Source organism: Odontesthes bonariensis, chromosome 1, assembly GCF_027942865.1.
Source record: "Odontesthes bonariensis isolate fOdoBon6 chromosome 1, fOdoBon6.hap1, whole genome shotgun sequence".
NCBI lineage: Eukaryota > Metazoa > Chordata > Actinopteri > Atheriniformes > Atherinopsidae > Odontesthes > Odontesthes bonariensis.
The window spans coordinates 15,629,720-15,736,939 of NC_134506.1; the positions used below are offsets into that span (position 1 = coordinate 15,629,720).

Sequence of the window (107,220 nt, forward strand, 5' to 3'; positions counted from 1 at the left end):
TTTGCCAGAAGAGCCCATGTGTACAAAAAGAAATAACTTTTTTTGTTCCTAATTGAGTACAATAACATCCTAAAGGCAATTTCTTAATTTAGTTATATTCATCAAAAGGTCACGTTGTGGCAACAAAGGAGGCTCCAGTAATAATATCTATTCATTTATGTCCTATATAGTAATTCTGATTTTTTTTTTATTTGGCATTATTTTACATGAACAGAAGTGGAATGACTAAGAAGAAAGTGTGGTCGTTTAAGCTTGGCCATCCTTCCATTATTGAAAGATTATTTTTATACTCCAAAGCATTTTTATTATAAGCAAAAGAAATGTAATATTTATGCAAAGAAGACTAGATTAGACACCACTTTAATACATGTCCTTTAAAACACATTTTCAAATGTTTAGATAACATGAAATTAAAGGGATCCAACATATTAAGTTTATGTATATTAAGATATAAACTTTTAACCTAATCAGAGCGACATTTTTCCCATTACACGTGAATCTGAACTTATCCATCTGTCAAATTAAAGAAAGTAACTAAATTCCGTTTATTTTCTCCACCCGAAATTATTGATTTTCTGTAATGATAATGATCCTTCTATCCATTCATTGTTTATACCTGTTTGATCCAATTCAGGGTCACAGCGGGCCTGGAGCCTGTCCTATAAGGTAAAAAAAACGAGGTACACCCTCGTCAGTCGTTAGTCTTATCACATCATCATCATAAAAAGAAGAAGAGGAACAAAAAAACAATCGATCATATAATTTTTTCTCCCCATTTTTCATATGATATTCATGAGAATTCAGAGTTGTCAGGAATGACTACTATTTCTGGAACAAGACAAACTCGATTTTTTACACAGTTCGGACGTTTGCATAAAGTCTTAATCTTTAGTTTCCAAGGCCTGAAAACTTGACATTATAAGATTTTTTTGATAATTTGTGAGAAAGAAAATCCAAAATAGACCAGTTCCAAAAAGTTACAATTTGCTGTGTATAGAAAAAGTTCCCTTTCTGACATATAAGGGGATTTCATACATTTTTTAAGGTGTATCAAGTAGACATACTAGTAAATGACAAAAAAAATTAATTAATGAAACAGAATGTATAGGACATCAGCAGACTGAATACAATAGAAATTTCACCGTTTGCTTCATCGTTAACCACTGAGGCTCTAAACTGCTAAACTGCAAACTTGTCAGAAAAGTTCACCTACAGCAGAAGCCTATACTGGAGCTAAACGATGTCCACAGAACCGCTTTTTTTCTGCTGAATGTGTGCTTCCAGAATACTAAGCCTAGTCGTTGTCGGTTCCATTCACAGTGATTAGCCTATAGCCTCTAGGCTCAGTCTGTATATAGATGCGTCTGCTGTAAACTTGCAGTTGCAGCAAATTTTAAGCAGTGCAGATTGTCAGTAACCTGTCACGGGCCTCACTCTGTGGTGCCATCAGGACAAATTTTTGTATTACAAATGTTTCATAGTATATATTCAAGCAAACATTCTAAAGCGCTGTGATGATTTACTGCCAGCCATGCTTTTTGTCTCAGAAAAATGTTTTTATTAACATTACAACCTTTGTCATGAATGTGAGAACAGTGACAAATTCAGTCAGGTCAACTTCTCAATCTCCGGAGTTTGATTTGGATTTGTTTCTCAGTGTCCTGGAGAATGCAGGGTTGTTTACATATTTCACAACTTTATACAGCACAAGTCTGGACATGCTTTACATTAAATGGTTAGTTTGCAAATATTATTTTATTTTCCATTGAAGTGTATGAAAGCAGAACTGTGAAGTTGTAGAACACAGAAATGCTCAAAATGGTACTCTGGCATTGTCCCTGAGCTACAGTGGGGTGTGAAAGTTTGGGCAGCCTTGTTAATTTTCCTGATTTAACTTTATAAAGCATTGATTGTTTGGATAAAAAAATTCCGTTAAATATATCATATAGGGGACAAACACAGTGATATTTGAGAAGTGAAATGAAGTTTATATGATTTACAGAAAGTGTGCAATAATTGGTTAAACAAAAGTAGGCAGGTGCATAAATTATGGCACTGTTGTCATTTTATTGATTTCAAAACCTTTAGAACTAATTATTGGAACTCAAATTTGGTTTGGTAAGTTCAGTGACCCTTGACCTCCATACACAGGTGACTCCAATTATGAGAAAGGGTATTTAAGGGGGGCAATTATAAGTTTTTCTCCTCTTTGCATCTTCTCTGAAGAGTCGCAGCATGGGAGTCTCAAAACAACTTTCAAATGACCTGAAAACAAAGACTGTTCACCGTCATGGTTTAGGGGAAGGATACAGAAAGCTATCTCAGAGATTTCAGCTTTCAGTCTCCACTGTGAGAAACATTGTGAGAAAATGGAAGACCACAGGCACAGTTCAAGTCAAGGCTCGAAGTGGCAGACCAAGAAAAATCTCGAATAAACAGAAGCGAAGGATGTTGAGAACAGTCAGAGTCAACCCACAGACCAGCACCAAAGACCTACAACATGATCTTGCTGCTGATGGAGTCACTGTGCATCGTTCAACTATTCGGCGCACTTTACACAAGGAGATGCTGTATGGGAGAGTGATGCGGAGGAAGCCTTTTCTCCGCCCACATCACAAACAGAGCCGCTTCAGGTATGCTAAAGCACATTTGGACAAGCAAGCTTCATTTTGGAATAAGGTGCTGTGGACTGATGAAACTAAAATAGAGTTATTTGGGCATAACAAGGGCTGTTATGCATGGAGGAAAAAGAACACAACACTCCAAGAAAAACACCTGCTACCGACAGTAAAATTTGGTGGTGGTTCCATCATGCTGTGGGGCTGTGTGGCCAGTACAGGGACTGGGAATCTTGTTAAAGTTGAGGGACGCATGGATTCCAATCAATATCAGCAGATTCTGGAGACCAATGTCCAGGAATCAGTGGCAAAGCTGAAGCTGCGCCGGGGCTGGATCTTCCAACAAGACAATGACCCGAAACACTGCTCACAATCTACTAAAGCATTCATGCAGAGGAACAAGTACAACGTTCTGGAATGGCCATCTCAGTCCCCGGACCTGAATATTATTGAAAATCTGTGGTGTCACTTAAAGAGAGCAGTCCATGCTCGGAAACCATCAAACCTGAATGAACTAGAGATGTTTTGTAAAGAAGAATGGTCTAAAATACCTTCAGCCACAATCCAGACTCTCATTAGAAGCTATAGGAAGCGTTTAGAGGCTGTTATTTCTGTGAAAGGAGGATCTACTAAATATTGAGTTAAGGTTTTTTTTTTTTGGTGCCCAAATTTATGCACCTGCCTAATTTTGTTTAGACAATTATTGCACACTTTCTGTAATTCATATATACTTCATTTCACTTCTCAAATATCATTGTGTTTGTCCCCTATAGGATATATTTAACGGAATTTTTTTATTCAAACAATCAATGCTTTATAAAGGTAAATCAGGAAAACTAACAAGGCTGCCCAAACTTTCGCACCCCATTGTATTTTCAACCTGAAATTATATGGTACAATAATGGATGAAGAAAGGATATAGGCCAATGTTAAGTGGAATATATCCAGTTCTATTTGTACACAGACTGATGATGGTCAAAATAAGCTAACTTTGCTCCGTGTAAACACACTCTTTGACTTATATCTGAAGCTGGTTGCAGCTTCAGCATCCTAACTTTGACAAATCAAGTGATCATCTGACGGTGTTCCCTTTTTGTTTCTACAGCTTTCATGATGAGATGCGGCACTATAACACAGAAAGGCATTTTTAATCCTAAAACATCTGCAAGTTAGGAGTCAACACTTGGTCATGACTGACCTTTAGAAAACATGTCTACAGAGTGAAAACAAAACGGAAAAATAAATCTTTTCATCTCTGCATTTTTATTGCTTTATTCTTATAATTTTGCACTGCAATCATTTTTTTAATATTCTTTTGTAGGATATAAATATAATTCTTTATACATATATATATATATATATATATCTTTTATCATTTTTTTTTTTTGGTTTGTTTTTCTTTGCTATTTTTCAGTTTGCTTAGAGGTTGTCTCACTAATGGATTTGATTTTTTGTTTAATTTCCATGGCTTTGTTCTTTTAATTTTTGCTTCTCTGCTGTTCACCATGTAAAGCTTTCTAACTTGTAAGTCTGCTTGAAAAGTGCTATAAAAAGCTGTGTAAAGTTCATGATTATGATATTCCAACCTTTTCCATAGGAGATCGCTGTTTCACCAATTTAAAACCCATAAAACATGCACTGCCTTTAACTGTGGAACTTGCTTTGAAATAAATAAGTGATCATCATCACTGTTATTATCAATTTTATCATTGTTGTTGGTGGTGGTGGTTGTAGGAATAATGGTGCTAATAGTATTTACAATGTATTCTCTATGTTCAGTATCATACTTGTGATCATGTTTTTATTGTGATTAAAGTGATACGTTTTTATTTGTTTCATGTTAGTTTTTGGCGACTTTTTGGGGGAAAATCCTTGAATGCTTTACAGAGCCATATGAAAAAGGTTTATTATTGTCACTATTGTTGAAAATTAAAACTACTTCTAATAATGAAAATATAAGATTTAGCATGAGATTGTTTCCAAACAAGTGCTGTGATGTGTCTTGGATACATTTTATGTTATTAATCCATAAATAATGTTACAAATCACAGATATTCAATTTAGTTGGTGTTTTAGTAGATTACTAGAGTAGTAGTAGTGTTTTAGGAGTTAGTCGATTTGTTTTGGGTTATGAATGTTGATATTAAACTTTGGCCTCATAGCTGATTTCTTATCAGTATATAGGACCTTATAGTGCATGACTTGCATTTTACGTGTCGTGCTGGGAAATCTGCCATCAACAGGGAAGCAGGTTGAAGAATCAGAAGCTTGTTTTCTGCTTTTTTGTCATTACAAGAGAACTAGCTCTGCTTTTGATGAATGATCAACAGACAACAGGTAACTCAAGGTTTTTCCTGTTTATGTTTTATGCATTTGGCAGACACTTTTATCCAAAGCAATTTACACTCATATCCCAGGAAGGCAGCTAGTGTAATGGGGTCTTGCCCAAGGACCCTACTGGAGGTAGTGCCTTTCATCCGGGGGGTGGGGTGACCCCACATGGAAGGTGGCAATCGTACCACTACACTATCCATAATAACTTGAATGAAATCAAATGTAATGAAAAAAAAAAGGCATTAAAAACAATTAACTGAACAAATATGAAATAGAAAATACATTTAAAACGAGAATAGATAAATAAGATAAAGCGAACAAGTTAGAGAAAATAAAAACACATTGAATAAACAACCCCCCCCCCCCCCACACACACACACTTTCTAGCTCAAAGCATCTCGACTTTGGATAAAATATTTGGATCTATCATGTTGACACCCGGAAAGCCAACAGCCAATACCTTATCAGATCAGCTAAATCTAAATACAACAAGCTTTTTATGACTGCTAATGTATTTAACACATAATCTTTAGTATCATCCCACTGAAGTCCGGTACTCCTCTGAGACATCATATCTGTAAATGAAAACTCTGACAAACCCTTGCTTATGACTCTGTAGTCCAAAGGCCAAGGTAGCCCAGAAGATAATTGAAACTGTATAACAGTACAGTGAGCCTCCCTCTCACAGTCACATTGTGTATGTGGTCGGAGCTGAAGCAGCCACGATGTGTGTAGGGATTCTCGTAACATTGCTGGCTCTGTCCTGTGCTGTCTCTGCTCAGTCAGATGTGGAGGCTTTCCTGGAGAGATTTGACAACGAGGCCACAACGCTGATGTACCAGTACTCGCTGGCATCATGGGCCTACAACACCAACATCACAAATGAGAATTCAGACAAAGTGGTTGGTACTTGGAAAACATTGATAGTTAGTGGCTAATTATTAGTTTGGTCGCAAGAAACTGGTTGATAATATCTTTTTTCCTTCCCATAGTCTGAACAGGGGCAAATTTGGGGAGACTTCTACACCAAGATGTCAGAAGAGTCCCTTAAATACCCCATCGACCAGATCAAGGATCCAAAGATTAAGTTACAGCTCACCTCCCTCCAGGACAAAGGCTCTGGTGCTCTGCATCCGGATAAAGCTTCACATGTAAGACTTTTGCAATGTTGAGTTTCACCATCACTGTCTCAAAACATGATGACCTGATGAGACGTAGGTGTGCTTTTACCTTTAAAGTCAGCGGCTATGCATTCGTTACTTCAACATTTTCAAGACTGACAAAATATTATAATTCTTTAAAGATACTGATAAACACGAAGGGAAAGTCAGCAATTTAGCACAAAGACAGAAGGTTTAACCTCTGAAATGGATTGCATTTTATGTTTCTAGTTTCTTCAAAGGATGGGACATGAAAGGATATAGTTGACAACTTAAATTTTTCTTTTTAGAAAATTTTCAAGTTTTATGAGACCGTTTTAAATTAAGCTTTAGGTGTGATGTGTTAACATGTGTTCTTTTCATATCTGTAAAAGCATCAACGTGATACCAAACATCTAATCTGAGCATGCCGTCATTGTGTTTTCTCTGAAATCTTTTTGTAGCTGAGTAAGGTGATGAGTGAGATGAGTACAATCTACAGCACAGCAACAGTGTGTCTGCTTGACGACCCCATGAACTGCCAGACTTTGGAGCCAGGTGTGTTTAATAAGGACCAGTTGTGGTAACGTGGCTGCCTGGCTATGTCAAAGTTAGATAAAGCAGTTATTAATTAACACAGTCACCGAGCAAAAGAAGACACTGTTGTGGTAATCATGATGATTGTTTTTTGTAAAATTCATTCCGACATAATATAAATAACACCTCCACAAGTGGTGGAAAGTAACTAAGAACAATTACTTACGTTTTGAAGTACTTTTACTTGAGTACGTCTGTACTTTTTTTTTCATCACCCGTTACATTTCAGAGCAAAAAGTCATGCTCTTTACTGGAAAGTTGAAAACAAGAGTAGTGGATCTTTTTTAGGTCTCTTGCAACATTTCAAGTGGACAATAATTTTTTCCAACAAGGACATTTTCTCGTTTAAAACATCTCAGATGTTTCCATTTAGATGAATGTTTGAGGCCAACAATGTAACAGGATGAAATATTTGGACAAACTGCAGTTACAATAGTATATACTTCAGCCGCGGCTATTCAGAGACAACACGGGAAGCCGGACAGCCTCTCCCATTCTCTGGCGAAATTGCTACATCTTCAATGTTAAATTGACGATAAAACAGTTATTCACAAAACACAAGATATGCCCAATACTGCATTTACTTTCATAACTACAACATGTTGTCCTGTAGCTTAATGAAGTGATTTGTTCTGAAATCGCCGCCGTTCACTGAGGAAATCATGTTATGAAGCCGCCACTAACAGCCGGGCTTCCGAGCCGAGGGCTGCCCGGCTTCAGGAGGGGGCGGGAGAGTCAGGTTTTTTTCTACAATTCTAGGTCATCATTGGCTAAATCGACAAAAACTCATCACTTCCGAGGCTGCCCAGCGTCTCTGGGGGTAGATTAGACGTGGGCGTGTCAATATGAGGGGCTGTGTCGTGATGATTGGAGTTCGTGTTTGTCCATCATGAGAGATTCTGTGGCAGCCGAATTTTTAAGCGGGGAGAAGCACGCTGGAACTTCAGTCCCAAAGCGGATACGAAAGAGACTGGTTGTCTGTGATAGTGCTGTAATACTTTTAGTTGTTTCTTTCCAGAATTCATGCTGCCCATTCACAAATGTTACCTTTTTTAAGAATACTTACCACCACCATCAAACTCTAAGTATTCTTTATGACAGGGAAAAATGCTCCACAGATTCTGATCCAGCCACAGATCCAGCCATTTACAGGACTTAGATTCGATCATACTTGATTTTGGCCTTGCTGTGTGAATTTTCAAAGTCTATACCTTCTTTCTGTGTATTTGCTGGGCATACTTGTCATACTAGACACAGCTATGTTATAACTAATTCTTTTTAACTTTGCTATCTTCTGCTTTGGGATGGCACGAGCCACTACAACCCTGAACGCGTAATATGGGTTTCCCCTGTTTTAAAAGTCAGCAGCCGCCACTGATATACTTCTAAGACATTCTTGCATCTGCGTTACCACCCACGGATGTATCATTTAGCAACATTTCACACCTTTTATTTTAGAACACTTTGATACGTAATGCAGTTCTCTGTTTTTGCTTTGGAACATTCTCCTCGGACGGACTTCAGACAACTTTCGTATGAAAACAATTCAGCCGCCTTCTTGATAGAAAACCCTTTAAGTTTAACATTTAATATAGTATGTAAATGTATAGAAATGCTGGTGCGCTTCACCTATCAAAAGTTCTCATGCTAAAAGACATCTAAGAAGTTAATATAGAAATGACTGAGGAAAAATGATATATTTCATAAAGAAAGAAATCATATAGTTACATGAAAAGTACAAACTACGCTGTTGAATCTGACTTGAAAAAGGACTTGATTTTACTCTGGAATTTAGCTGAATGAAAATAAACCATCCTCTGACATGTGTCTTTCTCTGTTCACAGGCCTCGAGCATGTAATGTCCAGCAGCCAAAATTACTTTGAGCGTCTCCATGTGTGGGAGGGCTGGAGGAAAGAGGTGGGGAAGAGGATGAGGCCTCTGTACGAAGATTACGTGGACCTGAAGAATGAAGCTTCCAAATTGAACGGTGATGAATGAACGAAAAGATAACACTCATAATGTCTGAATAATGGAGCTGCTTCAGGCCTCCTCTGAAGACAGATCAGTAAATATTTATCAAGGAACAAAACTCATACTGAAAGTGACTGAAGACAGTGTCTGAAGGACACACAGAGCTTCTACTGTTCTCTTAAAAAACATGATGGCTCCTTCCAAAAATCTGCTGATAAGTTAGTCTCCATGGAGGGTTAACATAAGGTCCACTGCTGTCATAACGTCTCTCTTGTGTTATCAGTTATGACTTACATCCATGTGTAATGGTCTGAATCAGTTCTACTGAAGAATTATAGACAATAACAGCTTTGGTTTTGTGTTTTTTTATCTGTTTTCCTGCGACACACACATTTACACGAGCAGGTTTTGAAGATTATGGCGCTTACTGGAGATATAACTATGAGACCATTGAGGAAGACCCTCAGTTCAAGTACACTAGACATCAGCTGATGGAAGATGTCCGCTCAATCTACAAACAGGTTCGTCCACATTCGTGGATTTGGCTCTGTTACGTATGTTTTATGCTGCACTGCCTCTGCGTCAGTGACAGAGAGAATGCAACAAACAGTATTTATTTGGGTGTTTCAACAGATCATGCCTTTGTACAAGGAGCTGCATGCATATGTGAGGTCCAGTCTTATAGAGGTCTACCCAGGACACATTGATAAGCAGGGGCCTCTGCCAGCCCACCTGCTGGGTATGTGGAGGAATTAATTCAAAACTCAGAAACGGTCCAATTGGAAGCAAGCATTTTGAAACGATTGCATCTGATGTAACGTTTTTTATTTATTCATGATTAATTTTTGATAATAATTTCCTCGGAATGAGTCTGCATGGCACCTTGGGCGTGATTATTGTCAGATTTAAAAGAGTACGTTAGAAAAAGACACAAAACAAAGAGACTTAGGAGACAAAAGAAGGAATTTTCATGTGTTGTTTATTGGGGAATAAGTATAAAAGATTCACTTTCCCATTTCTTATGTTTTTATATTAAGCTGTCATATCTTACCTGTCATATCTTTATTGTTATATATTTTTAGCTTCGTGATAAAGTATGTAGCCTATGTGTCCCTCTGTTGTCCGGGTCTCAGTACTACAACTTTTCTCTACAGAGAGAAGAAAACGTAACTGATTACTGATGTAATATAAATTTGTTAAGCTTTTCAATTAATCCATCATGCCCCCAGTTTAAATTAGATTAATCTGATTTCAGTTAACTTGAAGAACATGACTATATGTATCTAAACCGCTAAGACTGAAAACTAATATCTGACTGTCTTGACTGTTCAGGTGACATGTGGGGAAGGTTCTGGACCAACCTGTACCCTCTGTCTACCCCCTACCCTGAAAAACCAGATATCGATGTCAGCAAAACTATGGCGGAGCAGGTGCAGTGCCTTTTTCTGTAAAATAAAACCAAAAGCGCCATATTTTTAATAGTGTAATCATTTTTCAGTCTATTGCGTGATAAAGGAATGCTTTGTCATTGCTGGACTTTCAGGGTTGGAGTGAGCTTCGTCTTTTCCAAGAAGCAGAGAAGTTTTTCATGTCTGTTGGACTGTACGAGATGTTTGATAACTTCTGGACAAACTCCATGCTGGTGAAGCCCGACGACGGGCGAAATGTGGTCTGTCACCCGACAGCCTGGGACATGGGAAACAGAGAGGATTTCAGGTGTGATAATTCACAGAGACACGTACAGTTCTAGGCCATTCTTTTTATCGATTCCATAGAAGATTCTTCAAGTAATTACATATTTCAACACACATCCACAGCTGAAACAACTTGTGAGCTTTTTTCAAAGGCCTAAAATATTTTTTCAGCCCTTTTTAATTTCCAGTAAGGTCTAATGTACAAGGCAAATTGTTCCTTGCTGCCTCACTGGTCACACAGCAGCCCACAAAGCAGTCAAACCAGGAGGTGCACCTCAGCTGCATTCACTCAGACTCTTTTAATGCTACACATTTGTCCTGGTTGTGGGTGTTTTTTTTTGCCTAGGAATGTAACCCCTGTGAAACACTCCAAAATAAGCATTTTATTATCAAGATTCACTCATTTCTTGCCTCCTTTCCTCACCGTACTCTGTGTTTTCTTAGCTGACAAAAACTGCATACATAGCATTTGAATGTGGCCTTTAAAAATAGCAGCAACTATTTAGAGGTCCAAGTTTACAGATTTTAAAAGCTAGCTCTCAGGTATCCCAAAGGAGATACTTCCTTATCAGGGCCATTTCTGGGGCCATTTTACAGGAAACACCATGCCTGCTCAGTGTTCTGGAAAAGGTCATTGCAGTTCAAATGCAGCTTAAGTTCACTGCAGATCAGCTCGTATTCAGGAAAGTCATAAATATAAAGATGCTGAAACAGAGATGTAGATTAATCTGAGTCATTCTTTCCTGCTGATAAAAACAATCAAGGTCTTGGTTGTAAAATATTGATTCACTTAATTATTGCAGCACTGACTACAGCAAAACAGGTTGTCCGAATGCAAAATATTATTTTTATGGCTGCTCCTCTATCAGTTTGAGTTGTTACTAACGATATAAAGCTCACCATGGAACATTATCACCTTACTTCTCTCTTTAGACACAGTGTTCCTTATCTTGGACTCACTGAGAACATGTTATTGCTCTGATTGTTTTATTGGTGCACTTTATCAGATATGAATGCATCACACAACATAACTGCTGACATCGACACTTCTGCTGTGATGTCTGCAGGATTAAGATGTGCACCAAGGTCAACATGGATGACTTCCTCACAGTACACCATGAGATGGGTCACAACCAGTACCAGATGGCTTACCGCAACCTGTCCTACCTCTTGAGGGACGGAGCCAATGAAGGATTCCACGAGGCTGTCGGAGAAATCATGTCCCTCTCTGCAGCAACACCAAAACACCTGAAGAGCTTGGGTCTCCTGCCTCCTGAATTTGTTTATGACAATGGTAATACAGTTCGGCCTGTTCTCTAAAATATAAAAAAAACAGCAGTTTCATGATAACAATAGAAAAACAATAAGTGATTGGGCAGCATGGTGACACAACAGAGTTTACCAACTTTACACTTCAGTTCTTGTCAGCATCTTTTTTTTTTCCTTTTACATTTTAATGAAATCCTCTGACATCAAACTGAACCCTGACTGCCCAGTACCAAACCTCGGTCTGATGGAGTTAATGTTAATGGAAATCAAATAGAACAAAAAGTCAAATCTGTGTTAGATTTGCATTCATCAAGTTGCCAGAGATACAACTGTAGGATTAAATATGCAGTACAGGCAGCTGTTTGATTATTTGATCATGTTGAGCTTGTTTCCAGCGCCCTCCAGTGGCCTCAAAAATCCTGTACTGTAATTGCAGTTTTTGTCTTGTAATTGCATGCAGGTTGAAAACAGCCTTCACTCTGCGGGAGCTGTCATTATAATGTGACCTTGGTCCATGTTATCTATCTGCTATCTGTTTTAAAAACTGTAATTGATTTACTGTGTCCAATACTGTATAGGTATCGTAAAGGGAATGGTATGCAACTTTTAAAATGGTGTTTCAGTGTCTTTTCATGCTTTTGTAGCTTAACGACTAAAACTGACCTTTTCTCTGTGTCATTTCTTTATCTTTGCCTGTAGAAACTGAGATCAACTTCCTACTGAAACAGGCGCTGACCATCGTGGCCACGCTGCCGTTCACCTACATGCTGGAGGAGTGGAGGTGGCAAGTGTTTGCAGGGAATATCTCCAAAGATGAATGGATGGAGCGCTGGTGGGAGATGAAGTAAGCACGGTCCGAGATGAGGCATCTGTCAGTGATGCAATTCTTTTACTGCATTTTGTAAAAAAAAATTAAAAATCTCGTGCAAATTGTTGAGAACATTGCTGACTTCTAAAAGCACTGCAAACAAATATGGCATATAACTGGACAGATATTCAGGTCATTTATATTGTGCCGCTAAGCATCTGCTTGACGCCAGCTTTTTCAGTTTGTATCAGCGCCTATGCTATGTTGCCTCAACAGGAGGGAACTGGTAGGAGTTGTGGAGCCAGTCCCAAGGGATGAAACTTACTGTGACCCACCAGCTCTGTTCCACGTATCTGGAGACTATTCCTTCATCAGGTAAGAGTTTCGTTTCAAAGCTGCACATCAAGTGGATAAGATAATTAGTTTGATTCTGGATTTCCTTGAAAACTGCTTTGACAGAAGGGACTTGATCAGTTCAGTGCATTTTGATAATGGAGTTTACTGAAAATCCCCCTGATACTATAGATTCTCTGTAGTTTCAAAGATTGAATACAGTATAACTTAGTATACAGTAAAATCCTGTTGATATCCTTCAAATATGATAATTTACCATTTAAAGCTGTATCACTTTACTATGTCATGGCAGGGCAGATACAGATATTGTAGCATCAATACGGCATTAAAAAAGCCTTTTGACTGATCTTCAATCAATCAAGACGATCAGTGTGGTCAATGAAAAAGACTTGCTTTGAGAGTGTTTGAGATTTGTCTTTGATAAAGCCTGTTGGTCGCATAAACTTTGAAAGAGATATCTCACACCTTTGCAAACAAGAAATCATACGATTTAGTCCGAAACTAAAATACACACAAGATGCAAAATGAAAACCTTTACACCCATTCCACCTTTAGGCATCATCGTTGTATGTTTGTGTTTGTTGTTTGTTTTCAATACAGATACTTCACAAGAACCATCTACCAGTTTCAGTTCCAAAAAGCCCTCTGCGATGCAGCTAATCATACAGGTCCCTTGTCTGCATGTGACATTACTGGTTCCACAGCAGCAGGAACCAAGCTGAGGTACAAACAGCTTCCTGCACAGCTTGTTTCAACTATTTCAAAAGATAATCTCTTTTTTTTTTTGCAATATACATGCATGAACAGATCAATAATCATTCTAAACATGACTATTTTTTGTGCTAGGGATATGCTGGAACTGGGAAGGTCCCAGTCCTGGACAAAGGCTTTGCATACAATATCTGGAACTACTAAAATGGATGCCACCCCTCTTCTAGACTATTTCCAAACACTTTATGACTGGCTGAAGAAGCAGAATGCCATACACAGTAGGACTGTTGGCTGGAGTACAACAATCGATCCATGTGAGTACAAAATATTAAGCTGTAGATATCAGTGCCATAGTTATCCTCAGCAGTTGCCTTAGAGGTGTGAGCAGCACGTGCATCTCAAAAGCTCTTAATTTCATCTGTGTACAGACAATGGGAAAACATTGCATTGTGGGGCCAAACATTCATTCAGGCCATATTATCATCATGATCTCTATTTTAACCAGATGTCCTTAAAACTTCATCCTTGTGTCCAGTCAATGGACTTTCTGTACATGACAGCCATCTTTCCCATGTCTGTTGCTGTATCTTTGTGATATTCATGTCCTGTATGTTGTCACGTTTTTTTCACCTCATAATTTTTTTTGTTCAGGTCCACTTGTACGAGACAGGCCGTAAGATTGAATCATATCTCTTTTCCTTCTCCCTACCGCTGTTCGGTTCCCCCTTGTTTCCAGGCATTGTGCTACATTAAGCGAAAAAGCATTCATATTCATAGCACAGATGGGTATCAGCCTTCTCATGCAGAAGTATTATTTTCTGTCTTGTTTTGCTTATTTTTTATTATAGAAATGTAATTAGGTTTTGGTACATTTAAACAGCAGTGTTGTGTTTATAAAGGGTTTAAGTTTACATAAAGCACAGCTAACCTTAATGTTTTGTATTGTGAAATGACAGTGATGGGGGAAAAAAGTGATGTTACTTCTGTTGAGACATTTGATGTGCAACTTTTTAAAGACGCAATGATGAAAAATCAAAAAATCCCCCCAATATTTTAAGGAAGTAGAGAAACAGACTTACAGTGGTACCTTTTTCATGACAGATTTTTGTATGACCACATTATTTACAATCAGACATTTTCCCTGAAAAAGACACATGCCACAGCTTCTTACGTTTGTCATACAGAGCAAGAAGAATTTTACTCATGCTCAATGTTTTGTTTGACCATAGTACAAGAATGTTAATTAATGACTCAGAACTATGTTTGATGTATGCTTAATGGAATATAGAGAATCAGGAGTAAAAAAAAAAAAATCACAATTCATTAGAGCTAATTATCTGACCTTTATTTACTTTACAGATTCCGAGTTTGCCATTAAAGTGAGAATTAGTTTGAAGGCTGCTATGGGCGATGATGCTGTGAGTATCATTAATTACTGTTACTATTACTCAAATGGCATATAATGTCAAACATTAATGCATTAACTTGTGTTTCAGTATCCCTGGAATGACAACGAACTGTTCCTGTTCAAGGCCAGCGTCGCTTACGCCATGAGGCAGTACTACAGCCAGCAAAACAAGACCCTTCTCTTCACGTCAGTGTCTCCATCATCCCGCGGATATCATAAAGATAATTTATGCTTTGTTTTAAAATGGAGCTTCTATTTGTTTTCACCTTCAGATCAGAAAACATCCTCACCTATAAGGAAACTCCAAGGATCTCCTTCTTCATTGTTGTCACCAACCCAGCAACTCCCACTGTTTATATTCCGAAGGCTGATGTGGAGGAAGCCATAAGGTGAGGCACACGTTTCCTTCATTGCACAAGTGTATTTGTTTACATACAGGTCATTCTATGCAGAACTCAGCCAACCCTCCTCGTTCACAACATGAATTTTCTTTAAAAATAAATAATTTTCCTGAGAAAATGAATGTGCAAACTTCTATTAAGATTATTGGCCTGGCAAAATCCTAAAATTATACTCCCAATAGTTAAATACTCAATATTTGATACTTAATATTTAACAGTTAAATACTGTTGAAGTTTAGCCTTTAGAGCTAGATTTAATCAGCTGCATTATAACCTCTAAACCAATTGCTAATTTTTCATTAAATAAGGCAGAATCTTACAGTAAAACCTAAAAAATGACACCTGTTACTGAATGTTTTATTGACATCAAATTAAATAGGACAAGATGAATATATTTCTATCCCTAAAAACCTTGAATTAAAAAGAAAATGGCATCTTCACTTGTTTTCACTTTGATGCAACCAAACTTTGATTCTTCGTAGTATTACTATGTATTTCTAGAAGTTATTTCATCCTTCATGAAATATTTATTGCCATGGACTAGCTAAATGTGAAAAACCCACTCTTTAAGGTGTCTAACTATGTGTTTCTAAAAGTAATATTTCAATATCTTTTAAGCTTTTTTTTTCCCCACTGGAAAGATAAACAAAACAATGAAAATACATTTTTTCAGCTGTAGTAATCAAGCTAGTTAAAGGGGATATTTATCATTGTTTTAAGTAAGGTTGGATGAAGTCCTTACAAGTAGATAGTGTCTTACCTGCAACAGATTTGGAGAATTGAGGAGGAGTTCTGATCCTGAAGCTATGCTAAGAGATATTTTTGCAATGTAAAACAACTTGAACCTCAAAACTTTCATGGCGGGTCAAATATAGAATATAGTAAATACTGCTATATATACAGTATCTATAATGAAATTTTCACAACATCACTTTTGTATCAGACAGTTGTGTGCTTTGTCACTATTTTTATCCATCTAATGTTTTCTGCTGCTGAAAAGCTGTGACTCACAAATCTCCCAGCCCAAAGTGCAACTTCGTAGTTGACATTGAAAATAGGATAAAAGCCCTGAAAGGCACAAACCTTTACCATCACTAAACTCTTTGCAAAAGTGTCACCCAGCAGTAAGCTATCCAACAAATCCTGCACATCTCCTGGTGGACTCAGATTATCAGACACAGGATACATTGCGCAGTCACCATGAATGCGATGACGCAGAGCAAAAGGGACGTTCATCGGTTGAGAAAATAGGGACAAATATCTGATGCAAAAAGTGATGAGGTGTGAAAATGATCACACAAGGTTAGTTCAGACTACTATGACAGTTGATCTCTTTCTGATGGCGAGAGTTCACTTAGCTCAGCTCCCCTGTCATAACTCCTCATCTTAAACTGAGAGTATGCTTAACTGCCACCTTTAATTTATTTTTTAATAAGTCTACTCTGTATTAACCCTTCTGTTTGACAATAAGACCACTTTAATCTTCCTTCTAGATTATCCCGAGGTCGACTCAATGATGCATTCCAATTAGATGACTCGACACTGGAGTTTGTAGGTGTCCCTCCAACACTGGCCCCGCCAGTGGAGCAACCGGTGGAGGTGTGGCTGGTGGTATTTGGCGTGATTATGGGCATCGTGGTGCTACTGGGCGTCTACCTCATATTCTCTGGTGTCAGAGAGCGCAGGAAGTGAGTTTAGTCTTGAGAAAATATCTGTTACGGCAGATCAATCAGTTTGATGACAGTGAAACATGTTCTGTTTCTTGTGTTTAAAGGAGACCTCCAAAGGCTGCTGTGGATAATCCTTACGATACAGATTTTGATGGACAAAGTAACAAAGCCTATGATGACAGTGACAATGAACAAACTGGATTATGAGCTCATGAAGGATGAAGGGATGATTCGTGAATCGTAGTGGAATGGTTTCCTTTTCATCATGGCTTCTGATCAACATCATCATAACTGCAAAATGTAAATATGTGTGAAAGTCTTAGTTTGTGTTAGAATTTTGAGCCTCATCATGTAAAGTTAATACACTTGTTAACAAAAAGTACACTTAATCACTGTATACCCACTGTTCTTCCATGTTATTGTACTTCAATTGTACATTTTAACATATAGATTGTATATTTTAGTAGTCTTGTTCCTATGAATGCCTTAGGCAAAAATACTCAATATTGTTATAGATAATTATATTGATCAAACTGTACATATTGATTTAGTTTACTTACTGTAAACATTATAAGTTTCGGGTTTTATCAGTATGAAAGGATGACAGCAAGGGGAACTTGTGTTGTCAATACTATTTAAAGCAGCACAAATGTTTGAATAATAGCAAATTTAAAAACAGCACAATATTCTGATAACACTCTTATCTTACAATATGATTTACTTGCAATTGTTTAAAGCTGTATTTCCAGCATGGCTTATTTCAGAAGGTATACTTTTTCCACATTTCACCTAAACAGAAGAGGGAATCCCCCTTTGACAATCAACTGAGAGCTTTCAAGTTTTCTTTTTAAAAATAGATTTTGTATTTGTATTAGTTTTTAGAATATTAAGTCAAATATTGCCTGTTGTACAACTGAGAGGAGCATAAGAAAATAAAATTTTTACATGGAAACATTTGGTCACACATTGCTGCTGCCACATTAGATTAGAATGCAGATCTCAGATCAACACCACTGGAACAGGATGGAACTGGACAGGTTGCCAGTCCATCACATGGCCACAAAGAGACAAACAAGACAAATAATCATCCACACTCACTGCTCGGGTCAATTTAGAATCACCAATTAACCTAATATGCTTATTTTTTGGCTAGTGGGAGGAAGCCAGAGTACGCGGAGAGAACCCACACATACATGGGTAGAACATGCAGCAGGGATTTGAAGCAGGAACCCTCTTGCTGTGAGGCAGTAGTGCTAACCACCATGCCACTGCATTCTGGATCAACATTGCTGAAGTATTACATTTAAAAAAACTTCAAAAAACTTTTCATTAGACATATAATTTGTTGTATTTTTTCATGTGCAAGACATGAGCACTTTTAAATTGTTTACCAGGAAATAGCAAGCTACAAAATATCATTAAAAACACCTACGAACTGACATTATTGTGATTGATGGGCCAAATACTGGCGCGCTGGGGACAAAAAACACACGACAGTCATATAAAAACATCAATTTCCATTAGATCAGAGTAAACCAATTGAATTCTATTACAATATTATGTCCGGTTGAGTTAAAAGGGACCTGCCAAATATCAACTGCACCCAGCCTGCTTTTCTCATGTTTCAATAAAAGTAACACCCTCGGTCATTTGAGCTGACACAAAAACTGTACCACATTTGAATGAAAGACGGTTGTATTATACATATCTACGCACCTCTGCTATAGCAGAATTCGACAAAGTGATGCTGATATCTGTCACTGAACCAGATGGTTCAAACGAGAGTGAATATCGTGGTTTTATTCTTTTTAACATAGCTTTTGAGTTACAGATAAAAATGCATTTTAAAAGAGAAGAACTTTTAAATGTTGACCTGACTTGACTGAGAAGAGGGTCTGAAAAAGACAACTCTCAATCACTTCTGAATGACGAAGAGGAACGATGGGTCTTCTCGACCTCCATCCAGCTTTTCCATTTCCACTAAGTCTGGGTTGACTATACAAATGAACCATCCGGAATGGAGCGCCGATTCAAACCTCCGCTGTTTTGTCCGGTCAGCCTTCATGTAGAAGACATAAGCGAGGGTGTTGTCATCATTCTTGGAGATCTGCTTCAGCCTCTGCTTTTCGCATGTCTACAAAAATCAAAATCCATTGAGTCATCTTGTTTAACTCTCATTAGAAATAATTAAAAAAGAAAGGTGTTTTAATGTAAACTCAACTAAATAACATGTGATGTACTTTTATATTTGAAGCGAGGAGGTGTCATGTTGCATTACACTTCGAGGTGTTTCAGGTATCTCACATGCCTTTCATGACAGCTCCTGGTAACTTTTAAACTGTCAGCGGGGTGGCTTTTAACATCAGAGGTTAGAGTTAATGAAGAATAAGTACTGCAAGAATTTCACCAAGTTCAGTTTAACCCTACATAGACGGGACAGTGACATTTAGAAATACCGATGCCTTGATGTTAGCAAAGCAGATGCAGAGCAGGAAGAAGTATCTCATCCGTGACCTTGTTTAAATTTCAGTAATTGTTGGCTGTAAGAACTCTTATTGGCAGATGCTTTGTGTCAGTTTTTATTTTCATTACTCTCTTCAAAATGTCTTGGGATGTGAAATTTAGCTGTTTTGCATTGAAACAACTTTTTCACTTTTGCCTCAGAAAATTAGTTGTTTCTGTACTGCTACTTGTATCAGACTTTTTTTTTTTTTTTTACAAAAGTATTGTAGCTTCTACTTGAATAAAGATTGTGTGTACTTTTGTTGACAAGTGTCAATCATATGAGTTGACACTCAAGTTAACAGTCATTAGAATGCTGTGTTTCCTCTCCCTGAGTAACCACAGCTGAGTTATATCTATATATTCAGGAAAGGAACTAAAAGGAAAAATACATTACTCCATTGTCATACCTCCACCTGTAAGAACACCTTATCTCCTTCCTTGCAGCACCTGAGAAAGCAGTTGGAGTCAGTAAGGTTTAGCACCACTGGCATTCCTTTGAAAGACATGTCCATCCTATTTGACTTGTAGTAGTAGATGGTGATTCTCTCTGAACACAAAGGAAATAGAATGTCATGTTAACACTTTTTCTCCTGTAGGCAAATCCCATTTTCTCATGTGATACTGAGCTGTGAATTAGTCATGTTGATGTGTACTGCGCTAAATGACTAACCTGGATTTGGTGAAGAATACGGAGTCTTCTGTGAGCAGATACCTCTTAGGTAGTGGTGAGACGGTACATGTTCAATTAAGACTTTCGAGAGCTTTTCCTGTCTGAAAATGATACTTCCTCTTGGAACTGAAAGCCACACAGAGAACAAACAGAGGCCATGCAGTTTGTAACCCAGCAATCTTTACCCTATTTTAAGAATGTGAGAAGTCTAAAGCAACAACAGCACAGCCTGTATGAATATAAAAATATTTCAATAAAACAAGGATAACACCAAAATACAATCCCTCAGATATGTGGACTAAACTACAAGTTGGCAAAGACTCGCTTCACTCCATCAGTAAGAAAACAGTGTTTGTAAAGATAAAGTAATAAAAGATGTTGATACTTCTTATATTTCTTCCTCAGATATTGCATGATCGTCTGCCCTGATAAAGGCAAACTAACAACAGAAATTACAATAATACAGGTGAGTCACACATTGTCCTGTTCTTTCTCTGGAAAAGTTTAAGATTTAGTTTTTTCTAAAGTAGACTAAATAACTATCCATCCATGCGTCCATTTTCTGTACCCGCTTAATCCAATTCTGGGTGACAAGGAGGCTGGAGCCTATCCCAGCTGATGCCGTGTGAGAGGCAGGTACACCCTGGATGGGTTAGTCCGTCACAGGGATACACAGAGACAAATGAGACAAACAACCATGCACACTCACGCTCACACCTGGGGTCAATATAGAATCACCAGTCAACCTAATATGTATTTTTTTTTAAAAATTGGGAGGAAGCCGGAGCACCAGAGAGAACCCATGTATGCTTGGGGAAAACATACTCACCACAGAGGGGCCCCGGCAAAGATTCGAACAAGAAACACTTTGCTATGAGGCGACAGTGCTAACCACCACACCACCAAGCAGCCCCGCCAAATAACATTAGAAACAAATAATGTGGAACAATATAAAGATTAACTGCTGTTATTAGTTGCATATGAGAAAAATGAAAATGAGTGAAGGCAGGAGACTTAAAGCCAACTCACTCACCAACTGTCACTGTGCTGGATTCTGCCACCACAATGACGTCGTTGAGGGTACATCCTGTGCTATGACATCCCTGGCATGGGCTTCCGGTATCGCAGCCCCTGCCACTCACCACAGAGATGCTGGTTTTCATCATCTGAATAACAAGCAGGTCTCCCCCCTCTCCATTCTCCTCATTTTTATCTTGGCAAACATCCTCCTCTAGATCTGATGTGGCCTCTTCCGCTCCCTCTGGCCCAACTATACTTTCTTCCTCCCTCATCATCACCCAGGAAAAACTCAGAACTGTTGACTCCTTGGAGACGGGTTGTAAAGTGTCCTCTTCTGCGGGAGACTGCTCAGCTTCTCCCCTCTTCTTGACCGCCTTGTGCACTGTCTAAAAAAAAGAAATGGGAAGTCCCAGTTTTTGAATTTTTTTGGAAAGAATCAACAGAAAGCTTAACAATGATATATATAAAAAAAAAACAGACAAAGAACCACGACCCGCCCTAATATGCCAAAATACAAAATCACAACAATACAGCCTTAAATTAATACAAAACTATAACTTTAATGCATTCCACATGTTTGGAACCTCTTTCTCACGGTCCTTGGGTCACTTCCCTCTTTCAAAAGACAGAAACACTAAACAATGATGTTACGCAGATCTCACAAGTGGAGCTGCTAGCCATTCAACTGAAACAGAATAAAGAAAATAAAGTCTAAAATAAAATGTCTGCCTTGGAGATGTCCAGTGTTTGAGACTGTGGCATCACACAAGCTCACCAGCATTGGATTCCCCTTAGAAAGCATTTGGGCCAACTCCTCAGGTGTGAGATCCTGCAGGTCAACACCATTTATCTCCATCAGCTTGTCTCCTCTTCTGGGAAAAAAATAAAACAGACATCTTATTTATCAGACCCCTGTGATATGATATGACTACTTATGTTACAAAACATTCACTAAATATATCTAAAAAGCTGGATAAAATTCTAAATTCAGTTGTTCAAAGGCAGTCTAAAATTATAGTAAAATGTGAGTCAACATGAGTCATAAAAGAGAAAAAAAAAATCAATACATGGAAATCTTAATGTTTACTAAAATCCTTTATTGAAATCTAACATGATATATTATATAGGTGTTTGTATTATGTGCATACATCAATTATAGGGTGTCAGTCCCTAACCCAAGCCTCCTACTATTCAAATTTTTAAGAATCATATAGAAATTATCTTTTTACACAGTTGACATGGCAATGCAAGGCCGTTTTTTCTCTTTTTTTCAACCCATAGGCCAAAATTGATATTCCAGATATTACATATAGCCTAATTCCCAGAATAAACATGTATTTCCATGTAAATAAGATTGGTTACTAATATGGATTGTTATCAACAAAACAGGCAATATATGAAAAAATTATAACAAAAGATAATCAATTAATTAGATTAATCAATCGCTTGGCGCTATTTTTCTCTACCTTCGTATCACTTTGGGCTGTATAAACCGTGCAGACCGAAGTGCAGACCGAGCAGTGAGCATGTCTTCTCATCTATATCATGTTCTGTTAAATAATTAAGCCTATTTAAACTAACACAGACTTCTACTCAGCCAACAGAAAGAAGGCAGATGCCCGTAAAACGGGTGGTGGCCCAGCACCGCCACCTCTAATGGAGGCAAAGGAGCTGGCCCTAAGAAAGAATATTAGAAGGCCAGTGGCTGAGGGAATCCCTGGAGGGAGTCCACCCCCAAGACACAAGTGCCTTTATAAAGTGTAATAGGCCTATAGATATATTTTTTAAGCCTATTCATACAAATATTTATTTGTCTTTTATGTTTTCTTCTCTTTTGCCCCAACAGATTCTGATGGTGCCGCTCAAAAAGATAATTTTCTGGAAATGCTAAAACATCAATGCGCAGTCTGATAACCATCTCCCGATGAATATTTAATTCTGTGCGCAGTAATGCTGCACCTTCATCCACGGGATCGTTGTCAAAAAGACATGCCATGTTCGTGAGAAAAGTCTCCTACTGTGCCTACAGTTACCCCTCTTTCTCTGATTTGAGTTACCTCCCTTTGTGAAACGGAAAACTCAGAGTTTCCCTCATGTCAGGGTTACGAAACTCAGAGTTTTCACTAAACCTGCTTTGTGAAATGGACCTCTGCTCTTCCCCACATCATATACCATTATCCAATCCAATTTTATTTATAAAGCACTTTACAACAACCTCAGTTGACCAAAGTGCTGTACAGAAAAATAAAAACAAAAAATTAAAAGAATAAAATACAAGAATAAATTAAAAGACATAAAACAGCTATATAATTTAAAACAATAATATTACTAAAATAAATTTAAAAAAATAATTATACATTCAACATCTCACATCGTGTCGAAAGCCAAGGAGAAGAGAATTGTTTTAAGATATGATTTAAAAACAGACAGAGAGGAAGCCTGTCTGACGTGGAGAGGCAGATCGTTCCACAGATTAGGAGCAGCCACAGCAAAGACACGGTCACCTCTGAGCTTGCGCTTTGTTTTCGGTTTTCATTACAATAACCCTAACCATGTGGAGAGTGTTATAGAGTGCTATACCTGAAAAACTTTTTTTTTTCACTTCCCTTACTGTACTTCACCACATTTTCCACATCGTAGTGATGCTTCCCCTCATGGATCTGGTGTACAATCAGCACGGCTCCATTAACAACACCATCCTGAAATGCAGGAATAAATAAACAAACCTGAACTCTTCCAAACAAAGGACGTCAACAAATATACACACTCAAATTATCTCATAAACAGTGGTGAAAACCGTTGAGGACACCCACCTTCAGGTCCATGTTGCTGGCTGGTGTTAGTAATGGCAAAGTGGCAAAAAAAAATGGCAAACCGAACCCACCAGTGATCGCAGCAGCTTTTTAAAGCTTTCTGTAAGCTTGTGCTTCTGCTGAGTAGAAGGGGAAGTAGGAATGTGGAGCCACTGGCACAGCTGTAGATGGGGAACTGATGTCTAAAGAGGAAGTAAGTGAAGAACTGTAAATCTTTGATGAAAAGGGACACCGTTTTTTTAACAGAACTTGCAACATTCTATGGAAGAACAAGAGGTGAGGATTCAATGACAGAAATAATGTAGCAATTATATGGAAAGTTCCCAATCATGTGATTTTATTTTACTCTCACACACATGTGTACTGGTCTGACCTTTGCAGACAAGTAAAATAAAAAGCCAAATCTTTAGCTTCTATTTCTTGATTTTCACATTTGGACCAACAACACAAGAACAGCATTAGAGTGTCAAAATTCAGAATGAAAATTATGCAAAGAGAAGAGGAAACAAGATTGGACTGTTGTGCATGGGAACTAATGGGAGAAATGTACATAACTTCCTCTCTATAATACTAAAGTTCTATCATCTAGAGTAAACAATCCTTTTTACCATTGTGGTTTTTTTTTTATATATATATAAAACGACACAGAAGTAATAATGGTTTTTCACAAGCCACGACTTTCAATGAGTAAATTTTTTTCCACATCAAAACAGGGCAATAAAGCAAGAGGGATGGACATAACAATTTTTGATCAGAAAAAAAAGGTGCTTTGGAGGGTTGTCTTGTAAACATAGTTCTGCTTTCATTCATCTACAATTATGTATTTCCTAAATATTTGAAAGTGTGCATTGTGAAACTGCCAGCTATGAGAATCAAGTGGTTGTAGTGAGCTACTTCGTCTGCACATTGAGGGTCAGGAAACCATGATGAGATAATCTGTCGGTGCTGTTTGAAAGGAGTTGAAAGTGGGAAAAACTGTTTTTAAATATACATGTGATACGTACTTAGCCCATGAATGTCAAGGTCACCGAGGTCAGACAGCTGATATGTCCGAAGTAAAAAGATTGTAGGAATCTATCCTGACATCTTGCTCGGTGGGACTTTGTGGATGTTCTGCAATACAAGTTGGGGGGGGGGGTTATCACAACTTAAGTGGAAAATGCAGTAAAAGCGAGGCCAAGCAGGAGCTTCAGGCTGCAACAGCCACCAAAGCTTCCTGCTAGCTAGCTTGGATTCAGCTTATCAGTTATCTGGTGAGTGGTGTATTTCTAATATTGTAGAAAGCAACAGAAAGGAACTCTGTTACAATTCTGATGCATCAACTTGTTTACAACCTTATCTAATTTAACTTTGTCTTCTTCAGAATCGCTCTTTAGTTCAAACATTTACTGTTAAATAACCAAAACAGTGAAAAGTGCTAAAAATGGCACAGGTTAAACACAGTCAGAGTAAACAGGGCAGGCAGTGTCATCTGCTCGTGGATGGAGATATGAGTAGGGAAATATTAGCATATTAATGAATGTGGAAAAGGGTATTGTCATACCACAAACCAATTTAAAGGTGCCATGGCATGAAAATAAATGGAGGCTTTTATATATTTTTATAGGCTTTAGTGGTCCCCTAATACTGTATCTGAGTTTTTTGTATCTGAGAAAGGCGGGGCAAAGCGGAGGGTGGGGGTGTGGCCTTACTTACGCCCATGGTACCTTGCGCAAATGTTTTGTGAATCGCTATGGCACGTAGAGGCACGGCAGCCCTATGCCGTAAAACTAGCGAAACCTGTTGAAATGAGCTTACTTTGACAATATGACGAACTAGTTAGTGAACAACTTTCCTAACACAGTCAAACATCAAGCAAGTGCTACACAAGACACAGCAAGACAACAAAAAAGGCGTGCGTGAAGGGGAAAGCAGGAGTGAGGATTTTGACATTCTCATCTGATTGCTCTGGTTTGCAAAGATGCACGTAGCGCTAGCGCTGGAACCATGAATGAATCATTATCCTGATGAAATGCACTGAATTTGCGGATTCATTCTTCTTCGGGAAGCTTGAAGTAGGGGGTTTTGGTCTAAAATGAGCGAGCTAACCATCTCATGGGCATGCAAACACCTCCAACAGCCCATTTGGCAGAGATAAGAGCTTGCAGATGCTATTAGCTGCATAGCTAACGATACAAACCCTTTCCTGTGGTAACAAGCTATGTAACTATACTGTACATACAGGAAAGCAACACAATTATAGAGCGTTAAATTACTTACTTGTCCGAGGTCTGTAGTTGGGCCAAAGAGAGTTGGTACTGATCCAGGGTTAATTTTCAGACGGTCGGCAATGCCAGCTCGGTATTGGCCCAAGTTCTGGAAACATTGGTCGGTGAAATGTTTGGTGCACACATACACAAATCTCTTCGGTTCTGTCGTCACTTTCCCAGAAAAAACACAATCTGTCCACTGGCTCTTTAGAGGTTCTGATGCAGGAGCTCTAAACAGATGTTTTACATCCATATACAGCGCAATGAGCTGGCCAAAGAGCTGTGGGCGGGGAAGGGCAGTTTTGGCATAGCCATATATGGGCTCTGGGTGGAAACAACCTTCACGTCATAAGCGGGCACACGTCATAAGCGGCGGCTTTCCCGACCAGGCCATCTGCATGGTCACATTTCCAAAGGCGGAGAATAATTTCCAGTGCATGGTTTAGGTCTATCGTCATTTTTAGCCACTGGGGGACCGCAGGCAGGCTAGAGGAACTCATAATAATGTTAAACAACCTTAAAAAGTGAAAATTTCATGCCATGGCTCCTTTAAGGTCACATAAGGTTATTTAAAGGCAGAAACTTTGAATTTTTTTAGGGGATTGATAACTTTTGGAGTTGACTTTGAATGAGATGATAAGAGACTTTTATTCTTTTTGTGAACAGAAAACAGGAATAAGTAAGATGTTCATGTTAGTGCATGAGACTGCAAACATTTACACCTGTGTTATGGCTTTGATGTGTTGATACTGGGATGAGTGTGTTACTAAATTTATACAAGTACACACACATGCATGAATGCATGCATGCACACACACTGAAGCTATTTCCAGCTTTCCCTTTGGAGCTTGTGAAGTCCAACTAAATCTGTATAGGCTGGAGCAGATTGAGTTACATGAGAGTGACACGCAAAGTTTTCAAGCCCACCACCGTCTACTGCAGAATGCCAGAGCTGAGGGACCGACCACGTTTCCACCAAGCTGGCACACGCTGACAGGTCAACCAGGTACTGTGATGTACTGAACAAACAATATGATATTCTGCTGAATTGTTTGTGTATGGCAGCTGATAAAAGTTTTTATTACAGTGGCAGCTGAATGTGCTCATGAATGCTATATTTTACTTGCTTAAATGGTCTTAATACTGGATAATCAACCGTTTTCACACAAACTTCCTGCTCAAAAAAGTGCTAATTGATATCTATTCAAGTAACACACATTGTGTTGCCTGGAATGGAAATCTTTAGTTCAGGTTTTCATGAGAACAAGTCATACAGAGTTCAAAGGACCTTTGGCTCTCAACATGTACATATTAAGTACAGTAACATAACAATTAACAGAAGTAACATAATCATCTTGATAGATAGATAGATAGATAGATAGATAGATAGATAGATAGATAGATAGATAGATAGATAGATAGATAGATAGATAGATAGATACTTTATTAATCCCGAGGGAAATTTAAGCATAAAATCAAGAATCAAGCATAAAAACATCTCAGCATGAATAACAGTACAATAAAATTGTGAAATGCCTTCTGTTGAAAATTATTTTGTATACTTTGGTGTGCTGTAAACATTTCTGTGTTTTCACTGGAGATTAATTCTGGAATAAATATTGCAGTTTTACTGCAAAGCAATATGCTCTTGTTTAAGAAATTAACACTTATCAGAAGACATGCTTTGAAAGTATAATTAAGTCTTTTTCCACACTTGATTTGAGGAGTGATATAACCATGCCCTGGTCTGCCTGTGATGTGTGTTTCAGATGGTCATGCTCGACGTGTTAATAATAGGAGGCGGCCCTCATGCCCTGACCTTGGCTAGCTTGCTGTCCAGCCCTGACTCTGATCCAAATTCTGACCATGGACATGACCAACCTCTCTCCCTCTCCTGCTCAGAACCTCAGAGGTCTCAGCCAGACCCTGAAACATCCAACAACAAACGCTGCAATGGCAAGCGGAAGAGAAGGGTGAAGGGTACAGTATGCTCACTTTAAGTTAACAAATCAAATGAATTTGATCAAATTTTTTACTTTGACTTACTGGCACGCTTGAAAAAACATTTAGGTAATTAACAAAGCTGTCAAAGCCATTATTTTTGATGGTTAATTCAGTGTTCCATGCTCATTCCACTTAATTAGTCAAACTTTCGGGTTTGGATGTTGATTCAGAAAATATGACTTGTCAATACAAACATTGTCAAAAGGCAGGTGACTTAATAGGTCTGGATATTTATAGGTTTCTCATATTGTAACTCCTGAGGCATCATTGTGTTTCATTATTTTTGATTTGCATCAAATAATTTTGACTTTAGAACAAACTGTCATGGTTTTAAATGCAGATTTGGCCCATATGCAGAACACACTCAGGAGGTGGAAGTAGATTTAAAATGTTTATTGAAAAACTAGGATGATGAAGAGGAATGGTCTGGGACTGGAAACTCTGGAACAGGTTTTCAAGGAGGAGTTGATGGTTCACCACCAGGGAGCGATGAGTGAGGTCTGAGAGATGGAAGCCGGTGCTTGAATAATCCAATGCGGGAGGCTGCTTGGAAGTTAGTGTCTGAATCCAGGAAGTAGTTGGTGGCATGAGATGGTGGTTTCGACAAGGCGGCTTGGAGGGTGAGCAAGGCTTTTTAAGGAGGGCTTCTCCAGGATGCTGCCAGCGAGGAACCTCAGGGGGAGAGGAAAACTTGTAATCTGGAGGAACAGCACAAAGACATGAATAATGTTTTGACACTGGAAACAGGAGCACGAAGGTAACCTGGGAAGGAGCACAGGAAAACGTAAGGAGATCTCAGAGAGACGGCCAGAAACCAAGAGAGCACAAGACGTACCACATTGGTTAACACACTGGCGACGAAGTGCTGGCAGCAGACTCCTTTTAAAGCAATACTATGTAACATTTCTACCTTAAAATAACAGTTTGAAAAAAATTGTGCGGCTAGAATGAGTTTTAATATTACGATTGGCCTGTCTCCTATGCCCTTCGGGGGTCTGAGTTGGAAAAACTGCGCTATGTAACTTTGCTGGACCAGCCCGGGAGCTGAGCGGAAGTACTTGACTTGCTTTCTGGCACACCTACCGCAAAAACAAATAGACCCCTCTCACGCTCCCAGGTACATTTGATTACTCTTACCTTCTCGGTCGACATAGCTTGCACCTTCTGACTCCTCGCCGGTTCGTCAACAAACGTGAAACGTGAAAGCGAAAGGGTGTTGTATTTACGACAGTGTAACCGTACATTACCTCCAAGCCTGTAGGGGGAGTTCCATAATGGGCTTTTTGAGAAGTTACATTGTATTGCTTTAAGCCTTTCCTTGATAGGTCTTGATGGGGAACACCTGTCACTCCCCAGCCACCAGAGCTCAGGCGCTACCTACTGGACGAAAGAGGAAGCAGCAGGCAGAACAAACAGAGGGAGAAAACTCTCGAAGTGCTTTCTGTCAGAGACGATATTCACACAGGCAATTTACATTTACACTTCTTAGGTTGACTTGGCATGTAAAAATTGATCCATAATTTTAAATATCAGTGTTTTATTGACCAAAACGTTTTGGCAATAGTGTTGATTTTTCTGACAGAAAGGAGTGCATTAGCATGTTAAAGGACAAGACCGTTTTTTTGACATTGGGCCCTTGATTTCACATTATAACATGATGTTCTACTCACCCCTGCTTGTTGTTGGTAATTTGGAGCTGTTCCGAAGATATTCGAGAGGCGTCTGGCTGTTCTCTTGAGATATTTGGCCATGAAACGGTTTCCTATGGGCAACGTTATACAGGCACAAACTATGCTGTTTATAATTTATTAATTACTGTACACTAGCACTGATAACGTGGAGGTGCGTCGCTTACTTAAAAAAATCCGGGTTACTGTAATTTTGAATTTTAGTCGAATGAATAAATAGGCAGCAGGTCTGTGGGCTGTCTGTGGTAGTAGCACGACGATGACGTCAGTAACACCCACTTTACGACAAAAATTCAAAATTACAGTAACCCAGATTTTTTAAAGTAAGCGACGCACCTCCACGTTATCAGTGCTAGTGTACAGTAATTAATAAATTATAAACAGCATAGTTTGTGCCTGTATAACTTTGCCCATAGGAAACCGTTTCATGGCCGAATATCTCAAGAGAGCAGCCAGACGCCTCTCGAATATCTTCGGAACAGCTCCAAATGTTCAACAACAAGCAGGGGTGAGTAGAACATCATGTTATAATGTGAAATCAAGGGCCCAATGTCAAAAAACGGTCTTGTCCTTTAAGCGTGGATTCATTTTGAGTTCTTTTCATGCAATCACACAGAAAAGGTTTGCAAGTAGGAAACTAATCTGAGAGCAGAAATACACTTAAATATGTATATGTATGTATTACAAGTAAAGTAGTGTCAAATTGTGCTTAAAATCAATCCAACAGTTTTGCTTGTTATATATATTTTTTATTTCAAACCCCTCTTTGATTACATAATAAAAACATAGGCTACATTCTTTTGCCATTCAGTTTCACTATTTACTCGTATTTGATCCACTGAACAAATCTGGGATGTCTGTGCTGATTCTGAGGTCTGAGGGCAAGTGTGTTTTTAAAATAGAGTGCACTCTAAAATCAGTAAGGTTGTCTGTGTCACTTCCTAATATTAATTTTAGCCTGCATGGGACACATCCTTATCAATCAAACTTTACTCTAAATGTGTTTCTGATTGGTCTCTGCAGGCCAGACGCTGGAGGAGCAGCTAGCAAAGTTCAAAATACCAGAGAGGACCGTTTGCCCTCCTCTCAGTCTCCAAGCCGTAGATACTTATGGAGAGTGGACTGCTTTGTGGGAGAGCCAGTTTACAGCTTTGAACATCCCTCACCTGCGCTCGCACACCCTGGTGCACACAGACCCTCTGAATAAGGTATAAACACAAAAAAAACTACTTGAACTAGAAATGAGAAAAGGCTCTTTCTGTATCAATGTAAATGAGCAGTTGTGTGAATATCATCTCTGACAGAAAGCACTTCAGGAGTTTGTTCTGAAGTATGAGCGTTCAGACGAGCTTCACAGTCTTCCAGACCAGGTCTACATTCTGGATGAAAATGCATTCTTCAATGACATGCGGCTCGGCAAAAAGGAAAAGAAGCGCCTGAACATCACCTCCACTCTGAAGAACAGTTTGTCTTTCAGTCTACCGGGAACCCAACTAAGTGTGGATTTCTTTCAAGAGCAGGTGAGTAAAATGTTTCTCTTCTGACTGACTGATTTGAAAGTATTCTGTTTAAATAAGTTGTGATGAGACTTTAATTATACTTTAACTTTAATTTCTCCCCTTCCTACACCACCTTCTTGATATAAAACTGTGATACCCTAACGCATTTGTTCCAGTTTGAGTGTTAATCAATGCTTGTTTGCTCTGACAACTCCATAGAACAGTTAAAAAACGTAAAAACGTGAGTCTTAAACAATGTGCTTTATTGACTTCAAGCCGTTACCTCCAAAATCATAATGACACACACACAAAAGAATTATTGGAATCATCATGGTGATAAGTGTATTTTGAACTTTTTGGTAATACTGTAGGGTGCATCAAGGGTCTGTGTTGAAATTTCTTATCTCTGGTCTACATCTACCATATATCGTAAACATGACGTGCGGAATGCAAGAGAATTGGACTGATAACTAGAATTTCAGAAAAGGTCATATTTAATGAAGCACAACAACAAAACCAAAAACATAAAGAACAGAAAACATGGCGACAAAACAGGCAACGTTTTGGTATTTCACAGAATCTCACAAACATTCATCAAAAAAATAACAAAATTCCTCCACAAGACCAAAAGTCTCTCTTACAAAAACTCACTTATCCATTATATCCATATCCACATTTCAAACAGGACAACGAAGAATTGACAAGTACGACCATTTTGTTAGGTTTCCTGAAATGTTTTTGTGTTTTTAAGAATGTTGTTTTGTGTTTTGTTAAATGCTGTTTTTTGAGGCATGTTGTTGTGTTTTCTATCAGATTTTTGTCTTAGTTCGAATTAATTTTCTAAGACACTGTATCCTTTGAAATGTTGCATTTTGCATTTGGTACCTCATCTGAGTGGCAAGCTAACAGATTTGTTGTTGTAAAACAAGATTTTCTGAATTGTTTGAGTTTTTTCAATCTACTCATGCAGGTGAGGAGATACAAGCTGGATGGAATGCTAGTGAAGGGAACAGTGGAGCACATCATACCTGTGATGGAGGACAAGAAAGAGATGGTAGAAGAACAAAGAGGACAAGGAGAGGTCAAAAGGATTGAAGATGGAGCAAGGGAGCGAGTGAAATATTTTCAAGTCCAACTACGAGAAGGCGACATTCTAAAAGCTCGCCAGGTCGTCATAGCAACAGGTCCGACCCGAGCACAGATGGCAAACATTCCTTCTTGGGTGAAAAGTATTGGCGAGAGCTACCCAGAGGAGCGTCTGCAACACACAGTTAATCTCATGCACCAGTTGCCAAACTCTAAGCAAAAACTCAGAGATACAGACTGTCAGAAACAGGAAGAGACATTTACTACTCGTGGTGAGTAAAATTTCACCTAAAAATGGTGCAATATCTTGAAAAACTTTGCAGGGGAACAATGTTTTTTTTTTTTTATCAAAGAAGAGAAGATGACTGAAACATCTAAAAGTCTAACATTCACCAGAGTATTTCATGCCTTGCTTTGACCTGAAACGTCTGTTAATCTTCAGACTTTCGTGACCTTTTTACACCCGTCCTCAGCCCACGTCTTTCTTTACAAGTGCTATATGCTTATGTGTGTCTAGGCCTGTATGTAGTGTGTGAGGCAGGGCAGAGAGTAATGGTAGTTGGTGGAGGTCTGACCAGCGCTCATGTCGTCTCAATTGCCCTGCAGCAAGGGGCCAGCCATGTGACGTGGGTCATGAGAAAACACCTGCAGGTCTAGTAACTGTGTGCATCGGCATGTAGATCAGCAATTTAAAAACACTGTCTCTACACTTGTTTGTCCCCACACATTTCAGCATTTACTGTTTCCTCCGCAGCTGAAGCAGTTCGATGTGGGTGATGTGGAGAGCTTGGTGGGTCGATACTCCCACGTCGAGCACGGCATTAAGATGGATGGCCAAGCCTACCTACGGCAGTTCTATAATGAAAGGAGTCTCCACAAACGGATGGCTATGATTCGCCAAGCGAGGAAAGGAGGAGCCGTCACCCCGGAAGCCTACATTCACCTGCAGCCTTCCATACTGAATGGACAGGTGGAGGTGAAGACATACTGTGAGGTAATAGAACACCTGCATGGTGAACAGAGGGTTGAGATAAGTGACAAGTGAACTGAGATGATGGTTTTGAGAAATAGATGAGACAGGGTGAGAAGTTGTATAGAAGAGTCCCTCAGTCTTTCTTTTTTTTTTTTTTTCACAAGCCAGAAGTGAGCAGGGTAGGACCAGCAGGTGGAGATATACCCAACAAAGTTTATGCAGTTTATGTTTTGAATGAGAGTGTATGGGAGCCAGAGATTTTGGAGAGCCATTCACAAACTGAACATCCCCCATAGATCAATCAAGGGACTTTCACTTGTTGTGGTGAATGCTGTCCTCTGCTTCCAAACTCATTTGTGTCTTTGTGTTGTAATTTGAGCTGTGGTTTGATTTGTGCTGTGCTCCCACAGTTAAGCATTCAACTGCCACCACGTTGGCCTTTCTAGAGCCAAAAGTGACCATATTTGGAAGAGAGAGTGGCGCTAGAGAGTGATCCTTGACAGTTGATTGAACAAATGTGTGTTTTTTGAGGACTTATATCTATTAGATTAGCTAATTATTTTCTGAAGGACTATCAGCACACAAATCAGATGGAGTGAATCTAGCTAATGGTCTCATTAGATCTACTGATTTAGGATTCCATGAAATTTCTGTTTTTGAATGAGACTTTATTGGAGTCAGAGATTTTTTGTGACTTGAACCTATCTGCTGTCAGTGGTTTTTAATTTCCAAATCAGCTTCACATCTGACAGTGGATGGTTTAATCAGTCAATTATACGACTTACGAAAAAAAGCCAAACTCTGGTGGCGGTGGGTGATATTGCATTCTACTTTGAGTTCACATTTTAGAACTGAAGGCTTTATCTATCTTTTATACAGTGCATGGTATAAAAGGACATACAATACTTGTACGTTAGATACAATTCTCCTTTTTCTTTATGGCTTCTTACCTTCACTTGCAAACAATTGAAAGAAAAATGTCATACATTTTAGCTGACAATATTCATTTGACTCAAATTAGACTTGGTTTAGTTTCTGTAACACATTAAATGTTTGCATCAAATATAGATGAACTCCATCTAAAAATATGATTTGTTGCTGTAAGTTATTTTTCCAACAATTAGTATACATAAGTACACCGACAGTTAGAAAGCTGCCTTTCTGCTTCATACAAAAGCTGATTAATGCAAAGTGAAAATAATAACTATCTGCACTTCTATGCAAAACTAGTGCAGTCAGCTCTATCTCAAACGATGTGAATAATAAAAGTATCTAAGGATATACTTTCCTAATTAAACACACCACCAACCAAACATCTCCCTGATAGTGTTGTCTATAGGTCCCCTGATTTCTGCCAAAACAGCCCCTCAAGGCAAATTATCCCACTGAAAGAAGCGGCTCCATCAACATGAAGGCAAAAACCCAAGGTTTCCCAGCAGAACAAGGAGATCAGTGTTATTTACTTAAGTTAAAATACAACCAGAGTTAGAGTATATAGGGTGAGATCAGTTGACATGGGGATGGTTTAGATCCTTTCCCAGCCTAACACATTGTTCTCATGTCGGAATAGGCAGCCTATTCTCCTATTTGTATAAGTCCCAACAGTATTCAGATTACAGCACATCCTGTCATTCGTGAGCGGCAGATTAAACACGGAAGATCTGCTTAGTATAACAGCACAAGCAAGAATACTTTGAAAAAATGGTCTGAGTTCAAGGACTGCTCTTCCTTTTGCTGAGAAAAGTCAACCAGGCAGCTCAGTGGGACCACAAAGATCACACCTTAGATGTTAAATATCTCACAAGACTCCTCCTGCAAGTCTGAGCATGTCAGATTCAAATTAATTTGTGATTAAAAATTCAGTCATGTCTGAATGCCTGATACCAAGTCGTCGCTTTATAATACAGTGTATTGTACATATAATGTATGTGCAGAGTTAACTTGAATCTCATGAACAACCAGGTGAGTGAAGCCGGCTGGGACTACAGGCACCAGGCCTGGAGTCTGTCTCTCAGCTCTGGGGACCACTGGACAGGAGATATGATCTGGCTCGCCACTGGCTGCAAACTTGATGTCAAACAAGACCCACTGCTTTCTGAAGTCATAAGAGAATTCCCAATTCAGGTGGGTTTTAGCAGAAAATTGGCCTATTTAAATACAGTTTTATTGTTTGTATAGAAATGTGGAACAAAATAAATGTTAAAAATAAATTAGCAGATGGTAAGCAGAATGTGCTTTTGTACTATGCTTTTACAATATATCCTGAACCAGAAAATACTCAGATAATAAAAAGTTTCTGGCTTGTGCCCTTTGAAGGTGATAGATGGATGGCCATGCATATCAGAAAGTTTACAATGGGCAGAAGGGTGCCCACTCTACCTGATGGGGCAGTACGCCGCTATTCAGGTATGCTCTATTCATATTTATAGTATTTCACTGTGCAAAAACTGGCCCTGGCAACCAAGAACCTTCCTTTTCCCCATCTTACCACACAGGTTGGACCTCATGCAGTAAACCTGGCTGGGGGACAGGCTGCCAGCATGCGAATCGCTAAGGACATCATGCACCGTCAGCTGCAGGACAGTGTGCAGACTGCTGACATGAGCAGGGACAAATCAAAAACTGAAGATTATATTCAACAGATGAAAGGACTTTTATGGCTTTAACATTAGCATTTATCCTGATGAACCCAGAGGCATGTGAGCATGGTATCCATGATTATTGTGGTCAAAGGGCCCCTAGAATGGAATCATTGTGAACTTAATAAAAACCTTATTTTAGTGTGCTTGGCCAAGATGCTGAATGCACAACTTCACACTGTGTTTATTGTATGTAAACAATATGATGGAAATATCCATAACTCACAGTATAGGAGTTGAACTAAAGTGGTCATCAAACCAGAAAATTGCACTAAAATTGCCATTGCCTCATCTCCCAATTACTGATAATACAGTCACCTATAACAGTGCTCAATTACACACTGGAAATCCCTATTTGTGAGCATAAAATGGCTCTGTGGTTGCTTTATTTTATTAATCATAATAAGATATCCAGAATGAAATAAACTCAGAACATTTAAGTCTCTACATAGTTATTATCTATCTCTTTACGGTCCTTATTCACAATTTTGTACTGTCTCTTTTTTGTTGTTGCTGTTTTTTTGGGCCTCGTTAAAAGTATTCAGACACATTGCGTTATCCATTCATATTTGATCGTTTATTTACCTTTAACAGATTCAGGGTAGTAAAGGATTTTATGTTTTGTAAAGCTATCTGGACTCATTTCCTTTTTGTGGCAAGGAAAAAAAACTGACCTGATTTCAACAAACCATTTGCCTCTTTTACTCCCATTTTCTCCACTTCAGGGTGGGGGGACTGTGGGGGAAAAGGAAGAGTACCCGGAGAAAAGCCACGCATGGACGGGTGGAACATCTTAACTCCACACAGAAAAGACCTCAGCCGGGATTCGAACCAGGAAACATCGTTGCTTTGGCGACAACCACAATGGAGAATGGCTCCGCCTAGCTCCGCCTCCGCCTCCACCTGTTTGACTTCTGAAATGTAAACCTACCTGAGGAGACAAAGAGCTGCAATCATATGTTTATTTGTATACATTGTTTTATTCTAAAACGGTTTAAAGAAACAGAAACGCGTCGGCACAAATATTCGTGTTCTCAGACAGGTGAGTGCCCTTTAAATGCGAGCTCTTCACGCAGTTTACTGTGGCTGCACCTTGGACTAATCTACGATCGTGAGAAATTGAACTCTCTCCGTGCAGACTAAAATTGTAGTTTTATATTGGACGTTGTTTGTGAACCTCTCTAATTGTGACGGGGCAGTCGCCAGACAACAGTCAGGCTACATCTCCACATAGGAGCAAATGTTCAGTTGTCATGCAGCGTTATGGCCACACATATGAGGAAGTAGCAAACTGTCAACAAATCTATGACGTCGAAGTTGGATGCTTCAGCGTCCAGGAAATAAACTTATTAAAGAAGGAATATGTCGTGGTTAATGGAGAGTGTCGATCGAATGATTCTATCGAAAGGCTTGTGGCCAAACCGTCAGCAGCAGAGGCTGATTATCCGTAAATCTGATCAGCTGACCGCTCAGCTGATTGCTGACGACAAGTATTTCTCAAAGGTCTGAACAGACCTCCCAATTTGCAAGAAAAGTGTTGAAATCGGGAAAACCCCATCTGGTATTGTTCCTCCTTATTCTCATGTAGGTTTTGTGTTTTTCTAATCTATCCATCCATTCATACTTAGCAGTGTTAGCCATATATGTATCCTACAAAATACACAAATTATACAACAATGAATGATACAAGTTAAAATATGTTTTCTGTGGCTGAGTGGAGATGAATTGAAACTTCCGACTGAATGCTTTTACCTAACTGGTTATTTATCTCCCTTATACCTTCTACAAGCTTAAGTTGCAAATGTGAGTTGGTGAGGAGGTGAATAAATCGATAGCTATTTGAGGCTGAGAGGCGTGTGAATTGTGCCATAAGGCTGTAAGAGCTGATTAAATGTATTTAACATAACAATTGGATCACATTTGTCTTTAATTATGTTACAGATGAGAAAAGTATGGTGTAACTAAAATCAGGGAACATCAGAAGTTACAACTTGACACTGACCATCAATTTTTTTTCAGAACTGTTGCACTGTTGTCTTGTGTTGAGTCAAATTTGACCCTTTTTCCATGTACCCTGAGCTCACGTTTATGTTGTGCAGAGCCTTGTGTGCGCTTTCCCAGTGAGAATGAATGTCAGGAAGGTGGAAAAGACAGTTCTGAGCGTGGAGCAAGCAGAGGGAGTTGGTGCTCGGGTTCGCAGAAGCATTGGTAGAAAGGAAGTAAGCTCCTCAACTACTTATAGTTCAACTGTCAAAGTTTTTGATGAACACACACATGATAACTATCACAGCAGCAGCCTACATTTCTTTTTGCTTCACCGATTTTCACTGTCAGCTTAGGAACCTGGATCCTTTCCTGATGTTGGATGAGTTTAGAGTGAGCAAGCCGGCAGGTTTTCCCGACCATCCACACAGAGGATTTGAGACGGTAAGGCTTTAAAGCCTTTTGTGGCGAATTTGAATATTACCTGTTCTTTCTTGTGTTACAGTATGTGATCAAAACTTGAATATGTATTGTTTTCTATTCGCTGACTGAACAAACAAGCAAGTGCTGGCACCAGTTTCGTCTTTAGGAAATAATGACACTTAAAGCAATACAATGTAACTTCTCAAAAAGCCCACTATGGAGCTCCCCCTACAGGCTTGGAGGTAATGTACGGTTACACTGTCGTAAATACAACACCCTTTCGCTTTCACGTTTCACGTTTGTTGACGAACCGGCGAGGAGTCAGAAGGTGCAAGCTATGTCGACTGAGAAGGTAAGAGTAATCAAATGTACCTGGGAGCGTGAGAGGGGTCTATTTATTTTTGCGGTAGGTGTGCCAGAAAGCAAGTCGAAGTACTTCCGCTCAGCTCCCGGGCCGGTCCAGCAAAGTTGGAGTTTTTCCAACTCAGACTCCCGAAGGGCATAGGAGACAGGCCAATCGTAATATTAAAACTCATTCTAGCCGCACAATTTTTTTCAAGCTGTTATTTTAAGGTAGAAATGTTACATAGTATTGCTTTAAGACCAAACGTTAGTGCCACAGTTCCTAGACTGCTACCAGATTCAACCAAATCTCTGGGGTTTCATACTTTCTTTTCAAACTGGATTTTCAGCTCTTGAATCAGAATAACACATAATCACAAAGACAACTCTAATGAAGGTAAACAATATTCTACATAATTATTTAAGGACATACATAGGGGCTGCATTTTTCCCATTGATCTAACAGTACTAAGGTGATACAATTCTTCAACAAAAAAAAAAAAAAATGAGCAGAGCAGATAAAGCAAAGTACTTGTGTCACTATGGAGTGAAATTCTGACTTTAATCACTAGATGGCAACAACAGGACAGTCTCTGGAGAGTAGAGAACATGCTCAAAATTCATCAATAATAATTGAATAGTCATGCTTTTAAAAATCACACATTAAAGGTGGGGTCTGTGATGTTTTCTGGAGCATTTTTTATCATATTGTCTGAAAACCTCCTCACAACCCCATTGCACCCACTAAAATAGAATGTTTGAAAAAAAAACTAAATTTTTTAGTCCATTGTAGAGGGTGTAGCAAGAGGAAATGTCTGACCAATGGAATGACTTCTATTGGATTCTGACATGCCAATCAACCGTCAGCCCCCCTCACCCCTCCCCCCTGCGCGTTCACAGACTTGTGACTCGTTCATGTGTTTTCAAGGCGTGGTTTCGAGGGGTGGGCAGAAGGGAGAGGCAAGGTTGTGTATTTTCAAAAATATAGCTTGCAGGAACCGTTTTTCCAAGATCTCATACCCGACCTTTAAGTTTTTCAAATACTTGAAATATATCCCCATCTTGAAAGAGAGAGGTAGCACTGTGTGTGTTTGTGTTTGCTATTTCTTTTTTGCACTGTCTTTATATCAATGGTTGATGCCAAGGTCTGGCAAGAAACAATTTGTCTTATATATGCAATTTAATCTTGCATTTTTTTTTTGTGCATAGGTGCAAGTGATGGTGAGTGTGTCTAACATCAATCTAACAAGCTTTATTGATTAACAAAAACCTTGATTTAGTCGGTGAGGACTAGAATTGCTGACAGTGGAACATAAAAGGACAGGACAGATAAAGACAATAGACAGAAAACAGACAATGACAGGTGTGTGTGTAAGGTGTACTGTGGTGTGTATATATGACTGTGTGGACGTTTGTGTTGTGCTCTGTAAGTAACCCCCTTATCCACCAAAAAAATAAAGCCTTCCAGCAGTCAGATATAAAGCAGTGATGTTGATGGATCACAGCTGGTGCTGGTGTGTTGGGTCAGTGCCATGCACCTCCACCAGTGCTCTGGATTGCCCCCCTAGTCCCAGCAGGAACCGTGCAGCCCAGCTAGACCCTGCCAGCAATAGAGGCAGCCAGGGCATGAGCCCCCTCAACCTCAGGGGCAACAGGGAAAAGGACCAGCCCAGAATCCAGTAAAGACACCAACCAGGACATCCTGAGTAAACCAGCGGCCCAGCGGGTATGGCACGGAGGTTAGGTGGAGGGTGAACCCCGGCCCCCCACACCCGCATCGCAACCCCGCCATGGGAAAGGCGCGCGCCCCCCACCCCCAGGACGTAGAGCAGAGGGGGCTCGCCCAACCCATTGGGAGGCCCAAGGAGCCGCACGACACAAGCCCTCCAGTCAGGAGGGGGCCATCAACTCCTGTAGGGATCCAGTTGGTAAACATCCTGGCGGGGCTTGGTGGAAAAGCACCAGTGGGAGGGAGCAACCCAGGCAAAACCTGCAGCATCCCCCCACCCCCAGCAGGCCACCCCCACAACATCACTGCACTGAGAGGACAGCGCCACATTCCTGTGCCGCAGCCCCCCCTCCACACAGAGCCCCATACCCTCGAGCCAGCACCTCCAACCCTATCGTGCTATGGTGTGTGCCTTTGTGTAATAACTCTGAAGCTGGTGAGGTGCATTAAAAGAGGCGTGACGCAAACCCACATCGGAGAGGCACGGGGACAGGTAGCGACCAGACCCCCCCCCCCATATATCCCAAATCCCCAATCCGCCACGTGCAGGAGCCCAAACCTTGAGCAGCCCAGCAGGGAGGGACAATCGACAAGAACCAGACACGGCTGCACAGGGGACACCCAGCTGCAGTGGGAGGACACCGCGGACAGCGAGGGAACCCCCACAAGGCCATGTAGGATCCCCAGCTCCACCCGACGCCCGGAGTACTGGTGCCAGATGGAGTTCTCTCCAAGGGACACGGCCCTATCCCAAAAAAAGATAGGTCCGCCACCCGAGAAGGTCGGAGTATAGCGACCCCCACCCACCAGGAGGCCCATGCAATACAGCCCCCGGGGATGCCCCACGACGGGACCGGGGAACGCACCCCAAGCCCATCGAGAGGCTGCGACCAGGAGGGGAGGCAAGGTAGCACCCAGGCCCACCCAACGCCCACAGCCACGAAGCCAGGCAGGATACACAGTAGTGCAGCCAGCACCACTCCAGGACACCTGAGCCCCTCCAAGATCCATTGCCCCGAAAACTAGGACGTCCCCGACCCCGACCAACCCATCACCAATCAGGGGCAGCCGACTACACAGCCCATGACAGACCAGGAGGGCCACCCTTTGGTTAGAGGAAAGTGAGCAGCCAAACTAATTACATATAGGCAGTGATGGAGATGACAGGATCATACTGGAGGCCGGGATTCTTCCTGCTAACTCAGGGAGAAGAGCATACATGTTCGCTATTTCTTATTTCTTTATGGAACCATCTTTGGTTTTGTGTTTACTTTCTTTTTTTATTCATTTTTGTTTATGTATATTCTCTTTTATTGATTAGAAATTATGCTTCTGTTATTTAGTTGTTGGAGGGCTTTTTTTTCTTTGTTTTGTTGCTTAGTTTTTCTAAATTCAATATACTCCCACTTCACTGATGAATGAGGCTAACGTTGCTAGTTGGACTCACATCTTTAAAAACTCAGACATTGCCTTTAGTTTGCCAGACGTTCCCCTAAGTGTGTTTGATTTGGCGGAAGCAACTCAAATCTCTTGGTGTGGGAGGATAGAACGACGCTTCACTCCCAGCATGCCTTTCAGCAGGTGTGTTTGCTCACACTCACGTGGTTTTGAAATCACCCAGCTGTGGAGGCAGATTGCATGCAGTTCACTGCAGGGGCCCGAGCTTCCCTCCCTTACACAGATGTTCCCCTTTGAGCCAATGACCCCCACACTCAGCACTTTTCTCCCTGTCAGGTCTGACCACTACAGCACTGAAATGAATGTAAACATGGCTTTCATGTGTTGAGGAAGCTTCTAGCTTTGTTAACCACTGGCAGGAGTTAATCAAACCTGGAGCACAATATAGGATATAATGCAAATATGTTTATTGTTTTACAAAGTATTTTGTCAGGAAAATTCAGCAGTATGTTTGAAAGTATGACAGTTTTTTATTATAATCATATGTATGACGCAAATCAACTTTGGTTTAGGTGTGTGTGTGTGTGTGTGCGTGTGTGTGTGTTTGTGTTTCAGGTCACGTATGTTTTAGAGGGGATCACAGCCCATGAGGACTTCTGTGGACATTCAGGAAGACTGAAACCTGGAGATCTGCAAGTAATGAATTGTTACCCCTGGCAAAAATAGTCAAATCCGCACACTTGTAGATGTTCATTCAGCAGCTTTTATTGAGTAAAGAAAAAAGAAATAAAAAAAACACAGATTTGACGCAGAATGGTGACATTTAACAATCGAACATTTTGGCTTTTTAAAGCATACATAAATTTTTTTTTATATTTTAATGTATTGAATCTTAATCTGTAGTAGAAAGAAAAAAAATTATTTAGGAACAAGAGGAGGAAAAATAATGGAGTCATGGACCAAAAACATCACCGGTATTACTTTGTAGCTCATCCTCTGGCTTTTATGACAGCTTGAATCTATTCAGGATTTTCACAAATGTATAACAACATTCATCATTAATCAGGTGAAATCTTTCTTGTACAGCAGCTGACATGTCAGCTTTGCAGGATAGAGCCTTATTGATGACCTTGACACCTGCCTACCAGTTCTTTGAAGCTTCCCAAATTTCTTAATTATTCTTTTTACATCACCACAAATTAAATAACTGTATTCCTTGATCTTTTAGGTGGATACAAATTCTCTGAGACCATGATCAAATATAAATCTAAATCCTTCATTGTAAATGTGATTTGGTCTCATTTGATAACATGAATCAGAAGTCTTCTTTACCTTTATTCTGCCTATGAATGAAGCACAAATTGGCAGAATAAGACTGAAGTGTAAACAAATAAAAATCCCCAGAATCTCATTACAAATGCATTTCATTGTTGTGCATTCACACTAATTGGATATTATGCCTTGTGGGTTGTTTCCTGTGTTTTCAAAGCAGTAAAGTTTCATTCACACATGCAAACGCACAGGCTGCTGACTCAGCCTCAATCTGTGGCAGAGGTTCAGTCAGTTCAGCTGAATTTGCTCTACCCCACCACTCTTTGTGGGCTCCTCGTGGGAGTTGCAGATGCTCAAACAGACGCCCGGCTGTGACAGCAGTGTTTCATTAAAGGAGACGGTGGAGGCATCATGTTAAAAGAGTTAGTGTTCAAATAATTTCAGGACTTTTAGAATATTAAATTGACTTCAAACTGCTGATTAATATCCTTTCAAACCATCCCTAATAGTAAATTCCCAGTATGCAGTGATTTAAAAAAAGCGATGATAAACAGTCGCAGGTTGAAATATCAATTCAGTACAATTCAATTCAGCAATACTTTATTAATCCCTGACGGGAAAATAAATCACTTCAGTATAAATTGTTATTCAAGATATGCTATTGCTGTAGAAAGAAAACAAAATTAAATAAAAAATCAGCTGCCAAACACTAAGTACGTTGAAGTGTAGAAAAGATGTGTGGTAGAAAACATGAATGAAGATTGCCATCAATGGACTGGGATGTTGTTTCTGTAGCTTTGCAACAAGTTAGCTGATAATGTCACACACAGCCTCAGCAGGTAACGCAGGTGAACTCTCTCAGTAGACAATATTCAACATCTCAGTTCAACATCTCGTGTGCAGAGACGCTCAGTAACAAGATTACACCATCTGTTGTTAAAAAGGTCTGTAATCTCTCCTCCTTCACTATTCCCTCTCTGTCTGCAGTCCCTGTCTCCCAAATAGTCTTAAAGCTGAGTAGAGAGATGCTGGAGCTATCCCTGCAGCCATTTGTCGATGAAACAAATAATAATGCCTTTCGCACTGCATTCTTGTCAGCTCTCGAAGCTTGTTCATTTTATCTGACAGTGATCTCACAGGTCTCATTATGATAAAGGGAATAAATGGTTTAAACTTCCTCCCTCTTTTTCTCGCTTATGTTCCTCCTCTTCATGCTTGATATCTGCTCTTCAACACATATAGAACTGGGGTCTCATTCCAGGCATTAATTAGGCTTTGGAAAACTCAATTAGCTGATCTCACATGCAAACAACTTTCTGTTGCCATGGTAATATGTCAGAACAGATGTGAGAAGTTATCAGTTACCTGCGGAAATCTGTCCAGCAGCTCAGCTTTCAAATCACCTTAGAAGGTCTGAAAAATCTTTTCACAGAAAAAATTTCAAACTTAACAATGACTTAAGTTTTACTGACTTTCAGCCCTCCTATGCGTTACAGACGGCCCACTGAGGGTTCAAAAAAGCCATCATAATCTCACAGCAGAGGGTATGATAGATACAATGGTCCACAGACGAAAACATGGGCTTTTTTTCCCCATCTTTTCTCTTTGTCTATACAGGGAGGGACACCACTTTTATCAGGTCTACTTTCAATATATGGCCAGATTCTCATTAAGTGATGACATTCAACTGCCACATGTTGCTGCATAACAATGTATTCACATTGCATACTGTTGATTTGGTCGCTTGTAAGGAAGAAGCGAGTGGAGGAGTCTCAGTCCACTGATATTTTCAGATGTCAGAAACAAGACCCATCAAAACATAAGAGTCCTTTCCAGTTTGTGCTGCTGATTTTTCTTTGCTGTCACTCGTGGATGGTTAGGGTTAGAGAAATATATAGGGTTAGTCCTTACTCAATATTCATGCATCATCGTTATAGTCACGTCACGTGAGTGTTCCCTACATAAAGCAGTAACCTGCACATATGTTGCCTTCTCAATTTTTGACTCTTGAGTTCTGACACTACTACATTAGGATATACCCAAATGTCCCTTTTTCACATTATCTTGTGAAACTGGGGAGACACAGTATGTAGAGGATGGTTGAAGCCTCTAAGACAACATGTAGTTTTTTATAGTTTTTTCTGGGGGTTTTTTTGGTGACCAATTCTGATGCACTTTTTATGCTGATTAAACATTAACATATGAAAGACTTGAAGTCCTTAAGAGTGTCTGGATTACCATAGAACAAGCCCACTAATCTGAAAAATGATAAGAGTAAAAACAACATTTTATGTTCTCTAGCATACAATTAGAGTTCACATCATCTTTTCATCACATCATCTCATTTGCACGAGTGAACTCATTCACACCATATGAACTTGTGGGAATTGTTTATTATTTTGACCTTTTATGAGAGTAGTTTATACATTTTAAATGCATCCTGCATCAGGTTTACATTTTCACACACATGACTTCACTTTTGAATTTGGCAACTATACGTCCTTCAATATTTGGGTGCCTCTCAGCAGTTAGTTTGAGTTATATGTCAACATTTCAGTGTATACTCACCTTAGACTAATTTTTGCATAATAGATAAAGCAAAATTTCCTAGTAACTGCCAACTGCACACAACAAACTCTTATGACCGGCCTCCACGTCTTCAAGCAACTTTGCGCAGCGGGCATGAACATTCCCTTTGGCCAACTTCCCTGGGTCTCCAACAGGGTCTCCAAAAGATGGGATATGTTTGTAAAATGGCCGGAATTCTCCTCTAAGGCATTCAGCGTACTGCATCTCTTTTCTTTCTTTTTTAATTTAAACTCAACAACAACCGGCCAATGTACTCACATTATAATAATGACATTTATGAGGTGTAATGTTTGTCACTGATAATGTATTATACAATTAAGGCCAGAGTTGTCTCAATCCTTAATGGAGATTTACACAGTTTTTTTTTTCTGTTTATAGAGGGGTCACTTTTAACCAAATATGGAAGACTCAATGATCTCAATTGAAGTCAGATCATCATAGTTCCTTTGGCTAACTTCTTAAATAATGTATTCCCGTCCATGTTGTAGATATGAGTTATTCTGATAAAATAATTCTGTCCTTAGGTAAAAATAAATCAAACTTCAGCTACTTTCATTCCTGTAAAAGTCATCATTTTCTGAGTCACTCCTGGTGCCATGCCGCATGTATTGCAAAACTTTCCCTTCATCTTGTAATTAAATACAAATACAAATCAAATACAAATGGACAAATAACAAAGACAAACACTATTATAGCCTCAATGAACAGAGATGTCAGTAACTTTTTGGACACCCTGAGCTTTTCTGACTATGTCTTTGGTATATTTGAGATATATGTTTCATTGTCTATCAGTGGATGACTGCAGGACGGGGGGTGGTCCATGCTGAGATGCCTTTGTCAGAGGAGCCAGTGGTAGGCTTACAGCTGTGGGTGAACCTGCCAAAAAGAGAAAAGATGGTGGAGCCAGCGTACCAGGAGCTTAAAGCCTCAGACATCCCAAAACCCAGCCAGGGTGGTGTTACAGTCTCTGTGATATCTGGAGAAGCTTTGGGAGCAAAGGTACTTGTCCCGTCGTGTGTTAATGCATCTCCATAATTCATTTGTGATGTCACTGCAACATTATTATGCAATATGAAACTACAGTCAGAACACCACTTTGAAATTGAGCCTGTTTACTTTCCTGCAAAACTGCTGTTGTCATGATGATTGCTCATTTGTGGGATGTTTGAGGCAAACAAGAAAAAAAAAGTCATTTAATGACATAAATGTGCGTGCCTTACTCTGTGTGTGTGTGTAAGGGAAAGGGGAAAATTACACTTGATTACCACATTGTTCAACCATTGCGAGTTAAAGGAGTGTTTGTCTGAAAAGAGGAAATATCAAATGAGGAGCAGATTCTTCTGTGCTATGAGGGATGACTTACTAGTGTTGTGGTGTGTGTCTGCATAGCTGTTTTCCTATATAAGTGAACTGCTGTGGAAGCTGACGTGTAGACTGTTAAAGGAAGTGAGGACTAATGACTAACTGTGTATGGGGTTGAGAGTGAAAATGAATTAGTTCCAGGTTTATTATGAGTATGCTTAACCCTATGTTGAGCAATTTGAGTTTAAGAGCATGAAAACATTGCGGCTGGTTCTGATTCACCTTCAAACTACTGTTTGCATGTTAAGACACAGGCTCAAGGGTCCATATTTGACTCAGGTGTAGGTTAAGGTTTGCATAAGGGTGTGTGATGACTATGGTTTGAATATTGGGTTATTGAGTTTATTGTAGATTAATGCGTATGAACATGATTACTGTCGGGCAGGAGATGCAGCTAGTTGCGGACCAACTTTAAAGCCTTGTGGTTTTAACATCTGTTTGTCTGTATCGTGTTTGTTAAGGTCGAAGCTTCCATTATATTCCATCCTCTACAGTACATAATATCATCAAACGATTTTCAGCTGTGTCCCTGTGTTCAAGGGACACAGCTGAAAATCACATTTGGACGCTCGTGATCTTCAGGCCCTCAAGTTGCACTGCTTTAAAAACAGGCAAGATTCTGTCATGGAAATTACTGCACAGGCTCAGGAACTATTTCAGAAATCATTGTCTGTGATTACTGAGGCAGTGGTGGAAAACTGTTCTGTGGTCAGACAAATCCATCCATCCATCCATTTTCTACATCTGCTTAATCCAATTCAGTAGCGGGGGAGAGGCAGGCTACACCCTGGTCACCAGTCCATCACAGGGCCAACAGAGGCAAATGAGACACACAACCATGCACGCTCACACTCACTTCTAGGGTCAAGGGTTTAGAGACGGCAATTAAACTGACATGCATGTTTTTGGGCGGTGGGAGAAACTCCAGGAATCCAGGTGGTGGACAGACCAGTCAGCCATCCTCACATTTAGCCAATTATGTCACAATGTTTATTTTGTTTATTTAGTCATTTATTATTATTAGTAGTAGTATTTTTACTAGAATTGGTATTATTATTGTTGTTGTTCATATACAATCATTGTAAATATTTATAAATTTTTTTGAGCAACTTGACTAATTTGAATTTCCCTCATTGGGGGATGAATAAAGTATTTTTCTAATCTATTCTAAAACCATGGGTTTTTTTGCAACCTTTTTAGTTTCTGTTTAAGTTCTTAGTTTTGCCATGTTTTAGTTTTGTTAAGTTTTAGGTTCAGGTCTTGTATTTAGTTTTGCCATGCCATGCCACTTTTTTCCTCAGTCTTTCTCCTGCCCTGCCATCAGCTTCACTTCCTTCACCTGTGTTTATTATCATCAACTGCACTCACTCCACAGTATTTAGTCTACCGGTTTGGTCATGTTCAGTCAGATCCTTACACCCTTCACTACGGTCACAGCCTAGCCTAGCTAAGTATTTTTCATATCATATCATGTCAAGTCAAGTTCATTATTTTTCATAGCTTTAGTCATGTTTTATTTTGTCACAGTTTAGTTTGTTTTCCGGCTCAGCCGCGCTTTATGTTGACCTTCTTTTGAATAATAGATCAAGTTTGCCTTTTGAAAGTCCGCATCCGTGTCCTTTCCATGCCTCCTCCCCACCAACTCTGACAAATTAAAATAATTTGGCACATCATGAAATGCAAAATACAACAACGATGACCCAGGACTGTTGAGCTGCTGGAATCCTCTATCAAAAAAGAATGGGACAACATTCTTCCCCCAAAGGTCCAACAACTGGTCTCCTCAGTTCCCAGACATTTCCCAAACATGGCCTTGTCCCAACTTTTTTTTACATTTTGCTGCTGTCAAATTCGAGGTGAATTAATATTTTTCTTGAAATGGTAAATTGTGTCTCTTTCAACATTTGCTATGTCACTTATGTTCTACTGTGCATAAAATATTTTCTGAGATTAGCAGATAGACATATTTACAGTCCAAACTTTTTTTGGAATTGGAAGATTTACTTCTACCTGTAGTAAAAAGTTTACCGTTTTTCACAATTTGGGGCATCTGCTTATTTTAAAGTATAAAGGAAAGTATAAAAAAAAAATGTGTTTGTGTGTTATGATGACAGAAACATGGATATCTCACTAAAAACACAATGTTTAAAAACATGTAGAAAAAAATGATATTACCTTCTGAAGCTGTAAATAAATTAGCAAGACAGTCACTGGGAGCCCGTTTTCAATATTACATTAATTACTCAAAGTTGTTGCTTATATGTATTAGTAAGATTATGATTTTATTCATATTGTATTTTTTTCAGCCTTTTTTGTTGTTTCTTTGTTTCTTTTGTGTAGTCTAAGGTCTACACAAGGACTCCAACCTTGTACCTGGACTTCAAAATGCAGGCAGGGGCCATGCATGTGCAGCCAGTTCCCCTCGGTAGGAAAACATCTCTAAATACCTCTTTGTTTGTCTCTAGCTTGGATTGAGGGGGGATGAAAGTGCTAGTCAGGTCTGGAAAGATGCATAAACGGAAAAATCTCGTAGTTACTTTTGGATTAGCAGCCTTCTTGTTATTGTGACCTAACGTGTGCTTTAAAGTGTCCATGCCACGAGATGACCCTATTTACCACAGGTTGTATTGTGGTAATGTTGTGGCAATTACAAGAAATTCTGGTGATCCTTGGAATGCTTTGGATGACATTGTTTTGGTGTAATCAACCAGAAAGTCCATATGAATGTCCGTTAAAAATGCTGTGTAAAATGATTTGTTTCTTTGTTTGACTTCTTTCTGTGAAATTTACCCTAAATTACTGAGTCTCTTGGCACGTTAGGTGGAATCCGCTGATTCGTGGTAGAGAATTGACAGGATTGTGTTTAGCATCTTGTCCATGTCTCTTTGTCCTAGCACGACAACACAGCTTGAAAAAAGTTATTATGCTCTCTGGATTGAATGAAAACAGAATCCAACTATTTTTCTTCACTTCTCTGTAGAGAATGTAAAATTGATGTCAATCCATGTTGAACTCTGGGTAATTGTTTGTGTTGGTCCTGCTTGCATGAAAGGGACCCTGATAAATGACCTTCAGGATCATGTATTATAAACACACTGTAGGACTAGCCTCAACAGTCATGTCTCAGTCCATTTCTAGTCAACATGAGGATACTATGTATTCATATCCAATCCATGTAAAAAAACAAACAAACAAACAAAAGAAAACATATTTTGAACAAGTTCCAAGATTACAGCAAACCTTTAATGAGTGATAACACCCATTGTTAATGACTTCTTGAAATAATTGCACAGGTATAATTATAAGTATTCTAACTGGTTTATTTTAATTGAGTCAGAAAGTGGGGTAGAATATTTCCGGAAATTAAATGTATGCACAACAGCGCCTTGTTAATTACCAGTTTTTATATCCACTCACTGTTCGTGAGCTATTGGTGATTTGTAACTTATAAACGCATGTAAAGCGCATTCACTCTGTTAAAAAAATGTTGTTTATAACGTCCAGCATTGTGAACGAAAATACAGCATCAGTAGTCCAGTGCCACGCTTGGATTAATGTTGTTTGTCTAATTCCTAGGCAGTTCGATTTAGTTTTTCCCAGTAAGGTCATTTTTCTCTCTTCTTTGGGTTCTTATACACCAAAGTGATGTAGTTTGTAAAAGGTGTAAAAGGCCTTATACTGAGTCTACTTTGGGTCAAACAAAATAGCACTTGAACACACCGCAAAGATGACTTCCAGCCAGCATGTGTGATCTACAACTGAGGAAGAAGATATAGTCCACTAATGCAGAAAGGGGTCGACAGTACAAACGTATATATACATATCATATATATCAAGGAAGGCCACTTGGATAAAAAGAAAAAAGTCAGAATAGCAGTGTGTGCTTTGTGTTTTTTTCGGTAATGTCTAACAGAACGGGCGTCTCTTGGGTTGTGATTATCAGGTAGTCTTCAGTTTATTCACTCCATATGGCTACATGGTTGTGAAAGTGCAGGACGGATCCTGGTGAAATTGGGGCCCTTATTCAGAATCAAACACACTGATATTTCAGAAATCTACATCCAGATTTAGTTTCCTCTGTCAACAATTTATCATTTCTGTTGAGTTTTCTGAGTTTTTTTCATTAGCATGCAAAAGTTAGCTTTGTCAGTTGGCTAATTAATTTGACTAAGAATATTTTTAACACCCTGCAGATGTAGCCTACTGTTTATTTTATTTTATTTTTTTCGATGGTCAGATGAGTCCTTTTTATTGTGTATCAACCAAAATGACATTTGAACTTCTTAAACACTGAATACTAGAAAAAAAAACACCTTCCCCCACCCCCACCTTTCAACTATGCCTGACCCTTGTACTGCTGGTGCAGCATGAGGACGTCCTCCTGAGAGACCCTGGTCCAGCCCTCGCTGTGGACGTGGTACAGGTTGACCTGCCCTCCGCTGTAAGCGTCGCGGAAGGTCGCCTGGTAGATGGCGCGGCGGCCCAGCTCGCAGGCCTCCTCCACGGTCAGCTTGTGCTGCAGGTCGCTGTCTATCACGCCGTAGGCGTACATGGAGCCCGAGCCTACCGCAAACAGGTCGCTGCACACCCGGTTCCCCTCCGAGTCAACGTAGTACAAACCTGGGCCCCTCTTGTCCCAGCCACACACCATGGTTCCCATGCTGAGTCCCATGCCCTTATACTGGTAAACCATGTTGGCGAGCAGCTTGGAGGCGGCCGCCACGGAGATGTGTTCTTTGTTGCGAAGCTCGTAGATGCGGCACAAGACCGCTGTTTTCAAACACCAAGGTAGAAAGCGAAGAAGAAGAAAAAGAAGCATGAATCCCATAGACATAATACATATAATATATTATGTCTATGATGAATCCACTCGAAGAGAGACTTGCCGAAGAGGTCCTGCTGGTGAATTTCCTTTAATCGTAGTAGGCTTGTCATTGAAAAAACCCGCTACTCCACCTACTGTCCTGGCGGTGAATCGCCACGCAGCACACGCAAGCGCCGGCAAAGCTAAATGAAGCATAAACGTCTCGAGCCATTAACACAAGCGCAAGACGCAAGCGCAAGGGCAGTTAAAAGAAGTATAACCCAGCCTTGAGGCTTTCCCCCGGCGTAGCCTCGGATTCCAGACCATTCTGTCCGGATCCACTACCAAAAGCCAAGGGCTGGCGATAATCAAACGAATAATCTGAACATTCGCTGCTCAATAGATTAGCAAGGGCCATCTTTCAAAGTGTCCCCTACTGTTTAATTTTTAGCAACATTTAGCAACAGCAAAAAAAAAAAGAAGCATTTTATTGTGAACCATATTAAGATTCAGTCATGCAATAATATCTACTGAAAGCAACAATGGAGCAGCTGCTGCAGCTGTTTGCCAACAGGTGTTTGTTATTACCGTGGAAAAATTTCAGGGTTTTGTCAACAACTTGTTTCTGATAATTGCAAGAGGTCAAATATTTTTTATTGCAGTTTTAAGAACGGATTACTTTTTTTTTAATGGTTCCTTCTGCTTTATAACCTACAAAGATCATCTCTTTGTTTTACAGGATGGACTACCTTCATCTATACTCTATCAGGAACTATTCGTGTTGGTGAGTCTTATCAGGTTTATGCACTCGCATCCACACCTCTCTGAGTTTACAGCAATATAGTTTACCTCCCCTATGAATACAGTTTGATTAATGTTCTCAACAGAAAGAAGAAATCAGTGTTAAGCAGGGTACTGACATTCTTTGGATTGATATATAAGCTCTCTGGCCTCTTTTCTCTCTTTTCCTTTCTGCTGTGTCTAGATTACAAGTGTGTGTGATCTCAAGCCAATTACAGCTTCCCAGCCAAAATGCACATGTGCTCTACTTCAAAATCTTGAAGGATTCATACTGTCACCCTGCTAAGATTACGAGGATGTCAACTCAATCTAAAATGTACCCAACATTACTGGGATATAGTATATGTATGGTATTTTTCATTGTCTGACCTCATATCACCTTACTCACATGATATAACTATTTTATCAGTAGAGCTGCTGAAATATTTTCTTACAATATCTAATTCCCCTCGCATGAGAACGAACCCTTTTATAAACTGAGGTCCTTTTCAGAGGCTTTGTTGGTTTGTAAGAATTCCTCTTTTTAATATCCTATATTAAAATGTCATTGTTTCGATTACTCTCCATTGTTACACTACAGGATCTCTCAGACTATGTAATGGCTGCCAGATGTTTTGATGACATGAGAGGCTGGAAAGGGCTGCTGAGACTTAAGTAGTTATTTGAATTTTAAGTCTCCATTTCCACACGCTTTCTTTGGCGAGCTGGCTTTGATAATGAATTCAGCACAATCACAGCTGTCTGCCCTTCTCAGTGTTCAGTATTAGGAAGTGTTAAGCACGCAAACTAACTAAACGGGTTCAAATGTCTGAAACCTGCTGGTAGAATTCTGTCTTCTAAGTTACCACCACTGCTTTTGTTATGCCACAAAGATTAGTCATATCCTGAAATTGTTGTCAGTACATAAACACTTGTAAATTTGTAACACACACCCACACACCCACACAAAAAAAGGAGTGTGTTTTTGTGTTTTTTTTGTGACGAACATCACAGGCCTTTCGGTAAATTTTCCCCAATGACAAATTATACCCACAGAAACTCCACATTTCCTGACGTCATCAGTCGTGGTGATAACATTTTTTGATAATTAGATGATTAGATTATGCAATATACCAATGGTAAAAGTTTCACTGATTGGACCCTATGGAATAAAGTAGCAGGTTTACACTTTAATTAGAATTGGTGTGTTTGTAAAAGTGGGGGAAATGCTACAAATATTGATTGAATATTGATTTGCTTTGTTGTCAAGGCCGAGATCAGGAGCAGCAGCAGGTGGAGCCCCATCACACTGTGGTGTTTGGAGATGGAGACTGCGTCAAGCTTGAAAACAAGGTGAGAAACTTATATTGATGCATATTAATGCTGCCTTGGAAGCACATAGCCCATCATAGATACTGTACATGTGCTTCAACTTTGTGTTATCTGGCACTTCTGAGTGTCGCTGAAAAAACATGGCTATCAGATGTAAGTTTACATCATTTTTTTTGGCATATAAACAGGCACAACAATCATCAACCATATTGTTTATCTCCATTGTTGTGGTGGTTTGGGTCTCACAGATTCATAATAAGTTTGAGTGCTTTGGCCAACCCAGTATCCAGGAAGAAACACTTTACAGTTACCACAGTTTTGCATTTTTATCATTTCTGGGAAGCAAAAGTATGTGCCCATGTTCCACAGATAGATATTTTATGTGTTTTTCACACACGCAGACAGTTTTGTACATGTTTTATGTACCAATTTTACCTTTCTTTTTTCACACATGCTCATGACTTTGTTAGCATTATGGGCCAACAAACAGAGGCCTTTTAAGGAGCTTTGTTGGTGTGGCAGATGAGTCTAACACATGCCTTTTCAGCAGACAGACCTGTGTTTAGACTTTTGGAGGAAACTAGTATCTTAAATTCTCTTTGGTTCCACATTTGTGCCAAAGTCACTTAGTTGAGTTTATAGAGTAAAATATCTAGAAAAGATTAGGAAAGAAAATACCTGGTTAAGGTTGGGGTGTTAAATCCCTTATTAGGGTCATATAAAAATACATGGTTTGGTGTTAAATACCAACCCATACACATGTGTTAAAAAAAAAGTCAAAGTAGTAAAATATCTAACACATAAAGCGAACACATTTCTTGTATTTCTTCTTTCCAGAAATGTAAAATGGCAGCATATGTTTTATGAGACCGGGCTGGTTTTAGCTTGATTTGAACACATTGTGGGTGAAGCTGTAACACAACTAATACCTTTGCCTCATAAGTCTGACAGACTGTGTACCTCATGGAAACAGAAAGGCTGTTCCTGTCAATGACTAAATCACCACATGTCTGCTTCAAGTTCCTGCAGTGGAAGAACGACTCATGCCCTCAGCCATATTTCAGGGATGGAATAGGGATCTGTGTGTGTGTGTGTGTGTGTGTGTGTGTGTGTGTGTGTGTGTGTGTGTGTGTGTGTGTGTGTTTTCTGTTCCAAGATTTTAATCTTGTCAAGCCAGAATAAAACTCATGACTCTCTCAGGTATCCAGTGTGGAATCCCTTAATCCTTTTAATCCGATTTACAGTTTACAGTCGCCATTCAGAACTGTACATTAGGTTTAACTTTACGTTTTGAACAAAATGTTGTTTTCCCTCTAAGATTGTTTCATATAAAGCTTTCTTGAGTGTTTACAAAAAAAGATCATTGAAACAAATAAAACTAACGCCATTCTGTATAACAAATGTGTAGTTCTCTTTCCTTATCTTGTGATCGCACTGATTGTTTTTCTTTTTTGATTGGGAATGGCATCCCATTTTTTTTTTGAGGTGCCAATCTCCATTACAAACTGAACTTAAAGTGATACTCCGGAGTAGATTCAACCTGGGGTCATCTGAACCGTGATATCCAGCCAAGTAGCCCACCCGCAGTTTTTTCGATATTGGCTGAACATCAGCTGAGTTACTGAGTTATCCCGAATAGCTTCGTACAAGGGTTAATGGATCCTGGTCCGTATCTCCAAAATTACCACACAAAAATCACATGCCATGACACCAAACTTCTACAGTAGTACAAATATGGTCTGTACTCACCAAACGATGCATTTGGAAGTTTGAAAATAGTCCAGGAGTTTATTATTATCAACACAAGCCTGATAGCTTCTCTGCAGCTAAAGCTGCGTCGACGTCACTTCAGAGAGCTGGGAGCTTCAAAGTAAGATGAGGGTTGATCTACTACTGTAGACAACAAAGTATATGCTATATTCTACATGTTTTTTTTATGAATTTTTATGTTGTAGAGTTGTGAAGTTATTTTATCAATGGAGAAACTGAGCAGCCTTGCTTTGTTGTCTACAGTAGTAGATCAACCTTCATCTTATTTTGAAGCTCCCAGCTCTCTGAAGTGACGTCGACGCAGCTTTAGCTGCAGAAAAGCTATCAGGCTTGTGTTGATAATAATTAACTCCTGGACTATGTACAAACTTCAAAATGCATCGTTTTGTGAGTACAGACCATATTTGTACTACTGTAGAAGTTTGGTGTCATGGCATGTGATTTTAGTGTGGTAATTTTGGAGATACGGACCAGGATCCATTAACCCTTGTACGAAGCTATTCGGGATAACTCAGTAACTCAGCTGATGTTCAGCCAATATCGAAAAAACTGCGGGTGGGCTACTTGGCTGGATATCACGGTTCAAATGACCCCAGGTTGAATCTACTCCGGAGTATCACTTTAAGTTCATCCACTTCTCATACAACAATGATATTATCTGCATTTCCTCCTCAGGGCTCTGAAGTTTCTCATTTTGTGCTGATTGCTGGAGAACCAATCAACGAGCCTGTGGTACAACACGGTATATACATTTTTTCATTTCATATCCTTAATGTCAACAATGAGTCTCTGAACAACATAGTGGCTGTCCTTTTTACAGGAATCATAACCACAACTGAGTCAACACTTGAGTTTGAATACTTGGTTGTGTTTGCCCTTCAGGTCCGTTTGTAATGACCACAGAGGAAGAGATCAGACAGGCCATCAAGGACTACCAAACTGGCAGAAACGGCTTTCAAAGAGCCATAAACTGGCGGTCCAAAATCAGAGATTCTGTTTGAGCACTACATTACATTGTTTTTGCTCTGTCAAACGGTCACACAGTTACGTTGCATTGGTATTTATTCATTTGCCGACTCCCTCACTGGACAACTGGAGGCTGTTGCTGCAGCAAAATGTCTTGATCTTGTACTTAACTGCTTGTACGAACGAATCGAGGGTTTTTTTTGGGGGGGGGCCGTGAATGTTGTTTTTTTTCCATGATTTAGGTATAACACATGCTAGATTCAATTATATTAAATTCAGTTTATTTATATGGTCCCAAGTCACAACAAATGTCATCTCAAGTCACTTTAAAGCCTTGTGTACAACCCCTGGCAAACATGATGGAATCACCGGCCTCGGAGGATGTTCATTCAGTTGTTTCATTTTGTAGAAAAAAAGCAGATCACAGACATGACACAAAACTAAAGTCATTTCAAATGGCAACTTTCTGGCTTTAAGAAACACTAAAAGAAATCAAGAAAAAAAATTGTGGCAGTCAGTAACGGTTACTTTTTTAGACCAAGCAGAGGGAAAAAAATATGGAATCACTCAATTCTGAGGAAAAAATTATGTAAACACCCTGTAGACATCAAAGCGTCAAGACAGAAAACTTAAAGCAATATGTCTCAAAAACGCACATCCAATGTAAACTGTGCAGACCAAAGAGCAGACCGAGCAGTCCCCTGCTTCCGAGCAGCAAACACCGTAACAGGTGCGGCTATCGCTAGGTGGCTGAACGCATTGATATCAAGGGAGGCAAAAATAGCGCCAAGCGAAGTGAGGTCTGACTTTTTCATGCAAAACGATTTTGTGATGCAAATGTATTACTCTTTTGAACGCATATTGTTTTGAGAAGCAAGACGCTTTATTTTTCTAGCCCCAGCCAACTAGCCGGACTACTTTCGTGGACGCCAAAACTCAGCTGGAACTCCGCTCACAGGACGCAGCGGGGGGGGGGGTAAGGGGATGTCATACAGCTTCATGTCAAAAGAGGCGAACTATCCCTTTAAGTCCATGCCTCAGAGACGGCAAGCTGTTATAAAAGCCAGAGGTGGTGCAACAAAATACTAGTGATGTGTTGGAGCGTTCTTTTGTTTTTCATGATTCCATAATTTTTTCCTCAGAATTGAGTGATTCCATATTTTTTTCCCTCTGCTTTGTCTAAAAAAGTAACCGTTACTGACTGCCACAATTTTTTTTCTTGATTTCTTTTAGTGTTTCTTAAAGCCAGAAAGTTGCCATTTGAAATGACTTTAGTTTTGTGTCATGTCTGTTGATCTGCTTTTTTTCTACAAAATGAAACAACTGAATGAACATCCTTCGAGGCCGGTGATTCCATCATTTTTGCCAGGGGTTGTATACAAGGCTTTGCTCTGAACCAGCGCCTTATAAATGAAAGCCTGGAAAATTGTTGACATACAGAATGTCTCAGCAGCAGATATTCAATGAGCTGAGGCAGAAAGTTTCCATGCTGAGGATACTTTAAGCATTATCATTTTGCATGTCATTTGTCATAAAAACAAATAATAACAAAATCAACAGCCGAGTGACTGCTTCCCAGAAGCAGATATATGTGTTCTAAGCCAATGTGTAGAGACATTTTCTATACCTTTCTATACTTTCTCCTTCTGTATTTATGGTTTTCTCTTCTCACCTTTCATTTCTCTATCAGAATCTCTACCTGTTAGGCTGAATTCAGCCATGTTGCTTGCATACAAATAAAGGTTTACAAAACAACTCAGAATATTGCTTGATTATTGGGAAGGCTTTGGGTGCTCCTGCCTAATACAATTTAACATTTTAGAATGTAAAAATGGTTACATATGCTGTGATGTATGATGACAAATCTGTATTTATTTCTGTATGTTCCATAAGAAACAGAATATAATTCCATAAAATGTATTGATTTTGTTCAAATGTCCTCCATTATGCATGTTTCCAGTAGATTACATCCTAAATCACAATGGCCTGGATAGGCAAGTGGGTGGAGTGTCTGTGAGACAGGGTTTGTGCTGGCATCTTATTTCCCCTCACACGTTATGAAGGTCTGGATCACATTTAAAACACATGTTCTTGCTTGTAGGCAGTGTGCGGTTTGGTAACTGCAGGAGAAAGGACACTGGTACAGGATTTAAAAGGCAGGAGACTTGTTCACTTGACATGTGGATATTGAAAAGGGAAAACGGAATCAGAAGCAGATAAAAAGGAGAGCTTTAATGCTGAACGACCTGTAGCAGATGAAGAAACACAAGAGCAGAACAAGAAATGCTGTTTTTTAGAACTGGATCGTAGAATTGTGTTGCTATTCCTAAACTGTGTTTTTGTTTTTTTTTTCCAATTCCAAAAAATATATATCAATATTGCAAGTACTGGCAATAGAAACTATTAGAAAGAAGTAGAAGTAAGGAGTTACTCAGCTCATCCATTCAAAGGGCCTTTAATCCATCTGGACAAAAGAGAATGTGCCAATGAGAGGTCTTCAAGAAACTCTTGATTTCATTTTGTGTTTTTCCTTTTTTCTTCTCTTTCAGAGGAAAATCCCCAAACTTTTACTAAACACATTGTTTAACTGGACACCTCAGTGTCTGCATCAAAGTTTTAGCAGTACGTCCAGGTTTTAAAGCCTCTTCTCCATTTGGCTCACGGGTGTCTGGGTTACCGTGACAGGTTACGTCTGGCTCAGACACACACGCACGCACTCTGCTGTGCAGCTGGAAGATCAAGAGTTTGTGTTGCAAATACCTGCTCTGGGAGGACAGGGTGTGTGGTCCGAGGGGCTCAACTGGTCTGGGAAACGGAGTCAGAGAGGCAGCCAACTTGAAGAGCTTTTACTGCGCTGCTCAGAAAAGGAGAGCAGAGTCAAAGCTTGATGATGAACGTGAAGCAGACTCTGTGCAGAATCTCTTTCACGGTGACTTTGGTGGTGGAGCTCGGCTGGATAAATATGGGCTACAGCATGCACAGGGAGGGAGGAAGTAGGGTAAGTGTTCCATGAAGCTTTACATCTACAAATTTAGCCACTATCTGATGTATAAAAGCAGCAATCTGAAAAAGCCTCCTGCAGTTCACTGCTTCTTTCGGTTTATCTGTGTCCCTACTTCTTTTTTCTTCATTATCTCATAAATTTCATGCTTGTCCAGCTGCTGCCATTACAGTAAACCCACATGTGTTCTGTCCAATTTGACAGTAAAAACGTGCATGTGTCTCACACAGGAAGCCAGAGGACTTTTTCAAACCATTTCACTCCTACGTTTTTGTCTCATTTCCTTACATCAGTTTTCTTACTTGTCAATAATCTCCATCTCAATTCAGCCTTTATTTGATCTTCAAACATTACTTTATCGCCTTTCCCAGGCACTTTCATTCTATTTCTCGGTAGAGGGCATATCTGGCAGAGCTTTGTCTGATAGAAGTGGAAGCTGTCAGCTCGCAAACCCGCTCACCCAATTTTGTTGGACACCAAACAAATAAGTGGGCTTTAATTGTTACACTTATTGAGAGGAAATAAAGCAATCATTGTGGAGTGAATTATTGTTCTGTCTGTTGTGCCTCACCCTAGTTGTAGACCTGCCATTTGGGATAAAGCCTAAGCTTTCCTGCCTCAAAAATGAGTCTGGGAAGATCTAAATTTTAACTCCACTCCCATCCTGTCTTCAGCTCATTTAGTTCACATCCTTTGCCTTTGTTGTCTATTAACATGTCAACAAGTCAAAACAAAAACAAAGCAATAAAAATCTTTCACAAAAGACACAAGTTTAGATTTAGTGCCAGGGAGAGAAAAGTTCAACTGAAGTAACCTATTCGACTGCACTTCATAGCGTGTCTTGTAATTCACCCTGCTTCCATTTTGTTCTGGTTTACGTCACCATGGGAACTCTGCCTTTCAGTGGTAGCATGACATGTGGTTTTATGGTTTTCTCACACCCTTCAAACGCAGCTTCTCAACTGCTGACAGAGCTGGGCCAAGGATCGACTTACACCCTGCTTCAGTTTTTATGTCAAAGTCTATGTGCCTGTGTACATCCACCACATGTCTTTTGTCATGGCATGTTGGAAGCTTTATTGGAAAAGTCTTATTCATTTAAGCTGCCTTGGGTTTAAATCTGGCTATATAGACTATGATTCTTTTGTAAAACAAGGCTAAAACCGTTGTAAATAGCTGGACCACTTATGGTCACGTTCCAGTTGTGTTGGCAGTTTGTTGCATGAACATTCAGTGTATAACTCTGGACATTCAGAGCTGATTTTGTGAAGATATGCTGGAACAGCATTAAGTCTGTCACCTTTGTTTCTTTTAAGATATTTTTTTAATTTTGAAAAAAAAAATTAAAAAAAGAGAGAAACAACATCGCTTTATTTTCTCATATTCACTCTATTTAGAGTAACTTTTGACAACAGATTAACAAAAAAGTCTTTAAATGGGTGAATTCATCTATTTGATCTCAAATCAGAGCACAGTTGACAGACCGCCAAAGATTACAAATGTGACATAAAATTATGGTGAAATATTGTTCATTAAAGTATCCAGCATTATATATGAAAAAAGCTACAACATTAACAGATGTTGAGTGAAGGTAAAAAGCATAATGCTTGTTGGAGCCAATGAGAGCTCATTCTATAAGTAGGAACCAATCGTTGTCAAGTCAAGTGTGTTTTTGATGACTGTCTTGGCTTGACTGCATGTTGCTACTATCTGTAAGTTGTGCTACATAACTTTAAACATATTTTTTGAATCTAAGAAAATAAATTGAAGTAATCAAGTGGAAGACTTGTTTCGGGCTTGAGCTCATCTGACACGGGCATCTCGACATCCTTAGGATGGTCATCCAGGTGCAGCACCTCAGTTGCTTCAAGCTTTCCAGCTCACTTCCGAGCAATAAACTGATAACATGAACTTCTCTTTGACGGTAATCTGTCCTGGTTGTCAGTTCGTCCTTGGTTACTGCCAAAATCAATATTATGGTTAAGAAAAACAGAAAATAAAGCTAGATGTTTGTAGTCAGCCTTCGAATCAATATATTCTCCCTTAAAACTGAGTTTTACTGAGTGTCATGACAACCAGACTAGCAACAGGACCAAAACAGAAATGTCCAGCTTCGTACAATGTGGAGATGGATTCTGGATTAAGCTGAACGTACATGAACATGTGAAATTAAAAAATATAAACAACATGCAACCCCATAAATATGGGGTCCAAAACACAGAATAGAAATACGTGATAGTCAGTGGTTTTCTTTCTTTAAAAAAAAAAAAAAAACTACAGTAGCCAAGCAAACGACTGAAACAATAACAGTAACATTATCTATCATTATGGTGATTGTTCTGTTTCCCCCTGGTGGTGATTTTGAGTTATTGCAGAATTAATTACCAGGCCCTTCCAGTGTTCATGCATCGGCTACAAATGCTCCACCACAGAGAGTTGGTTGTCTGAGCCTTGGAGTGGAACCAAAATTTTACAAAATATAACTTAGAAGATTCAGTAAAGCAACCTCAGTCAAATCAACTGGGTCTCTCATTTTGTTCGCTATCTGTTGGCCAGGACAGAGTAGTGATAGTAAACTTTTTAGATCTCTGAGGCAATAAAACTTTCGACAAACATTGTACAGACTTCATTTTATTCTCACCAGGTTCAGCTACTTCTCAGTAATGTCCCAACCAATCTTGACACTCCTGACCTTATAGCGGGGTTGATCACCTGCCTCCTGTCATGGCTTCTCTCACCAATTCTATGTGCCTCTTCAAGCTCAGGTGTCTGTTGCTGATTAAAAAGGAACATTTAAAAAATGATCAAGATAAGAAAAAAAAAGAGGGCACTGGTGTTTGAAAAATCCTGAATTCAGTCTCCTAGAGAATGTATACTCTGTGGTATTTGTCGGTGCACGAACATGCATGTGCCCTGAAGCTTGATTGTCACTTGTTGTTTCTTACATTTGCAGAGCCAGAGCTGTAAGCAACCACAGGAATTTTATTATTTTTTTTATTACAATGGAAACAGAATGGAAAGCTACGAAATTGTGACAAGATAATTGCTGAATTTGACTGATCCTATTTTGGATTAGAATGAGTGACTCAACTTTTAACTACATGTGTGGACTGTAGGCTGCTGGCATACAAAATGTTTCATTCCATTTGTCACAATTGCGAGTGGGGAGTCTTTTTAACTCAAAGACATTTTGACAAAGCAACAGCCAATTGGAGGGCATATTAGCAGAAAATATTCATTATGCAATACATAGCTATATATATTATACATCATGTATAAATAATATACACTATATATATATATATATAGAATGTTGACATAAATGTAACCGACCTTTTCCAATTCAAAGTTTAAAACTAAAAGTAAACAAGAACATTAGCGGCCATGAGAGGTTTTTTTTAACATTCCTGACTCGCACATGATGACAAAATGGCTGCCTAATGGCTGCCTAAAATGTTAATGTCCAGCATTTGTCCAAAGTCATTCCCTATTAACTAATAGAACATCACATTTACCCTCATGTCATCTGGCTGTCCAAATATGAAAAACTTCACGTGGAATATTTTTCTTTTGTTATTGCCCTCTGACAGAGGAAAGATACCTTTTTCAAAGACATTCAGTAGTCCTACGAAATCATGCTCATCACTGAAGAGGCTCAACTTGTACTGTTTTCACTAGAATCATAAATGTTTCAAGTTCACATGTAATTATTGCAAATGCAAAATTGTACAAATAAAATTACATAGAAACTGAGATTATTTTCAATTCTGTGATCCCGGCAGGTAATGAGGCAGTGGGAAAGAGAGGTGAGGTCATCCTCCAGCTTAGATGAGCTGCTGCGACTCACAGACTCTCCTGACTGGAAGTTGTGGAAGTGTCGTCTGAAACTGCAGCAGCCAGAGAGCCAGGCAGCGGCCTTCTCCTCGCCGCCTTCATTCGGGTCACACCGCACCACACGCTACGCTGCCGAATCTTACAGCCTGGAGATACTTCAAGGTTGGATAAAATATGCCTTATGCAACACCATGTCGTGACAGATCATGAAATACCTTCAGTGGTCCATGAAAAAAAAAAAGAACGTAACAGTCTCACAATAAAGGCTCTAAAATTGTACAAAAGCTAAATCTTTTTTCCTTAGTTCCACAGTGAGGAAGTTCCTTTCACACTGATAACACTTCCACTCATAACATTACGCTTGTAACGTAATTATAATGACGTTGCCAATTCAACTAGGTCAAAAATGTGGTATTAAGGGAAAGGGTGGTGTTTAATCCCAGACCTTCAAGGAACAGATTTCTGTTTCAAATTGCATCCTGCAAAATCTTTTCCACTGCCCACTGGTTGGAGTTAAGAGTTAAAAGTACAAGGTTAGAGAGTTAGAATGAACTTACATGGTTTGGTTTAGATGTTTAAAGGGGAACTGCGGTATTTTCAACATTAAGCCTCTTTTATGAGTCGTCTCCGGTATTTGCCTAATTTAGATTCTTCTCAACCTGCTTCAGAATGGCAAGTCATGTGCATGTCCTAAAAGGTCCGTAAAAGCACCATAAACGTCCGTTTTCAAAATCATCAACTCACCGGAGTGGTTACTGGTGTGCACTGGTAATCCATATCAAATTTCGTTGCGAAAAGCTGCTTCTGTCGTGTTTTATTTGACATTTTGTAAATCCCATTGAGTTCTATGGAAGACTGGATGTTCGTTGATATTACTCCGCCATCAAGTGGTGTGGAGTATAGCAAGTCAGATTCAACTGCTGAGTGGAAGTTTATCCACGGCTGTGAGGTGGCTAAGAAAATAGTGCGAGCATGAACGAGCTGCCAAATAAAACACGACAGAAGCAACTTTTCGCCACGAAATTTGATATGGATTACCAGTGCACACCAGTAACCACTCCGGTGAGTTGATGATTTTGAAAACGGACGTTTATGGTGCTTTTACGGACCTTTTTGGACATGCACATGACTTGCCATTCTGAAGCAGGTTGAGATTAATCAAAATTAGGCAAATACCGGAGACAGCAGTAAACATCAAAAAAGCGGTGAGGGGGGTTCTAAAACATTGCAGACGACTCATAAAAGAGGCTTAATGTTGAAAATACCGCATTTCCCCTTTAAGGTTAGAAAGAAATACACTGTACGCTGACTTAATTCTCAGCGGTTCCTGTCGCGTGAAACAGCACGTCGTACTTTTTATTACACAAAACAACTGCAAAACTAAAATGTTTTTAACCAGTTTTTAAGCCAAGGTTTGTTAAGCCACTGCGTATTAGATGTGCCAACAAATGTTTCTATTTCACAATGTCAGGTAACACTGGGCTTTCTTATGTGCAACTTTGTGTGATGGGGTTGTCAACAGTGTTTTTTTTCTCTTTAGCCATAGATGAAGAGTGGCAGCGCACTCAGTGCATGCCCAGGGAGACGTGCGTTGACGTGGCCAAAGAGCTGGTCACTGACCCCTCAATCTTCTTCAAACCGCCCTGTGTCTCTGTCCATAGGTCAGTTTCACATAAAGAATAATACAGAACTTTAACCTTTCTGCGTGTTTGTGGCTTCATTATGCCTAAAACTCAAGCTGGAAAAGCCCGAATGCCATGTCAGTTATCTTCCTGTGACTTACGTTTTCTGCCACGTGGACTTTTCTCATAGATTATGTTTTCCTACTGACAGGTGTAGTGGTTGCTGCAATCAAGAGGGTGTCACCTGCAGGAACACAACTGCTGTATATGTGAATAAAACTGTAAGTGACTGCTTCCCTGATTAAAATGAAATACTTTTCGTTTAGCCGTTTTCTAATGGTTTGAGCAGTAGCAGGACTAGTTTGCCAGAGGCAAAAACACTAAAACTGTGCATAATTCTGCATTTTTTAGGTCCTCAGTTTTATTCCATTCAAGTTTGTACCAGAACCTGTGCTGATAAAAGTGGCAAACCATACTGAGTGCAGGTGCATGGAGCCTGCAATAATTCGCCGTAATGCTCGACCTCATCGGAGCAATGGGTGAGTCCGACAACTCAACTGATTTTATTTCTCTGACCCCTTTTTTAAAGATACATTTCCAATCCATTTTTTTTTTTTTTTTTTGCAGTTGTCCTCTGACGAGCCAGCTGTCGGAAGCAGAGGACTCCAGGAGACTATGTGCCAGGGGATTCATCTGGGATTGTTCAACTGAAAAATGCATACCTTACCCTTCTAGTACACCAGGTGTGCCTATAGCTTTATATCAGAAATAAACTCTTTTGACTGGGATCTGCAGGAAATATAACGAAAACAGAAAAAGTGTCGTTTTCCCGACTTTGTAGATAAGATTCTGTTCATTTAGCTTAAGCAGAACACAAGCACACTGTTGACATATTATAACCTCCAAACGATTTTTGCATTTTTGCTGCTCTTTCTGATGAAGCTGCAACCTCAGAGGTACCAAGGCCAGTGTCCCCTATTTTTTTATAAACAGGGGGAGTGTGAAAGTGGGCCATATAAAGATTAGTTGTTTCTGGCTCTTTCCAGTTGTAGATCAGGATTAAAGTAAAGGCAAAGACTGATAGGAGACGGTTGTCCTCACTGACTTTACCCAAGAGGCACAGAGCACTGTCCAAATGTTTTCTCAAGATGTTCACCAGTTCTTGACTCATCTAAGGTGTCCTACAGAAAAGGGTTGGCCACAGGCCTGTTTTGTTTTGGTGCTGCCATGTTTCTACCCCTGAGAAGCTATTCTTATCACCTTAACCCCACATGATTTGAGCATTTAAAAAAAAGAAAAAAAGAATCTATTTATTCTGACCAAAGACGAACAATCAAATAAAGCATATTCATAGTTATACGGAAGCCAAGAGTGGCCATGCCTAATGAAACATTTTTAAACTGGCTATCTCCATTTCATGAATTAATTCTCGTTATCTCTTGATAATATAGCTAATTTTGTCATCATTATGGTTAATTATAACATTATCTCAAAATAACAAGGACTGTCTTCTTGTGATAATGAAATAATAACATAAGATAAGACAATAAGATAACAATTTTGTTTTCCTCAAGATAACGTGTCAATATATTAAGTTAGTTCAGTCTTGTAAAGTTAATTTTCCAGTCGCAGCAGACAGTGGAATGCATGAAGGGTAAAACAGAGTTTGTTAAACTCTTATCTATGTTCAGAAATGCTACTACCTGTGTTCAACAACAACAGACATTTACCAAACTAATAGGAGCACACAGAATTACACGCGCATGCCTCCACCAGAGGTCATTGCTGGGATGATGAACGATGAAATTGGGTATCAGCACAAGTACCAGTTATTTTCAAGCACATCATAATTGCCTTGTGATCTCAAGAATCAAACCGCATCTTCTCATAATAATATGTCATGATCTTGAGAGAACAACAGGTTCCAGTTCTTTTAAAAGGAACAAAACAGTCCTTTTCCTGTCCTCACTTTGAGCAGTTGTAAGCTTGGCTCTTCCATCAGCTCCCCTGCCTAACCGCTGTCTGCCAAAGTTAAGACACTGACTACCCCTATGTACTCCACACAACCTCACTTCCAAACAAACTGCAATATCCCTTTTTAAAAATACTTAATCATCATCTCTTGCTTAGAGTTTCCACTCAGTTCATGGATGCCAGATTGTGAGATAGATGTGGACCGCTGTGACTGTCTTCCTCGGCCTAAGCCCATTCTCCAACCAAGACCAATCCATCGCTGTCAACTCAACTCCTCCATCTGTGCCTCCAGGCGACAACGTTTTGATAAAGAATCATGCAGGTGAGTCAGACTGAGTTCTTTCTAATACCGTGTTGTTTGATAAATGATTCATTCTTCAAACACTTCAGTCTCCACTCAAAGGTCACATTACGCACATAGCACATTTATCTTTGTCAACGCATCCTTGTTATTTTCATCAACATCCCTGATTCCCAAAAAGTTGGGATGCTGTGTAAAAAATAAATGAAAACAGAATGTGCTGATCTGCAAGTCTCATCAACGAATATTTTATTTACAGCTTAATTTAGAAAACATATGAGCTCATCTTTTGATGGCGGCAACACATGTCAATAAAGTTGGGACAGGGCCATGTTCACCACTGTTTATCATCCTATCTTCTTTTAACAAGTCTGTGAATGTCTGGGAACTGAAAAGACCAGTTGCTGGACCTTTGGGAGAGGAATGTTGTCCCATCCTTGTCTTATATAGGATTCTAACTGCTCAACGGTACAGAGTCCTTTTTGACGTATTTGCGTTTTTGCATGTGTCAAACACTCTCAGTTGGTGAAAGGTCTGGACCATCGTCAGGTCAGTCTAGTACTTGGACTCTTCTACTTCAAAGCCATGCTGTTGCAATAGATGCAGCATACGGTTTAGCATTATCTTGTTGAAATATGTAACTCCCTCTCTAATAAAAACTTCCATATGGGTGCTTATGTTGCTGCAAAACTTATATCTTCCCTTCAGCATTGATGGTGCCGTTCCAGATGTCGAAGTGGCCACTTCCATAGGCACTAATGCATCCCGATACCATCACAGATGCAGGCTTTTAATCTGAGCGCCTATAACAAGCCATGTTTCCTGTAATTCCAGGAATAGTACATTGAGAAAAATCACTCTGAAATTTCCCCCTAACTTGCAGATGCAGTGTTTCACTGACAGCTTAACCTCTGCCCATCTTCGCTTTTTGAAAAGGATGTTCTTTTTTTATTTTCTGAATTTAGGCAGAAGGTTGAATGCTCTACTTTGAGTCATGTAATGTAAGCAAAACTTGGAGCTGGTGTTGTGGTAAAGAAGTATCTGTTGAGTACAGAAGGAACCAGAACCAAACGTTGTTGTCTGTAGGTCAGAAACGTCCAAAAGGCATGTTTCTCAGGCCCCTGCCAAGTTCATGTTATTCCAATATGGAATGACTCTGTAGACTCTTTTGTGTATAAATGCATGCATATTGCATGCTTCTAAATGATCGCTCCTTTCTTCACAGATGCAGATAGCCCAAGTAGCGGTCCGCTGGGGGAATGAATTACGACAAGCTACTCACCAAAGAGCAGTGAAAAAAAATGCCTATAATTTATTTACAGAAATATTTATATGGATCACTTAAACTAATCATATTAACTAACATGACCATGTTAACTGATTTTTTTTTAACATGCATACATTAAGTTTTAATCATTGTGTTAAGTTTTGTACATTTGCTCTATGTGCACTGAATATGTAGTTTATATTTAAAGATTATTTTTATAATTTGACTTTGTTGTGAATATGTTGATTACTTCTTCAATTTCTCTGCTGTTTATACATGTGACTATAATTTTATCTGAATAAATGTATTTTAGCAGAGCAATCACCCCAACACAGAACTACTGAAGCAAAAAGCTGTAACCCTTTATCAACAGGGGCCAATCAGTCATGAACAATTAAATGACAAATTAGGTTGGGTTTTAAAAACATCTTGATGAAGTCTTGCTACTTTAGAAAGCCGTGGATGTCATCTTCAAACAGCATCTCTAGAAAATATTCAACGTCTGGTATCTAATGCCAACAACAGCAACAACATGTATGCACAGTAAAGAGACAGTAAAGAAAAGTGCTTGTTGCATTATGGGAAGTCACCCAGCAGCGAAAGCTGAAGAAGGAAGGTTTGAAGCCTCATCTTGAAGGTACGGAGTGTGACAATTCAATTGCAGAACACAGAAGGCAGGTGAAGTGAACAAAACCTAGCTCAAGTTGAAGCAAGTGAGAAAAAAAAAGGAAAAGCACACAAATGTACAAAAAGGGGAGGTGGCAATAAAGGCTTGACAAAAGTGACAATCCATTTAAAAAAATGAAACAATAAAATCAAAGAACCAATGTGAAGCTCAACTGCTGGCATGGCAACAGGACACCGGGGGGGCAGACAAAGCACAGACCAAAACAGAAGACTATTTATACACTGAAAACTAAGGGGATAACGAGGCTGTGGAACACAGGTGGAACAAGGAGGGCAGGAAGACAAAAGAGAGACGTATAAGTGACACACAGGGAGAGTGATTACAAACTAGAAACCTAACAAGAAGAGAACTAACAAAACCTGGACAAAAAGTAAAAAATTGCACAAAGAAAATAACCAAAGCCACAGACCACGACACTGGAAGAACTCTCCCTGCAGTATTTTGGGTCAATCAGAGGCATTGCAGTGAGCCATTTGGACAAACTGATGATAAGGAATTATAACAGTCCAGCATAAAAGTAATAAATGGATGGACTCATTTTTCCACATCATTCTGAAACAAGATGTTCCTGATTTTGATCATACTGCACATACATACCACACAAAAAGGCGGAGACCTGTTTTATGTATGTTTTATGACCTGAGTTATGAATGAGTTCCCAAAAGAGCTTGATCAAGTGTATTAAATGTTATAAGAGCCTAAAACCCTATTTTTTGTCAGCAACAACCCTTTTTTTGCGTGTTCGAAAATTCAAATTGTGGCAGAGAAATTATATAATTTATTTCACATTACATTTTGTTTAATTTGTGTTTGCTCTGTGATAATGTTTAAAATGATCCAGTGGAAACAACACGTTCTTTGCTAAGACAGCGTTGACTGTAAATGGAGCTTCTCTGACTGCCGTTTCTAAATGTGCATATTTTACTTCTGCTGTTGGATGAATGCATTGATTTCCAGGCTAGTATATCTATTTTCTCACCACAGGTCTGCTGCTGATCAATAAAATTGCAAACAGGAAAGTGTGTTGTCTTTATTTCCTTATCACTTGAGTCTCAGAATTGATTTTGCAACCATCATAAAAAGGTCAGACATCACAGTGTCTGAATGCCATCATGTCGTCAAGGTACATGTTATTGTGATAAGCTCCCCTGTAGCTGCTTGCTCTAATAGCAACATTAAACGTCTGTCTATGTTCTAGCTTATGTTGAATGATGGCATCACTCTGCATCTTGGTGCCATAAAGGCAGAATTGCAATTGTCAGCTCTAGACAGTTTCTGAGTTAAAGAGTTTTGTCTCCCTCTCCCTGCAGTGTTTGTGTACTCCTGTTTCCTCACAGTTACACACTTAAATAAAGTAGTAACGTCGTTAGAAAGGACCTGTTTCTTGCGCTGTGCTTTGCTCAGAAAAAAATTCCCAATAGTTCCCTAATAATGCAGATTTAACTCCCTTTAATACCAGTGAAACTCATGCTTGTTTGATATACATTTCCATTTAGTTTCAGGTAAAGAAAAGTAAGCAAGAACATATAATGAATGTTTGTATTGGAAGTAAATATAAGGCTCATGAGATTACTATAAAAGCATGACCTACATGATCTCTACAAAGATGGGAGCTCATTTCAAGCTTCAATTTCTTAAATTAACCAACATGTTAACCAGCAGCGGCTGGCCAATAGAGGGCGCTAGGGCCCCGCCCTCCCAACAGAAAGCATCATTCAAAAGAATTTTACAAAAATGTCTAAATTTCACATTTTTGTGTTTAAAATATTGATATACCCACTAGCATGTGTAAAATATAATTTGAAAAAAAATACAAACTACTGTGTAAAATCTGTTTTACACACTAGTAAAAAAAAAAATTGCCCAGAGGAGGCGGGGTTTTGTGGCAGATTAGCCAATAGGATAATCATATTGTCAAACGTATGATACAAATTTATCCAATCATCGCTGTGAAAATAATTCCATGAAGGGCAACAATTTTATCACCCCAAGCCTAAACGACGGCAGTTAGACTCTCAACAGGCGCCATTTTTCTACATTACAGCAAGCAAAATGACAACCACGATAAGACCAAGTCCTAATTCTGTAAAATCTCTCCTTCAAGACCCATTTGAGAGGAGAACTTTAATAGAGAAACTTCTGGTAAGAGTTGGGCCCGGATCAACCTGATCTCGCTATCAAACAGCGGGCAAGCCAGAAGGGAAAGCGGTACGTGAGAGGCTTCTCTCCTAACTGGCACACCATAAGGTTCGGCTAGCTGGATGCAGCCATGCTAACGCTTTATTTTGTTTTCCGTTTATGCTTTTTTAAACGACTAGGACAGATCGCACCTGGACAGTTACAGGAGTAAGGAATGTGAATATTATGAAACATCTTTCTGAGAAAATAAAGACACACGAGAACACCAGGCAGAACATCGCTATGCAGCTGGATGACGGTCACAGGCTGGCGGTGAGGAAGCACAACAAGGAGGTGGTTAAAAAAACGACATACAAGTTTCTAAATGCACCTTAGATTGAGATTATTTTGCTGTTTCTCAAATATTTATAGTGCATAAACATCAATCGTGTAAAGTTAACTTGTGAAACTTTTTACTGGACCAGGATGTCCATCCCCTCTCTCTGTGAGGACAGGACAGCTGGACAACCACAGGAGACAGAGGATGCTGGGACCAGGAGAACAACAGAGGCTGGCTACAGAAGTAAGTTATATTTTCTTTTTGTATAGAAAAATTAAAAAAATTTTTTTTAAAAGCTGGACTTGGTGCTGAAGATCTTATTTACCACAGCTAATTTTAGATGAATGATGCGACTGACCATCTGTAATTGATATTTCCATTCATTTAGTTTGTATTCTTATTTTGGTCACATGATGCTGTTTTTGACAGATCAATATTGAATATCTGGTTGGGGAATGACCTGCACCTAAGAAAATAGAAATGTTACAGTTATGTATTTTTTTATTAAAAATAAAATCTTTAAATGTTTGTTTCAGGCATGTGATAACATCCTGGTGCATGCTGAGGAGCGCTTTGCCCTCACTCAGCATCTCTTGAGAGCAACACTGCTGCATGGAGAACTGTTTCCTCAACACATCGCAATGTGGACAAGGCCAAGCTCAACCCTCACTGCCAACGGTTTTATTCAATGATGACGATTCACTCTAACCCACACACTTATCGCAGCACTTAGTGTGTCAACGGCGCAATGATGACGGATAGAAATAAAGCCTTCATAAGTTCTGCCACCTTCTTTTCCCTTTGTCGCCGCCTCCTGTGCTGTTAGTTTGGAGCACAGATCAATAATGTTGGCAGGCTTTTCTTTAAGTTGTTCTTTAAAGCTCTCTACCTCTTTCAGAACTGACTGATCATCAGTTTCTGCTACTGGTGGTTTCAATGTTTCACACAATTCTGCAATGACTCGGTTGCACTGCTTGAGCGCCTGCTCACACTTTTGACGGAGATGACACTCACATGTCAAACAGCTTTCCACGTTCTTTAGTTTTTCCTCAGTCATGGAGCTGCCACTCTCTGCTGCGACTCTTCTGTCTTGTTCACGTGTGAGAAAGAATCAATCTTTATTTACATTGCGCATTTCATACCACAGGCAACTCAATGTGCGAAGAAGTTCTTTTTCAGCAGCTTTGCCCTGAGAATATCCACCCGTTGGTATAAATAGTTGATCTGGTCATTCTTATGTTGTAGCCGATGACTTGGCTGAGTTCTAGAGTCTTGGTAAGAGTCCTGTAATTTCTCTGATCCATAATCTTCGTCGGCAGCAGAGGCGTTAAGAGGGAATCCCCTCGGTTTCTGAAATTGGAAACTTCCACTTAATGCGGAGGCCCGGGGATGATCCACCACAAGCTGGACATCCTCGACATGAGGAGTCACAGCCACAGCAGAGACCTGGGATGGTTCTTTTTCCACTTCGTCCTTTACTGTTAGAGGAGACGGGAATCCTCAGAGACCTGGGATGGTTCTTTTTTCAACAGGTCAGGTCAGGTTTTCTGAGCTTGATGTTAAATATTCTGGCCTGTTGGTGGGTTCCTCATGACTGTCGTTACAGCCAAAAGTAATGGTATACGTGTAGAAACCCTCAGGCAAATTGTTGTCTACCGTGAAGTAGATGATATTTTGGTTTGACTCATTTTGCTTGTTGTTTTTAAGTGCTTGTCAAAATGACTATTTAAGATGGTAATTAAGTGTTGTTCTGTGAAAAAGGAGTAAACACTGGAAAATAGGACCTTATTCTGTGATGATCTGCAGGCTTAAGGCTTCTGTTCCGTCCCTCTGGTCGTGGTTCCGACCACAGATTCTGGATGGAATTGAAATCCGGATTCCCGAATGTTGATTTGTGTTTTCTGTTCATCTCTTGACAACTTCAACTTAATACTTCATGTCAATGGCAAAGCTCCACTTCTGCCAGTTTTTCAGCAACCTGAATGTTTTCCACCAGCTGTGTTTTTCAAGTCAGTTTTTACAAATATTGCCAAAATAAACTTTTATATTTCCAAATTTTATATGTTTTACTTTCAATTCAATTAAATTCAGTTTTATTTATGTAACCAACCTGCTCATCAGCATTGTATGGCGTTAAGCTATTTACGGTCTAGAGATGATTACTCACTTTACCAGAGGCCTGGGGTAAACAGTAGAAATGTTTACTGATGACTGCTGTGCTTTCTAAGGTTGCGCTCTCGAGCCCCCACTCTGAATTACACCTCAGAGATTCATTTAACACACACTGCTCATATTTTAGTTGATAAATCACACATAAATAAAACAGAGTAAAACATTACGTAAGTTATATTAAACTAATAACCATTTATTTGAGCCCACAGTTGAAAATGATAAGCCCAAACACAATGGCAAGAAATGCAGGACACTGACAAAACCATACACAAACAAGAAAAAGAAAAATACCCGGCCGGGGTTAAGCAAAGTTATTGTGGAGCTCATACCGTCTATTGACCTGAAGCGCTTACTCACAGACAGCCGACAATGTAATCCACCTCGTCTCCACAAACGCAACATCCACCGATGTCACCCGAGTACCGACTCCATGACCATCCAAGGTAACGGTTTTCTGACACGAAGTAGCCTCCTCTGTTCGTCTTAACACCGCGACCCGGTCTTAACAGGCTAGCGGAGACTCCGTAGTTGGCCGTTCGTTAGATAGCATTATCCAACTGTCAGTGTCAAACGGTAGAAAGTGAACTAAACTTCTCAAACGAAACATAACTCATGAACTGAAACCAAACGGACACAGAAAGACAGTGTGTCGAACTGCTCTTTCTCCTAAACGTCTGTAGTTGACATGTTGACTTAAAAATAACTAATTAAACTCTTTTCCAACTCGGTATCGAAAGATGTCTCTCCCGTTCACAATCCCCTCCTACGCTCCTCTTTCCGTTCCCATGACAACCTGGTAACCCTGTCAACCGAACAGCAGGCCGTATAGGAAGCTATAATACTCCGTCAACAAAATAAAAGTTCATTTAACAAGTTGTCTACAATGTTATAAATACAATATATTACATTAGATGCTTATTAAAACTCTTATTTAAAACATATATTAGTGCACCAAAACATATCAACACATACTTGGCTTTAGCCAATATTTCAGGTGTGTTACATTTATATAACGCCAAATTACAACAAATGTCACCTCAGGGCACTTCAATAATACAGTCCAATTCAGGCTAAATGGAGTTCAATTCATTTTAATCAAAATTCATTTCTAAATGAATCCAATTCATTCATACAGAGCCAATTCAAAAACAATTTCCAACCAACAGATTGCACCAAAACTTCTTTCGGTCCAGTCTCCCAAACTTGCACTATTTCTAACTAGATATAACATTTTAATAGTTCTAAGATCCTAACTTTCTGGTTTTATTTGAATTTTAGTCCCATTTTGAAAGTGGGGTTTTACTTTTAAGAAAAAGCCTCCAAATAAAAGTGATTTTTAGGAGTGTGCAGGGATTTCATTTACATTAATGGACAGGTCAGTTATATTTAACATTAGGGCCGTGTAAGCAGCAGTCAGGTGAGTAAAGAGTTCACAGATCAACTGCCCTACTATTCAAAGCTTTTAAAATGAGTAATAAAATCTGACAGGTAACAAGAGAAGGAAGGACAAGAGGCAGGGAGGTGGTCGACCACTGTGGCATGGTGTGGGAATAATCACCTCACCTATTGATTTTAGGAGGACCACGAGTAAAGCCTGATTCTGCCTGATTCTTACTCGGCGCAACCTCGCTTTGACCCATTCTTACTAGCTGGTCGCAAATGGCGCAAACGGTCACGTGACCCAAAATTCCGCCACGCCCCCCGTCGCAAGCTAAAAAATCCTCGCGCGTCGCAAGGTCGCGCACACAACTTTTTTTCTGACTTCGCGCGAGCGCAACCGGAAACAGCTGACCAAGAGAAAGGAAACATGAACACTGCAGAGACCGCGGTGACCGAGAGGGTGCGCCTCTACAAACATCTGTACGACACGTCTATGAAGTTACACTGGGACAACGTTGTCCCAAAGGACAACGTTTGACAAAGTTCGTCTTGTTGCAAAGGACGAACACTCCACCTTCTCTTCTGTTTTTGCCGCAGCCGCTTAGCTCTGAGATACATATACAGTTCTACACCCAGAGTAAATTCATTCCGCATCCGCATCAGATGTGCCAGCCTCTGCTGACGTGACACCACAGGTGGCATTGTGTATGCTTTCTTCGTATGCTTTTCTTCGTCCGGTTCTTCAGCTTGTTTCCTCAACAGTGACGCCCGCTGGTCTGGAGAGAACTGCAAATGTGACGCATACTCGGCGCAAACTGCGCTTATGAGCTGAAGGAACTGTGAAGGGGCTGGCGCTTTCGATGACGTCATTAATGGTTCTCGAGCCAGAACAGTTGCGCGGTTGCGCCGAGTAAGAATCAGGCTTAAGTCTCCATCCTAGGAGAAGAGGTGGTTGAGGAAAACCTGGGCAGCAGACTGACTGGAAATGCAACACTGAAGCTGTCTTAGAAACAAACTGACCAGACTGTACTTGTGAAGGAAATTTAGATATTTCAGTGCCTGCACCAAGATGCTGCACATCTTTTATAAGTCTGTGGTGGAGAGTGCCATCTTTCTTTATCACCATCTGTTGTGGCAGCAGCTGAGAGCCAGCGAATCAAAGAAACTGAGCAAACTGCTGAAGAAGGCTGGCTCTGACCTGGGGGTTGCTTTGGAGCTGTCCCCAGAGCAGTCTATTTCAAGGAAGAATGTTTGATGAGCACTTACTTCACCGACTGCTCCATTCAACATCCACCTTGAAACGCTCGTTTGCCTTCCTGTACCTGCCTCTGTCTCCAGCTCCTGTCTCCGTCTGCTCCAAGAGGAATTAACTCTTAAATCCTGCGATCCTTGTTTACTGAACTGGGGAAAAAAACAGAAAATAAATCATCTTCCAACTTTCCTTTTTTTCAGTTGGCTTTTGGGCCCTGGAGTCTGGTATCATGACACTTTAACAAAGATAAACATCTATGAATCACCTTTGTTGACAAATGGGAAGATATAAATTGGGTTTGGAAAATAGATTTACGTCAACACTCATGAGAGGATAGCCCTAAAAAGTGCTAACCATTCCTGGGTTTAAAGAAAGCTGAAGTAGCGTTCCTGCTGTCTGAGGCACCGGTGGACGAGAAAGTCCAGTATTCTAGGCGCTGATATGACTGTTTTCATTAACGGAGTCTGGTGGCTTACAAGAGGATATAGAGGATTACGTCTGAAAGGGCTGTCTGAAGGCGTAACATCAAAATCTTTGACTTAATTGGAATTTTTGTTGCTGCTTCAAACAAAAACAGATAAGTCAATGCTGCTCTCTTCTATAATTACAGAAGACAAAAAGACTCATGTCAATAATTATTAAAAAAAAGTTGTGAATCTAAAATGAGCCGTGCCTTATAATGCAGCATCAAGTAAATGAAAAAGCACGATAACTTTTCATTCCTCTGATATCTTTTGACACTTGTTACACATTGCATTTGGCTGCTTCTTAGGCCAAAGCATAAATGTAACAAGGGGCCAACAACACTGGATCGATACACTGTTGGGTGGACGGGTACAATGCCTTCACACAGAAAGTCTTACGGTCACATTCACACAGAGACGCTGAGAGGAGAGCTATTGGACATATGTTGAAAGAAACATCAGACACTGAATGGTCATCAGACCATCGTGTCTTTCACTAAGTGGGACATTTTGCTGCAACAGCCAGGGCTTTCAAATGGAAAGAGAAAAAGAACATGTAAGCGGTATCGCGTATATATTCATATGGTCGAGCACCATAATATACACAGATTTAGAGTTGTTAATGTTTGGGAGGTGGTGTCTGTTTCCTAATTATTACCTTTTGCACATAGTAATAGACCAGACTACAATTCACAAGTCTATGGTGCAAAATTGCAGCCCCCAATGCAGTGAGAATGCATTTCCAGAAAAGCAAAAAAACTTCTTTTGTCAAACAGTTAAACATTTCAAATCATAAATAAACCAAAATTTTACACAGTCCAGAGAGTGAGTTTTTGGAGTTTCCCCTTATCTTTGTTCTCTTTAGAATTTGTGCTTCCCAACCAGATCTCACTGGAATATGTAAAAAGAAGCAGAACCTCTAAAGGATTATGTAGTTTCAGCATGTAAATGTGTTGAAATGAAGTGCTGGCACCACTGGTATAATGCCAATAGAAAGTGGATTATAAGTGAAAGCGTTGCTCAATTTCTTTTTGTTTTGTCCTTTTTAGGATACTGCTTCTTTTGTTTTCAGTTGTTGACCAATCGGGTTGGTATCTCATATTTCACCGTCAGTAAAATGTGAAAAATGTACCGACCTGGTCCTTTTGGGAAATTCTCAAAAGCAATGGTGTTGTCACTATCTTTCTACACACTGATGACTGAACCTGTTGGTCTGACTGATGTATGTGAAATGAGAAAGATCTCTCAACAATAAAAAAAAAAAAATGTGGGGTTGGACTGTGACAGAGTAAGTTTACATGCACCGTTACGTCAAGCGAAGGCTACAGCTGGACTGTTTGATTGGCCTGGTCGAGTAACCTATGTCTACTCCACTACAATAGGTGGAAATATGTCACCTTCAGCTTGTGAGTATTGGGCATTTCTCTAGTTACTGATTACACAGACCAAAACCACTGACACTGTAAATATTTGGCTGGTGTCTCGTTAGTACCTTAGCAAGCAGTTCCTTGCACAGCTTTACAGCTCTGTATATTCATAAGAGCTTTACACTTTACTTTTATTTTTACAAACGAGTAGCATGCTGTACCACATGGTTATTTTTTTTGTTTGTTTCTGTCTTCTTATGTGTATTTTGTAGTAGTACTTTCCAAGTGAGCTTAACATTACTGCCATTTCCTTTTCTGTTATGACCCAGAAATAAAGGGGTGTTGTTTTTGTTAAGGCTTTGATGTCTTCATTTAAAAAGGGCATGCAGAAAAAAAACAAAATGTCAAACGTGAAAAAGCAACAGAGCCGTAGTATGGGCCACGAAAATACTGAACCCCTCGGGCAGATGCTGCCAAATGTGCAAAAATCACTGACGTTGTTGCTGCAGGATGTTCTTCATCACCCCTGTCTGAGGATAATGGTGGTTGTGTTCACAGGGAGGAGGAGGAAGAGAGCGAGAGAGATAGAGGTGAGACTGGAGGGAGAGTAGCTGTGGAAAACGATGGGCTATATAGCTCAACGGGATGTTGTGATGATAATGATAACCGTAGGCCATGGTGTTCCACAAATGTATCAAAATGAAATTTATGTTGATGAAACAAAAAAAATTCTGCTCACACCAGTATGCTTAAATCAGACCAAGTGAATGAAGGTATAGTTTGCTACATGTTCTCATGGCAATAACGAATATGTTGGCATGTAGTGTCTTTACTGTCGCCACCATGTTGTGCACACTTGCTGAGACAGTAAACATTTGCTGACAGCTAGCAAGCAAGCTCTCTTCTTTTCCCCCTGTTAAACTAAAAATATCTTCTAATGTGGCTCTAATGCGTTGTCCTATTGGATGAGTGTCATTTTGTTAAACCCCATTCATCAGCATTAATAGTGAGTCAGTGGGTTGTTGTTTGTTGTTGGAAACGTTCATTTAGGACCCACAAAAAATATGTTTATGAGCCAGTTACCGTGAGACGTCTGCTTTTAGCTGTGTATGAAACATCTATTCATTCATTTGCTGTGTTACATTGCTATGTTTTTAAACCTTTTTATAGCCTCTCTGACAAACAAGCACAAGTGCTCAGCACTTGTTTTTTTTTTATGGATTTATTATTTTCTTTTCATCTGAAACACAGAGACATGGATTAATTGTTGTATTCATTCCTATACTTAGGCTGCCCGGGGGGAGAAAAGCTAATTGAAATGTTTCTTTGCATTTTTTTGTTTTTTTGGGGCCTTCCTTTTTTCATTTTTTTTTTCACCACAAATGGTTGCAGTGAGCCTTTATGGTAAAAATATCAAAATTTGGAGAAGGCAATGGGAGGTCCCATACTTTCTTTCAGCATTACATACCCAAACCAGGTGTTAGAGGTGTCTAAGGCAGGTTCATCTCCACTACTGTTGAACAGGATACACTGTAATCGCATTAAATGGTGAAATATAAACCACCAAAGTTTTAATAAAATTATGCCATTTTGCAATTCTAGGGTTCATAGATGTTTTCAACTCAGTGTCTACTCTGATACATGTCATACATATCATGTGGATGCAATGATACAACGTGCTTATTTACTTTTTATATTACTCATAACCTAAAGGGAGCATATTTTTAAAAGATATAACTCTTTCTTGTTCTTGAGAGATCATATGTGTGTGTGTGTGTGAAGTCACTAACATCAGAAAAACTCACATTCAGATTTTTCAGCAAAACATTGTCTAGTTCGCTCCGCCTCCTCTGCTTGGCCTTGATCTCTGCTGCTCTCATTTTCTTGCTTACATTCAACCTGATAAAATAATGAAGCACAGCTTTGGACAGAAATGTTCCGTTGTCAGTTGTACTGAGCAACATCTATTTAAATCAACCCCAGCCTCAGAGAATAATGAGAGTCCAGTGGATGAACATAATGCTTTAAGGCAATGTTACAGGAAAATTTGGCAAAGGACTGTATGTGTGCAGCAACCACTGTTCATCGGGCTGTTTTACCAAATTGTGTCTCAAATAGGGATCAGTTTCTATACCCAAACTTCAGACATGGAAAATGTAAGTATTCAAGAAAGTCTGTGAAATACCAAATAAGGGAATTACAGTGTGACATGGTCACCTTAAATCTAGCATGTGGCAGTGAAGAATAATCATGCCAGATGAACACAACAGTGCAGAAACTATGCACAGAGGATAACTAAATACTAACAAGAGCACCCACATTCTCTGTTCACAATAAGATTGAATATGAATCCAAGTGCACAGTAAGACGTCTCTTTATTGATTTTTGAAGCTGCTGCATATAAAAACAGATGAAACCTTGTGACAATTTAATATCTTTGCAGGATACATGTAAACTGCAAAACCACAGAGCGACAAAACTAAATCACACACTGCATAATCTAATGGTAAGTTACAAATGTAATTTCTTCTATTTGCATTTTTATTGATGATTCATTTTTCAAATTGTGTACAAATAAGATGCAGCTTAGTAAGCATTGAATCAGAAAACTAGATCTCATGGTACTATGTGAAATAGGCATGAAACGAGAAGGAATTTATTTGTACTGACGAGAAAGTTACATTTGGTGACAATTTCACTGTTTCCACAATGCCGCTGAACCAGGGGACAGGCAACATTTAAAATACATCTCTCAAGGTACACTTCAAGTTTCACAGTTATCACAGCATCTGATATTCAGAAATATTAAGTACATAAAGCAACGGAACGCAGAAAGAACCTTTAGCAGTACATATACAGTATATATATATATATATAGAGAGAGAGAGAGAGAGAGAGATAGATAGATAGATAGATAGATAGATAGATAGATAGACAAAAATATTCATATGTAATCATTTATATATGTTTAACCCCAGTGTTCATGGAGAATGCCAGTATAAGCATAAAACACAATTCTTAACCTCAAAGCAGGCATGTTTAGATTAATTTGTTCAGCACCTTTATGCTTTTATATTACTCGTACTCTTAGTGCTTAATTTGTAAATCAGAAAGTCTCAGGAGGATAATAGAGACAGTTCTTTTTGCTCCCAAGCTGAATCTTTGTGGAATGCCCTCCAGGTAAGAGGATATGTTTAGAGTGCTGCCACTCTGGTGATACCCACCAGCCCTGCATGCCATTTATATTCCACGACCTATTGGTTATCTTAAGCATTGAGTAAGTTATCGCTCGTGTTAATTACAAGATTACCAAAAAGTCAAGCATTAGTAAGTCAGGCATTTAGGCCATCTAATCTAAAGTTTGTTAAAAGTTCTTATATTAAAATGGTAGCATAGCATAGAAATCTAATCAAAGGCAGCAATGCAGCATAGAGGTTGTTTTCTTAACACTTACAAATAGCACAGCTTTTGCACAACGCCACTACAAATTGAGACTAATTCAATACCCAACAGCATCACCACAATGGCTATATATTTTTTTTCTGAAGTCTTAACATTCTGTGTGGCTTGTTTGTGTCCCTGAAAAACTGAAAACACAAGAGGATTGCACACAAACAGTGCATGACTTCTCACAGACACATTTACATGAGGTCCTCCTGATAGACCTGTCTGCCGTTAATCATGGTCAGACTTGCCATGGAGTGATGCGTGCTGTGGATGGAAGTCACGCGTGTGTTATAATGCGTCGGGCTCTGTGGGGAGTGTGTGAGGATCAGACGACAGCAACAACACAACTGCTGGTTGAACTTCTTCTTGAAGGTGTTGCTCAGCAGGTAAAGGGCAAAGGGGTTGATACAGGAGTTGGTGAAAGCCAGAATCCGAGCCACAACACTGCATACAAAGTGAGCCATCGACGTGTCCACCTGTCAGACAAGACAGATAAAGAAGTGTGTGTGTTCCCATCCAAACAAATTAAAGTTCTCTGAGTCATATTGTGGAAACAATCTTATTTCCACAATATGAGCAATCCATTTATTTTTTTGTCAACAGGCTTCTTATGGTATGTTCTGACCAAATGCAAAGTCAAGTTTTCCCTTGCTTTACTTGCGCAAATCCAGCTGCATTTTGCAGCATTTAGCAACATGAATATTCATCCAACAGGAGTGAATGTTGGTGGTTACCTCTGTAGGGACCATGCACCTTAGCCATGTTTATTTCTGCTATTAATAAAGAGCTTTCTACCATCTGTCACATAATGTAGTTTTAAGATATTTCAGGCATGAATATACATTTCAAAACTTTGGTTTTAAATATTGGTTACTTTAACAAAATGGACTGAATTTAATAATTTAAATTTTTCTTTGCTTGCAGCAAGGCACCACCAGCCTCCCTGACAGCCTCACTGGCTATCGAGATGACAGGTGTCAGCAATAATTTACCCCTCAGAAAGCAACCTAACGTTATAAAGTTTTCTATTTACCAGCTGGTTGTTATCTGTTTGTTGTGGCTTAACATAAGATAGAATGCATTATGGGTATATGTAGCAGTTAGTGTAACAAAATGTTAAAGCAGACATTGCATGATCATTTCCAGTCATTTAATTCTTAAAGTTGGGTATATCCAGATCAGCTTTGCACATTTCATAATTTCAAATAGTTTGTAATTAGTCCAGAAAAAGAGAGAGCAATCTCCTGAGATGAGATGATCTGGCTAAACTGTCTTCTTATTGGAGGATTGCCAAAGGAGGAAGAGGAGAGGATTACAGTATGTATTTGAGCCAGAATCAGATACCAAATCTCAGAAAGAGCAGCATGACAAACCGACACAGCGACGTTTACAGCAGGACTTCTCTGTTCGGTAAATATGCTCAGTCATTTTGCAGCTTCTTGAGTGAGTAACTCTGTGCTTCTGACAAATGAATATATTCAGTTGTCTTGTGTATACATTTAAATTGCAGGTCAGACTCGAGCTTTGGAACAGCCTCAACATATGGCTTCAGTCTCCCTACAAAGCCAGAATCGTACTGGTTCTTCTTTATGAAATTGTCGCTCCTGAAATGTAGTGGACAAATTTAAACCTTTTCCTAACTGTATTGCTGGCCAGGAAAAACAACAACATCCACTGAGCTAAGATTGCTGGATCTTCAGGGAAGCTGAAAAGGGTCAACTTGCCCTCACGACCGAAACAACATTTTATTGACAACATCTCTGAAACAATGACAAAGTACCATATTCTGAAAAGCAACAGTGGATCACTTGTTCATTATGGCATGACAACTTCATAAATGCTCACAGTGCATAACTGGCATGTTCTAACTCCAATGGGTACGCACTGCTTGGAGAATGTGACCATGAAAGGAGCCCCTAAACTGGAAGGTGTGAGTAAAAAGGGTGTTTAAAAAAAAGTCTTTCGAGCATGAATTTGAAACTACTGGATAAAACAAGTTCCTTCTGGTTAGAAATAGTAAAACATGCGCATCTCTCTTTTTTTCAGCTTTGGGTGACATTTACAGTGATAATAAATCATTTTTACACTGCAGATAAGCCAGAAAACATGACATGGGACCTCTAAATGTTTGGTTCTCAAGCAAAATGCTTAGGAAAGAGTCACAATATTTTTTCACTTTCTTTCACATTTTATTAGTTTGGTAACTCTTTGCTTTTGAATAATTTTTTTTTGTTAATTCCTTACTATGTAAAAAATGTACTGAATCCCTTTGGCATTAAAACAAACATTAATGCTAAGTCCTTCAAACTGAAAAAATGTGTGTAAAATGCAAAAGAAAAGAAAGGTATTCTTCAGTATGCGTATATACAGGCGAAACTCATTCATATATCTACACATTTTGCATCTTACATTTGTCCTACAACATCAGTGGCAGTAGAAAAAAAAACATAGAGAAGCAGCTGCTCATGTTGATATAGAATATTTTTGTGAAATAAAACTAAAAGAAGTGTTTCACTCAGGTGAAAAGGGGTTCTGGTTATCCATCCCTTAACGTATTCAGACCTGAGGCACCCTCTATCCATGGCAAATGCAATACCCATGTGTTGCATCAGGACTTAAAATGGTTTGAAAATATAAGCAAGTGCTCTTTGTCTACCTGGGAATAGTGATAGGAGCGGTACAAGTAGATGATGTGACTTGGAAGCCAGCATACTGCAAAAAGACCAACAAACACCAGAACTGTCTTGGCCAAGCGTTTTCTTGATTCAACCTGTTGGCACAGAAAACAATTTCAATATGATGTTGTTGAATTAAAAGAAATGACAAAAACTGTAAAAGAAAGGAAAAAAGAAAGAAAACATTTTTTTACTACGACCTATTGGTAAAGATCAAAAGAACAAGAGGACAAGGGTGTCGCCCATAGTCGCAGAGTAAAAGCTTAATTAGGTGACCAGATGACTTTAAAGAGGTGGCAAAGAATAGGAAACTGTTTGGACTTGCACAAAAGATCCAGGTAAGCTATAGAAAATTAATGGATGGATGACTGGATGGATGGATGGATGAATGGATGGATGGATGGATGGATGGATGGATGGACAGATAGATTTATGCTAAATATTGCAAATTTAAGTAAATGAAACATGTTAAGGCTTTTTCAAAGGCTATAAACTGTGATAAGAAGACTCATTTTATTGCATATTCCAACTGGGTCAATGTAGAGTTGCAGTTTGATCACTGGCCTGTCGTCTTGCATGCATGTTGCCCTCCACAGGAAGGTTAGAGGCGCTCCTCATCAGGCTGCGGGCAATAAAGGTGTAGTACATGGATATCACCAGCAGGGGGATGATGTAAAAAATGAGGAAGGAGGCCATGGAGTGGATCTGAGGGTGCAGTTTCCCTCCATGGGGATAAGGAGCGCAGGTGACGAAGCTCTCATTTGTGGAGGTGATGTTGAAGGTGTGGAGGTCAGAGTACACAGCCTCGGGGATGGCCAAGGTCAGGGAGAGGACCCAGATAAATGCTGCTCGCAAGACAATACTGGTAGTGCTGGTGGAGGTTTGGAGGTCAAGAGGTTTCACAATGGCCCTGTACCTGATAGACAAATACATAGATAGATAAAACAGAAAACCACTTGCCAAATACATTTAATATCAGGCTTGAAACAAAAAAAATGTTCTGTAAAGTCATTCAGCAATTCAGAATATAAGTGACACGGTTTTATGAATATTGATGCACTGAGTGATGATAAAATCATGAACAGAGTTAATCCCAGTGAAAGGAGCAGAGACAAGTCAAGCTATCAAGTCTTTTTTTTCCTTGTCCACTCCACTGCCCCAGCCTCCACCTTTGTATTCCACCTGCATTACAATTATTCCAAATGACTACTGCAGCAGATTTTGGGACCACAGAACATCAAATCACTCTGTTGCGCTGCCTCATTTCGTTTGAGAACCAGACAAATATACCAAGTCATAATACAGTTAATCTTTATTTTCACCTAAATCAAGTCCCTGGACATGGAAAAAAAAAAAAGTTGAGGCCAAGAAACAATGCTGAAGAGATGATGTATCTCATCTTATCTAGGACCATCTACATGGAAAACTTTGCCAGGAAGAGGGAACCTAACAGCATACAATGGATTAATTAACTTTTTCCATTTTCAGTTCTCCACTTTTTTCACTTATCTGTATAAGCAGTGCATATTTCCTTTGTAAAATTTCAGAAGAACTTTGACACCATTTTAAAACACAACTCTAATTATGACTAGAGTCCAAATCTTTGCCGGTGCTCTCTGTGTTGAGTTTGCCTGTTTTCTCCATGCAAGCGAGGGAACCCACGTTACGTTATTTGGTATAAGTGGAATTTAGTAGGCATGCATGATTGTTTGTCTCATTTGTCTCAATGTTAGCCCTGTGATGACCAGTCCAGGGTGTACCCTGCCCCTTACTTAATGACAGCTGGATGGGTTCCAGCCTCAGCACAGTAACAGGGAGACACAGTGTAGCAATGCCGAAAGCTCTAAAAATAGACTTTATATACTAATATCCAGTTTCTACTGGTATCCAGGCAACACCACACAGGCCATGAAAACCCTAGAGTTTCTCAAACTCAAACTAATTTATAAATTTACTCAAATATCCTGCTGTGGAGCAAATATCTAACTGTGCAAATGGAATTAAATGATTACCAAAAAAAAAGCTCAAATATGGCCAAAATCATCAGCTCTAATGCCAAATCTCATTCATTAGATGTGCTCTCACCTTCAAGCTTGTGGAAGCATGCAACCAGAATTAAATGGTTAATGGACTACATTTATGGTTAATGGACTACATTTATGTAGAGCTTTTCTAGTCTTGATGACCACTCATAGTGCTGTTACACTACACGCAACATTCACACACACAGACTCATACAGCACCGCTTAGTCTGCACAGCCTTGTAGGCTACACAGTGCTTTTTATTCTCTATCACACACATATATACACACACCATTGAACATTGTGGAGGTAGCATGAGGTTCATTGCCCACTGAGCACTCCTCTTCCCCTATTACTGATTGCTAATAACTAAAAGGGTTCACACCTTTGAGACAGCCAGAATGACTGAGTGACTGATAAAATTATGAGCATTTAGATGTATTTTTCCCCTTTTTTAACAAACTGAGAAGTTTTCTGGGACACGCCTATAAGTTACATGCAAAATGAAAAATAATGTTGAAAATTCAGATGTATCTTAGTCTACAGGTGAAACACGGACAATGGTTACTCATTTCTGAATAGTTACTGCATTACAACAATGGTCAGATGTAGGTAAAATACAAGCACAGAAATAGCTTTTTAAGCGTAATAGGATCTGCTTTAAGGTTCTCTTCTATAGTTTGATAAAAAAAAATATAACTCAGCTAACCCAAGAAACATTACATGAAGTTTCTTATCTTAATTCCTTCCAGACTTTAAAATGAATGAGTCAGTCAGACTATTTAACTATGGGCAACAGTGAAGACTGAAAACATGAACAGCTAAATTTGTTTTGAGAAAGAATAAATGCTATCCATCCATCCATTTTCTATACCCGCTTAATCTGTCAGTCTGGTCATGGGAGGGCTGGAGCCTATCCCAGCGGTCATCGGGCGAGAGGCGGGGTACTCCCTGGACAGGTCGCCAGTCCATCACAGGGCCACACAGAGACAAACAACGGCACACACGCTCACATGTTTTTGGACAGTGGAAGAAAGCCGGAGTACCCGGAGAGAACCCACGCATACACAGGGAGAACGAAAGAATAAATGTTTTCTCAAAATGATTCAAAGGAATAAAACTATGACATCCCAACTCATCCTTCCAGTTGTCTCTTTCAATGTTTCTGTTGAATATGAATAGAGACCAAATCTCTAAATATTGTAAAATGTAGTCACTAGCATATACCAATAATGTCTCCTCACATAATAGACAAATTAATGTTTTTTTTCAACAGAAGGATACTGCAGTTTGAAAGAAGTTTAAAAGGCTTCTGGGCCAACAACCACAAACCTTGATGCAACACTGCCGTGATGTTATAATGTTATTATATTACATTTTGCTGTGAGACTGGATTTGGTATTTGCATGACTCATTGTGCATTACAGCGACCAAAGTAATTTGCCTAAGTTCATATCAAGTGTCACTCTTGCCACTATAGCACATCACAAGTATTCATATCATTTTCAGGTCCAGCAGTGGCTGTGTAACACAGATGGTGGATGCGATTAAATATCTTTTCTGGTGTGCTATGGATTTTTAGAGACTGCCTGTAGGCTGAATAGCACCATCAAGGGTTGTTACTGTCAGCTCTGGAAAACCTTATTTTTCTCTTTACCGCCCCAGTCTGTCGCCATATATCATTTTTCATACAGGCTAAAACCGTCTAAAATTGCGTTTGTAGAAATGCGACCTCTTGTGGTCATGGCAGGTAAAGGTCGCAGTCAACTTGTAAGAATAAGGTATTTCAGTCTTCACTCTCCAAACAGATTCTGGATTAACTGTACTAAAGTGAGTCATTGACTGAATGCGATGAAGAACGGAAGTAGTTGCCATCGGTCGGTCTTAAATTTGTGTCACGAAGCATGAACGGAAGTGTTATGCTGCGTGTACACCAAGAGCGACCTACGTAGCGTAGGTCGCTGGAGAAGCTTCACTTGAGAATTTGCTTTGGTAGCTTTGGTAGCTCGTGACGTCACATTTAGAATGTTCAATTTTTAAAGGCCCCGCGGCTGTGCAGCACCCCCGCGGAAATAAACAAAGGAGGAAAAAGAGGGCAGGGACACGAATAAACGTGTTGTTATTTACAATTTGTTATACAAGATATACATCACGTTACAAATGATGTAAAACTACATTAGGTACACCTGAGAAGAGCAGGAATAGCAGAGGCAGCTGTGAAAATAAACTAAATTCGAAATAAAATCCGAAATAAATCCGAAATAAAACTTAATTGCAGTGAGAAGGGTATGCGTGGGGTTACTACACTATTGTATTGAAGCACTCGACACGGTAATTGCAACAGTCTCAGGATTAAACGACTATTGTTTGGATAGGAAACAAAGTTTACACGTCTGTTTCCGCGAACCCCGTGGATTAGTGATGTGTCGGTCGCGAACGATCCGGCTCTAAGAGCCGGCTCTTTGAAGTGAACGACAGGAACCGGCTCCACAATGGGAGCCATTGTGGGATCCTATTTGGGAGCCGTTTTTTTTTTTTCTTTCAGTATCTCGCCGTCTCGCCGCCTCCCTGTCGTTGCACTTGTGCTCTGCAAGTGCCAGTTTTTTCCCCACATAGTTTTTTTTGTCCTTCGGTGCCTCACTGTCTCTCCCCTCTCCATCTCCTTGGCGTTTTGCTCTGCTGCTGCCAGTGTTAGACGGAGTTTTTTTTTCCTCGGTCTCCACTGCCCACATGTCCAGCCTGTGCTCCACACATCTGACCAATCACACACAGCTTTCAATTAATAAGGTGACGGAAACACTGAAAAAAAGTGTGTCCACTTTTTTCCTTTCCTCTGCTGTCCTGTGTCAAGCCTGTTTGTATTTATAACTGTTTAATTTATTTTAAGTTATTTTTGTGGAAGTGGTGCTATTTTGTGATAATTTAATTGGTTATAATAAAACTTTTATTTATAAAGCATTGTTATGTAGCATATTTACTCATCATAAGTGCTTAACAATGTCAATAATGAAACAAAATGTAATAAAATTAGGTTTAAGCTATTAATGAATTACTAATGTATAAAATATATATGGGGAGCCGTTTGGGAGCCGAAAGAGCCGGCTCTCCACAGTAAGAAGAGCCATTAGAGCCGCATCTCGAAAAAGAGCCGAAAATCCCATCACTACCCTGGATTGTCGGACCCCTACAATCTGTGGATTGTCATTGGTTTTCGCTGAACCGAGTCAAAGCTCATTACCACAATGTTAGCTTGAGTTTAATCGCTGGAATCCGCTCTGGTAGCTCAGTTCTCTTCGCCACTGGCGAATCCGCTCTGGTCGCCCAGTTAGCTCACCCTCCATAGAGAAATAATGATTTCCGGCGCTCAGGTAACGTGAGTTACGAATGTAACTACGGATCTGTGAGACCGAGGGATGACCGTCACTACGGTCTTAAAAAAGGAATGATCACCTTCGTTCTGCCTATCACCGAAACCATATGTCAAAAACGTCACGCCCGTGACCTCCGGAAGAAGAACGACCTGCGTTAACAAATAGCAGGGATTGCTCCCGGTTCAGTCTCCTACCTTGAGCGCCTCAGGCTGTTCTGAGCGACAAAAGATAGTGACGGTCACTACGGTCTTAAAAAGGGATGACAAATACCAAAATGGTCGCGAAGGACATAAAAGCTAATTATTAAAACCTCGCTCGGTCACGGACATGAGGGCGGCGTCGCCGACCGAAGCTGGGCGAGTTACATCCACCCTATAAAACCTAGTAAAAGTGCATGGCGTAGACCATGAGGCCGCTGCACAGATATCGTCTGCTGGTACTCCCCTGAGGGCAGCCCAGGACGTTGCCATACTTCTGGTAGAATGAGCTCTCATACCAGGAGGGGCTTGCATCCCCCGTGCCTTATAGGCATGGGAAATAACCTCTACTAGCCAATGGGACAGCCTTTGCTTTGAAAGAGGCAACCCCCTTTTTGCTGCCCCATAGCAGACAAACAGTTGGGAGTGTGCTCTCCTCAGTGGCTGTGTAAGGGCCAGATAAGCCCTCAAGGATCTCACTGGGCACAAGGTGAGTAACTTCTCCTGCTCTGCCTGTGAGGCAGAGGCAGGCTGAAACTGATCCACCTCCAGAACATGGTTGATGGACTGCCTGTTAATAACCTTTGGTAAAAAGGCTGGATTTGGCCACAGTGACACACCAGTGCCGCCTTCCCTCCATCTGAGGCAGTCGTCACTGACAGAGAGGGCACACAGTTCCCCGACTCGTCTTGCTGAGCAGAGAGCCAGAAGGAAAGCAGTCTTGAGAGACAAAGAGCGTGGATCGGAATCCGAAATGGGCTCGTACGGAGCCTCCGTGAGTGAAGTTAAAACCATCGGAAGGTCCCAGCCTGGAGCCCGTAGGGTACGAACTGGACGTAACCGGCGCGCCCCTTTCAAGAACTGGCCAACCAAAGGATGCCTTCCGAGAGGCCCGTTGTTCGCCCCCTGGTGGAAAGCGGAAATGGCTGAAGCATAGACTTTCACCGTACTAACCGCCTTGCCTTGATCCAGTTGGGACTGCAAGAAGCGTAACACATGAGGCACAGGGCAAGTTGCTGCTGGCTCAATATCCATACTACGGCACCAGTCAGAAAAAATTCTCCATCTGAGCGCATAACTGGCTCGAGTAGATGGGGCCCTGGCGTTGTTGAGTGTCTCCTGTACAGACTCACCTAAGCGATCAGCGACCGGCTCTGCAACGGCCAAACCCAAAGGCGCAGGGCGGCTGGGTTCGGATGCCAGACCTTCCCGTCTGCTTGTGACAGCAGATCTGCTCTGCTTGGCAACCGCCATGGCTGACCCTGCAGTAACTGGAGCAGGTCCGAGAACCAGGGTCTCGCTGGCCAACGTGGGGCAACCAGCAGGACTGTGTGTTGGCCCTCCTTGATCCTCTGTAGAACCTGAGGGATGAGAGGGAGTGGAGGAAAAGCGTACAGTAAGCCTATTGGCCACTCTTTCGATAGAGCATCCAGGCCCAAACTGCCCCCCTGCCCCCAGAGGGAGTACCACTCCGGGCAGTGGGTCGTTTCTGCTGACGCAAACAGGTCCACTTGCGCAACCCTGTACCGCATCCAGATCTGGTTGACCACATCTGTGTGCAGTCTCCATTCTCCCGGGAGTGGACCAGTCCTGGAGAGCATGTCGGCCGCGCCGTTCTCCACGCCCGGGACGTGCACAGCCCTCAGTGACGCCAGTCGTGGCCATGCCCATGTTAGGAGCTCCTCCGCCACTTGGAGGCATTTCTGGGACTTTGTCCCCCCCTGGTGGTTGACGTGATACACCGCAGAGGTGTTGTCCGATCTCACCAGAACATGGCTGTGCTGCAATGTTGGCAGGAACCGCTGTAGCGCAAGGTGAATGGCCTTCAGTTCGAGAACATTGATATGTTCCGACGTCCATGGAGGTTGCCAAATGCCCCACACTGAACGTCCTTCCCAGACAGCCCCCCAGCCCGTTAGGGATGCATCTGTCGAGATGACCTGTCTCCTGTGAGGATGACCCCCCAGGGGGACGCCACTGAGCAGGAACTCCCTGCTCCTCCAAGGACGCAGGGCTCGGATGCAAGCCCGAGAAACACGCAGCCTGACCTTCCTGTCGTCTCTCGGGTGGAGTCGGAACGCATTGAACCAGCATTGGAAGGGACGTGACCTCAGCAGGCCAAGAGGAACCACGACGGCTGCCGCAGCCATCAAGCCCAGCAACCTTTGGACTCTGTGGGCGGTAACTAGTCCGCCGAGCCGAAAGCACTTCAGGGCCTCTATTAGGCTGTCTACTCTCCGGCCAGTGAGAGACGCTTTCATGTGGGCTGAATCTAGGAGGATACCCAGGAATTCTGCCTGTTGGCGGGGCCGCAAATTGGATTTCTTCCAATTTACCACGAAGCCCAGGAACTGGATGTGGGCCAGCAGTGTCTCCGTGTCGCGCACCACTTGCTCTTGAGAATGGGCGCAAACGAGCCAATCGTCTAAGTACGGTAGTATCTTCAAACCCTGTGCCTGGAGGGGGGCTAGTGCAGCGGACACCACACGACTGAAAACTCTTGGGGCCAGGGAGAGGCCGAAAGGAAGGACCTGAAACTGGAACGCCCTGCCTCGAAAGGCGAAACGGAGGTATGGCCTGTGTTCTGGGCAGATTGGGACATGAAAATATGCGTCCTTCAGGTCCAGAGACGTAAACCACTCCCCCTGCTGGATTGATCGTATTACCACTGCGGTGTGAACCATTTTGAATGGCAGCACCTTGAGGTATTGATTTAGGGGCCTGAGGTCGAGGACAGGCCGATGACCGCCGTCCTTTTTGGGCACAATAAAATATTTGGAATAAAACCCAGCTCGCTGTGCGCTGGGTGGTACCTCCGAGATAGCCCCTTTTAAAAGTAGTTCTCGAACCTCGTTGTCGAGTACGGACTTTAAAATTGGGTCTCTTACAGCTGTTATTCTGACCCCTGAAAAAACTGGGGGCCGCCGTCGAAATTGTAGCCGGTACCCGTGGGCAACCATTGTCACGACCCAAGGGTCTGGCACAATCCCCTCCCAGGAGATCCGAGACAGCTGGGAAGGGCATCCGATGGGCAGCCCCTGACTGCTACGCCGGGCCACCGCCCCGGCCTGTGTTTCTGCCCCTGTTTGGTTTTGCTCCCCGCCTCCCCCTGAACTGGGGATGTGGGGCTGGCCCCTGGGTAACTGCCTGAAAGCGCTGGCCCTGAGCGATACTAGCCTGAGGAGGCCGGCCGGGCTGCCGTTGCCTGAACCTACCCCCTGCTGCTCTGTAGACGCCGGGAGCTGCTTTAACGCCTACCCGTTGGACAGCCTCCCTTGATGCTGCGGCACGTTCGGCACGGTCCAGCACCTCCTGGGATCCTGGATGAAAAACACACCCAGGTGCCACAGGGAGGTTAATCAGCTCTGCTTTAATAGCCTCTGGCAGACAGGTTTGCGCAAGCCACACCTGACGACGGCACAACACTGCCGAGGCCATCGAGTCTCCTACATCCCGTGTGAGCTGGGAGTGAGCAGATAGCGCAGCCTCCACCAGGGCCATGGCATCTCCGTCTGCCGGGTCTAGCGTCTTACGCAGAGCCGCCAGCGTCATAGCAAGGGCATTGCCCATACGGGCTGCTCGTGCCGAAGCGTTAAAAGACCTACTGACCAGGCGGTCTGTCTTTGCACACTCCTTACGCGGGCAACGTGGATTAGGGGATGCCCGCGCAGGCCCAAGTGACGTCCAAGAGGCAACTGACGCCTCCACTGGTGGCATGTCTCCCAGCCCTGTTTCAGCAGGGTATACAGCCATTGCCAACTGACGGCAGCCTGGGTTAAACTGGGGCCGCTGCAAGGTCTTACCCCAAGCGGTCCTCAGCATCTTGGTGTAGTCCTCCGCCACGGGAATAGAAGGTGGGGGGCTAGCGTGAGATACACCCTCCCAAACACCCCCATAAGGGGCTGGGTCTGGTGTGGGGGGCTGAAGGCCTAGAATTTTAGAGGCACACAATACCCTTGACAGCAGATGGCTTACCGGTATCTCCCCCACGACTGTGGGCTCACCTCTAGAGCCAGTGTGTAGTTCACCACCACGGCTGCCTCCACCTGTGGCGTCAGAGGTCTGTGACGCGTGGAGGGACAGCACGTCTGTATCGGCCCAGTCCTCCTCCTCACCATGGCTCTCAGGCCTGCGTAAGGGGGGACCCTCCTGGCCCGGCGGTAGGGATGGCGGTAGGGATGGCGGGCCTTGATGGCCTTCTAGCCTGTCCATCCTCCTTGATAGCCCCTGAAGAGCTGAGAGGATATGGGCTAACCCCGCACTGCCGCCCTCTGCTGCCTCAGCTGGAACAGGGCGCTTCGCAGCTCTGGAGGCCCCTTCCTGGTCAGACCTATGGGGGGACTCACGCTGCCGGTCCCTTGAGCATTTGCGCGTACGCTTATGCCCATGTTTTCGGGCCGACCGATGGGGTGAGCGTCGCCCTTCCGCCCTGCCTTCATGCATGTGACCAGACACCAGGTTGGCACGGCGAAGTCGTTCCCCCCTAAGCAGGTCAACTGCTGCACTGCAGGGGTTGTCCACGTCCTCCAACACGTGGGCGGCCCCAAGGCAAGTAGGGCACTCCCTGTGCCCGTCTGCGGTGCTCATCGCAACCATGCAGACTCTGCAGTGGTGCGAGGCCATTATGGCGAGTTGCAGGAAAAAAGCTGGTGGCCGGCAACAGCGCGCGAACGCACCTAACCGGCACACACTCAACCCAACGGCTGCGAACAGCGGCTATAGGGTGCTGTTTGATAAACCACTTAATTAATTAATTTATTTATTTATGTCACCACTGAAACAGTAAACAATAATCAGTAAGCACCAATCTGTACTTACCTGAACAACACTCATTTATTTATAACAATAATCCTTACCTTATCTGGCTACTTACCTGAAAAATTCCAGTGGCCAAAGTAACACACAGAACAAACAAATATGCAGGTGCAGAACTGAGTGTTTTTTTTGTTTTTTTTTAAACAACAAAAAATGCCCAAATGCACTTGCTTACCCGCGACAGTGCACGCATTCACCTACTGGCTTACTACAACCAGTTACAACAGCGGTAGAGTAATGTGAAACTTAAACAACACACTACCTTAGAAAACAATATGCTACCGGCAATACAAAATATATGCAAGTGTAGCGCTAGGGTGGCCCGTACGTATGCAAACGCGTTAAGAAGGCTCACTTAGTGGTAACCAACAGCACTTAATAATCTTCCTCTGGCGGCCCGCACCAGTGCGCGAACGCACCTAGCAGGCGCACACTAACCCCACGGCTGCGAACAGCGGTATAGGGCACGCAACGTATAACAAACAATAAATAACAAAACAAGTGAAGCGCTACGGTGATCTGCAACAGAGCGCGAACGCAATTAAAGCAGGCTCACGGCAACGTGATATTAGCTTAACTGCACAGTCCAATTCACAGGGACACAAGGCACCTGTTACCCTCGGGTAGTGAATTCTGTGACTGTGTAGCCTTTGCAAAAAATATCTGCTTCTTACCTGGTCCGGTTTTGAGGCGATCAAGGTGAGAGACTGAACCGGGAGCAATCCCTGCTATTTGTTAACGCAGGTCGTTCTGCTTCCGGAGGTCACGGGCGTGACGTTTTTGACATATGGTTTCGGTGATAGGCAGAACGAAGGTGATCATTCCTTTTTTAAGACCGTAGTGACGGTCAGAGTGAGGTCGAAACAGATCGTAGGTGCTCTTGGTGTACACGCAGCATTAGGCTACTTAATTAAACACGACACCCCTTCCGCCACTGCGGTCAAGTGAGCAGACGTTCGTCTTTTCCTGATTTAAAGTGCGCCCGTATTACAGAATTTATGGCAAATGCAGGACGTCCATGATACGGAGCGTGCAAATATTTTACTCAACTGTAAAATCCTTTTGATCCATAATTTCTGACAAAGGTTGATACACTTGAACTCAGGAACATCCTGACTGTTCACTCACTCAGTATCAAGCTCATTCACTGTCATTTTGGAGAAATTCAGACTCAAAGTTCATTATTTTGAAGTGAAAAAGGCATTATTTGCAATATTTACTTTACTGCAAAATCCTTTTCATCCACAATTTCTGACATAGGTTGATACACTTGAACTCAGGAACATCCTGACTGTTCACTCACTCAGTATCAAGCACATTCACTGTATCATTTTGGAGAAATTCAGCCTCAAAGTTCATTATTTTGAAGTGAAAAAGGCATTATTTGCAATATTTACTTTACTGCAAAATCCTTTTCATCCATAATTTCTGACATAGGTTGATACACTTGAACTCAGGAACATCCTGACTGTTCACTCACTCAGTATCAAGCACATTCACTGTATTTTTTGGAGAAATTCAGCCTCAAAGTTCATTATTTTGAAGTGAAAAAGGCATTAATTGCACTATTTACTCTATTGTAAAATCCTTTTCATCCATAATTTCTGACAAAGGCGTGTACACTTGAACTCAGGACCATCCTGACTGTTCACTCACTCTGTATCAAGCATATTCACTGTATCATTTTAGAGAAATTCAACCTGAATTCAACACTTTAAATCAGGGAAAGACGAACGTCTGCTCACTTGACCGCAGTCTTCCGCCGTATGGGGATTTTATAGCTTCTTAAAGGAAACAAAGGAAACGTGTGGCATTTATCCAGGTGCTGTGAAACGCTCAGCCTTTCTGGGCTGTTATTTTTATGCTCAGTCGTGTTATCAGTCATATAGGGAATTAGGTTTATGAGAGGTTCCTTGCACCAGTTATTCTTTCTGTAAGCATTGCGCAACTTTTCACCTATTTTGTTGCCCATCTCAACTTTCCTGAAATGTGTTTCTAGCACCAAATTAAAAATGAACATACAAATGATCCTTTGCAACATCTGAAAGGTGCTCTCTGGGCTGGACAACTAGAAACTGCTCCAGTGTTCACATGCTCAAGCCACACGCACAAAGTGACTAAAACCGCAGAGTAGAGATATACTCAGTTTAAAGCACGTTCACACACACAGACGTGGCGTTACGCTTCAGCTTTTCCACAAATAACCGAGGCTTCTAAACATGTTTTTGTCTTCGACTTTGCCAATAGGCTAAGTATTTTCTTAATCAACTACAAAGCTTCTTTAGATGTAATCAGACAGCAACAGGTTGATATCAATAACTGCGCAGCGAAGAATTATCAATCAATTCTGAAGCTCTCAGTTCTTTTTTTCTTGGTAACTACCCTGAACAGAAAGTATTACTAATAGTATTCTGCAGATCAAAACGTTGTGAAATATGTATTTGAACACAAAGCTTGTACATATGGCCAAGGGCAATTTCATTGTAAAATAGGTTACATTTGGATAATTTCCTTGCCATGCGCCATACCCCAAGTTTCTCCGTGCTTAATGTTTTTTTTTTTGTTTGTTTCTTTCTTTTTTTACATCAAAAGCAGTAGCCTACCTGTCTACTGAAAGAGCTGTGAGTGTGAACACAGATACCCCAACCGAGGTGAGTTGAATGAAAGGGATGATTTTACAGCCCACTCTGCCGAACAGCCACTCCTCTGACAGGTAACGGCTGGCATCCACTGGAGCGCAGGTCAGCAGCAACAAAACATCCCCGAGCGCAAGACTCGACATGAACAGATTCGGCACATTGCGGACTGATTTGGCAGAGCAAAACGTTTTGATGAGAGTGATGTTGCCAATTAGCCCCAACACACCGATAGCCCCGTAAACAGTAGCAATGGCCACGCCGGCGTACCACATCGTCCGTGCAGAGCTGTGGAGAGCAATGACGCTGCGCGACGCGTTGTGGTACAGATGCTCCATCTCTCCCACAGTCAAATCATCCAGCAGGTCAAGACAGTTGCTATTTTTGAAAATAATCAGACTGTTCAGGTGGGCCCTATCAGAAATATCAGAAAAAAAGTCATAATAACTGGTAAAAGTTCGCTGTCCAACTTTAGAGGTGTACTTTTCTGCCACCAAGTGCACTCATTCTATTTTTAGACGGACAACAGCAATGTGATTTCACTACTGCTTAAAACCTGACTTTGCTATCGGCTGAGGATTAAAATGACAAGACAGACAGCACAGTATGCAAATTAAAAGATGTGGCTGATATGTCTTGAACAAAAATAAAATTTCAAAGACATCTTATAGTTAATACATCTAAAACAAAAATGTTCCCACTCATGCGAGGTGACAGAGATAGGCTACTGTCTAAAGGAAAGATATATACGAAATTGCTACAGTATTTCTAATCCAATGTGAGATGATTAAGTCTTGGAGTTCAACTATCTTCCTATGAAATTCAACACTTGTATCAGATCAGCTTATTAAAGGGACACTATGTAATAAATTAAGTCATTTATTAGCTCAAATCAACATATTCATTCATAAGTTAGTCCTCATTGGTGTAAAATGATCTCTGTCAAAAATCTCACTTATCCTCCTGAGTGAAGAATAACTTGTCTGTATCTACATAGAGCAGGTAAGCTCTATGGAGGCTGCCATGTCCTTCCGGTCTATGAAAAATGACGAAGTGCCGAGAGGGACATAAAGCACTTCGAATCGCGATTTCCCCACCAGGCCTACAAGCAGAAATGACGTCATTGTGACGTCATTTCCGCCAAATGGCTTATTACAGCCGCTAATGCTAAATAGATTTTATTCCTTGGCACATATGTCTTTGTGTTCATTAGCGTTCTTTTTGTAAGTGCATCATCTTCTTCTTTTTATTATTATTCCTATGCTCCCCCTGGATATCTTCTTTTTGGCGTTATGCTCACATTTGTAAACTGTTATTTTGTTGATTTACTAATAAAGTTAAAAAAAAAAAAAATGCTAAATAGATTTTATCTCGTAAATGATCCCACTAATAATGCATTGATTGTTACCAAACTTCTGCCGTAGTACACATAGGCTCTTAACTCACAAAACGAGGCATTAGAAAGTTTGTAAGTTTACCGGGAGTTTATTTACCGCTGCTAATGCTCCTATTGCTAACGCAGGCTAATGCTAACGCTGCGTCGACGTCACTTCCGGTAACTCCCGGAATATGACTAATTGCATTGCTTGCACACCAAAGGAGATGTTATGTTATCTGACATGTTATCTGTCATCTGTATTCATAGTGTTGTTGTATGTGTGTTATATAATCCTTTGTACTGAGTGTCTTGATTTCTTTTTGTTTGTATGGACCTTGAGTCTGAAGCTATAGCTTCTTGAATCTTGACATATTCCGCTTGCCGTAGTTCAAGAAGTTGCAGCGCACATTTGAAAACGTGAGGCGCTAGAGAGCAAATTCATTCAACTTTGCAAAATAAAATTGCGCCACTAGATGGGGGAAGAAATTACATAGTGTCCCTTTAAAGACAAACGGAAACAACAACAAGAACATAACATTTTAAAAATAGATCCGGTTGTGGTGAAAAACTATTGAATCAAAAGAGAAAAACAATTCCTCTCTTCAATTGTCCACTGAAAAGTCCTAAACCTGCAACAACTTTTTTGTGGCAGTTAGGAGAAACTGAAACACGTTAACACATTAACCTCTGTCCTCTACTTTATTTGCTGGGGTATATATCTGGCTCTTTAGCCCCTTAATGCTCCACTATATTGATCAATCTCCGTCTTCTTTTTGCACTGGGGTTTTGGTCGGGGTGAATCACAATCGCAAAGTTATGAATGTTAAAGGGACAATGTAAAGACTTTTACCATATAAGAGTAAAATGCTAGAAGCAGAGACACTAGTATTTTTCAGTTATTTCAAAGTGCATTTACGATCATTTAAAGGTGGGGTATGAGATGTTTTCTGGAACATTTTTTATCATATTGTCTGAAAACCTCCTCACGACCCCATTGCACCCACTAAAATAGAATGTTTGGAAAAAAATGTCTGAGAGTTACTTCTTTCTATTGGATTCTGACATGCCAATCAACCGTCAGCCCCCCTCACCCCTCCCCCCTGCGCGTTCACAGACTTGTGACTCGTTCATGTGTTTTGAAGGCGTGGTTTCGAGGGGTGGGCTGAAGGGAGAGGCAAGGTTGTGTATTTTCAAAAATATAGCTTGCAGGAAACGTTTTTCCAAGATCTCATACCCCACCTTTAAAGCAATACTATGTAACATTTCTACCTTAATATAACAGCTTGAAAAAAATTGTGCGGCTAGAATGAGTTTTAATATTACGATTGGCCTGTCTCCTATGCCCTTCGGGGGTCTGAGTTGGAAAAACTGCGCTATGTAACTTTGCTGGACCGGCCCGGGAGCTGAGCGGAAGTACTTCAACTTGCTTTCTGGCACACCTACCGCAAAAACAAATAGACCCCTCTCACACTCACAGGTACATTTGATTACTCTTACCTTCTCGGTCGACATAGCTTGCACCTTCTGACTCCTCGTCGGTTCGTCAACAAACGTGAAAGCAAAAGGGTGTTGTATTTACGACAGTGTAACCGTACATTACCTCCAAGCCTGTAGGGGGAGCTCCATAGTGGACTTTTTGAGTTACATTGTATTGCTTTAAGATTAAATATATTAAATACTGAATTACCTGATCGTCGCATAGAAATGGGTTTTATGTCATTTTACAGGAACAACAAAGTATTGTTTAATCGCAAGTAATGACATTTTCTTTTAGATTAATTTTTTTATGTATTCACATAAATTAAAAAAAATTGAAATAGCGTTTTTTGGGGCAACAGTTTTGTGTATACATTTCAAATCTATTCCATCCCTTTTCTGTCAGGGTTGTTTGCAGTCATGATGTGCATGTTGCCAGTCATTGATATGCAACCGGCTTCACTTGTAATGTCACTGAGAGAGTGTCTAATGGCGCTTTTCCACTAGCTCGCTTCGGCTCGGGGCGCTATTGCGTGTTTCCACCAGCACACAGTACCTGCAACCGGGTAGATTTTTCGTATAACCTCAGCCCTGGTTCCAAGCGAGCCGAAGCGTTACTAAAACGTGACGTCAGCCTAAACTACACACTGGCCCTTGAAATACAGTCTGTGCATTTCACAGTAATTTAGGGAAAATTTTGATTTTGAGCAGAAAATGGCACTAGATGGCAAATTAATGTATAATCAAAGTCATTTGAATGACTTCTAAAGGTGACATTAATGCGGGAAGGGGATAATGTTTATTCCACTATTATATGAGGTGATATTAAACTTAATATCGGTAATTACATAAAAATGTGTTAGATATTTGCAAGTTTAATTTCAGCCTTCTGCCTCATCCAGTGCAGATTGTCATCTTAAGTCTCTTAAACCTGCTGTGTACTCAGTATCTGTACTTACTTAAGAGTCTGTTGTTTGAAAGTATGACCCCTGTGGTCCAAAGGTGATTGCATTAACCAGGAAAAAAAGTCCCATATTCTCCTGTGAAGGATGGAATATGTTGTTTTTTTGTAGCCCGACTCGAATTTACCACCTGAAATGTCTTCCAGCTCTGTAACTGACAAATTTCTGCCTGTAAACGGTGATGTATCCATCGAGACCTTCAGTTCCTGCAGAATAATGGAGCTCCACAGGTATAAGAGATGAGGAACAAGTATTGGTCCATCAGCTGGTGGTCAAGTAGAAAAATAATCCACAAAGTACCTCCTGCAGGTGCATTGAAACATTCATTTGATAAAGATTACACAGGGTAAAAAACACAGAGACAACAATGACCTGTAATCCAGCACGGTGTAATATGCCACACAGGGAGCGAACATCTCTAATCCATATCTATGGCCATGGTTTTTCAAGAGCTGCCAGGAAATTTTAGATGCTGTAATTGTAAGAGATAGCAAATGAAAGGTGTAGTGGGGTCTGCAGTCATTCTGTGGAGGTGAGATAGAAAAGCCAAGAGAGCAAGAGATTCAATTTGATATGGTGTGTATAAGAAAGAAAGAATGAGCAATGGAAAAGGAGGCCTTTTCACTTGTGTGCAGGGGTTAAAATTTATTATTATTATTATTAGCATCATCCTTAATATGATTAGTATAGCTTTGTGAAAATATGATAAAGGAAATTCATCATTTTACAAGGAAAAGGTTCATCTCCAGGCATAAAATCACATGTAAATATCAAGCAAAATAAGTTGTGACACTTCCGGTGTGATCAGACAAATGCCCAATTTTACATGGCAAAAATACAGCTGCTCACTTATCTTTTGTTGCACTCCCTTCTCTGCTTTGTGATGTGCCATAAAATGCCATACTGAACTTCTAATGAATTCACACAAAACTACTCAAAATTCTATGACAAACAGTCAACCACTTAGATTTAAAAAAAGGTTGGTGTTAGGATAAAATCCTTACATCCTGCAACCTTGACTGTTAAGGCTGAGTGTTTATACTTCCCAGTTACCCAACATGTGATGACACACAAAGAGAAGAAACTGATGCCCTTTATTGTAATGGCAAAAAGAAAAAAATCAGTTTTTGTAGGACTGCTTCAGAACAGAGAGGTAATAGCAGTTGCCATGTTAAAATCAAGTGGCAATCTCTAGGGTTGCAAAATGAAGTCTCACATATACCAACTGCAGAGAAGCAGTAACTGCATTAGTTATTATCATTTTCATGATATTCAAGGCATCCATTGTTATGTGACAAAATATCTATATCTGACTTTGACACTCGAAATTCGAGGGCCACAGCCAGGACCACAGCCTGAGGTGGAAGGGAGGACAGGAGAATCACGTCCACCAATGAAGGAGCCATGTGGTGCCAAGGGTCAAAGAAGGTGTACAGACCATATTTCAGAGGAAAGATGGAGGGAGGTATTTGGTCAATACTGGGGGATGACATACAAGTGTAACCCACCTGGTGTGTGTTTCACCAATCCTGCAGGTATATCTATAATCTAAGCTCCAAGAGGAGACAGGCATTAAAATGAAGCAGTAGAATACTTGAAATCCTTTGATCCTTTCTGTAATGATTCACACCACAAGAAATATGGTAACTCAATTTATCAGAATTTGCAAAGAAATATCGCTGAGCAAATATGTTAAATCTCAGTATACTCAATTACATAAATGAAAAAAATAAAAATAAATGAGATCTCAAAATAAAAAAAAAGTACACGTTCAGTCTGTTTTATCTTGAGTGCACTCAAGTTTCCTACCACCCTTTATGGGAAGGACTGTCCATCCTGGATAACAGGTGAAGAAGGCTGTAGACTGAGTTGGAGAGATGGAGACTGAAGATGGTGGAGATGATGACTGAAAATCCAGCAAGCAGGGATGAAGGGAAATGATGAAGTGGAATCCAGGAAGTAGCAAGATGGAGGCAGCTGGTGCAACTCAATCCACATCTATGTAACAGCTCAACAAAAAAACCAGCCTGCACAAAAACTGCAGGAAATCATTAATTGTCCACATTGGGTGTATGTTTTTCCTTCCTCTCAACAGAGTTACATACAGTGTATCACACAACAATTCCTCATTTCACACGTAATAAAATTTAACTCACAGATGCTTAACTTTGCATCATATACCAAACTTAATAAAATAACTTGCAAAGAATATACTCACACAGTGCATTAACAGATAACATTAACCGTGTCTGCTCAGGTTAGCTGAATTAGCTGACCATTAGCATTTCCTTCCACAGTAGTCACACTTTTCTCAAATAACATAACATTTGCAATATCACCAAATAATGAGCTTATCCCGACTGGTTTTTTAACATGAAAAAATCCACTGTCTCAAGTTGTAAACACATTTCAAAGTTATCAACAACCAGAGTGCAAATTTACCACGGTTGCTAACAGCTAACTCACCAGGATATTCATGAGCCACGTCGTTTAGACGGGTCAGTAACTCTCTAGCAGCCGCGGCTATTCAGAGACAACACGGGAAGCCGGACAGCCTCTCCCATTCTCTGGCGAAATTGCTACATCTTCAATGTTAAATTGACGATAAAACAGTTAGTCACAAAACACAATATATGCCCAATACTGCATTTACTTTCATAACTACAACATGTTGTCCTGTAGCTTAATGAAGTGATTTGTTCTGAAATCGCCGCCGTTCACTGAGGAAATCATGTTATGAAGCCGCCACTAACAGCCAGGCTTCCGAGCCGAGGGCTGCCCGGCTTCAGGAGGGGGCGGGAGAGTCAAGTTTTATTCTACAATTCTAGGTCATCATTGGCTAAATCGACAAAAACTCATCACTTCCGAGGCTGCTCAGCGTCTCTGGGGGTAGATTAGATGTGGGCGTGTCAATATGAGGGGCTTTGTCGTGATGATTGGAGTTACTGTTTGTCCATCATAAGAGATTCTGTGGCAGCTGAATTTTTAAGCGGGGAGAAGCACGCTGGAACTTCAGTCCCAAAGCGAATACAAAAGAGACTGGTTGTCTGTGAAAATGCTGTCGGAGTTTCACTCATTTCCCATCGTTTCCATTTCCATCCTCACACACATACACTTTTGTAAATATTACACTGTAAATAAGAAACACATCCTTGTTGTTTAGAAGTTTTGTCAATCATATTCCTGTTGTGCATTTGTTTGTCGTGTTAGCTAGTAGTTTTGTCACAATGGCGGCTATGCTCCATCAAACTCTAAGTATTCATTATGACAGGGAAAAATGCTCCACAGATTCGGATCCAGCCACAGATCCAGCCATTTACAGGACTTAGATTCGATCATACTTGATTTTGGCCTTGCTGTGTGAATTTTCAAAGTCTATACCTTCTTTCTGTGTATTTGCTGGGCATACTTGTCATACTAGACACAGCTATGTTATAACTAATTCTTTTTAACTTTGCTATCTTCTGCTTTGGGATGGCACGAGCCACTACCACCCTGAACGCGTAATATGGGCTTCCCCTGTTTTAAAAGTCAGCAGCCGCCACTGCTCTGTAGCAGTTGGACGACTTGTCCTTCAACCGTCAAAAAACTCTTCTAACGTAGCCTTGCTAACGTTTTACTTTTCAACAAGTGGTTAACTGTTGTCATCAAATAACAGCTGTATGCTGATGCTGCTACGCTCAACTTTTCACATTCATGTCCGTCTCTATCCAACTAGAAAAAACTTGTCAGTACACTATAACTTTGATCTCTATTACACCACTAGGTGGCAACAGCAAAACTAAGAACATAGATATTTCAATACAAGAATGAGTGTTCAGACCACCTGGTTACACAAGGAAAGAAGATCATGGATGTTTCACTCGGTAACCCCACTGCCAACCAAAAGAACTATGGAGAGAGATTAGTCTCAAAACCGCTGACAAATGTGTAAATGACAATCCACCAGTTCCACATACATCACAAATACGTTTCATTATTTACAAATAAATATATTTCATTTTGTGTCTCACAGTCTGCGTTTTATACAAATACTGTTAAATTCATTAAAACTCATTTTGGTTTTTATATATACATCATGATTTGGATGTGAAAGTGAACGCATTTGTTTCAAATTTTGTTGCATATATTTGTAAAATCAAAGTTACAAAATTAGAATGTATTTATAAATTGGTGCATCTGCATTTGTGGATTAAGTCACAAGCCTGTTTTCTGTGCCGTATTTTTGTTCATTTTCTCTCGGTTTTTTTTGGATTTTGAGACTTTCCTTTCGCCTTTCTGCACCTGATCCACACACAAATGCAGCAGCCCATTCACAAATGTGCCAAGCAAGCGAACAAGCTGTCGCTAGGGGGCGCTGTTGCTAAGTTTCACTGTGGTTGTGGATGGCGGTGCTCCTAGCTTCCAGATAACAGCCCTGCTGCCAGCAACAACCAGGCATCGCTCCAGGAGAGCGGCATGGTGGGTCAACCGGCGTCATCTTCTAATGGGAATTCGTCTACAGTGAGTAAAAATATAAGGATCTGTGGTCATTAAAGTTGTGCAATAAACCACAGATTTGACCGTGAAAATTGTATAATATTTCAGTGAGTCTAATTGTTAGCTAACCCCATCGTTTAGCTAGCTAGTCATCACAGTGAAGACTACGACGCTGAAGTTGGCATCCGATTCACGGGGTGGGCATAAAGGGCCATTTCACTGCATTTTTTGCATTTTGATCGACCAAAACAAGGTCCTGTATGGAAACTACAGTAGTTACACTGCTCAAATCTGGATGGAATTATTCTAAAGAGGCTGTAGATTCATTAAAACCTTGTTTGGGATTTGTGAAAATACAGAACAGGGCCATTTGACTGCATTTGTGGTATTATGATCACCCTGAACTGGGTCCTGTATGGAAACAACATTACTTGGACTGCTCAAATCTGGCTAGAATTATTCTAAAGAGGGTACAGAGTCTTTAAAACACATTTTATTATTTGTGAAAACTTTATTTGGTCATTGAAAATTCAAAAAGTTCCTCTGAGCTTTCTTTCTTCTTTTCATTTGGACCATCCAAAACCAGAACCTGTATGAAAAATAATTAAATATGGGTTTAATCATTGATCACATGATATAAATGATATCAAACACACTTTAGAATTTGTGAAACCTTTCTTTGTACCAAAATTCACAGAAGTCCTCGCCTCTCCATGTTCATTTTAATTTCCATGAGGATCTCCTGTCTTTCACTACATAGGAAAAAGAAAAAGTTCATGCATTTTACGTCACTAACTACTTACAAGAGTCTTCTTCACTTGTTGACTTTATTCTCATGTTCTTTTATCTAGAAACAATGACTTCTCTCACCTTTCTTCCATCTGCCCGTGGTCAACCTCTGCCACCGATTCAATCACTTCCAGAGCCTTTATTGTTGCCTGTATCAGACATCCCATAGTCCAACCATTAATATGCCCTATTCTGTATTGGATGCTTTGATGAAATCTGCATCACAAATTTTTTGCTGTCATCTCATTAATCTTTCCACTAACATGTGCTATCATTTCAGACCCTGCTTGTCTTCTCCTGCTCCCATCATAGTCATCTTACC

The 107,220-nt window shown here is 40.4% G+C and overlaps 7 protein-coding genes across 10 annotated transcripts; 4 read left to right on the forward strand and 3 right to left on the reverse strand.

The window, feature by feature from the left end:
• Positions 1-5,677: 5,677 nt before the first annotated feature.
• Positions 5,678-17,446, forward strand: ace2 (angiotensin I converting enzyme 2). Its single transcript, XM_075482230.1, has 18 exons — positions 5,678-5,854; positions 5,945-6,103; positions 6,556-6,649; positions 8,533-8,676; positions 9,066-9,181; positions 9,294-9,399; positions 9,993-10,090; positions 10,204-10,376; positions 11,422-11,648; positions 12,323-12,467; positions 12,708-12,806; positions 13,386-13,508; positions 13,632-13,810; positions 14,856-14,914; positions 14,993-15,090; positions 15,177-15,293; positions 16,799-16,993; positions 17,080-17,446. The coding sequence occupies exons 1-18, from the start codon at positions 5,678-5,680 to the stop codon at positions 17,180-17,182; spliced, it is 2,412 nt and encodes an 803-aa protein (XP_075338345.1). The 3' UTR covers positions 17,183-17,446.
• Positions 17,447-17,454: 8 nt separating this feature from the next.
• Positions 17,455-25,074, reverse strand: LOC142398333 (uncharacterized). Of its 2 annotated transcripts, none has more exons than XM_075482408.1 (8): positions 24,988-25,074; positions 23,984-24,165; positions 23,751-23,869; positions 21,946-22,039; positions 21,184-21,556; positions 20,151-20,276; positions 19,888-20,027; positions 17,455-19,109 (listed from the first exon to the last, which is right to left on the reverse strand). In XM_075482408.1, exons 2-8 carry the CDS (start codon positions 23,993-23,995, stop codon positions 18,891-18,893), a joined length of 1,083 nt encoding a protein of 360 aa, XP_075338523.1. In that variant the 5' UTR covers positions 23,996-24,165; positions 24,988-25,074; the 3' UTR covers positions 17,455-18,890. The 2 variants fall into 2 exon arrangements, with proteins under 2 accessions (XP_075338523.1, XP_075338446.1); XM_075482331.1 differs by having other exon boundaries at positions 21,946-22,042.
• A 2,040-nt stretch (positions 25,075-27,114) lies between these two features.
• LOC142398482 (uncharacterized) lies at positions 27,115-36,920 on the forward strand. 2 transcript variants are annotated; one of them, XM_075482604.1, is made up of 11 exons: positions 27,115-27,238; positions 28,002-28,212; positions 30,948-31,132; positions 31,229-31,444; positions 32,394-32,781; positions 33,027-33,160; positions 33,264-33,503; positions 35,445-35,606; positions 35,799-35,888; positions 35,978-36,181; positions 36,847-36,920. In XM_075482604.1, exons 2-10 carry the CDS (start codon positions 28,002-28,004, stop codon positions 36,146-36,148), a joined length of 1,797 nt encoding a protein of 598 aa, XP_075338719.1. In that variant the 5' UTR covers positions 27,115-27,238; the 3' UTR covers positions 36,149-36,181; positions 36,847-36,920. The 2 variants fall into 2 exon arrangements, with proteins under 2 accessions (XP_075338719.1, XP_075338646.1); XM_075482531.1 differs by lacking the exon at positions 36,847-36,920 and having other exon boundaries at positions 27,116-27,238; positions 35,978-36,806.
• A 92-nt stretch (positions 36,921-37,012) lies between these two features.
• On the forward strand, positions 37,013-57,238 carry pir (pirin). 2 transcript variants are annotated; one of them, XM_075482723.1, is made up of 10 exons: positions 37,013-37,163; positions 38,221-38,340; positions 38,456-38,548; positions 42,612-42,692; positions 46,650-46,856; positions 49,560-49,644; positions 52,763-52,807; positions 54,074-54,156; positions 56,581-56,647; positions 56,788-57,238. In XM_075482723.1, exons 2-10 carry the CDS (start codon positions 38,248-38,250, stop codon positions 56,904-56,906), a joined length of 873 nt encoding a protein of 290 aa, XP_075338838.1. In that variant the 5' UTR covers positions 37,013-37,163; positions 38,221-38,247; the 3' UTR covers positions 56,907-57,238. The 2 variants fall into 2 exon arrangements, with proteins under 2 accessions (XP_075338838.1, XP_075338913.1); XM_075482798.1 differs by lacking the exon at positions 37,013-37,163 and adding an exon at positions 37,199-37,705.
• LOC142382899 (proteasome subunit beta type-8-like) lies at positions 51,548-52,747 on the reverse strand. The gene is given in 3 exon segments (XM_075469034.1): positions 51,548-51,989; positions 52,318-52,456; positions 52,739-52,747. Coding segments are annotated over 3 exon segments (582 nt in total). The 3' UTR covers positions 51,548-51,555.
• A 2,197-nt stretch (positions 57,239-59,435) lies between the features above and the next one.
• vegfd (vascular endothelial growth factor D) lies at positions 59,436-70,559 on the forward strand. The gene is made up of 8 exons (XM_075470563.1): positions 59,436-59,869; positions 63,655-63,868; positions 65,247-65,367; positions 65,540-65,609; positions 65,740-65,867; positions 65,956-66,071; positions 67,459-67,624; positions 68,829-70,559. Exons 1-8 carry the CDS (start codon positions 59,759-59,761, stop codon positions 68,836-68,838), a joined length of 936 nt encoding a protein of 311 aa, XP_075326678.1. The 5' UTR covers positions 59,436-59,758; the 3' UTR covers positions 68,839-70,559.
• Positions 70,560-81,584: 11,025 nt separating this feature from the next.
• LOC142384379 (gastrin-releasing peptide receptor-like) lies at positions 81,585-98,152 on the reverse strand. The gene is made up of 4 exons (XM_075470576.1): positions 97,782-98,152; positions 85,338-85,689; positions 84,755-84,868; positions 81,585-82,574 (listed from the first exon to the last, which is right to left on the reverse strand). Exons 1-4 carry the CDS (start codon positions 98,150-98,152, stop codon positions 82,293-82,295), a joined length of 1,119 nt encoding a protein of 372 aa, XP_075326691.1. The 3' UTR covers positions 81,585-82,292.
• Between the last annotated feature and the right edge of the window lie 9,068 nt (positions 98,153-107,220).

Coding starts and splice junctions, on each gene's coding strand:
- ace2 (XM_075482230.1), top strand. CDS start 5,678: ATGTGTGTAGGGATTCTCGTAACATTGCTGGCTCTGTCCTGTGCTGTC. Junction 9,400..9,992: donor TCTGCCAGCCCACCTGCTGG/GTATGTGGAGGA, acceptor TTGACTGTTCAG/GTGACATGTGGGGAAGGTTC. Junction 10,091..10,203: donor GCAAAACTATGGCGGAGCAG/GTGCAGTGCCTT, acceptor CTGGACTTTCAG/GGTTGGAGTGAGCTTCGTCT.
- LOC142398482 (XM_075482604.1), top strand. CDS start 28,002: ATGGTCATGCTCGACGTGTTAATAATAGGAGGCGGCCCTCATGCCCTG. Junction 32,782..33,026: donor AGAGACATTTACTACTCGTG/GTGAGTAAAATT, acceptor ATGTGTGTCTAG/GCCTGTATGTAGTGTGTGAG. Junction 33,161..33,263: donor TCATGAGAAAACACCTGCAG/GTCTAGTAACTG, acceptor TTTCCTCCGCAG/CTGAAGCAGTTCGATGTGGG.
- LOC142398333 (XM_075482331.1), bottom strand. Junction 22,043..23,750: donor GAAAAAAAAAAGTTTTTCAG/GTATAGCACTCT, acceptor TTTTTTTCCCAG/AAGAGGAGACAAGCTGATGG. Junction 20,277..21,183: donor ATCCAGCACAGTGACAGTTG/GTGAGTGAGTTG, acceptor TGTGGCTTTCAG/TTCCAAGAGGAAGTATCATT.
- pir (XM_075482723.1), top strand. CDS start 38,248: ATGAATGTCAGGAAGGTGGAAAAGACAGTTCTGAGCGTGGAGCAAGCA. Junction 38,549..42,611: donor CACACAGAGGATTTGAGACG/GTAAGGCTTTAA, acceptor TTTGTGTTTCAG/GTCACGTATGTTTTAGAGGG. Junction 42,693..46,649: donor TGAAACCTGGAGATCTGCAA/GTAATGAATTGT, acceptor ATTGTCTATCAG/TGGATGACTGCAGGACGGGG.
- LOC142384379 (XM_075470576.1), bottom strand. CDS start 98,152: ATGGAGCATCTGTACCACAACGCGTCGCGCAGCGTCATTGCTCTCCAC. Junction 85,690..97,781: donor ACAGCTCTTTCAGTAGACAG/GTAGGCTACTGC, acceptor TTTGTCTATCAG/GTACAGGGCCATTGTGAAAC. Junction 84,869..85,337: donor ACATGCATGCAAGACGACAG/GCCAGTGATCAA, acceptor CTGTGCCAACAG/GTTGAATCAAGAAAACGCTT.
- vegfd (XM_075470563.1), top strand. CDS start 59,759: ATGATGAACGTGAAGCAGACTCTGTGCAGAATCTCTTTCACGGTGACT. Junction 63,869..65,246: donor CAGCCTGGAGATACTTCAAG/GTTGGATAAAAT, acceptor TTTTCTCTTTAG/CCATAGATGAAGAGTGGCAG. Junction 65,610..65,739: donor CTGTATATGTGAATAAAACT/GTAAGTGACTGC, acceptor TGCATTTTTTAG/GTCCTCAGTTTTATTCCATT.